This window comes from Brienomyrus brachyistius, unplaced genomic scaffold, assembly GCF_023856365.1.
Source record: "Brienomyrus brachyistius isolate T26 unplaced genomic scaffold, BBRACH_0.4 scaffold38, whole genome shotgun sequence".
Taxonomy (NCBI): Eukaryota; Metazoa; Chordata; class Actinopteri; order Osteoglossiformes; family Mormyridae; genus Brienomyrus; species Brienomyrus brachyistius.
Genome location: NW_026042313.1, coordinates 1,586,953 through 1,700,642, shown reverse-complemented (window position 1 = coordinate 1,700,642; position 113,690 = coordinate 1,586,953). Strand labels below are relative to the sequence as shown.

General features: G+C 45.0%; 1 protein-coding gene and 1 long non-coding RNA gene across 2 annotated transcripts; both read right to left on the bottom strand.

The window, feature by feature from the left end:
• Positions 1–8,792: 8,792 nt before the first annotated feature.
• LOC125722414 (F-box only protein 11-like) lies at positions 8,793–75,488 on the bottom strand. Its single transcript, XM_048998568.1, has 11 exons — positions 75,467–75,488; positions 73,511–73,551; positions 20,580–20,662; positions 20,367–20,474; positions 15,252–15,309; positions 14,578–14,715; positions 13,823–14,040; positions 13,415–13,595; positions 10,395–10,517; positions 10,109–10,194; positions 8,793–8,940 (listed from the first exon to the last, which is right to left on the bottom strand). The coding sequence occupies exons 1-11, from the start codon at positions 75,486–75,488 to the stop codon at positions 8,937–8,939; spliced, it is 1,062 nt and encodes a 353-aa protein (XP_048854525.1). The 3' UTR covers positions 8,793–8,936.
• A 19,618-nt stretch (positions 75,489–95,106) lies between these two features.
• Positions 95,107–95,771, bottom strand: LOC125722431 (uncharacterized). The gene is made up of 3 exons (XR_007386377.1): positions 95,610–95,771; positions 95,313–95,523; positions 95,107–95,191 (listed from the first exon to the last, which is right to left on the bottom strand). It is a non-coding gene; the product is annotated as an uncharacterized LOC125722431 (long non-coding RNA).
• Positions 95,772–113,690: the final 17,919 nt, after the last annotated feature.

Below are 113,690 nucleotides of genomic sequence, written 5' to 3'. Positions count from 1 at the left end.
TGGTGATGATGAAGCGCCGAAGAGGTGAACCTTCATTCGGAATTCTTGGGGCTCTGTGTTCATGTTGCCATTTTTCCACCATAAAAATCTTAAATAGTCTCTATCTGATTCATGCACAAAAAATTGGTGGAACATTTTCTCAATGTCGCACAACAATGCAACTTCATGCAGTCTAAATCTGATGAGAACTCCATTTAGATTATTTAGCAAATCTGGGCCAGACAGCAGATGGTCGTTCAGACTGGTACCTTTTTACTTAGCTGAGGCATCGAAGACTACCCTCAGTTTGTCTGGTTTCTGGGGATGATATATCCCGTGGTGGGGAATATACCACCTTTCTCCTTCCTTTGCTTCACTTTCCACTTCCTCTGCTTTTCCTCTTTCTAGGACTTCATTCATAAACTTCACATACGGCTCCTTATGCCTTTGGTCCTTTGACAGTTTGTTTTTGAGACTTTGAAGTCGCCCAATGGCCATTTGCTTGTTGTCCGGTAAGAGTGGTCGTTCTTTAAATGGAAGTGGCATTTCGTAATGTCCTTCAGTATTTTTATAAATTCCTTCCTTTAATGTCTTTAGAAAGAGAATGTCGTCTTGAGACACTGACCTGTTGTCCTTGACGTCATCCTTGAAGTCTGACTCGAGAACCTTAAGTGCATCAGCTGGAGTCACTAGGGGGAGCTCTTTTACTGTTATTCTGTGACACACAGTGCTGAAGGAGTCATTGTGAGATGATGTGGGGCCAACAATACTCCAGCCCAATGCTGTGCGGACTGCATAGGGTTCGTTCTCCTCTCCTAATATTACCTGCCTCGGAGCCAGAGCCTTTGAGCAATTGTAGCCAATTAAAAGGCCAACTTCACATCCTAGATGCAGGGGAATCTCATTCACTATCTCCTTGAGATGATTCCATCGTTTTGCTGTTTCACAAGTAGGAATGTGAGAGCGGTTAACTGGTATACAGTCTTTGGTGTAAGCTTGAGGGAGTTCAATTGTTTCCGTGGAGTTGTAGCCTCTCACCTTGAGACCTGAAACACGTTCGCTTGGTACAACAGCATCTTTACCCAGCATTGTAGTGAGCCTTAATCTTATTGGAGTGGACTTTGCCTTGAGATCATTGGACACATCTTGGTCTATGAACACTGTGTCACTCTGAGTATCTAAGAGTGCATAAACAAGCTTCTCTGTACCTGGAAGTTGCTCTGAAGAGACCCATACTGGTACAATTATGGAAGTGCTGACACATTGTTCATTGTTTTCAACATTGAGAGACAGGGTAGTTGCAGTATGCTCTGTGTTGATCTGAATTGAGTCTGTAGTTGAATTTTTCTTGTCGTAGTTGAAGTCGTGCAGACAGGTAGGGTGTTTTTTCTTGCACATTTCACACACAAGTCTGTAACGACATGCCTTTGCACTGTGTCCTGGTTTGAGACAACCATAACAGAGCCTTTTGTCCTTTATGTATTTCCTTCTCTCTTCAAGTGACTGGACCTTAAACCGTGGGCAAACATGAAGTTTGTGTCCATTGTCTTGACAGAGCATGCATGGTAGTTTAACATTCAATCTTTGTTTTGCATTTTCTGTCTCTGTTAACACCTGCGTGTGGAGGACACTTGAGGTAGGCCTTTTTTCCCTTTGTAAGTTCCTTGCAGTGGCTGTGGTGAAGTCTGTAGAATGGAGAGCCTGGAATGATGTGATTGGGTTGCATACAATCTCTGATTCAGAAGACATGAACTCAGCAAAGTGCTTTAAACCAGGAAATTTTCCATTATCTCTCATAAACTGAGTAGCTTGACGATTCCACCTTGCAGCAGCCCAATTTGGTAACTTTTGAACAAGTTTCTGGTTCTCCTCACAATCGTTGAGAATGTTTAGGCCTTCAATGTAAGGCATCGCCTCATGGCATGTTTGAATGAAATCAGCAAATGCCCTAAATCCTTTAGAGTCATTTGTTTGTATCTTTGGCCATTTTGACAGCTTTTCTCTAAACGCTTTCTGAACAATAAATGGATGTCCATACCTTTGATTGAGGCGTTCCCATGCATCCTTATATGCTTCGCTGTCATTCCTGTAGAAGATGCCATCAAGTGTTTGTCGCGCTGCACCTCCCACATATTTCTATACAAGTTGTATAGTTTGTCAGCAGATGAGATGTTCTTCTTGTCAATGAGGGCAGTAAATGAAGCTTTCCACTCAATGAACTGTAGTGGGTCACCTGTGAACATGAATGGCTCTGGTATTGGCAGCCTGTTCATGGAGATACTGTCTTGTACTGCTTGAGTTAAATAAATGACGTCTGCTTGAGGAGGTGGGGTGGAGACTACATTATTTGTAGGAGCTTGAACATAAGTGGAAACTGCGGGGGGCTTCTGATCCCTTCTGCTATGGTCAACAGAATGAACACTCTTCTCACCTTTGATTTCCTGGTCATAAGTCATTAATCTAGCTCGTGTAGCCTTTACTTCCTTTTCAGCCTTTAATCTCTGTAACTCACGTTTCTGTATTTCAAGCTCCTTATTTTGCCTTTCCTCTAGGAGTTGAATCTTCTCCTTTTGTTTTTCCTCTTCTAGTAGCACTTCATACTCTACTTCTTTGGCTGCTAATTCTGCGGCAGCTTCTGCCCTCTTTCCAGCTATTACTGAGCTTGCAGAGCATGACTTACTGGCAGTAGAGTACTTACTGGATCGTGGGAGAGAGGAACTGTAGATGGATTGAGCGTACTCTGGATGGAGAAGCTCGCGGAGACGTAGCTTCACTTTATCACTATCACCGTCATTGTCGTCACCGTTCACTGTTTTTAATGCAGCCCCCATTAAAAGGTCATCTGCCTTAGAAAATGCTGAGACTCAGGAGGATAATGGATATAGTGTTGCCAGTGCATTTTAAAACAATTAATGGTGTGTCTTTTAAAAATCCTTACAATAATCCTAAATCTAACCTAACCCTAACCCTTGTCAAATGCTCGGATCAGGCAGAAACATTGGCTCTACGTGTTCTACGCCCCCTAGATTCACAATCTGCTGTCATCGCAAAAGTTAGCTTGATAGCATGCTAGCAACTATCTAGCTCATATCGGGCCAAAACTTTGGATCTACACGTTTTGCGCCTCATAGATGCACAATCCGCTGCCATCTCAAAAGTTAGCATGCTAGCATTTAGCATATCTTAGCATGCCCAGATCTGGCTGAAACGTTGGATCTACACATTCTGCGCCTCCTACATGCAGAATCTGCTGTCATCTCGAAAGTTAGCATTTTAGCATCCAAACCGGAAGTGGGCGTATCTCCGCCTAGGAATGTCGTAGAGACTTGGAACAAAGTTCCTCAGATCCCTCTTGATGAGTAGAGTCAACCGAAAAAAGTTAACTATTTTTGAATATCTCAGAAATGGAGCAAGATAGACTTCCTTTGCACGCATGTACACGTAGGGGCCAGGCCACGCCCCCAGCCATGCCCAAAAATCGGATGGGACGGATGACACTTTATTAAAATATTTCTTAAAGGGCCCTGACATCCCCCACCCTAGACTGCCCTACCTCCTATGAAAAATCCATATGGATCAGGCCCTGTGGACAATCCTGGGGAGGGTCCCCAACGGGAGACCCATAGTCTCAGATTGTGGCAGTAATACATTCAATACAGCACAATACATAGATCATTTTCTTCAGTTTCACAATGACACAACAGTTATTTGAAGGACATATGATTTCATTAACAAATGACAGGATATTCAATTTCAGACAGATGCATTCTTATTCACAATAGATATCAACAGTTTATATATAAATATATCCACCACATTAGGCTTTGAAGCAGTAACAAAAGCCTTTTTAAAATACCCTGATTCAAACAGATCAGATATACATTCTCCAGCTGTTAGAAATTAATCTCACTAGAAATGATTTTCAGTTTCATAACCAAATATACCTCCAGACACAGGGAACAGCAATGGGAAAGAAGTTTGCCCCAGTGTATGCCAATATTTATATAGCATCCGGGGAGGATACACATGAAAAATTTCAACATCTCCTTAGTCTATATTACAGGTATCTGGCTGATATATTTGGTACATGGCAACATGGAAAACCACTCTTTGACCTCTTCAAAAACACAATGAACATATATTACTCTAATATTACAGTCAAATACAAAATCAATTCCCAGTTCATAGACTTCTTAGATACAACAGTTCTTTTCAGCCAACCCATAAATGGTAACAGGACTCTCGAAACTAAGGTTTACTTTAAAGACAGACACAGCCTACTCTATAAGACCAGTTATCACCCAAAACACACGTTTGCAGGATTAATCAATCCCAGCTCATCAGATTTCATTGCCTCTGTACAAACAGGATTTTGAGGCAGCCACTACCACTTTAATTACAGCTCTTAGACAGAAAATATACTAAACCGTTTCTTAGGGGAATTAAAGCAGAGACACTCAGGACTATAAGAAATAAAAAACTACCCTCTTCAACAAATTTACATATCCCATTAATCACCATATATTCTTCTAATGCCATTACATTAAACAATAACCTCAGGAGAGGTTTTTCAAAGGTCCAACAGATTTCCCTCAATTGCAGAACTATAAAATCATTTCAGCTTATAGAAAAAACATAAACCTTAAAGACTTCTGTCACATTGGGGCCTGGAACCATACCTGTAATAGCAAACCTATGGCACTCATGCAGCATTTTCACCAACAGGGACTGCAGAACATCAGGTTCTCTGGCCTGGAGGCTAATAACTGGTCACAGGCACAGAGAATAAGAAAGGAGCATGTGTGGATTCAAAGGCTAAAGACATGGGTCCCCCTAGGTTTCAACCAAAAGTAAGGAAGGCGGGGTAGGTCGGAGGGAGGCAGAGGGACCTAAAACAGGCAAAAATCAGTCACCCATGTTTCGTTTTGGGGCACTTGGTTAGCACTTACCCCCAGGTTGAAAAAATAGATTAGCAATGAAATTATTATTAATAAAATGTCTTTTTTTCCTAGTAAGAGTAGAGTCCAGGGACACTCCTGAAATCAAAATGCGCCTATATAGAAAAAAGGTTACATTTTTTTTTTTATATCTCAGAAATGGAGATGGACTTCTTTCACACGCATGATGTGTATGTGTGAGACCAGGTGTTCAGCACCCCCCTGGGGGGTGCAACCATGTCCATTGCACCCCCCTCTCGCATTACCCCATTTACATAGAGGTCTAACCGCACAGAGCTTTAGCAAAAACTGCCAACTACAGCTCCAAGCCCACTAAGCAACTGACAGCCAGGCAATTCTAGGCAGGGATGCCAGTGGATGTGAAGGGGAAAGAGTGGGCACCAGATGGCAGGCCCGTGCACCTAACCTCCCCCTAACCATAAGGACCCCCCTTGAATCAACTGATTGTAAAACAGGAGTTGTAGGGTGATCGCCTGGATTGAGGCAACTACAGGGGATCACACTGCTTTCAGTGACGGGTAAGGTCCTTGCTAGGGTCATCCTTAGCAGGATTCATAATTACTTGCTTGCCTGTCAGCCACCAGAGCAGCCTGGTTTTGCACCTCAGAAGTCTACCATCGACCATATTGTGGCAATGAGGGTTCTCACTGAGCTCAACCATGAATATTGGCAGAGGTTCTTTGCAGCCTTTGTTGATTTTTGTGAAGCGTTTCACTCGGTTGATTGAGTTGCCCTGTGGGACATCTTGAGACTTCAACGGGATCCCCCCGAAGTTGCTGGGCATCATGGCCGGCCTGTACACTGGTACTGATAGTGTGCAGAGTTCTGCATTTCACCAGGGGTGTGTTCTTGCTCCTACTCTAGGACATGGGGTCCAGCAGCTGTGCAGCATCCTTTGGTGAAGAAAGATTTATTGATCTTGACTTTGCCAACAATGCTGTGATCTGAGCGGAGCCAATGGAGGCTCTGATCAGGGCTCTCGAGAGACTGTGAAGAGTCTGAGTGTCTAGATAAAGACCAAGATCCAGGCATTTAATGACTTCTTAGGCACAGCCTTCTGTAGTGTGACTGTCTATAGGGAGAAGGTTAACCTTGTAGAGAGATTAATTTATCTCAGCAGCAGCGTTTATGCCTCTGGTGACTACCTATGAAGTCAGCAGACCGTTTGGGAGAGCACAGGAGTTCATGAGGTTGCTGGAACGAGGTGTGTGGTATTCCTGATATCTGAAAGAGGAAGGTTCAAGTCTCCCTGCCTTGCTGTATGGCTGCGAGACATGGATGCTATCCAGTTAAGCGGAGATGAAGTTTGGACTCTGGTACTGTCTCTCTTTGGAGAATCCTTGGGTACTGCTGATTTGACTTAGTGTCACCGTGTGGTAGGTGCGGCAACATGCTGCATCAGGGAATGCTCCCCAACCTGGTGCTTGGGCTGCCAGGAAGTCAATTTTTTGATACATTGCTAAGTATGAAGCTTTTCAACATTTTGCATCTCCACAACGCAAAACATGCATTTTTGTGATTTGGGTGCCCGTTTCGCTAAGTTTGCATATGGGGACACTTAGGTTGCTGAAAAATTGAAATTTTGACGTGACAGTTTTTCAACATTCTGTATCCCTGAGAAGCAAAACACATTTACTAGAGCAATTGGATTCATGATCTAAATTTAACAAAAATGACAAGTTTCCTTTTTTTGTAGGAAATTATACCCTTTTAATTCATACTAGCATCTACATAATGGTTGTTGAATACTTCACAATATATTAAATTGAGATGGTATGGTACATGCATACAATCCAAGCTGTATGAGAACCCACAGTCACCAATACACAATGAAAAACAAATAAAATCCCTCAAAAAAAGAAAAAATAAGCCATGAAACAGTTGAGTGCTGTATAGACAAGCACATCAGCTTTAATACAGCGGGGGGCTATAGGGTTCATCTCCAGCAATGTCTCGTTTCTTATCGAGGAAAAAGGGGGAAAAGTCACAGTCACACGCGATTGCCACTCACACGAGACATCACTATAAACACTCTCTCGTGATGCTTTGCCAGAAAGTACTCATATGCTGTGCCTTGCTTGAGCCCCAGGGGTTAAAATAAATGTTTTGAGACATGTATTCCTGTAGATCATTTCAACTAAAACTTCCAGAAATGGCCAGATATCCACAGAGATTAACATTTAGCACACTTCACCCACCATTACCCATGTGAAACGTTTTAACCACCTGACGTGACTTTTTGTGCATTACAAGCCCTAAGTCCCTAGTGTGCCTGAGCACCAATGGGAGACATAACAGGGTTACCCCAACAGTCATTTCAAGCCGCCTTAACCACATTTAAGTGTATCAACAAAATTGTTTATACCTTAGCAAAAGGTAACACAGTTCAAGAATGCACACTACTCAAAACATTCCTTTTGCTTTTGCAATTAAAGAAAAGGAAAAAAAACATTACTTTTAATATATTAACATTGCTGGAGTAAATTTAGCGTTCCTAAATCAAATCTGTGTAATCCATTGATTTCTCTTTCACAGAAAGAACTTAGATACCGGGGCTTGACAAGGTATACAGTAAGCAAAGGGAGTGTTATCAAAATAATAATAATAATAATAATAATAATAAGACATTCAAGTACAGTAAGATTTATGCTTGAAAATACAAAACTATGTGGGAAAGCATTAAAATCATGTGACAATCAGAATGGCATTAAAAAAAGCTGAAGTGCTAGATCACCTTTTGTTCCTTCACCAAACATTTACCAGCACCACTGCTGTCTAGAAACAGTTGCCAAGGTGGCTGTATGGGCAGCGCCCAGCCTACTGAACAGGATGACATCCCTCTTCAGTGAGAGGGACTATGGCTCCTTGTGTTTCTGGGTACCAGACTGCAGCTAAGCTCCTCCTACAGCAGCATCTCAGATGTTGCAGAGGCAGTACAGCTGAAGTCACGCCCCCTTACTCTCCATAATCCTGAGTCAACATATTGCTTCTCTTCGACGTTCATTTCTTCTTTTCTTCAAAACGTTTGCATTAACAGAAAAAAAAAGTTTTACATCCACAGACACAGGAAAGCCTTTTAAAGGTTTTCTTTAAATATATAAACTTCTCCATTAGAAGCTGGGTCAGCTTTTGCTTTTCAGTTTTTTAGTATGTTTTTAAAGATTTTATTTCTAGTGTGCATATCTTTCTCCATCATCATACATTAAACATGGAGTCTTTTTGGGTCCAGACTGATCAAAGCATCCATTTGGTGCGTTTAGTCCACGGCCCTTTAAAAGGTAACAGCTGAGGTCAAGCTCAGTTGTGCTGCAATGTATTGGACTCTATAGGAGGGGCAGAGTCATACAGAGTGTCTGTGTCATGTGTGGGCTCTCCAGCAAGTGTGCATGGGTTTGACAATGTCCCTGCTCCACAGTCACAGAAAAACCTATAGTGAAGAGAAAGTTATTAATATCCCTGAATGGAACTATTAAAAGTCACAATGCAGTTAAATTCTTGCACAGTTCAAATATAACCTATTGACTGTTTATTACAAAGAACTACTAGGCATGAGCAATACAAACTGACAAAATGTCATTTTCATGATTATGAACATATCATCAGTTTGAGTATTCTATCGTGATATAGCCTAAATACTTGTTTCCTTGTGTAATTAACAGTTGCGTACAAGTCTGTTGTTTGTATAATTCTATTTAGTGCAGCTGCACTAACCTGTCGTGCCGATTGACCTCAACATCATGTCCTTGATGGCACTTCTTGATGCAGTTCAGGCAGATGGAATTACGGTCTGTGGTATTACATGTGTGACACCTACAAGAGATGAAATGGAGGTTTTGATTGGTTGATATGCTCATCAGATAAAAATGTATGCTGTTGGGGGTTGGGGGCATTTACCTATAAAAATCGTGCATCGGGTAGCTGGTGTAACTGGAAATCTTATACAGGCACTGCCCCCTAGAGACAGCTTTTTCAATGGCATCTTGGTTGTTCATTATCTTGTTATCTGTGGAGGAAAATGCACAGTCAAAACAGCTAGAAACTCAAAATGCTACTGTTGGAAATATCCACCAGCAGATGACCTCTGTATGAAACTGTACATGGAACATCTTATAGTCCCTCCTCTTCTTTTCTTTCTAGATTTAAACTCCCATCTGGAGGAAATATCTGGTATTTCTAGAAAATCAATGCCCTCTACCTGTCAGTTGGACTCATTTCCTACTTATATGGTTAAATCCTGTTTGCCCTCTCTTTCCTCTCTGGTAACTAACATCATGCATTCCTTCCCTATTTCTGGTCTCATTCCTTTATCTCTCGAAACAGCCATCATAGAAAGAAAGAAACCTGGACTCTTACAACATAAATTTTCTTCCAATCTCAAATTTACCTTTCATCTCTAAAATCACTTGAAAAAACTGTCCAGCCTCACACCTACTCTCCTAGTAGGTGGTAGTGTAGTGGATTTAAGCTGAATCTTCAGAGTAGCAACAAGTCTGTGGTCAGAATTCACAAACTAGGCATTTCTGTAGACCCTGCAGTTCTGAAGGAGCTTCCAATGTCTGCCAGTGAGGATGTGATCGATCTCCTTCGCTGCACCACCAGCATTGGAGTACCAAGTCCAATGATGCGGCTCAGGGCAATGGAACCAGGATGCAGCGACGGGCAGCCCCGACCTTTCGCAAAGTCAAGGAACATGGAGCCACTCTCACCCTGGTCTCCAGACCCATGGGGACTGAAACAGTCCTGAGAGCCAGCCCTGTCAGTGCCAGTGGTCACTTTGAAGATGTTACCCATAACCAGAGTGTCACCTCGTGGGCACTCTTCAACCACTAAGTGAAGTTGCGAGTAAAATGTCTCCCTCAATGAGACATCACTTAATGTGATCAGAGCATATACTGAAACAACAGACAAGACACCCAAGGAGTGCCTTAGCCGGAGTCTCATAATACACTCATTGAAAGGAGTGACATCAGACACCATCAGGAGGAGCCGATCTGCTACAGCAATGGCTACTCCCCGAGTATGGCAGCCATCAGTCTGACCAGACCAAAAGTAGGTATACCCACCTACAGAGATCCGGCCACTCCCCAGTCTGCGGGAATGTTGCTACCAAAATGCGGAGTTTACGAAGCACACAAATTATATAAAAACCTCCAGTGGCATAGGAAGCTGACCTGATCTGAACACCAGAGTACATGTGATTGTAGATGTCATTGTCTTCTAGAACACCATGTCCATTGTCATAAAAATATACTCCAACCTGTAAAATATAAAATATACAATAAGATGCTCTCCTGCCAATGGAGAGCTGGGATAAAATGAATGTTACAATAATTTATAATTTAGTAAATAAAACAATGCAACATAAACAAGAGATTAATAAAAAAGTAGCAGGTCCCACCCACTTACATCCAACTGAACTGCTAACCCTGAGCCAGAATGAGCACTTTCAGCCATTACCTGCTTTCCGCTGTGTATCCGGTTCCGCCGCAGAACCGGTGTGCTTCCGGTGGTCACCCACACACCCGCCAGGGTGTTACTGTACACTTCATTCTCCTCGATTACACCCTGACCCTTTTCGTGCTGCAAGGTAGAAGCCACACCACATGGTACAGTCAGAATCTCCTCTTCTGACTGGCAGGGTTCTCACTCGAACAATCATTTATTTTTAGCTGCGTTAAACAGAAACAAGAGGTCCCTCCCTGACATCACTGTATTTACATACTCATTCAGAGAGCGTTCACACTCAGAGCTCACACAGCATTCACTTGCACATCATGGCACCATGTGTTAATTCCACATGTTGTTTGTGCAGCTACACGTAGAAATTAATATGCGTATGTGAAACGCAGTACCACCAAAAATCTTGGGGGCAGTATGGTCAACTTATGTTACTGAACTGTTTATATATGGTACAGTTAGTATTAAAGTAGCAACTGATCTATCTATTTTTTTTGAGTGGCCAGAAGATATTAAAAATGCAATATTTTCGGAGGCAAAAGGAAAAAAAAAAGTATTCCAAGCACTACTGTGTGAGCTGAACAGCAGCTTCAAAATGTACTGGCAGTTTAAGTTTCTTCTGCTTTCTATGGAGAATGCTGCAGCAGTATTACAGAGTCAGCAACTCGCTGTGGACACAGTGAGTGTACAACATTCATGCCACAACCGTGAACTACGCATTCAAGTATGAGCAGCTGCACCGCTGACGTAGTGACAACACACATAGGCATAAGGGTTGCGAGTCGGCCTGTCACAATTATTACATAATCACCTAATTGACATTATGCAAAATATAATTGTGGTCAGCTCAAATAATCAGTAGAATCGTCTCCACTCATATAAAAATAGAAATATGACTGTTCTGTCTCCTTCACCTATCACTATTTCCATGTTGTTTTCTACCAGGTAATGCTTGGCTGGCTTTTGTTTAATGACATCATCTCATTGTGTTTCTGAACCAATCCATACCACCTGCCCTATTAGTACCTCGCACATGTGCGCATGTGCAGCATTAGGCTTCTCAGCAAATGCGGTGCCCCATTTGTACACTTAGTTTCACAACATTTTCATGACCCAGCCTGATCCCGTTAGAGTTTCTTTTCACCACTTCAGGTTCATTTTATGGGCTGCTTGCTCGTGAGTGATCTTCACCAGCCCAGAATATCAGGCAGATATTCCAATTTTGGATTCTTTGTGTTCTCTGTCTGTTTAATACAAGTTCTGCATAGCACTTTCACATGTGCCTGAGTACGTGTTTATGCGTCTCATTATGGAGAGATGACTGTTTATGTCCCTGACGGCTGCCACTATTATGCTGCAGCAGAGTCAGCATATTATGGCTACAGGACAAATAACTAAAGAAATGTGTATTATTTTTCTATTCATTTATGATCCCACTGCTTTGGAGTGATATAAGCAGGCGCACATAACTGGTATGCAAGTTAGCATTCACTGTAAAGCGATAAACATGGAAATTTCATGTTGCAGCAGTGCAAATGCGTATATATTTTATGTGCATTTGTGTTGTAAAGACAAGAAATTACCATGCATTTTAACCTTTATGTGGCTAATCTGTGCTTCTTTAGAAGTATAAAGGTTAACTCACAGTGCACATGCAGTCATTTCTTGTCATGAGAGCATGAATGCATTTAATGAATGCGCATTTAAAGAATGCATACTCGTGTATCAGTTATGTGCATCCGTGGATATAAATATGGCTGAAACTAACACAAAATACACCAAACTTCATATTTCAGTTTAGAGTGAACTAAAGCTATCTGTATACCAAAATTCTGTGTCACTGGATAGCAGAAATTTCAACTGATGAAAATATGAACTAACATTTCAGATATTGGATATTTAGATAATAGTACTGACCAAAAAAAACTGGAAATAGACAACCGGAGTGAACACTTAAATAAAATGGATTTTTTTATTTTTTTTTGGTTAAGTCAACGGAATCATTAGCGCCGATAGTCTGTAGCATGTTTCACAAAGCCGGCTTTCTTGCTTAACCAGATAACTTGTCTGATATAAGGTACTGCATAGTTTAAATTAATTTTATTTTCATTCACTTACATTTACCCCAGACTACCTTAATTCCAATAAGTAATTCAGCTAAGTTTGCTGTAAATGTAAACGATACGATTTGCCATGGGGGCGGCATGGTGGTGCAGTGGTTAGTACTTTTGCCTCACACCTCTGGGACCCGGGTTCAAGTCTCCGCCAGGGTTACATGTATGTGGAGTTTGCATGTTCTCTCCATGTCGTCGTGGGGTTTCCTCAGGGTACTCCGGTTTCCCCCTCACAGTCCAAAAACATGCTGAGGCTAATTGAAGTTGCCAAATTGCCCGTAGGTGTGTATGTGTGAGTGAATGGTGTGTGAGTGTGCCCTGTGATGGGCTGGCCCCCCATCCTGGGTTGTTCCCTGCCTCATGCCCATTGCTTCCGGGATAGGCTCCGGACCCCCGCGACCCAGTAGGATAAGCGGTTTGGAAAATGGATGGATGGATGGATGGATGGATGGATGATTTGCCATAAAATGGCAGGATGAGCAAATAGGGCAGGGCAGACGTGTGAAGTAAAATTGGGCAGGTGGTTTGGGATCAGGAAGAGATAATAGCAACTGTCTATTGCCAGGCATTTAACATAAAAAATTTTTTTTCCTTTCTTATTTAACTTATTTGTTAATGTTACATCAGGTCTCTACAATTTTTGTTTAAAGCTTAAAAGGCAAATGCATTTTTTATTTCTTTGCAAGGTGTATATGCAATATTCAACTATTATTAGGCTAACTCTAGGCTGATAGTGTTATAAAATAAACAGAAAAAACAAATCATTAATCGCAATTATTTTTATGACAATCGTCAACTAAAATTTCACGATGGTGACTGTCCCAGGGGGGAGCATGAAGTACAAAGCAGCCCTAAGAGTTGCATGTGTGACTAAGGATACACATGGGAATGAGGAAATTTCCATACTACATAGATGCCTCCATGCTGCCCATCATGGATTTTGTTCTGTCGAACGATAGGGCAGCTGTTGGTCCGGATCTGGATCCCTGCCAAGGCGTTGCCGTGGATGTCGTTCCCTTCGATGAGGCCCCGCCCATCTCCAAATATGTAAACACCACCTTGGTTGCCATTGTAGATGGCATTTCCCCTGAATGCACAAGACAGAGAACAACTGCATGAGACACATATATCAATACCAAAGTGTATTGTAGGTGTTTTCATGTTTATGGTACCAGGCTTCCATTGGAGTAGTCCAGACAAAACAACCAAATCAGTTCAAAACAGTTAGGATAGAAGTACCATTCATGCGATAAAATGAAGAAAAGACTGGATAGAGGAATCCCAATAAACGGATGTATAAATAAAGATGCTAACCTGATAGTGGGGTCACTGTTAGATGTGATCCAGACTCCAGCAAAGTTATTCGCATAGATCTTATTGTCGATGAACTGGCCACGACCCTTTTCATGCACATAGATGCCCCCTGTCTGTCCATGGTGGATCTCACAGCGCACCACTGTGGGGTTTGCGTAAGCCTTCACCTCAAAGCCAGCGATACGATTCCGGTGGATGTTGCAGCTCTCGAAGTAGCCCTGCAGAGAACACACAGCACACACCAAAATGTACAACAGTGTCAAGCAAAAATCCTATGAACCAGGTAAAAGTATAAACACCTGACTTTTAGGTTTAGAGAGATTTATCTAAACAGGCATAGCTCATGTTATTTTCCCACATCAAGCAGCTTGACTGTATACACTAGATAGAGACCCTTGGTTTTGAAAGCATGATGTTTAGCAATCACAAAAAGTACCCTAAGATTATGGGATGAAACAGGAGCACCCCAAAGAATTGTGCATAACATGCAAACTCCAACAAGAATGGGGGTGAGATTCAAACCCCCAGCTCTGAAGCTGTGGCAACAGACACCTGCTTAGCCACCAAACTCTCTCAAGAAAATTTACTTATTCAAAAGCTATTAAGAAGTTAATTATAGAAGATACCAGCATTCCCCACAGCAGGCATCCGCAATTCTAATCCTGGTAGACTCAAGAATGTTGTTCTGTCTAATATTAAAAATCCTGTAACCACAATGTGACAGAAAACAAATGCAACAAAGCCAGTGCATTTACCATGCCATGGTCGAAGGTGAACACTCCAACATCCCTTCCATGATGAATGTGGTTTCGTCGGATGATGGGGTTGCCGTGGTTTTTCACCAAGATGCCTGCCAGAGCATTGTTGGAGATCTCATTGTCCTCATATACACCCTGGAAACAGATGTGGTGGGGGGGGGGGGGGGCACTGATTAGGAACAGAGACATGCAACTTCATAGCACTAATTTCCTGCAGGGCATAAAGATGCACTGTGTAACTGTTCTCCAATCATTATTAGCCAATGGTGGCTTAATGGTACCCCTAACCGTAAACCCTAACCCCCTAACCCCTAACCAACCCTAAACCTAACCCTAAACCCTAACCCTAAAAAAAGGGGGGAACTGCATGTGATTCTTTTTTGGCACCCCAAGCTGATTTGGTAGGATTTACTAATGGCTTATTTACAGAATAGATTCACTGTTTTGGCAGACCTCGAACAGGCCCAGATTAGGGATCCCAACCCTCCTCAGGTTACTACACTTTCCTTTTTTGATAAAAATATAACCAAGGTTTATTTTAAATTAATACAAATGATTCACCATCTAACAACAGTAGAACAAACATTGCGGACAGATACTTTCCCAGCAGGGATGTTAAAACAAGTAATCAAACTAACCCAATTTATAAAACCAGCTATGCCCGTTACTACCACATTAGCTAGGTTAACAGCCAACACATACTCTTGGATGGACACCAATATGCACATTCTACAGGAGCATTATACACAGGGGAGGGAAGGATTGCTAGAAAAAGTGGATAGATGGGGGGATAGGGAGTGGGAAATAGCTAGCAAGTGGGCACAGAATAGATACAAACAGAAATTAAGGCCCAATACCATAAACATAACTAAACAGACCATAAAGACCCATCTGGCAGAGAAAGTAGAGTCCCTAAATAGCATCAGAGAAAATAATGCAGGCCCTACAAAAATAACTACTACCCCCCCAGATATAGACCCCTTACAACAGTTAGACTGTGGAGAAAAACAGCATAAAACCCCACAGCCCCCCCCAACCTAAACGCCCCAAACAAATCACAGTACAAGCCCAAGTACACCACACAACACAGTTTTAATTCCAGCCCAATATAAACTGCTAATAACAATGTAATTCAAATGAATCACCTTCATGGCATCTCCTTCTTAGGTCCCTGTACCCCGGAGGCCAAAGCTTCACTGGGAAAAACTGACACGGAGGGGAATAAAATGATGATAGGGCAACAGAAGGGAAACCATCCCGCAGTTGAATCCCTAACTGAACATTCCCAAATAAAACTAGAAACAGGGACAAAAAACAAAACATTACAATTCCAGAATCAAAAGTCTCCTACCTCCTCTGTTACATCAGAGGAGGATTTTCGGGACCTAGTGAGGATAAAAAAAGTGGTCTTTGAAGGTCCTTAAACCAATCATTTTTATAGGAGACTCCAATCTCAGTAGAATCCCTCAAATAGACAATCCCCAGATACAAGTAGATAGCTATCCGGGCGCAAGCTTTTATCATATTACTGCAATCTTACAAAAATTGTCCCCCCAGCCACAGACACAAAAAGTAGTCCTCTCAGTGGGGCTCAATAATAGAGAACAACACCCCAATAAAGCCGCCATAAAACAGTTACAGGCTTTATGGAAAACAGCTAAAATCATTTTCCCTAATGCCTCGATTTACACTCCCATTATCCAGTACTCGGATCTTTTACCCAGAGTACAACAAAACAATCTGACAATAATCAATAATTATATAGACTCACATGGGGCACCACTAGTAGAGTTAAATAAACTGCGGTTTAAAGTGGACCCAAAGGATCAAATCCATTGGACTAGGGAAACAGCTTCTCAAATCTTTCAATATTGGTGTCAACAGTTAAACTACTAGGGCTGGAGACGTGTAACCCAGATACACACCAATATAATAACATCTTTAATCTATCTAAAACATTCAAACTTACCATAGATGAAGGGGATCTCCTGCAAAAGGGACTCACCTTTGTTCCCTCACCAACGGAGATTGATGATAAGGAACTCCGGAGGGATGTCTGCCACTACAATAGGAAATTAAAAATAATGGATTATTTTAAATACACACAGAAAGAACAAGTAACACCATTTACAACCAACTCTACGTGGGAACCTAATATTAATCAAAATTCACCAGATATAAAACGTTTAATTCAGTTCAACAATAAAATGGTGAGAACAATGCCAAATCAACCCAAACCAAAATCAAACATTTCTATAGAACAGAGAAGGGCCATTAAAACATTGCGCAATAATAAAGACATCATTATCAAACCGGCAGACAAGGGGTCAGGGATTGTAATAATGGATAGACAACAATACAAAATGGAAGCACTCAGACAGTTACAGGACACTAATTATTATATTTCTTTAACTCACTCATTACAGGAGGAGACATCTAAAATGGTTAATGAAATTCTGAATAATTTGTATTTGGAAAAGTTCATCACGGCAAAACAAAAGCATTACCTAATGGGCCCGGATATCCCCCGTCCTAGACGGTTTTACCTGTTGCCTAAAATCCATATGGACCAGGCCCTGTGGACAATCCCGGGTGAGGTCCCCAAGGGGAGACCCATAGTCTCAGACTGCAGCAGTAACACATACTATATATCGATCACTTCCTTAACCCCATTTCACAACGACACAATAGCTATCTAAAGGACACATACGATTTTATCAATAAAATACAGGGCCTTCAGTTTCAGACTGATGCATTTTTATTTACAATTGATATCAACAGCTTATATACCAATATATCCACCAATTTAGGGTTGGAAGCAGTTAAGACAGCCTTCCTCAAATACCCAGATTCAAACAGGCCAGACAAATACATTCTACAATTATTAGAACTCAATTTAACCAGGAACGACTTCGATTTTGATAATCAAACCTACCTTCAAATAACAGGAACAGCAATGGGGAAAAAGTTTTCCCCAGCATATGCCAACATTTATATGGCTTCCTGGGAAGATACATTGCTTCAAAAATGTGAACATCTCCCCAGCTTATATTTCAGATATCTGGACGACATTTTTGGTTTATGGCAACATGGAAAACCACTGTTTGAAACTTTCATAAATATAATGAACAAACACCATCCCAACATTACAGTTAAATATAAAACCAATCCCCAAAGCTTAGACTTTCTAGATACTACCGTTTTCTTCAGTCCGTCTGTAAAGGGCAATAGGTTTCTTAAAACTAAGGTCTATTTCAAAGACACGGACACACACAGCCTACTTTACAAGACCAGTTACCATCCAAAACATACCTTTGCAGGAATAATCAAATCTCAGCTTATTAGATTTCACCGCTTGTGCACAGATAAACAGGATTTTGAAGTAGCCACCACCATCTTATTCACAGCTCTCAGACACAGAAAGTACACAAAACGGTTTCTGAGGGGCATCAAAACAGACACACTAAGGACAATAGGTAACAAAAAATCCCCCATAAATTCACAAATCATTCCATTAATCACCAGATACTCCTACAAGGCTACCGCACTAAATAGCAACCTCAAAAAAGGTTTTCCGAAGATTCAACAGACTGTCCCGCAACTACGGGACTACAAAATCATATCAGCTTACAGGAAAAATAAAAACCTTAAAAACTTACTAGTCCGTGCTAGATTTAGTTCACTCACAACAACTAACGATGCGGGTCTGGCATCCTATTTTAAACCAATCAAGATCATACCGGCAGGATCAGGGACAATACCTGTACAGGATAACATCTCGTTAGGTACTCAAAATGTCATCTACATTATCCAATGTCGCCATTGCCATAGGAAATATATTGGGGAAACACAATACAGTCTGGCTACACGTTTAAAACAATACTTGTATACAATCTCCCACAATACAAGACCGACAGCTTTAGTGCAGCATTTTCAACAGCAGGGACTGCAAAACATCAAGTGCTCCGGTTTAGAGGCTAATATCAACTGGTCACGGGCACAGAGGAGGAGGAGAGAATATGGGTGGATCTCCAGACTTAAGACATGGGTCCCGGCAGGACTCAATCAAAAGTAAGGAAGGCAGGATAAGGGGAGGGGAAATAGAAGGGAAAAATTTGTCAGTTAATTAGTTACCCATGGGTCGTTTTGGGGCACCTAAAATAGCACTTTACTCCAGGTTGGAGAAATAAATTAACAATGAAATTACTACTAACCAGAAGAATGTATTTTTTTGTCTTTTTCTCTTAGAAGTGCAAATAACAGAATTGTATATAGACTAACTTGGACACGTTGGCTTCATTAGAAGCATTCCTAGGGGCTCTACAACGGCCAGGGGTACAACATTGAAAGAATCCTTATGGGGGTATCTAGAATTCATACACATTTAGGAGAATTATTTTTAGAGGTCTAGCAGTACATATTACGCCTTGTTGTGCTTCCAAGGGACGTCAGGAACAGGATAGGGAAATAAAGGCAATTTTAAAACCAGTTGGTGGCCATTGACTTTCAGTTTCTCCAAAAACCCTGGAGCTGCGGTTCCATTGCAAATTTTTTTTTTATTATTTTCCTTTTTTTTCTTTTTTTTTTAATTTTTCTGTTCCTAATACTTAACCCTAACCCTAACCTTAACCCTTCACCCCGGACATCAAAAGGGAATCCCTAACCCCCAAATCTTGACTCTGGACTGTAATCCCTAACCCTAGACTCTCTACTGTAGTCCCTAACCCCCAACCCCTGACTCTCCACTGTAGTCCCTAACCCCCAACCCCTGACTCTCTACGGTAGTCCCTAACCCCCAACCCCTGACTCTCTACGGTAGTCCCTAACCCCCAACCCCTGACTCTCTACGGTAGTCCCTAACCCCCAACTCCTGACTCTCTACTGTAGTCCCTAACCCTAACCCCAACCCCTGACTCTCTACTGTAGTCCCTAACCCCCAACCCCTGACTCTCCATGGTAGTCCCTAACCCTAACCCTGACTCTAGACTACAGCCCCTAACCCTTAACCCTAGACTCCCAAGGGAAGGACTCTAACCCTAAACCTCAACCCTAATTCTAACCCTAACCTTTAAACTCCAACTTGAATTCCCACTCCCCACCGTAACACATATTCCTACTCTAACTGAGAACCTCTTAGGACTTACCCTTAGCAGCTATTCCAATTTCCATTTCTAACTCCAACCCTAAAGTTGGGGCTTCAACTTTAACTTTGACCCCAAATGAATGGTTTTCAATCTTCCCCCTTCTCCCTTTTCTCGTTAATACTGTATCTGCTAGGCAATTTTATGAATTCATTCAGATATTTATTTATTTTTTATTTATTTATTTATTTATTTATTTATTTATTCATTTGTCCAATTTATTTATGCATCTATTTATTTTAGTATTTATAATCTATTTATGGAGATTAGTTCCTTTTTTTAGCTAGTCACGAAAACCCCCCTCTCTCTTTGTTTTTAAGTGAAGCATAATAAATCATTTGACTTGCCTTCCTTGCCTTTGTAAAATATTATAGGAGATGATCACCCTAACTTGAGGAATGCACCCTCAGGGATCTAAAAAGGGTGAAATAAATAAAACAACTGAAACACTCCATTTAGGGGATATAATAAGTTTTAATTTCTCGGGCCTCCGCTGCTCTTGCTATCTCTGCGATCTTCCGCGGCTTCTGTGACACACAACGATAGTAGAATATCATTTTACCTCAATATAACAATATAAGCATTACAATAATTAAAAAATGGGGGACTAGAATTATGAGCCCAGACATGGGATACCATACTTACCGGGGGTCCTCTCTGCTTCTCCCGTTCCCGCCGTCATCACCGTCGTTGCCGCCGCTTCCGTCGTCTTCGCCATTTCCGTCATTCACACTGGCCTTTGTGTTCCCTGCCCTACATAACAGGGACAGAAGACCATTTTAGCTGAAATAAAACAAATATGGTGACATCAAAAAACTGTGAATCAGAATATAGAACCTATTAAATTGGGCACCATACTTATCAGGAATCTTCTCTTCCTCGATCGTTTCCGCTGCTGCCGCCGTCTCTGCCTGGGAGGGGTACATCTCCATCAGGGGAACCTGAAAATAAAGGAGGGAAGAGGAGGAAAAAGTTTAAATGTTGCCAGTGCACTGCAAGTATCAAGGATATACAATGGAACCTTTTCATAAACCCTAACCTAACCCGTAACCCTAAACCCTAACCCCTAACCCTAAGACCCCCTCCTTTCCCTAACCCCAAGACCCCCTGCCCTTCCCTAACCCTAAGACCCCCCTGCCCTTTCCTAACCCCAAGACCCCCCTCCTTTCCCTAACCCTAAGACCCCCTCCCCTTCCGAAGCACGGTTTGGAGGCACTAAGGGTGATGGGACTTCAGCATAAGGGGACCTGGACAGATGGGACCCGGAAAAGGATCGAGAGGGACTGGATCCTCAAATTGGAGTCTACACAGCCATGGGGCCTGAATGAGAAATAGGACAGAGAGGGGATTGTTTTGGTGACCCGAAGTAGGCCCGTGCCAAACGTTGGCCACAGGCATGCCTGTGACCACGGTTTTTCTTCCCCCCCCCACTCCAACCTACACCCTAATCCTAAAATCCTACACCTAAACCCTGATCCCAACCCTAAAGCTTAACCCTAACCCCGACACCTAAACTCAACCTTAACACCTAAACCCAAACCCTAAAACCCCACCCTAACCCTAATATCTAAACCCCAAGCCTAACATCTAAAAACCCTTACCCCAACCATAAACCTCAACACCTAAACCCATGCCTAAACCCTCACCCCAACCCTAACCCTAAAACCCCACCCTAACCCTAACACCTAAACCCCAAGCCTAACACCTAAAAACCCTTACCCCAACCATAAACCTCAACACCTAAACCCAACCCTTAACCTAACCCTAAACCCTCACCCCAACCCTAAACCCTCACCCCAACCATTAACCCTTACCCCAACCCTAGACCCTAAACCCTAATCCCAACCCTAACACCTAAACTAAAACCCCACCCTAACCCTAACACCTAAACCCCAAGCCTAACACCTAAAAACCCTTACCCCAACCATAAACCTCAACCCCAACACCTAAACCCATGCCTAAACCCTCACCCCAACCCTAAACCCTCACCCCAACCCTAACCCTAAAACCGCACCCTAACCCTAACACCTAAACCCCAAGCCTAACACCTAAAAACCCTTACCCCAACCATAAACCTCAACCCCAACACCTAAACCCAACCCTAGACCCTAAACCCTAATCCCAACCCTAACACCTAAACCCGAACCCTAAAACCCCACCCGAACCCTAACACCTAAACCCCAAGCCTAACACCTAAAAACCCTTACCCCAACCATAAACCTCAACCCCAACACCTAAACCCAACCCTAAACCCTCACCCCAACCCTAATCCCTCACCCCAACCCTAAACCCGAACCCTAAAACCCCACCCTAACACCTAAACCCCAAGCCTAACACCTAAAAACCCTTACCCTAACCATAAACCTCAACCCCAACACCTAAACCCAACCCTAAACCGTCACCCCAACCCTAAACCCTCACCTCAACCCTAAACCCGAACCCTAAAACCCCACCCTAACACCTAAACCCCAAGCCTAACACCTAAAAACCCTTACCCCAACCATAAACCTCAACCCCAACACCTAAACCCAACCCTAAACCGTCACCCCAACCCTAAACCCTCACCCCAACCCTAAACCTAATCCAGCCGGGTTGGCTGCCTGGTGTGTGGGATATTTCGGGGTCCTTCGTCTCCGTCACCCCCTGAAAAACAAAATAAAAAACTGATTGCTGGTTTCCTGATGAGGGCAGAGCAGCCCGAAACACGTGTCGGAACCTGACACAAGGTCCCGTGTTTAATGTTTTAAGGCCCATATACATAAATAAAAAAAGTAGGCTTATTTTAGCCACGAATTATTAGGCCCCGCATGCTTATTGAAGCCGCATAATTAGCCCATGTAGGCTTATCCAAGCCACATAATTTTTAGCAGCGATGGCGTTGGTTGGGTTGCCAATGGGTGGGCGCCCGACCACTATGGGGTAGGCCCGTGCGTAACGTGGGCCCCGGCTTTGGCTGGGACCGCGGCTTGGGGAGTCCCCCCCTCCCCCTTCCCTAACCCTAAACCCCTACCCTTTCCCTAACCCTAAGCCCTAACCCTAAACCCTAAGCCCTAACCTTAACCCTAACCCTAAAACCCTAACCCTTAACCCCAACCCTTAACCCTAACCCCAACCTTAAACCTATCCGGCCAGTGCCACCCTTAGTGGACATATGGTGCCCACCCGGTTGACCCTTCCACTGGACCATCATTTAGCTGCGCCTATAAAATAAATTTAAAATAAGGGGTTAATTAATTAAAATTATATTTGGGAGGGTTAAAATAGCCCCCCAATTACAAAACTGCGGAGGGTAATAATTACCCCCACACAATTTTATGGAGGGTTATAATAACCCCCATATATACACCTTCTCCCCACTGTGTCACCCTCATTTCCCTCAAGCCTTCGAGGAGGAAGGACATGGGCCACAGTGCTGGTAAAATTATTTGTATTCATATGGGATTCGGCCAGGATGGCGATGGATTGACCCTGCGGGGGTCTCGGGCACTGGGAGGTGCCTCTGGGGGACACCGGGGATTTGCATGACACCACAGGGGGGGCGCCATAGCCAAAATAGGGCGGTTAGCCAGATCTGTAGGGGGTGCCATTTATTTCATAGGCCGGCGTAGGTTTGGTGGTGCCACGCCCGAGCCGCATTTCTAGAAGGTCAGATCTGTGGGGGTGCCATTTCATCTAAAAAGGAAAAAGCATTATTGAATGATTATTGAACCTTATTGGAGGTCAATATAAAGGCAAATACTTACCTGTTGGTGTTATAATTATTCCCCTTGTTCCTCCGGGTTGGCTGCCTGGTGTGTGGGATATTTCGGGGTCCTTCGTCTCCGTCACCCCCTGAAAAACAAAATAAAAAACTGATTGCTGGTTTCCTGATGAGGGCAGAGCAGCCCGAAACACGTGTCGGAACCTGACACAAGGTCCCGTGTTTAATGTTTTAAGGCCCATATACATAAATAAAAAAAGTAGGCTTATTTTAGCCACGAATTATTAGGCCCCGCATGCTTATTGAAGCCGCATAATTAGGCCATGTAGGCTTATCCAAGCCACATAATTTTTAGCAGCGATGGCGTTGGTTGGGTTGCCAATGGGTGGGCGCCCGACCACTATGGGGTAGGCCCGTGCGTAACGTGGGCCCCGGCTTTGGCTGGGACCGCGGCTTGGGGAGTCCCCCCCTTCCCTAACCCTAAACCCCTACCCTTTCCCTAACCCTAAGCCCTAAACCCTAAGCCCTAACCTTAACCCTAACCCTAAAACCCTAACCCTTAACCCCAACCCTAAACCCTAACCCCAACCTTAAACCTATCCGGCCAGTGCCACCCTTAGTGGACATATGGTGCCCACCCGGTTGACCCTTCCACTGGACCATCATTTAGCTGCGCCTATAAAATAAATTTAAAATAAGGGGTTAATTAATTAAAATTATATTTGGGAGGGTTAAAATAGCCCCCCAATTACAAAACTGCGGAGGGTAATAATTACCCCCACACAATTTTATGGAGGGTTATAATAACCCCCATATATACACCTTCTCCCCACTGTGTCACCCTCATTTCCCTCAAGCCTTCGAGGAGGAAGGACATGGGCCACAGTGCTGGTAAAATTATTTGTATTCATATGGGATTCGGCCAGGATGGCGATGGATTGACCCTGCGGGGGTCTCGGGCACTGGGAGGTGCCTCTGGGGGACACCGGGGATTTGCATGACACCACAGGGGGGCGCCATAGCCAAAATAGGGCGGTTAGCCAGATCTGTAGGGGGTGCCATTTATTTCATAGGCCGGCGTAGGTTTGGTGGTGCCACGCCCGAGCCGCATTTCTAGAAGGTCAGATCTGTGGGGGTGCCATTTCATCTAAAAAGGAAAAAGCATTATTGAATGATTATTGAACCTTATTGGAGGTCAATATAAAGGCAAATACTTACCTGTTGGTGTTATAATTATTCCCCTTGTTCCTCCGGGTTGGCTGCCTGGTGTGTGGGATATTTCGGGGTCCTTCGTCTCCGTCACCCCCTGAAAAACAAAATAAAAAACTGATTGCTGGTTTCCTGATGAGGGCAGAGCAGCCCGAAACACGTGTCGGAACCTGACACAAGGTCCCGTGTTTAATGTTTTAAGGCCCATATACATAAATTAAAAAAGTAGGCTTATTTTAGCCACGAATTATTAGGCCCCGCAGGCTTATTGAAGCCGCATAATTAGGCCATGTAGGCTTATCCAAGCCACATAATTTTTAGCAGCGATGGCGTTGGTTGGGTTGCCAATGGGTGGGCGCCCGACCACTATGGGGTAGGCCCGTGCGTAACGTGGGCCCCGGCTTTGGCTGGGACTGCGGCTTGGGGAGTCCCCCCCTCCCCCTTCCCTAACCCTAAACCCCTACCCTTTCCCCAACCCTAACCCCTAACCCTAACCTTTACCCCAGGACACTGCTAATTGTATATACTTAATCCATTGCACTAGGTGCAATATACAATATGTTGGGGAGACGAAAAATACCTTGAGAGTCAGAATGACTCAACACAGGTATAACATAAAAAATGGAAAGGAAACTCACACTCTAGTTGTTCAGCACTTCTTGAAGCACGGTTTGGAGGCACTAAGGGTGATGGGACTTCAGCATAAGGGGACCTGGACAGATGGGACCCGGAAAAGGATCGTGAGGGACTGGATCCTCAAATTGGAGTCTACACAGCCATGGGGCCTGAATGAGAAATAGGACAGAGAGGGGATTGTTTTGGTGACTCGAAGTAGGCCCGTGCCAAACGTTGGCCACAGGCATGCCTGTGACCATGGTTTTTCTTCCCCCCCCCACTCCAACCTACACCCTAATCCTAAAATCCTACACCTAAACCCTGATCCCAACCCTAAAGCTTAACCCTAACCCCGACACCTAAACTCAACCTTAACACCTAAACCCAAACCCTAAAACCCCACCCTAACCCTAATATCTAAACCCCAAGCCTAACATCTAAAAACCCTTACCCCAACCATAAACCTCAACACCTAAACCCATGCCTAAACCCTCACCCCAACCCTAACCCTAAAACCCCACCCTAACCCTAACACCTAAACCCCAAGCCTAACACCTAAAAACCCTTACCCCAACCATAAACCTCAACACCTAAACCCAACCCTTAACCTAACCCTAAACCCTCACCCCAACCCTAAACCCTCACCCCAACCATTAACCCTTACCCCAACCCTAGACCCTAAACCCTAATCCCAACCCTAACACCTAAACTAAAACCCCACCCTAACCCTAACACCTAAACCCCAAGCCTAACACCTAAAAACCCTTACCCCAACCATAAACCTCAACCCCAACACCTAAACCCATGCCTAAACCCTCACCCCAACCCTAAACCCTCACCCCAACCCTAACCCTAAAACCGCACCCTAACCCTAACACCTAAACCCCAAGCCTAACACCTAAAAACCCTTACCCCAACCATAAACCTCAACCCCAACACCTAAACCCAACCCTAGACCCTAAACCCTAATCCCAACCCTAACACCTAAACCCGAACCCTAAAACCCCACCCGAACCCTAACACCTAAACCCCAAGCCTAACACCTAAAAACCCTTACCCCAACCATAAACCTCAACCCCAACACCTAAACCCAACCCTAAACCCTCACCCCAACCCTAATCCCTCACCCCAACCCTAAACCCGAACCCTAAAACCCCACCCTAACACCTAAACCCCAAGCCTAACACCTAAAAACCCTTACCCTAACCATAAACCTCAACCCCAACACCTAAACCCAACCCTAAACCGTCACCCCAACCCTAAACCCTCACCTCAACCCTAAACCCGAACCCTAAAACCCCACCCTAACACCTAAACCCCAAGCCTAACACCTAAAAACCCTTACCCCAACCATAAACCTCAACCCCAACACCTAAACCCAACCCTAAACCGTCACCCCAACCCTAAACCCTCACCCCAACCCTAAACCTAATCCAGCCGGGTTGGCTGCCTGGTGTGTGGGATATTTCGGGGTCCTTCGTCTCCGTCACCCCCTGAAAAACAAAATAAAAAACTGATTGCTGGTTTCCTGATGAGGGCAGAGCAGCCCGAAACACGTGTCGGAACCTGACACAAGGTCCCGTGTTTAATGTTTTAAGGCCCATATACATAAATAAAAAAAGTAGGCTTATTTTAGCCACGAATTATTAGGCCCCGCATGCTTATTGAAGCCGCATAATTAGCCCATGTAGGCTTATCCAAGCCACATAATTTTTAGCAGCGATGGCGTTGGTTGGGTTGCCAATGGGTGGGCGCCCGACCACTATGGGGTAGGCCCGTGCGTAACGTGGGCCCCGGCTTTGGCTGGGACCGCGGCTTGGGGAGTCCCCCCCTCCCCCTTCCCTAACCCTAAACCCCTACCCTTTCCCTAACCCTAAGCCCTAACCCTAAACCCTAAGCCCTAACCTTAACCCTAACCCTAAAACCCTAACCCTTAACCCCAACCCTTAACCCTAACCCCAACCTTAAACCTATCCGGCCAGTGCCACCCTTAGTGGACATATGGTGCCCACCCGGTTGACCCTTCCACTGGACCATCATTTAGCTGCGCCTATAAAATAAATTTAAAATAAGGGGTTAATTAATTAAAATTATATTTGGGAGGGTTAAAATAGCCCCCCAATTACAAAACTGCGGAGGGTAATAATTACCCCCACACAATTTTATGGAGGGTTATAATAACCCCCATATATACACCTTCTCCCCACTGTGTCACCCTCATTTCCCTCAAGCCTTCGAGGAGGAAGGACATGGGCCACAGTGCTGGTAAAATTATTTGTATTCATATGGGATTCGGCCAGGATGGCGATGGATTGACCCTGCGGGGGTCTCGGGCACTGGGAGGTGCCTCTGGGGGACACCGGGGATTTGCATGACACCACAGGGGGGGCGCCATAGCCAAAATAGGGCGGTTAGCCAGATCTGTAGGGGGTGCCATTTATTTCATAGGCCGGCGTAGGTTTGGTGGTGCCACGCCCGAGCCGCATTTCTAGAAGGTCAGATCTGTGGGGGTGCCATTTCATCTAAAAAGGAAAAAGCATTATTGAATGATTATTGAACCTTATTGGAGGTCAATATAAAGGCAAATACTTACCTGTTGGTGTTATAATTATTCCCCTTGTTCCTCCGGGTTGGCTGCCTGGTGTGTGGGATATTTCGGGGTCCTTCGTCTCCGTCACCCCCTGAAAAACAAAATAAAAAACTGATTGCTGGTTTCCTGATGAGGGCAGAGCAGCCCGAAACACGTGTCGGAACCTGACACAAGGTCCCGTGTTTAATGTTTTAAGGCCCATATACATAAATAAAAAAAGTAGGCTTATTTTAGCCACGAATTATTAGGCCCCGCATGCTTATTGAAGCCGCATAATTAGGCCATGTAGGCTTATCCAAGCCACATAATTTTTAGCAGCGATGGCGTTGGTTGGGTTGCCAATGGGTGGGCGCCCGACCACTATGGGGTAGGCCCGTGCGTAACGTGGGCCCCGGCTTTGGCTGGGACCGCGGCTTGGGGAGTCCCCCCCTTCCCTAACCCTAAACCCCTACCCTTTCCCTAACCCTAAGCCCTAAACCCTAAGCCCTAACCTTAACCCTAACCCTAAAACCCTAACCCTTAACCCCAACCCTAAACCCTAACCCCAACCTTAAACCTATCCGGCCAGTGCCACCCTTAGTGGACATATGGTGCCCACCCGGTTGACCCTTCCACTGGACCATCATTTAGCTGCGCCTATAAAATAAATTTAAAATAAGGGGTTAATTAATTAAAATTATATTTGGGAGGGTTAAAATAGCCCCCCAATTACAAAACTGCGGAGGGTAATAATTACCCCCACACAATTTTATGGAGGGTTATAATAACCCCCATATATACACCTTCTCCCCACTGTGTCACCCTCATTTCCCTCAAGCCTTCGAGGAGGAAGGACATGGGCCACAGTGCTGGTAAAATTATTTGTATTCATATGGGATTCGGCCAGGATGGCGATGGATTGACCCTGCGGGGGTCTCGGGCACTGGGAGGTGCCTCTGGGGGACACCGGGGATTTGCATGACACCACAGGGGGGCGCCATAGCCAAAATAGGGCGGTTAGCCAGATCTGTAGGGGGTGCCATTTATTTCATAGGCCGGCGTAGGTTTGGTGGTGCCACGCCCGAGCCGCATTTCTAGAAGGTCAGATCTGTGGGGGTGCCATTTCATCTAAAAAGGAAAAAGCATTATTGAATGATTATTGAACCTTATTGGAGGTCAATATAAAGGCAAATACTTACCTGTTGGTGTTATAATTATTCCCCTTGTTCCTCCGGGTTGGCTGCCTGGTGTGTGGGATATTTCGGGGTCCTTCGTCTCCGTCACCCCCTGAAAAACAAAATAAAAAACTGATTGCTGGTTTCCTGATGAGGGCAGAGCAGCCCGAAACACGTGTCGGAACCTGACACAAGGTCCCGTGTTTAATGTTTTAAGGCCCATATACATAAATTAAAAAAGTAGGCTTATTTTAGCCACGAATTATTAGGCCCCGCAGGCTTATTGAAGCCGCATAATTAGGCCATGTAGGCTTATCCAAGCCACATAATTTTTAGCAGCGATGGCGTTGGTTGGGTTGCCAATGGGTGGGCGCCCGACCACTATGGGGTAGGCCCGTGCGTAACGTGGGCCCCGGCTTTGGCTGGGACTGCGGCTTGGGGAGTCCCCCCCTCCCCCTTCCCTAACCCTAAACCCCTACCCTTTCCCCAACCCTAACCCCTAACCCTAACCTTTACCCCAGGACACTGCTAATTGTATATACTTAATCCATTGCACTAGGTGCAATATACAATATGTTGGGGAGACGAAAAATACCTTGAGAGTCAGAATGACTCAACACAGGTATAACATAAAAAATGGAAAGGAAACTCACACTCTAGTTGTTCAGCACTTCTTGAAGCACGGTTTGGAGGCACTAAGGGTGATGGGACTTCAGCATAAGGGGACCTGGACAGATGGGACCCGGAAAAGGATCGTGAGGGACTGGATCCTCAAATTGGAGTCTACACAGCCATGGGGCCTGAATGAGAAATAGGACAGAGAGGGGATTGTTTTGGTGACTCGAAGTAGGCCCGTGCCAAACGTTGGCCACAGGCATGCCTGTGACCATGGTTTTTCTTCCCCCCCCCACTCCAACCTACACCCTAATCCTAAAATCCTACACCTAAACCCTGATCCCAACCCTAAAGCTTAACCCTAACCCCGACACCTAAACTCAACCTTAACACCTAAACCCAAACCCTAAAACCCCACCCTAACCCTAATATCTAAACCCCAAGCCTAACATCTAAAAACCCTTACCCCAACCATAAACCTCAACACCTAAACCCATGCCTAAACCCTCACCCCAACCCTAACCCTAAAACCCCACCCTAACCCTAACACCTAAACCCCAAGCCTAACACCTAAAAACCCTTACCCCAACCATAAACCTCAACACCTAAACCCAACCCTTAACCTAACCCTAAACCCTCACCCCAACCCTAAACCCTCACCCCAACCATTAACCCTTACCCCAACCCTAGACCCTAAACCCTAATCCCAACCCTAACACCTAAACCCAAACCCTAAAACCCCACCCTAACCCTAACACCTAAACCCCAAGCCTAACACCTAAAAACCCTTACCCCAACCATAAACCTCAACCCCAACACCTAAACCCATGCCTAAACCCTCACCCCAACCCTAAACCCTCACCCCAACCCTAACCCTAAAACCCCACCCTAACCCTAACACCTAAACCCCAAGCCTAACACCTAAAAACCCTTACCCCAACCATAAACCTCAACCCCAACACCTAAACCCAACCCTAGACCCTAAACCCTAATCCCAACCCTAACACCTAAACCCGAACCCTAAAACCCCACCCGAACCCTAACACCTAAACCCCAAGCCTAACACCTAAAAACCCTTACCCCAACCATAAACCTCAACCCCAACACCTAAACCCAACCCTAAACCCTCACCCCAACCCTAATCCCTCACCCCAACCCTAAACCCGAACCCTAAAACCCCACCCTAACACCTAAACCCCAAGCCTAACACCTAAAAACCCTTACCCTAACCATAAACCTCAACCCCAACACCTAAACCCAACCCTAAACCGTCACCCCAACCCTAAACCCTCACCTCAACCCTAAACCCGAACCCTAAAACCCCACCCTAACACCTAAACCCCAAGCCTAACACCTAAAAACCCTTACCCCAACCATAAACCTCAACCCCAACACCTAAACCCAACCCTAAACCCTCACCCCAACCCTAAACCCTCACCCCAACCCTAAACCTAATCCAGCCGGGTTGGCTGCCTGGTGTGTGGGATATTTCGGGGTCCTTCGTCTCCGTCAGCCCCTGAAAAACAAAATAAAAAACTGATTGCTGGTTTCCTGATGAGGGCAGAGCAGCCCGAAACACGTGTCGGAACCTGACACAAGGTCCCGTGTTTAATGTTTTAAGGCCCATATACATAAATAAAAAAAGTAGGCTTATTTTAGCCACGAATTATTAGGCCCCGCATGCTTATTGAAGCCGCATAATTAGCCCATGTAGGCTTATCCAAGCCACATAATTTTTAGCAGCGATGGCGTTGGTTGGGTTGCCAATGGGTGGGCGCCCGACCACTATGGGGTAGGCCCGTGCGTAACGTGGGCCCCGGCTTTGGCTGGGACCGCGGCTTGGGGAGTCCCCCCCTCCCCCTTCCCTAACCCTAAACCCCTACCCTTTCCCTAACCCTAAGCCCTAACCCTAAGCCCTAACCTTAACCCTAACCCTAAAACCCTAACCCTTAACCCCAACCCTTAACCCTAACCCCAACCTTAAACCTATCCGGCCAGTGCCACCCTTAGTGGACATATGGTGCCCACCCGGTTGACCCTTCCACTGGACCATCATTTAGCTGCGCCTATAAAATAAATTTAAAATAAGGGGTTAATTAATTAAAATTATATTTGGGAGGGTTAAAATAGCCCCCCAATTACAAAACTGCGGAGGGTAATAATTACCCCCACACAATTTTATGGAGGGTTATAATAACCCCCATATATACACCTTCTCCCCACTGTGTCACCCTCATTTCCCTCAAGCCTTCGAGGAGGAAGGACATGGGCCACAGTGCTGGTAAAATTATTTGTATTCATATGGGATTCGGCCAGGATGGCGATGGATTGACCCTGCGGGGGTCTCGGGCACTGGGAGGTGCCTCTGGGGGACACCGGGGATTTGCATGACACCACAGGGGGGCGCCATAGCCAAAAAAGGGCGGTTAGCCAGATCTGTAGGGGGTGCCATTTATTTCATAGGCCGGCGTAGGTTTGGTGGTGCCACGCCCGAGCCGCATTTCTAGAAGGTCAGATCTGTGGGGGTGCCATTTCATCTAAAAAGGAAAAAGCATTATTGAATGATTATTGAACCTTATTGGAGGTCAATATAAAGGCAAATACTTACCTGTTGGTGTTATAATTATTCCCCTTGTTCCTCCGGGTTGGCTGCCTGGTGTGTGGGATATTTCGGGGTCCTTCGTCTCCGTCACCCCCTGAAAACAAAATAAAAAACCTGATTGCTGGTTTCCTGATGAGGGCAGAGCAGCCCGAAACACGTGTCGGAACCTGACACAAGGTCCCGTGTTTAATGTTTTAAGGCCCATATACATAAATAAAAAAAGTAGGCTTATTTTAGCCACGAATTATTAGGCCCCGCATGCTTATTGAAGCCGCATAATTAGGCCATGTAGGCTTATCCAAGCCACATAATTTTTAGCAGCGATGGCGTTGGTTGGGTTGCCAATGGGTGGGCGCCCGACCACTATGGGGTAGGCCCGTGCGTAACGTGGGCCCCGGCTTTGGCTGGGACCGCGGCTTGGGGAGTCCCCCCCTTCCCTAACCCTAAACCCCTACCCTTTCCCTAACCCTAAGCCCTAAACCCTAAGCCCTAACCTTAACCCTAACCCTAAAACCCTAACCCTTAACCCCAACCCTAAACCCTAACCCCAACCTTAAACCTATCCGGCCAGTGCCACCCTTAGTGGACATATGGTGCCCACCCAGTTGACCCTTCCACTGGACCATCATTTAGCTGCGCCTATAAAATAAATTTAAAATAAGGGGTTAATTAATTAAAATTATATTTGGGAGGGTTAAAATAGCCCCCCAATTACAAAACTGCGGAGGGTAATAATTACCCCCACACAATTTTATGGAGGGTTATAATAACCCCCATATATACACCTTCTCCCCACTGTGTCACCCTCATTTCCCTCAAGCCTTCGAGGAGGAAGGACATGGGCCACAGTGCTGGTAAAATTATTTGTATTCATATGGGATTCGGCCAGGATGGCGATGGATTGACCCTGCGGGGGTCTCGGGCACTGGGAGGTGCCTCTGGGGGACACCGGGGATTTGCATGACACCACAGGGGGGCGCCATAGCCAAAATAGGGCGGTTAGCCAGATCTGTAGGGGGTGCCATTTATTTCATAGGCCGGCGTAGGTTTGGTGGTGCCACGCCCGAGCTGCATTTCTAGAAGGTCAGATCTGTGGGGGTGCCATTTCATCTAAAAAGGAAAAAGCATTATTGAATGATTATTGAACCTTATTGGAGGTCAATATAAAGGCAAATACTTACCTGTTGGTGTTATAATTATTCCCCTTGTTCCTCCGGGTTGGCTGCCTGGTGTGTGGGATATTTCGGGGTCCTTCGTCTCCGTCACCCCCTGAAAAACAAAATAAAAAACTGATTGCTGGTTTCCTGATGAGGGCAGAGCAGCCCGAAACACGTGTCGGAACCTGACACAAGGTCCCGTGTTTAATGTTTTAAGGCCCATATACATAAATTAAAAAAGTAGGCTTATTTTAGCCACGAATTATTAGGCCCCGCAGGCTTATTGAAGCCGCATAATTAGGCCATGTAGGCTTATCCAAGCCACATAATTTTTAGCAGCGATGGCGTTGGTTGGGTTGCCAATGGGTGGGCGCCCGACCACTATGGGGTAGGCCCGTGCGTAACGTGGGCCCCGGCTTTGGCTGGGACTGCGGCTTGGGGAGTCCCCCCCTCCCCCTTCCCTAACCCTAAACCCCTACCCTTTCCCCAACCCTAACCCCTAACCCTAACCTTTACCCCAGGACACTGCTAATTGTATATACTTAATCCATTGCACTAGGTGCAATATACAATATGTTGGGGAGACGAAAAATACCTTGAGAGTCAGAATGACTCAACACAGGTATAACATAAAAAATGGAAAGGAAACTCACACTCTAGTTGTTCAGCACTTCTTGAAGCACGGTTTGGAGGCACTAAGGGTGATGGGACTTCAGCATAAGGGGACCTGGACAGATGGGACCCGGAAAAGGATCGTGAGGGACTGGATCCTCAAATTGGAGTCTACACAGCCATGGGGCCTGAATGAGAAATAGGACAGAGAGGGGATTGTTTTGGTGACTCGAAGTAGGCCCGTGCCAAACATTGGCCACAGGCATGCCTGTGACCATGGTTTTTCTTCCCCCCCCCACTCCAACCTACACCCTAATCCTAAAATCCTACACCTAAACCCTGATCCCAACCCTAAAGCTTAACCCTAACCCCGACACCTAAACTCAACCTTAACACCTAAACCCAAACCCTAAAACCCCACCCTAACCCTAATATCTAAACCCCAAGCCTAACATCTAAAAACCCTTACCCCAACCATAAACCTCAACACCTAAACCCATGCCTAAACCCTCACCCCAACCCTAACCCTAAAACCCCACCCTAACCCTAACACCTAAACCCCAAGCCTAACACCTAAAAACCCTTACCCCAACCATAAACCTCAACACCTAAACCCAACCCTTAACCTAACCCTAAACCCTCACCCCAACCCTAAACCCTCACCCCAACCATTAACCCTTACCCCAACCCTAGACCCTAAACCCTAATCCCAACCCTAACACCTAAACCCAAACCCTAAAACCCCACCCTAACCCTAACACCTAAACCCCAAGCCTAACACCTAAAAACCCTTACCCCAACCATAAACCTCAACCCCAACACCTAAACCCATGCCTAAACCCTCACCCCAACCCTAAACCCTCACCCCAACCCTAACCCTAAAACCCCACCCTAACCCTAACACCTAAACCCCAAGCCTAACACCTAAAAACCCTTACCCCAACCATAAACCTCAACCCCAACACCTAAACCCAACCCTAGACCCTAAACCCTAATCCCAACCCTAACACCTAAACCCGAACCCTAAAACCCCACCCGAACCCTAACACCTAAACCCCAAGCCTAACACCTAAAAACCCTTACCCCAACCATAAACCTCAACCCCAACACCTAAACCCAACCCTAAACCCTCACCCCAACCCTAATCCCTCACCCCAACCCTAAACCCGAACCCTAAAACCCCACCCTAACACCTAAACCCCAAGCCTAACACCTAAAAACCCTTACCCTAACCATAAACCCCAACACCTAAACCCAACCCTAAACCGTCACCCCAACCCTAAACCCTCACCTCAACCCTAAACCCGAACCCTAAAACCCCACCCTAACACCTAAACCCCAAGCCTAACACCTAAAAACCCTTACCCCAACCATAAACCTCAACCCCAACACCTAAACCCAACCCTAAACCCTCACCCCAACCCTAAACCCTCACCCCAACCCTAAACCTAATCCAGCCGGGTTGGCTGCCTGGTGTGTGGGATATTTCGGGGTCCTTCGTCTCCGTCAGCCCCTGAAAAACAAAATAAAAAACTGATTGCTGGTTTCCTGATGAGGGCAGAGCAGCCCGAAACACGTGTCGGAACCTGACACAAGGTCCCGTGTTTAATGTTTTAAGGCCCATATACATAAATAAAAAAAGTAGGCTTATTTTAGCCACGAATTATTAGGCCCCGCATGCTTATTGAAGCCGCATAATTAGCCCATGTAGGCTTATCCAAGCCACATAATTTTTAGCAGCGATGGCGTTGGTTGGGTTGCCAATGGGTGGGCGCCCGACCACTATGGGGTAGGCCCGTGCGTAACGTGGGCCCCGGCTTTGGCTGGGACCGCGGCTTGGGGAGTCCCCCCCTTCCCTAACCCTAAACCCCTACCCTTTCCCTAACCCTAAGCCCTAAACCCTAAGCCCTAACCTTAACCCTAACCCTAAAACCCTAACCCTTAACCCCAACCCTAAACCCTAACCCCAACCTTAAACCTATCCGGCCAGTGCCACCCTTAGTGGACATATGGTGCCCACCCGGTTGACCCTTCCACTGGACCATCATTTAGCTGCGCCTATAAAATAAATTTAAAATAAGGGGTTAATTAATTAAAATTATATTTGGGAGGGTTAAAATAGCCCCCCAATTACAAAACTGCGGAGGGTAATAATTACCCCCACACAATTTTATGGAGGGTTATAATAACCCCCATATATACACCTTCTCCCCACTGTGTCACCCTCATTTCCCTCAAGCCTTCGAGGAGGAAGGACATGGGCCACAGTGCTGGTAAAATTATTTGTATTCATATGGGATTCGGCCAGGATGGCGATGGATTGACCCTGCGGGGGTCTCGGGCACTGGGAGGTGCCTCTGGGGGACACCGGGGATTTGCATGACACCACAGGGGGGCGCCATAGCCAAAATAGGGCGGTTAGCCAGATCTGTAGGGGGTGCCATTTATTTCATAGGCCGGCGTAGGTTTGGTGGTGCCACGCCCGAGCCGCATTTCTAGAAGGTCAGATCTGTGGGGGTGCCATTTCATCTAAAAAGGAAAAAAGCATTATTGAATGATTATTGAACCTTATTGGAGGTCAATATAAAGGCAAATACTTACCTGTTGGTGTTATAATTATTCCCCTTGTTCCTCCGGGTTGGCTGCCTGGTGTGTGGGATATTTCGGGGTCCTTCGTCTCCGTCACCCCCTGAAAAACAAAATAAAAAACTGATTGCTGGTTTCCTGATGAGGGCAGAGCAGCCCGAAACACGTGTCGGAACCTGACACAAGGTCCCGTGTTTAATGTTTTAAGGCCCATATACATAAATTAAAAAAGTAGGCTTATTTTAGCCACGAATTATTAGGCCCCGCAGGCTTATTGAAGCCGCATAATTAGGCCATGTAGGCTTATCCAAGCCACATAATTTTTAGCAGCGATGGCGTTGGTTGGGTTGCCAATGGGTGGGCGCCCGACCACTATGGGGTAGGCCCGTGCGTAACGTGGGCCCCGGCTTTGGCTGGGACCGCGGCTTGGGGAGTCCCCCCCTTCCCTAACCCTAAACCCCTACCCTTTCCCTAACCCTAAGCCCTAAACCCTAAGCCCTAACCTTAACCCTAACCCTAAAACCCTAACCCTTAACCCCAACCCTAAACCCTAACCCCAACCTTAAACCTATCCGGCCAGTGCCACCCTTAGTGGACATATGGTGCCCACCCGGTTGACCCTTCCACTGGACCATCATTTAGCTGCGCCTATAAAATAAATTTAAAATAAGGGGTTAATTAATTAAAATTATATTTGGGAGGGTTAAAATAGCCCCCCAATTACAAAACTGCGGAGGGTAATAATTACCCCCACACAATTTTATGGAGGGTTATAATAACCCCCATATATACACCTTCTCCCCACTGTGTCACCCTCATTTCCCTCAAGCCTTCGAGGAGGAAGGACATGGGCCACAGTGCTGGTAAAATTATTTGTATTCATATGGGATTCGGCCAGGATGGCGATGGATTGACCCTGCGGGGGTCTCGGGCACTGGGAGGTGCCTCTGGGGGACACCGGGGATTTGCATGACACCACAGGGGGGCGCCATAGCCAAAATAGGGCGGTTAGCCAGATCTGTAGGGGGTGCCATTTATTTCATAGGCCGGCGTAGGTTTGGTGGTGCCACGCCCGAGCCGCATTTCTAGAAGGTCAGATCTGTGGGGGTGCCATTTCATCTAAAAAGGAAAAAGCATTATTGAATGATTATTGAACCTTATTGGAGGTCAATATAAAGGCAAATACTTACCTGTTGGTGTTATAATTATTCCCCTTGTTCCTCCGGGTTGGCTGCCTGGTGTGTGGGATATTTCGGGGTCCTTCGTCTCCGTCACCCCCTGAAAAACAAAATAAAAAACTGATTGCTGGTTTCCTGATGAGGGCAGAGCAGCCCGAAACACGTGTCGGAACCTGACACAAGGTCCCGTGTTTAATGTTTTAAGGCCCATATACATAAATAAAAAAAGTAGGCTTATTTTAGCCACGAATTATTAGGCCCCGCAGGCTTATTGAAGCCGCATAATTAGGCCATGTAGGCTTATCCAAGCCACATAATTTTTAGCAGCGATGGCGTTGGTTGGGTTGCCAATGGGTGGGCGCCCGACCACTATGGGGTAGGCCCGTGCGTAACGTGGGCCCCGGCTTTGGCTGGGACCGCGGCTTGGGGAGTCCCCCCCTTCCCTAACCCTAAACCCCTACCCTTTCCCTAACCCTAAGCCCTAAACCCTAAGCCCTAACCTTAACCCTAACCCTAAAACCCTAACCCTAAAACCCTAACCCTTAACCCCAACCCTTAACCCTAACCCCAACCTTAAACCTATCCGGCCAGTGCCACCCTTAGTGGACATATGGTGCCCACCCGGTTGACCCTTCCACTGGACCATCATTTAGCTGCGCCTATAAAATAAATTTAAAATAAGGGGTTAATTAATTAAAATTATATTTGGGAGGGTTAAAATAGCCCCCCAATTACAAAACTGCGGAGGGTAATAATTACCCCCACACAATTTTATGGAGGGTTATAATAACCCCCATATATACACCTTCTCCCCACTGTGTCACCCTCATTTCCCTCAAGCCTTCGAGGAGGAAGGACATGGGCCACAGTGCTGGTAAAATTATTTGTATTCATATGGGATTCGGCCAGGATGGCGATGGATTGACCCTGCGGGGGTCTCGGGCACTGGGAGGTGCCTCTGGGGGACACCGGGGATTTGCATGACACCACAGGGGGGCGCCATAGCCAAAATAGGGCGGTTAGCCAGATCTGTAGGGGGTGCCATTTATTTCATAGGCCGGCGTAGGTTTGGTGGTGCCACGCCCGAGCCGCATTTCTAGAAGGTCAGATCTGTGGGGGTGCCATTTCATCTAAAAAGGAAAAAGCATTATTGAATGATTATTGAACCTTATTGGAGGTCAATATAAAGGCAAATACTTACCTGTTGGTGTTATAATTATTCCCCTTGTTCCTCCGGGTTGGCTGCCTGGTGTGTGGGATATTTCGGGGTCCTTCGTCTCCGTCACCCCCTGAAAAACAAAATAAAAAACTGATTGCTGGTTTCCTGATGAGGGCAGAGCAGCCCGAAACACGTGTCGGAACCTGACACAAGGTCCCGTGTTTAATGTTTTAAGGCCCATATACATAAATTAAAAAAGTAGGCTTATTTTAGCCACGAATTATTAGGCCCCGCAGGCTTATTGAAGCCGCATAATTAGGCCATGTAGGCTTATCCAAGCCACATAATTTTTAGCAGCGATGGCGTTGGTTGGGTTGCCAATGGGTGGGCGCCCGACCACTATGGGGTAGGCCCGTGCGTAACGTGGGCCCCGGCTTTGGCTGGGACCGCGGCTTGGGGAGTCCCCCCCTCCCCCTTCCCTAACCCTAAACCCCTACCCTTTCCCCAACCCTAACCCCTAACCCTAACCTTTACCCCAGGACACTGCTAATTGTATATACTTAATCCATTGCACTAGGTGCAATATACAATATGTTGGGGAGACGAAAAATACCTTGAGAGTCAGAATGACTCAACACAGGTATAACATAAAAAATGGAAAGGAAACTCACACTCTAGTTGTTCAGCACTTCTTGAAGCACGGTTTGGAGGCACTAAGGGTGATGGGACTTCAGCATAAGGGGACCTGGACAGATGGGACCCGGAAAAGGATCGTGAGGGACTGGATCCTCAAATTGGAGTCTACACAGCCATGGGGCCTGAATGAGAAATAGGACAGAGAGGGGATTGTTTTGGTGACTCGAAGTAGGCCCGTGCCAAACATTGGCCACAGGCATGCCTGTGACCATGGTTTTTCTTCCCCCCCCCACTCCAACCTACACCCTAATCCTAAAATCCTACACCTAAACCCTGATCCCAACCCTAAAGCTTAACCCTAACCCCGACACCTAAACTCAACCTTAACACCTAAACCCAAACCCTAAAACCCCACCCTAACCCTAATATCTAAACCCCAAGCCTAACATCTAAAAACCCTTACCCCAACCATAAACCTCAACACCTAAACCCATGCCTAAACCCTCACCCCAACCCTAACCCTAAAACCCCACCCTAACCCTAACACCTAAACCCCAAGCCTAACACCTAAAAACCCTTACCCCAACCATAAACCTCAACACCTAAACCCAACCCTTAACCTAACCCTAAACCCTCACCCCAACCCTAAACCCTCACCCCAACCATTAACCCTTACCCCAACCCTAGACCCTAAACCCTAATCCCAACCCTAACACCTAAACCCAAACCCTAAAACCCCACCCTAACCCTAACACCTAAACCCCAAGCCTAACACCTAAAAACCCTTACCCCAACCATAAACCTCAACCCCAACACCTAAACCCATGCCTAAACCCTCACCCCAACCCTAAACCCTCACCCCAACCCTAACCCTAAAACCCCACCCTAACCCTAACACCTAAACCCCAAGCCTAACACCTAAAAACCCTTACCCCAACCATAAACCTCAACCCCAACACCTAAACCCAACCCTAGACCCTAAACCCTAATCCCAACCCTAACACCTAAACCCGAACCCTAAAACCCCACCCGAACCCTAACACCTAAACCCCAAGCCTAACACCTAAAACCCTTACCCCAACCATAAACCTCAACCCCAACACCTAAACCCAACCCTAAACCCTCACCCCAACCCTAATCCCTCACCCCAACCCTAAACCCGAACCCTAAAACCCCACCCTAACACCTAAACCCCAAGCCTAACACCTAAAAACCCTTACCCTAACCATAAACCCCAACACCTAAACCCAACCCTAAACCGTCACCCCAACCCTAAACCCTCACCTCAACCCTAAACCCGAACCCTAAAACCCCACCCTAACACCTAAACCCCAAGCCTAACACCTAAAAACCCTTACCCCAACCATAAACCTCAACCCCAACACCTAAACCCAACCCTAAACCCTCACCCCAACCCTAAACCCTCACCCCAACCCTAAACCTAATCCAGCCGGGTTGGCTGCCTGGTGTGTGGGATATTTCGGGGTCCTTCGTCTCCGTCAGCCCCTGAAAAACAAAATAAAAAACTGATTGCTGGTTTCCTGATGAGGGCAGAGCAGCCCGAAACACGTGTCGGAACCTGACACAAGGTCCCGTGTTTAATGTTTTAAGGCCCATATACATAAATAAAAAAAGTAGGCTTATTTTAGCCACGAATTATTAGGCCCCGCATGCTTATTGAAGCCGCATAATTAGCCCATGTAGGCTTATCCAAGCCACATAATTTTTAGCAGCGATGGCGTTGGTTGGGTTGCCAATGGGTGGGCGCCCAACCACTATGGGGTAGGCCCGTGCGTAACGTGGGCCCCGGCTTTGGCTGGGACCGCGGCTTGGGGAGTCCCCCCCTTCCCTAACCCTAAACCCCTACCCTTTCCCTAACCCTAAGCCCTAAACCCTAAGCCCTAACCTTAACCCTAACCCTAAAACCCTAACCCTTAACCCCAACCCTAAACCCTAACCCCAACCTTAAACCTATCCGGCCAGTGCCACCCTTAGTGGACATATGGTGCCCACCCGGTTGACCCTTCCACTGGACCATCATTTAGCTGCGCCTATAAAATAAATTTAAAATAAGGGGTTAATTAATTAAAATTATATTTGGGAGGGTTAAAATAGCCCCCCAATTACAAAACTGCGGAGGGTAATAATTACCCCCACACAATTTTATGGAGGGTTATAATAACCCCCATATATACACCTTCTCCCCACTGTGTCACCCTCATTTCCCTCAAGCCTTCGAGGAGGAAGGACATGGGCCACAGTGCTGGTAAAATTATTTGTATTCATATGGGATTCGGCCAGGATGGCGATGGATTGACCCTGCGGGGGTCTCGGGCACTGGGAGGTGCCTCTGGGGGACACCGGGGATTTGCATGACACCACAGGGGGGCGCCATAGCCAAAATAGGGCGGTTAGCCAGATCTGTAGGGGGTGCCATTTATTTCATAGGCCGGCGTAGGTTTGGTGGTGCCACGCCCGAGCCGCATTTCTAGAAGGTCAGATCTGTGGGGGTGCCATTTCATCTAAAAAGGAAAAAGCATTATTGAATGATTATTGAACCTTATTGGAGGTCAATATAAAGGCAAATACTTACCTGTTGGTGTTATAATTATTCCCCTTGTTCCTCCGGGTTGGCTGCCTGGTGTGTGGGATATTTCGGGGTCCTTCGTCTCCGTCACCCCCTGAAAAACAAAATAAAAAACTGATTGCTGGTTTCCTGATGAGGGCAGAGCAGCCCGAAACACGTGTCGGAACCTGACACAAGGTCCCGTGTTTAATGTTTTAAGGCCCATATACATAAATTAAAAAAGTAGGCTTATTTTAGCCACGAATTATTAGGCCCCGCAGGCTTATTGAAGCCGCATAATTAGGCCATGTAGGCTTATCCAAGCCACATAATTTTTAGCAGCGATGGCGTTGGTTGGGTTGCCAATGGGTGGGCGCCCGACCACTATGGGGTAGGCCCGTGCGTAACGTGGGCCCCGGCTTTGGCTGGGACCGCGGCTTGGGGAGTCCCCCCCTTCCCTAACCCTAAACCCCTACCCTTTCCCTAACCCTAAGCCCTAAACCCTAAGCCCTAACCTTAACCCTAACCCTAAAACCCTAACCCTTAACCCCAACCCTAAACCCTAACCCCAACCTTAAACCTATCCGGCCAGTGCCACCCTTAGTGGACATATGGTGCCCACCCGGTTGACCCTTCCACTGGACCATCATTTAGCTGCGCCTATAAAATAAATTTAAAATAAGGGGTTAATTAATTAAAATTATATTTGGGAGGGTTAAAATAGCCCCCCCAATTACAAAACTGCGGAGGGTAATAATTACCCCCACACAATTTTATGGAGGGTTATAATAACCCCCATATATACACCTTCTCCCCACTGTGTCACCCTCATTTCCCTCAAGCCTTCGAGGAGGAAGGACATGGGCCACAGTGCTGGTAAAATTATTTGTATTCATATGGGATTCGGCCAGGATGGCGATGGATTGACCCTGCGGGGGTCTCGGGCACTGGGAGGTGCCTCTGGGGGACACCGGGGATTTGCATGACACCACAGGGGGGCGCCATAGCCAAAATAGGGCGGTTAGCCAGATCTGTAGGGGGTGCCATTTATTTCATAGGCCGGCGTAGGTTTGGTGGTGCCACGCCCGAGCCGCATTTCTAGAAGGTCAGATCTGTGGGGGTGCCATTTCATCTAAAAAGGAAAAAGCATTATTGAATGATTATTGAACCTTATTGGAGGTCAATATAAAGGCAAAATACTTACCTGTTGGTGTTATAATTATTCCCCTTGTTCCTCCGGGTTGGCTGCCTGGTGTGTGGGATATTTCGGGGTCCTTCGTCTCCGTCACCCCCTGAAAAACAAAATAAAAAACTGATTGCTGGTTTCCTGATGAGGGCAGAGCAGCCCGAAACACGTGTCGGAACCTGACACAAGGTCCCGTGTTTAATGTTTTAAGGCCCATATACATAAATAAAAAAAGTAGGCTTATTTTAGCCACGAATTATTAGGCCCCGCAGGCTTATTGAAGCCGCATAATTAGGCCATGTAGGCTTATCCAAGCCACATAATTTTTAGCAGCGATGGCGTTGGTTGGGTTGCCAATGGGTGGGCGCCCGACCACTATGGGGTAGGCCCGTGCGTAACGTGGGCCCCGGCTTTGGCTGGGACCGCGGCTTGGGGAGTCCCCCCCTTCCCTAACCCTAAACCCCTACCCTTTCCCTAACCCTAAGCCCTAAACCCTAAGCCCTAACCTTAACCCTAACCCTAAAACCCTAACCCTAAAACCCTAACCCTTAACCCCAACCCTTAACCCTAACCCCAACCTTAAACCTATCCGGCCAGTGCCACCCTTAGTGGACATATGGTGCCCACCCGGTTGACCCTTCCACTGGACCATCATTTAGCTGCGCCTATAAAATAAATTTAAAATAAGGGGTTAATTAATTAAAATTATATTTGGGAGGGTTAAAATAGCCCCCCAATTACAAAACTGCGGAGGGTAATAATTACCCCCACACAATTTTATGGAGGGTTATAATAACCCCCATATATACACCTTCTCCCCACTGTGTCACCCTCATTTCCCTCAAGCCTTCGAGGAGGAAGGACATGGGCCACAGTGCTGGTAAAATTATTTGTATTCATATGGGATTCGGCCAGGATGGCGATGGATTGACCCTGCGGGGGTCTCGGGCACTGGGAGGTGCCTCTGGGGGACACCGGGGATTTGCATGACACCACAGGGGGGCGCCATAGCCAAAATAGGGCGGTTAGCCAGATCTGTAGGGGGTGCCATTTATTTCATAGGCCGGCGTAGGTTTGGTGGTGCCACGCCCGAGCCGCATTTCTAGAAGGTCAGATCTGTGGGGGTGCCATTTCATCTAAAAAGGAAAAAGCATTATTGAATGATTATTGAACCTTATTGGAGGTCAATATAAAGGCAAATACTTACCTGTTGGTGTTATAATTATTCCCCTTGTTCCTCCGGGTTGGCTGCCTGGTGTGTGGGATATTTCGGGGTCCTTCGTCTCCGTCACCCCCTGAAAAACAAAATAAAAAACTGATTGCTGGTTTCCTGATGAGGGCAGAGCAGCCCGAAACACGTGTCGGAACCTGACACAAGGTCCCGTGTTTAATGTTTTAAGGCCCATATACATAAATTAAAAAAGTAGGCTTATTTTAGCCACGAATTATTAGGCCCCGCAGGCTTATTGAAGCCGCATAATTAGGCCATGTAGGCTTATCCAAGCCACATAATTTTTAGCAGCGATGGCGTTGGTTGGGTTGCCAATGGGTGGGCGCCCGACCACTATGGGGTAGGCCCGTGCGTAACGTGGGCCCCGGCTTTGGCTGGGACTGCGGCTTGGGGAGTCCCCCCCTCCCCCTTCCCTAACCCTAAACCCCTACCCTTTCCCCAACCCTAACCCCTAACCCTAACCTTTACCCCAGGACACTGCTAATTGTATATACTTAATCCATTGCACTAGGTGCAATATACAATATGTTGGGGAGACGAAAAATACCTTGAGAGTCAGAATGACTCAACACAGGTATAACATAAAAAATGGAAAGGAAACTCACACTCTAGTTGTTCAGCACTTCTTGAAGCACGGTTTGGAGGCACTAAGGGTGATGGGACTTCAGCATAAGGGGACCTGGACAGATGGGACCCGGAAAAGGATCGTGAGGGACTGGATCCTCAAATTGGAGTCTACACAGCCATGGGGCCTGAATGAGAAATAGGACAGAGAGGGGATTGTTTTGGTGACTCGAAGTAGGCCCGTGCCAAACATTGGCCACAGGCATGCCTGTGACCATGGTTTTTCTTCCCCCCCCACTCCAACCTACACCCTAATCCTAAAATCCTACACCTAAACCCTGATCCCAACCCTAAAGCTTAACCCTAACCCCGACACCTAAACTCAACCTTAACACCTAAACCCAAACCCTAAAACCCCACCCTAACCCTAATATCTAAACCCCAAGCCTAACATCTAAAAACCCTTACCCCAACCATAAACCTCAACACCTAAACCCATGCCTAAACCCTCACCCCAACCCTAACCCTAAAACCCCACCCTAACCCTAACACCTAAACCCCAAGCCTAACACCTAAAAACCCTTACCCCAACCATAAACCTCAACACCTAAACCCAACCCTTAACCTAACCCTAAACCCTCACCCCAACCCTAAACCCTCACCCCAACCATTAACCCTTACCCCAACCCTAGACCCTAAACCCTAATCCCAACCCTAACACCTAAACCCAAACCCTAAAACCCCACCCTAACCCTAACACCTAAACCCCAAGCCTAACACCTAAAAACCCTTACCCCAACCATAAACCTCAACCCCAACACCTAAACCCATGCCTAAACCCTCACCCCAACCCTAAACCCTCACCCCAACCCTAACCCTAAAACCCCACCCTAACCCTAACACCTAAACCCCAAGCCTAACACCTAAAAACCCTTACCCCAACCATAAACCTCAACCCCAACACCTAAACCCAACCCTAGACCCTAAACCCTAATCCCAACCCTAACACCTAAACCCGAACCCTAAAACCCCACCCGAACCCTAACACCTAAACCCCAAGCCTAACACCTAAAAACCCTTACCCCAACCATAAACCTCAACCCCAACACCTAAACCCAACCCTAAACCCTCACCCCAACCCTAATCCCTCACCCCAACCCTAAACCCGAACCCTAAAACCCCACCCTAACACCTAAACCCCAAGCCTAACACCTAAAAACCCTTACCCTAACCATAAACCTCAACCCCAACACCTAAACCCAACCCTAAACCGTCACCCCAACCCTAAACCCTCACCTCAACCCTAAACCCGAACCCTAAAACCCCACCCTAACACCTAAACCCCAAGCCTAACACCTAAAAACCCTTACCCCAACCATAAACCTCAACCCCAACACCTAAACCCAACCCTAAACCCTCACCCCAACCCTAAACCCTCACCCCAACCCTAAACCTAATCCAGCCGGGTTGGCTGCCTGGTGTGTGGGATATTTCGGGGTCCTTCGTCTCCGTCACCCCCTGAAAAACAAAATAAAAAACTGATTGCTGGTTTCCTGATGAGGGCAGAGCAGCCCGAAACACGTGTCGGAACCTGACACAAGGTCCCGTGTTTAATGTTTTAAGGCCCATATACATAAATAAAAAAAGTAGGCTTATTTTAGCCACGAATTATTAGGCCCCGCATGCTTATTGAAGCCGCATAATTAGCCCATGTAGGCTTATCCAAGCCACATAATTTTTAGCAGCGATGGCGTTGGTTGGGTTGCCAATGGGTGGGCGCCCGACCACTATGGGGTAGGCCCGTGCGTAACGTGGGCCCCGGCTTTGGCTGGGACCGCGGCTTGGGGAGTCCCCCCCTTCCCTAACCCTAAACCCCTACCCTTTCCCTAACCCTAAGCCCTAAACCCTAAGCCCTAACCTTAACCCTAACCCTAAAACCCTAACCCTAAAACCCTAACCCTTAACCCCAACCCTTAACCCTAACCCCAACCTTAAACCTATCCGGCCAGTGCCACCCTTAGTGGACATATGGTGCCCACCCGGTTGACCCTTCCACTGGACCATCATTTAGCTGCGCCTATAAAATACATTTAAAATAAGGGGTTAATTAATTAAAATTATATTTGGGAGGGTTAAAATAGCCCCCCAATTACAAAACTGCGGAGGGTAATAATTACCCCCACACAATTTTATGGAGGGTTATAATAACCCCCATATATACACCTTCTCCCCACTGTGTCACCCTCATTTCCCTCAAGCCTTCGAGGAGGAAGGACATGGGCCACAGTGCTGGTAAAATTATTTGTATTCATATGGGATTCGGCCAGGATGGCGATGGATTGACCCTGCGGGGGTCTCGGGCACTGGGAGGTGCCTCTGGGGGACACCGGGGATTTGCATGACACCACAGGGGGGGCGCCATAGCCAAAATAGGGCGGTTAGCCAGATCTGTAGGGGGTGCCATTTATTTCATAGGCCGGCGTAGGTTTGGTGGTGCCACGCCCGAGCCGCATTTCTAGAAGGTCAGATCTGTGGGGGTGCCATTTCATCTAAAAAGGAAAAAGCATTATTGAATGATTATTGAACCTTATTGGAGGTCAATATAAAGGCAAATACTTACCTGTTGGTGTTATAATTATTCCCCTTGTTCCTCCGGGTTGGCTGCCTGGTGTGTGGGATATTTCGGGGTCCTTCGTCTCCGTCACCCCCTGAAAAACAAAATAAAAAACTGATTGCTGGTTTCCTGATGAGGGCAGAGCAGCCCGAAACACGTGTCGGAACCTGACACAAGGTCCCGTGTTTAATGTTTTAAGGCCCATATACATAAATAAAAAAAGTAGGCTTATTTTAGCCACGAATTATTAGGCCCCGCATGCTTATTGAAGCCGCATAATTAGGCCATGTAGGCTTATCCAAGCCACATAATTTTTAGCAGCGATGGCGTTGGTTGGGTTGCCAATGGGTGGGCGCCCGACCACTATGGGGTAGGCCCGTGCGTAACGTGGGCCCCGGCTTTGGCTGGGACCGCGGCTTGGGGAGTCCCCCCCCTTCCCTAACCCTAAACCCCTACCCTTTCCCTAACCCTAAGCCCTAAACCCTAAGCCCTAACCTTAACCCTAACCCTAAAACCCTAACCCTTAACCCCAACCCTAAACCCTAACCCCAACCTTAAACCTATCCGGCCAGTGCCACCCTTAGTGGACATATGGTGCCCACCCGGTTGACCCTTCCACTGGACCATCATTTAGCTGCGCCTATAAAATAAATTTAAAATAAGGGGTTAATTAATTAAAATTATATTTGGGAGGGTTAAAATAGCCCCCCCAATTACAAAACTGCGGAGGGTAATAATTACCCCCACACAATTTTATGGAGGGTTATAATAACCCCCATATATACACCTTCTCCCCACTGTGTCACCCTCATTTCCCTCAAGCCTTCGAGGAGGAAGGACATGGGCCACAGTGCTGGTAAAATTATTTGTATTCATATGGGATTCGGCCAGGATGGCGATGGATTGACCCTGCGGGGGTCTCGGGCACTGGGAGGTGCCTCTGGGGGACACCGGGGATTTGCATGACACCACAGGGGGGCGCCATAGCCAAAATAGGGCGGTTAGCCAGATCTGTAGGGGGTGCCATTTATTTCATAGGCCGGCGTAGGTTTGGTGGTGCCACGCCCGAGCCGCATTTCTAGAAGGTCAGATCTGTGGGGGTGCCATTTCATCTAAAAAGGAAAAAGCATTATTGAATGATTATTGAACCTTATTGGAGGTCAATATAAAGGCAAATACTTACCTGTTGGTGTTATAATTATTCCCCTTGTTCCTCCGGGTTGGCTGCCTGGTGTGTGGGATATTTCGGGGTCCTTCGTCTCCGTCACCCCCTGAAAAACAAAATAAAAAACTGATTGCTGGTTTCCTGATGAGGGCAGAGCAGCCCGAAACACGTGTCGGAACCTGACACAAGGTCCCGTGTTTAATGTTTTAAGGCCCATATACATAAATAAAAAAAGTAGGCTTATTTTAGCCACGAATTATTAGGCCCCGCAGGCTTATTGAAGCCGCATAATTAGGCCATGTAGGCTTATCCAAGCCACATAATTTTTAGCAGCGATGGCGTTGGTTGGGTTGCCAATGGGTGGGCGCCCGACCACTATGGGGTAGGCCCGTGCGTAACGTGGGCCCCGGCTTTGGCTGGGACTGCGGCTTGGGGAGTCCCCCCCTCCCCCTTCCCTAACCCTAAACCCCTACCCTTTCCCCAACCCTAACCCCTAACCCTAACCTTTACCCCAGGACACTGCTAATTGTATATACTTAATCCATTGCACTAGGTGCAATATACAATATGTTGGGGAGACGAAAAATACCTTGAGAGTCAGAATGACTCAACACAGGTATAACATAAAAAATGGAAAGGAAACTCACACTCTAGTTGTTCAGCACTTCTTGAAGCACGGTTTGGAGGCACTAAGGGTGATGGGACTTCAGCATAAGGGGACCTGGACAGATGGGACCCGGAAAAGGATCGTGAGGGACTGGATCCTCAAATTGGAGTCTACACAGCCATGGGGCCTGAATGAGAAATAGGACAGAGAGGGGATTGTTTTGGTGACTCGAAGTAGGCCCGTGCCAAACATTGGCCACAGGCATGCCTGTGACCATGGTTTTTCTTCCCCCCCCCACTCCAACCTACACCCTAATCCTAAAATCCTACACCTAAACCCTGATCCCAACCCTAAAGCTTAACCCTAACCCCGACACCTAAACTCAACCTTAACACCTAAACCCAAACCCTAAAACCCCACCCTAACCCTAATATCTAAACCCCAAGCCTAACATCTAAAAACCCTTACCCCAACCATAAACCTCAACACCTAAACCCATGCCTAAACCCTCACCCCAACCCTAACCCTAAAACCCCACCCTAACCCTAACACCTAAACCCCAAGCCTAACACCTAAAAACCCTTACCCCAACCATAAACCTCAACACCTAAACCCAACCCTTAACCTAACCCTAAACCCTCACCCCAACCCTAAACCCTCACCCCAACCATTAACCCTTACCCCAACCCTAGACCCTAAACCCTAATCCCAACCCTAACACCTAAACCCAAACCCTAAAACCCCACCCTAACCCTAACACCTAAACCCCAAGCCTAACACCTAAAAACCCTTACCCCAACCATAAACCTCAACCCCAACACCTAAACCCATGCCTAAACCCTCACCCCAACCCTAAACCCTCACCCCAACCCTAACCCTAAAACCCCACCCTAACCCTAACACCTAAACCCCAAGCCTAACACCTAAAAACCCTTACCCCAACCATAAACCTCAACCCCAACACCTAAACCCAACCCTAGACCCTAAACCCTAATCCCAACCCTAACACCTAAACCCGAACCCTAAAACCCCACCCGAACCCTAACACCTAAACCCCAAGCCTAACACCTAAAAACCCTTACCCCAACCATAAACCTCAACCCCAACACCTAAACCCAACCCTAAACCCTCACCCCAACCCTAATCCCTCACCCCAACCCTAAACCCGAACCCTAAAACCCCACCCTAACACCTAAACCCCAAGCCTAACACCTAAAAACCCTTACCCTAACCATAAACCTCAACCCCAACACCTAAACCCAACCCTAAACCGTCACCCCAACCCTAAACCCTCACCTCAACCCTAAACCCGAACCCTAAAACCCCACCCTAACACCTAAACCCCAAGCCTAACACCTAAAAACCCTTACCCCAACCATAAACCTCAACCCCAACACCTAAACCCAACCCTAAACCCTCACCCCAACCCTAAACCCTCACCCCAACCCTAAACCTAATCCAGCCGGGTTGGCTGCCTGGTGTGTGGGATATTTCGGGGTCCTTCGTCTCCGTCAGCCCCTGAAAAACAAAATAAAAAACTGATTGCTGGTTTCCTGATGAGGGCAGAGCAGCCCGAAACACGTGTCGGAACCTGACACAAGGTCCCGTGTTTAATGTTTTAAGGCCCATATACATAAATAAAAAAAGTAGGCTTATTTTAGCCACGAATTATTAGGCCCCGCATGCTTATTGAAGCCGCATAATTAGCCCATGTAGGCTTATCCAAGCCACATAATTTTTAGCAGCGATGGCGTTGGTTGGGTTGCCAATGGGTGGGCGCCCGACCACTATGGGGTAGGCCCGTGCGTAACGTGGGCCCCGGCTTTGGCTGGGACCGCGGCTTGGGGAGTCCCCCCCTCCCCCTTCCCTAACCCTAAACCCCTACCCTTTCCCTAACCCTAAGCCCTAACCCTAAACCCTAAGCCCTAACCTTAACCCTAACCCTAAAACCCTAACCCTTAACCCCAACCCTTAACCCTAACCCCAACCTTAAACCTATCCGGCCAGTGCCACCCTTAGTGGACATATGGTGCCCACCCGGTTGACCCTTCCACTGGACCATCATTTAGCTGCGCCTATAAAATAAATTTAAAATAAGGGGTTAATTAATTAAAATTATATTTGGGAGGGTTAAAATAGCCCCCCAATTACAAAACTGCGGAGGGTAATAATTACCCCCACACAATTTTATGGAGGGTTATAATAACCCCCATATATACACCTTCTCCCCACTGTGTCACCCTCATTTCCCTCAAGCCTTCGAGGAGGAAGGACATGGGCCACAGTGCTGGTAAAATTATTTGTATTCATATGGGATTCGGCCAGGATGGCGATGGATTGACCCTGCGGGGGTCTCGGGCACTGGGAGGTGCCTCTGGGGGACACCGGGGATTTGCATGACACCACAGGGGGGCGCCATAGCCAAAATAGGGCGGTTAGCCAGATCTGTAGGGGGGTGCCATTTATTTCATAGGCCGGCGTAGGTTTGGTGGTGCCACGCCCGAGCCGCATTTCTAGAAGGTCAGATCTGTGGGGGTGCCATTTCATCTAAAAAGGAAAAAGCATTATTGAATGATTATTGAACCTTATTGGAGGTCAATATAAAGGCAAATACTTACCTGTTGGTGTTATAATTATTCCCCTTGTTCCTCCGGGTTGGCTGCCTGGTGTGTGGGATATTTCGGGGTCCTTCGTCTCCGTCACCCCCTGAAAAACAAAATAAAAAACTGATTGCTGGTTTCCTGATGAGGGCAGAGCAGCCCGAAACACGTGTCGGAACCTGACACAAGGTCCCGTGTTTAATGTTTTAAGGCCCATATACATAAATAAAAAAAGTAGGCTTATTTTAGCCACGAATTATTAGGCCCCGCATGCTTATTGAAGCCGCATAATTAGGCCATGTAGGCTTATCCAAGCCACATAATTTTTAGCAGCGATGGCGTTGGTTGGGTTGCCAATGGGTGGGCGCCCGACCACTATGGGGTAGGCCCGTGCGTAACGTGGGCCCCGGCTTTGGCTGGGACCGCGGCTTGGGGAGTCCCCCCCTTCCCTAACCCTAAACCCCTACCCTTTCCCTAACCCTAAGCCCTAAACCCTAAGCCCTAACCTTAACCCTAACCCTAAAACCCTAACCCTTAACCCCAACCCTAAACCCTAACCCCAACCTTAAACCTATCCGGCCAGTGCCACCCTTAGTGGACATATGGTGCCCACCCAGTTGACCCTTCCACTGGACCATCATTTAGCTGCGCCTATAAAATAAATTTAAAATAAGGGGTTAATTAATTAAAATTATATTTGGGAGGGTTAAAATAGCCCCCCAATTACAAAACTGCGGAGGGTAATAATTACCCCCACACAATTTTATGGAGGGTTATAATAACCCCCATATATACACCTTCTCCCCACTGTGTCACCCTCATTTCCCTCAAGCCTTCGAGGAGGAAGGACATGGGCCACAGTGCTGGTAAAATTATTTGTATTCATATGGGATTCGGCCAGGATGGCGATGGATTGACCCTGCGGGGGTCTCGGGCACTGGGAGGTGCCTCTGGGGGACACCGGGGATTTGCATGACACCACAGGGGGGCGCCATAGCCAAAATAGGGCGGTTAGCCAGATCTGTAGGGGGTGCCATTTATTTCATAGGCCGGCGTAGGTTTGGTGGTGCCACGCCCGAGCCGCATTTCTAGAAGGTCAGATCTGTGGGGGTGCCATTTCATCTAAAAAGGAAAAAGCATTATTGAATGATTATTGAACCTTATTGGAGGTCAATATAAAGGCAAATACTTACCTGTTGGTGTTATAATTATTCCCCTTGTTCCTCCGGGTTGGCTGCCTGGTGTGTGGGATATTTCGGGGTCCTTCGTCTCCGTCACCCCCTGAAAAACAAAATAAAAAACTGATTGCTGGTTTCCTGATGAGGGCAGAGCAGCCCGAAACACGTGTCGGAACCTGACACAAGGTCCCGTGTTTAATGTTTTAAGGCCCATATACATAAATTAAAAAAGTAGGCTTATTTTAGCCACGAATTATTAGGCCCCGCAGGCTTATTGAAGCCGCATAATTAGGCCATGTAGGCTTATCCAAGCCACATAATTTTTAGCAGCGATGGCGTTGGTTGGGTTGCCAATGGGTGGGGCGCCCGACCACTATGGGGTAGGCCCGTGCGTAACGTGGGCCCCGGCTTTGGCTGGGACTGCGGCTTGGGGAGTCCCCCCCTCCCCCTTCCCTAACCCTAAACCCCTACCCTTTCCCCAACCCTAACCCCTAACCCTAACCTTTACCCCAGGACACTGCTAATTGTATATACTTAATCCATTGCACTAGGTGCAATATACAATATGTTGGGGAGACGAAAAATACCTTGAGAGTCAGAATGACTCAACACAGGTATAACATAAAAAATGGAAAGGAAACTCACACTCTAGTTGTTCAGCACTTCTTGAAGCACGGTTTGGAGGCACTAAGGGTGATGGGACTTCAGCATAAGGGGACCTGGACAGATGGGACCCGGAAAAGGATCGTGAGGGACTGGATCCTCAAATTGGAGTCTACACAGCCATGGGGCCTGAATGAGAAATAGGACAGAGAGGGGATTGTTTTGGTGACTCGAAGTAGGCCCGTGCCAAACATTGGCCACAGGCATGCCTGTGACCATGGTTTTTCTTCCCCCCCCCACTCCAACCTACACCCTAATCCTAAAATCCTACACCTAAACCCTGATCCCAACCCTAAAGCTTAACCCTAACCCCGACACCTAAACTCAACCTTAACACCTAAACCCAAACCCTAAAACCCCACCCTAACCCTAATATCTAAACCCCAAGCCTAACATCTAAAAACCCTTACCCCAACCATAAACCTCAACACCTAAACCCATGCCTAAACCCTCACCCCAACCCTAACCCTAAAACCCCACCCTAACCCTAACACCTAAACCCCAAGCCTAACACCTAAAAACCCTTACCCCAACCATAAACCTCAACACCTAAACCCAACCCTTAACCTAACCCTAAACCCTCACCCCAACCCTAAACCCTCACCCCAACCATTAACCCTTACCCCAACCCTAGACCCTAAACCCTAATCCCAACCCTAACACCTAAACCCAAACCCTAAAACCCCACCCTAACCCTAACACCTAAACCCCAAGCCTAACACCTAAAAACCCTTACCCCAACCATAAACCTCAACCCCAACACCTAAACCCATGCCTAAACCCTCACCCCAACCCTAAACCCTCACCCCAACCCTAACCCTAAAACCCCACCCTAACCCTAACACCTAAACCCCAAGCCTAACACCTAAAAACCCTTACCCCAACCATAAACCTCAACCCCAACACCTAAACCCAACCCTAGACCCTAAACCCTAATCCCAACCCTAACACCTAAACCCGAACCCTAAAACCCCACCCGAACCCTAACACCTAAACCCCAAGCCTAACACCTAAAAACCCTTACCCCAACCATAAACCTCAACCCCAACACCTAAACCCAACCCTAAACCCTCACCCCAACCCTAATCCCTCACCCCAACCCTAAACCCGAACCCTAAAACCCCACCCTAACACCTAAACCCCAAGCCTAACACCTAAAAACCCTTACCCTAACCATAAACCCCAACACCTAAACCCAACCCTAAACCGTCACCCCAACCCTAAACCCTCACCTCAACCCTAAACCCGAACCCTAAAACCCCACCCTAACACCTAAACCCCAAGCCTAACACCTAAAAACCCTTACCCCAACCATAAACCTCAACCCCAACACCTAAACCCAACCCTAAACCCTCACCCCAACCCTAAACCCTCACCCCAACCCTAAACCTAATCCAGCCGGGTTGGCTGCCTGGTGTGTGGGATATTTCGGGGTCCTTCGTCTCCGTCAGCCCCTGAAAAACAAAATAAAAAACTGATTGCTGGTTTCCTGATGAGGGCAGAGCAGCCCGAAACACGTGTCGGAACCTGACACAAGGTCCCGTGTTTAATGTTTTAAGGCCCATATACATAAATAAAAAAAGTAGGCTTATTTTAGCCACGAATTATTAGGCCCCGCATGCTTATTGAAGCCGCATAATTAGCCCATGTAGGCTTATCCAAGCCACATAATTTTTAGCAGCGATGGCGTTGGTTGGGTTGCCAATGGGTGGGCGCCCGACCACTATGGGGTAGGCCCGTGCGTAACGTGGGCCCCGGCTTTGGCTGGGACCGCAGCTTGGGGAGTCCCCCCCTCCCCCTTCCCTAACCCTAAACCCCTACCCTTTCCCTAACCCTAAGCCCTAACCCTAAACCCTAAGCCCTAACCTTAACCCTAACCCTAAAACCCTAACCCTTAACCCCAACCCTTAACCCTAACCCCAACCTTAAACCTATCCGGCCAGTGCCACCCTTAGTGGACATATGGTGCCCACCCGGTTGACCCTTCCACTGGACCATCATTTAGCTGCGCCTATAAAATAAATTTAAAATAAGGGGTTAATTAATTAAAATTATATTTGGGAGGGTTAAAATAGCCCCCCAATTACAAAACTGCGGAGGGTAATAATTACCCCCACACAATTTTATGGAGGGTTATAATAACCCCCATATATACACCTTCTCCCCACTGTGTCACCCTCATTTCCCTCAAGCCTTCGAGGAGGAAGGACATGGGCCACAGTGCTGGTAAAATTATTTGTATTCATATGGGATTCGGCCAGGATGGCGATGGATTGACCCTGCGGGGGTCTCGGGCACTGGGAGGTGCCTCTGGGGGACACCGGGGATTTGCATGACACCACAGGGGGGCGCCATAGCCAAAATAGGGCGGTTAGCCAGATCTGTAGGGGGTGCCATTTATTTCATAGGCCGGCGTAGGTTTGGTGGTGCCACGCCCGAGCCGCATTTCTAGAAGGTCAGATCTGTGGGGGTGCCATTTCATCTAAAAAGGAAAAAGCATTATTGAATGATTATTGAACCTTATTGGAGGTCAATATAAAGGCAAATACTTACCTGTTGGTGTTATAATTATTCCCCTTGTTCCTCCGGGTTGGCTGCCTGGTGTGTGGGATATTTCAGGGTCCTTCGTCTCCGTCACCCCCTGAAAAACAAAATAAAAAACTGATTGCTGGTTTCCTGATGAGGGCAGAGCAGCCCGAAACACGTGTCGGAACCTGACACAAGGTCCCGTGTTTAATGTTTTAAGGCCCATATACATAAATAAAAAAAGTAGGCTTATTTTAGCCACGAATTATTAGGCCCCGCAGGCTTATTGAAGCCGCATAATTAGGCCATGTAGGCTTATCCAAGCCACATAATTTTTAGCAGCGATGGCGTTGGTTGGGTTGCCAATGGGTGGGCGCCCGACCACTATGGGGTAGGCCCGTGCGTAACGTGGGCCCCGGCTTTGGCTGGGACCGCGGCTTGGGGAGTCCCCCCCTTCCCTAACCCTAAACCCCTACCCTTTCCCTAACCCTAAGCCCTAAACCCTAAGCCCTAACCTTAACCCTAACCCTAAAACCCTAACCCTAAAACCCTAACCCTTAACCCCAACCCTTAACCCTAACCCCAACCTTAAACCTATCCGGCCAGTGCCACCCTTAGTGGACATATGGTGCCCACCCGGTTGACCCTTCCACTGGACCATCATTTAGCTGCGCCTATAAAATAAATTTAAAATAAGGGGTTAATTAATTAAAATTATATTTGGGAGGGTTAAAATAGCCCCCCAATTACAAAACTGCGGAGGGTAATAATTACCCCCACACAATTTTATGGAGGGTTATAATAACCCCCATATATACACCTTCTCCCCACTGTGTCACCCTCATTTCCCTCAAGCCTTCGAGGAGGAAGGACATGGGCCACAGTGCTGGTAAAATTATTTGTATTCATATGGGATTCGGCCAGGATGGCGATGGATTGACCCTGCGGGGGTCTCGGGCACTGGGAGGTGCCTCTGGGGGACACCGGGGATTTGCATGACACCACAGGGGGGCGCCATAGCCAAAATAGGGCGGTTAGCCAGATCTGTAGGGGGTGCCATTTATTTCATAGGCCGGCGTAGGTTTGGTGGTGCCACGCCCGAGCCGCATTTCTAGAAGGTCAGATCTGTGGGGGTGCCATTTCATCTAAAAAGGAAAAAGCATTATTGAATGATTATTGAACCTTATTGGAGGTCAATATAAAGGCAAATACTTACCTGTTGGTGTTATAATTATTCCCCTTGTTCCTCCGGGTTGGCTGCCTGGTGTGTGGGATATTTCGGGGTCCTTCGTCTCCGTCACCCCCTGAAAAACAAAATAAAAAACTGATTGCTGGTTTCCTGATGAGGGCAGAGCAGCCCGAAACACGTGTCGGAACCTGACACAAGGTCCCGTGTTTAATGTTTTAAGGCCCATATACATAAATTAAAAAAGTAGGCTTATTTTAGCCACGAATTATTAGGCCCCGCAGGCTTATTGAAGCCGCATAATTAGGCCATGTAGGCTTATCCAAGCCACATAATTTTTAGCAGCGATGGCGTTGGTTGGGTTGCCAATGGGTGGGCGCCCGACCACTATGGGGTAGGCCCGTGCGTAACGTGGGCCCCGGCTTTGGCTGGGACTGCGGCTTGGGGAGTCCCCCCCTCCCCCTTCCCTAACCCTAAACCCCTACCCTTTCCCCAACCCTAACCCCTAACCCTAACCTTTACCCCAGGACACTGCTAATTGTATATACTTAATCCATTGCACTAGGTGCAATATACAATATGTTGGGGAGACGAAAAATACCTTGAGAGTCAGAATGACTCAACACAGGTATAACATAAAAAATGGAAAGGAAACTCACACTCTAGTTGTTCAGCACTTCTTGAAGCACGGTTTGGAGGCACTAAGGGTGATGGGACTTCAGCATAAGGGGACCTGGACAGATGGGACCCGGAAAAGGATCGTGAGGGACTGGATCCTCAAATTGGAGTCTACACAGCCATGGGGCCTGAATGAGAAATAGGACAGAGAGGGGATTGTTTTGGTGACTCGAAGTAGGCCCGTGCCAAACATTGGCCACAGGCATGCCTGTGACCATGGTTTTTCTTCCCCCCCCCACTCCAACCTACACCCTAATCCTAAAATCCTACACCTAAACCCTGATCCCAACCCTAAAGCTTAACCCTAACCCCGACACCTAAACTCAACCTTAACACCTAAACCCAAACCCTAAAACCCCACCCTAACCCTAATATCTAAACCCCAAGCCTAACATCTAAAAACCCTTACCCCAACCATAAACCTCAACACCTAAACCCATGCCTAAACCCTCACCCCAACCCTAACCCTAAAACCCCACCCTAACCCTAACACCTAAACCCCAAGCCTAACACCTAAAAACCCTTACCCCAACCATAAACCTCAACACCTAAACCCAACCCTTAACCTAACCCTAAACCCTCACCCCAACCCTAAACCCTCACCCCAACCATTAACCCTTACCCCAACCCTAGACCCTAAACCCTAATCCCAACCCTAACACCTAAACCCAAACCCTAAAACCCCACCCTAACCCTAACACCTAAACCCCAAGCCTAACACCTAAAAACCCTTACCCCAACCATAAACCTCAACCCCAACACCTAAACCCATGCCTAAACCCTCACCCCAACCCTAAACCCTCACCCCAACCCTAACCCTAAAACCCCACCCTAACCCTAACACCTAAACCCCAAGCCTAACACCTAAAAACCCTTACCCCAACCATAAACCTCAACCCCAACACCTAAACCCAACCCTAGACCCTAAACCCTAATCCCAACCCTAACACCTAAACCCGAACCCTAAAACCCCACCCGAACCCTAACACCTAAACCCCAAGCCTAACACCTAAAAACCCTTACCCCAACCATAAACCTCAACCCCAACACCTAAACCCAACCCTAAACCCTCACCCCAACCCCTAATCCCTCACCCCAACCCTAAACCCGAACCCTAAAACCCCACCCTAACACCTAAACCCCAAGCCTAACACCTAAAAACCCTTACCCTAACCATAAACCCCAACACCTAAACCCAACCCTAAACCGTCACCCCAACCCTAAACCCTCACCTCAACCCTAAACCCGAACCCTAAAACCCCACCCTAACACCTAAACCCCAAGCCTAACACCTAAAAACCCTTACCCCAACCATAAACCTCAACCCCAACACCTAAACCCAACCCTAAACCCTCACCCCAACCCTAAACCCTCACCCCAACCCTAAACCTAATCCAGCCGGGTTGGCTGCCTGGTGTGTGGGATATTTCGGGGTCCTTCGTCTCCGTCAGCCCCTGAAAAACAAAATAAAAAACTGATTGCTGGTTTCCTGATGAGGGCAGAGCAGCCCGAAACACGTGTCGGAACCTGACACAAGGTCCCGTGTTTAATGTTTTAAGGCCCATATACATAAATAAAAAAAGTAGGCTTATTTTAGCCACGAATTATTAGGCCCCGCATGCTTATTGAAGCCGCATAATTAGCCCATGTAGGCTTATCCAAGCCACATAATTTTTAGCAGCGATGGCGTTGGTTGGGTTGCCAATGGGTGGGCGCCCGACCACTATGGGGTAGGCCCGTGCGTAACGTGGGCCCCGGCTTTGGCTGGGACCGCGGCTTGGGGAGTCCCCCCCTTCCCTAACCCTAAACCCCTACCCTTTCCCTAACCCTAAGCCCTAAACCCTAAGCCCTAACCTTAACCCTAACCCTAAAACCCTAACCCTAAAACCCTAACCCTTAACCCCAACCCTTAACCCTAACCCCAACCTTAAACCTATCCGGCCAGTGCCACCCTTAGTGGACATATGGTGCCCACCCGGTTGACCCTTCCACTGGACCATCATTTAGCTGCGCCTATAAAATACATTTAAAATAAGGGGTTAATTAATTAAAATTATATTTGGGAGGGTTAAAATAGCCCCCCAATTACAAAACTGCGGAGGGTAATAATTACCCCCACACAATTTTATGGAGGGTTATAATAACCCCCATATATACACCTTCTCCCCACTGTGTCACCCTCATTTCCCTCAAGCCTTCGAGGAGGAAGGACATGGGCCACAGTGCTGGTAAAATTATTTGTATTCATATGGGATTCGGCCAGGATGGCGATGGATTGACCCTGCGGGGGTCTCGGGCACTGGGAGGTGCCTCTGGGGGACACCGGGGATTTGCATGACACCACAGGGGGGGCGCCATAGCCAAAATAGGGCGGTTAGCCAGATCTGTAGGGGGTGCCATTTATTTCATAGGCCGGCGTAGGTTTGGTGGTGCCACGCCCGAGCCGCATTTCTAGAAGGTCAGATCTGTGGGGGTGCCATTTCATCTAAAAAGGAAAAAGCATTATTGAATGATTATTGAACCTTATTGGAGGTCAATATAAAGGCAAATACTTACCTGTTGGTGTTATAATTATTCCCCTTGTTCCTCCGGGTTGGCTGCCTGGTGTGTGGGATATTTCGGGGTCCTTCGTCTCCGTCACCCCCTGAAAAACAAAATAAAAAACTGATTGCTGGTTTCCTGATGAGGGCAGAGCAGCCCGAAACACGTGTCGGAACCTGACACAAGGTCCCGTGTTTAATGTTTTAAGGCCCATATACATAAATAAAAAAAGTAGGCTTATTTTAGCCACGAATTATTAGGCCCCGCATGCTTATTGAAGCCGCATAATTAGCCCATGTAGGCTTATCCAAGCCACATAATTTTTAGCAGCGATGGCGTTGGTTGGGTTGCCAATGGGTGGGCGCCCGACCACTATGGGGTAGGCCCGTGCGTAACGTGGGCCCCGGCTTTGGCTGGGACCGCGGCTTGGGGAGTCCCCCCCTTCCCTAACCCTAAACCCCTACCCTTTCCCTAACCCTAAGCCCTAAACCCTAAGCCCTAACCTTAACCCTAACCCTAAAACCCTAACCCTTAACCCCAACCCTAAACCCTAACCCCAACCTTAAACCTATCCGGCCAGTGCCACCCTTAGTGGACATATGGTGCCCACCCGGTTGACCCTTCCACTGGACCATCATTTAGCTGCGCCTATAAAATAAATTTAAAATAAGGGGTTAATTAATTAAAATTATATTTGGGAGGGTTAAAATAGCCCCCCAATTACAAAACTGCGGAGGGTAATAATTACCCCCACACAATTTTATGGAGGGTTATAATAACCCCCATATATACACCTTCTCCCCACTGTGTCACCCTCATTTCCCTCAAGCCTTCGAGGAGGAAGGACATGGGCCACAGTGCTGGTAAAATTATTTGTATTCATATGGGATTCGGCCAGGATGGCGATGGATTGACCCTGCGGGGGTCTCGGGCACTGGGAGGTGCCTCTGGGGGACACCGGGGATTTGCATGACACCACAGGGGGGCGCCATAGCCAAAATAGGGCGGTTAGCCAGATCTGTAGGGGGTGCCATTTATTTCATAGGCCGGCGTAGGTTTGGTGGTGCCACGCCCGAGCCGCATTTCTAGAAGGTCAGATCTGTGGGGGTGCCATTTCATCTAAAAAGGAAAAAGCATTATTGAATGATTATTGAACCTTATTGGAGGTCAATATAAAGGCAAATACTTACCTGTTGGTGTTATAATTATTCCCCTTGTTCCTCCGGGTTGGCTGCCTGGTGTGTGGGATATTTCGGGGTCCTTCGTCTCCGTCACCCCCTGAAAAACAAAATAAAAAACTGATTGCTGGTTTCCTGATGAGGGCAGAGCAGCCCGAAACACGTGTCGGAACCTGACACAAGGTCCCGTGTTTAATGTTTTAAGGCCCATATACATAAATAAAAAAAGTAGGCTTATTTTAGCCACGAATTATTAGGCCCCGCAGGCTTATTGAAGCCGCATAATTAGGCCATGTAGGCTTATCCAAGCCACATAATTTTTAGCAGCGATGGCGTTGGTTGGGTTGCCAATGGGTGGGCGCCCGACCACTATGGGGTAGGCCCGTGCGTAACGTGGGCCCCGGCTTTGGCTGGGACTGCGGCTTGGGGAGTCCCCCCCTCCCCCTTCCCTAACCCTAAACCCCTACCCTTTCCCCAACCCTAACCCCTAACCCTAACCTTTACCCCAGGACACTGCTAATTGTATATACTTAATCCATTGCACTAGGTGCAATATACAATATGTTGGGGAGACGAAAAATACCTTGAGAGTCAGAATGACTCAACACAGGTATAACATAAAAAATGGAAAGGAAACTCACACTCTAGTTGTTCAGCACTTCTTGAAGCACGGTTTGGAGGCACTAAGGGTGATGGGACTTCAGCATAAGGGGACCTGGACAGATGGGACCCGGAAAAGGATCGTGAGGGACTGGATCCTCAAATTGGAGTCTACACAGCCATGGGGCCTGAATGAGAAATAGGACAGAGAGGGGATTGTTTTGGTGACTCGAAGTAGGCCCGTGCCAAACATTGGCCACAGGCATGCCTGTGACCATGGTTTTTCTTCCCCCCCCCACTCCAACCTACACCCTAATCCTAAAATCCTACACCTAAACCCTGATCCCAACCCTAAAGCTTAACCCTAACCCCGACACCTAAACTCAACCTTAACACCTAAACCCAAACCCTAAAACCCCACCCTAACCCTAATATCTAAACCCCAAGCCTAACATCTAAAAACCCTTACCCCAACCATAAACCTCAACACCTAAACCCATGCCTAAACCCTCACCCCAACCCTAACCCTAAAACCCCACCCTAACCCTAACACCTAAACCCCAAGCCTAACACCTAAAAACCCTTACCCCAACCATAAACCTCAACACCTAAACCCAACCCTTAACCTAACCCTAAACCCTCACCCCAACCCTAAACCCTCACCCCAACCATTAACCCTTACCCCAACCCTAGACCCTAAACCCTAATCCCAACCCTAACACCTAAACCCAAACCCTAAAACCCCACCCTAACCCTAACACCTAAACCCCAAGCCTAACACCTAAAAACCCTTACCCCAACCATAAACCTCAACCCCAACACCTAAACCCATGCCTAAACCCTCACCCCAACCCTAAACCCTCACCCCAACCCTAACCCTAAAACCCCACCCTAACCCTAACACCTAAACCCCAAGCCTAACACCTAAAAACCCTTACCCCAACCATAAACCTCAACCCCAACACCTAAACCCAACCCTAGACCCTAAACCCTAATCCCAACCCTAACACCTAAACCCGAACCCTAAAACCCCACCCGAACCCTAACACCTAAACCCCAAGCCTAACACCTAAAAACCCTTACCCCAACCATAAACCTCAACCCCAACACCTAAACCCAACCCTAAACCCTCACCCCAACCCTAATCCCTCACCCCAACCCTAAACCCGAACCCTAAAACCCCACCCTAACACCTAAACCCCAAGCCTAACACCTAAAAACCCTTACCCTAACCATAAACCTCAACCCCAACACCTAAACCCAACCCTAAACCGTCACCCCAACCCTAAACCCTCACCTCAACCCTAAACCCGAACCCTAAAACCCCACCCTAACACCTAAACCCCAAGCCTAACACCTAAAAACCCTTACCCCAACCATAAACCTCAACCCCAACACCTAAACCCAACCCTAAACCCTCACCCCAACCCTAAACCCTCACCCCAACCCTAAACCTAATCCAGCCGGGTTGGCTGCCTGGTGTGTGGGATATTTCGGGGTCCTTCGTCTCCGTCAGCCCCTGAAAAACAAAATAAAAAACTGATTGCTGGTTTCCTGATGAGGGCAGAGCAGCCCGAAACACGTGTCGGAACCTGACACAAGGTCCCGTGTTTAATGTTTTAAGGCCCATATACATAAATAAAAAAAGTAGGCTTATTTTAGCCACGAATTATTAGGCCCCGCATGCTTATTGAAGCCGCATAATTAGCCCATGTAGGCTTATCCAAGCCACATAATTTTTAGCAGCGATGGCGTTGGTTGGGTTGCCAATGGGTGGGCGCCCGACCACTATGGGGTAGGCCCGTGCGTAACGTGGGCCCCGGCTTTGGCTGGGACCGCGGCTTGGGGAGTCCCCCCCTCCCCCTTCCCTAACCCTAAACCCCTACCCTTTCCCTAACCCTAAGCCCTAACCCTAAACCCTAAGCCCTAACCTTAACCCTAACCCTAAAACCCTAACCCTTAACCCCAACCCTTAACCCTAACCCCAACCTTAAACCTATCCGGCCAGTGCCACCCTTAGTGGACATATGGTGCCCACCCGGTTGACCCTTCCACTGGACCATCATTTAGCTGCGCCTATAAAATAAATTTAAAATAAGGGGTTAATTAATTAAAATTATATTTGGGAGGGTTAAAATAGCCCCCCAATTACAAAACTGCGGAGGGTAATAATTACCCCCACACAATTTTATGGAGGGTTATAATAACCCCCATATATACACCTTCTCCCCACTGTGTCACCCTCATTTCCCTCAAGCCTTCGAGGAGGAAGGACATGGGCCACAGTGCTGGTAAAATTATTTGTATTCATATGGGATTCGGCCAGGATGGCGATGGATTGACCCTGCGGGGGTCTCGGGCACTGGGAGGTGCCTCTGGGGGACACCGGGGATTTGCATGACACCACAGGGGGGCGCCATAGCCAAAATAGGGCGGTTAGCCAGATCTGTAGGGGGTGCCATTTATTTCATAGGCCGGCGTAGGTTTGGTGGTGCCACGCCCGAGCCGCATTTCTAGAAGGTCAGATCTGTGGGGGTGCCATTTCATCTAAAAAGGAAAAAGCATTATTGAATGATTATTGAACCTTATTGGAGGTCAATATAAAGGCAAATACTTACCTGTTGGTGTTATAATTATTCCCCTTGTTCCTCCGGGTTGGCTGCCTGGTGTGTGGGATATTTCGGGGTCCTTCGTCTCCGTCACCCCCTGAAAAACAAAATAAAAAACTGATTGCTGGTTTCCTGATGAGGGCAGAGCAGCCCGAAACACGTGTCGGAACCTGACACAAGGTCCCGTGTTTAATGTTTTAAGGCCCATATACATAAATAAAAAAAGTAGGCTTATTTTAGCCACGAATTATTAGGCCCCGCAGGCTTATTGAAGCCGCATAATTAGGCCATGTAGGCTTATCCAAGCCACATAATTTTTAGCAGCGATGGCGTTGGTTGGGTTGCCAATGGGTGGGCGCCCGACCACTATGGGGTAGGCCCGTGCGTAACGTGGGCCCCGGCTTTGGCTGGGACCGCGGCTTGGGGAGTCCCCCCCTTCCCTAACCCTAAACCCCTACCCTTTCCCTAACCCTAAGCCCTAAACCCTAAGCCCTAACCTTAACCCTAACCCTAAAACCCTAACCCTAAAACCCTAACCCTTAACCCCAACCCTTAACCCTAACCCCAACCTTAAACCTATCCGGCCAGTGCCACCCTTAGTGGACATATGGTGCCCACCCGGTTGACCCTTCCACTGGACCATCATTTAGCTGCGCCTATAAAATAAATTTAAAATAAGGGGTTAATTAATTAAAATTATATTTGGGAGGGTTAAAATAGCCCCCCAATTACAAAACTGCGGAGGGTAATAATTACCCCCACACAATTTTATGGAGGGTTATAATAACCCCCATATATACACCTTCTCCCCACTGTGTCACCCTCATTTCCCTCAAGCCTTCGAGGAGGAAGGACATGGGCCACAGTGCTGGTAAAATTATTTGTATTCATATGGGATTCGGCCAGGATGGCGATGGATTGACCCTGCGGGGGTCTCGGGCACTGGGAGGTGCCTCTGGGGGACACCGGGGATTTGCATGACACCACAGGGGGGCGCCATAGCCAAAATAGGGCGGTTAGCCAGATCTGTAGGGGGTGCCATTTATTTCATAGGCCGGCGTAGGTTTGGTGGTGCCACGCCCGAGCCGCATTTCTAGAAGGTCAGATCTGTGGGGGTGCCATTTCATCTAAAAAGGAAAAAGCATTATTGAATGATTATTGAACCTTATTGGAGGTCAATATAAAGGCAAATACTTACCTGTTGGTGTTATAATTATTCCCCTTGTTCCTCCGGGTTGGCTGCCTGGTGTGTGGGATATTTCGGGGTCCTTCGTCTCCGTCACCCCCTGAAAAACAAAATAAAAAACTGATTGCTGGTTTCCTGATGAGGGCAGAGCAGCCCGAAACACGTGTCGGAACCTGACACAAGGTCCCGTGTTTAATGTTTTAAGGCCCATATACATAAATTAAAAAAGTAGGCTTATTTTAGCCACGAATTATTAGGCCCCGCAGGCTTATTGAAGCCGCATAATTAGGCCATGTAGGCTTATCCAAGCCACATAATTTTTAGCAGCGATGGCGTTGGTTGGGTTGCCAATGGGTGGGCGCCCGACCACTATGGGGTAGGCCCGTGCGTAACGTGGGCCCCGGCTTTGGCTGGGACTGCGGCTTGGGGAGTCCCCCCCTCCCCCTTCCCTAACCCTAAACCCCTACCCTTTCCCCAACCCTAACCCCTAACCCTAACCTTTACCCCAGGACACTGCTAATTGTATATACTTAATCCATTGCACTAGGTGCAATATACAATATGTTGGGGAGACGAAAAATACCTTGAGAGTCAGAATGACTCAACACAGGTATAACATAAAAAATGGAAAGGAAACTCACACTCTAGTTGTTCAGCACTTCTTGAAGCACGGTTTGGAGGCACTAAGGGTGATGGGACTTCAGCATAAGGGGACCTGGACAGATGGGACCCGGAAAAGGATCGTGAGGGACTGGATCCTCAAATTGGAGTCTACACAGCCATGGGGCCTGAATGAGAAATAGGACAGAGAGGGGATTGTTTTGGTGACTCGAAGTAGGCCCGTGCCAAACATTGGCCACAGGCATGCCTGTGACCATGGTTTTTCTTCCCCCCCCCACTCCAACCTACACCCTAATCCTAAAATCCTACACCTAAACCCTGATCCCAACCCTAAAGCTTAACCCTAACCCCGACACCTAAACTCAACCTTAACACCTAAACCCAAACCCTAAAACCCCACCCTAACCCTAATATCTAAACCCCAAGCCTAACATCTAAAAACCCTTACCCCAACCATAAACCTCAACACCTAAACCCATGCCTAAACCCTCACCCCAACCCTAACCCTAAAACCCCACCCTAACCCTAACACCTAAACCCCAAGCCTAACACCTAAAAACCCTTACCCCAACCATAAACCTCAACACCTAAACCCAACCCTTAACCTAACCCTAAACCCTCACCCCAACCCTAAACCCTCACCCCAACCATTAACCCTTACCCCAACCCTAAACCCTAATCCCAACCCTAACACCTAAACCCAAACCCTAAAACCCCACCCTAACCCTAACACCTAAACCCCAAGCCTAACACCTAAAAACCCTTACCCCAACCATAAACCTCAACCCCAACACCTAAACCCATGCCTAAACCCTCACCCCAACCCTAAACCCTCACCCCAACCCTAACCCTAAAACCCCACCCTAACCCTAACACCTAAACCCCAAGCCTAACACCTAAAAACCCTTACCCCAACCATAAACCTCAACCCCAACACCTAAACCCAACCCTAGACCCTAAACCCTAATCCCAACCCTAACACCTAAACCCGAACCCTAAAACCCCACCCGAACCCTAACACCTAAACCCCAAGCCTAACACCTAAAAACCCTTACCCCAACCATAAACCTCAACCCCAACACCTAAACCCAACCCTAAACCCTCACCCCAACCCTAATCCCTCACCCCAACCCTAAACCCGAACCCTAAAACCCCACCCTAACACCTAAACCCCAAGCCTAACACCTAAAAACCCTTACCCTAACCATAAACCTCAACCCCAACACCTAAACCCAACCCTAAACCGTCACCCCAACCCTAAACCCTCACCTCAACCCTAAACCCGAACCCTAAAACCCCACCCTAACACCTAAACCCCAAGCCTAACACCTAAAAACCCTTACCCCAACCATAAACCTCAACCCCAACACCTAAACCCAACCCTAAACCCTCACCCCAACCCTAAACCTAATCCAGCCGGGTTGGCTGCCTGGTGTGTGGGATATTTCGGGGTCCTTCGTCTCCGTCAGCCCCTGAAAAACAAAATAAAAAACTGATTGCTGGTTTCCTGATGAGGGCAGAGCAGCCCGAAACACGTGTCGGAACCTGACACAAGGTCCCGTGTTTAATGTTTTAAGGCCCATATACATAAATAAAAAAAGTAGGCTTATTTTAGCCACGAATTATTAGGCCCCGCATGCTTATTGAAGCCGCATAATTAGCCCATGTAGGCTTATCCAAGCCACATAATTTTTAGCAGCGATGGCGTTGGTTGGGTTGCCAATGGGTGGGCGCCCGACCACTATGGGGTAGGCCCGTGCGTAACGTGGGCCCCGGCTTTGGCTGGGACCGCGGCTTGGGGAGTCCCCCCCTCCCCCTTCCCTAACCCTAAACCCCTACCCTTTCCCTAACCCTAAGCCCTAACCCTAAACCCTAAGCCCTAACCCTAAACCCTAACCCTAAAACCCTAACCCTTAACCCCAACCCTTAACCCTAACCCCAACCTTAAACCTATCCGGCCAGTGCCACCCTTAGTGGACATATGGTGCCCACCCGGTTGACCCTTCCACTGGACCATCATTTAGCTGCGCCTATAAAATAAATTTAAAATAAGGGGTTAATTAATTAAAATTATATTTGGGAGGGTTAAAATAGCCCCCCAATTACAAAACTGCGGAGGGTAATAATTACCCCCACACAATTTTATGGAGGGTTATAATAACCCCCATATATACACCTTCTCCCCACTGTGTCACCCTCATTTCCCTCAAGCCTTCGAGGAGGAAGGACATGGGCCACAGTGCTGGTAAAATTATTTGTATTCATATGGGATTCGGCCAGGATGGCGATGGATTGACCCTGCGGGGGTCTCGGGCACTGGGAGGTGCCTCTGGGGGACACCGGGGATTTGCATGACACCACAGGGGGGCGCCATAGCCAAAATAGGGCGGTTAGCCAGATCTGTAGGGGGTGCCATTTATTTCATAGGCCGGCGTAGGTTTGGTGGTGCCACGCCCGAGCCGCATTTCTAGAAGGTCAGATCTGTGGGGGTGCCATTTCATCTAAAAAGGAAAAAGCATTATTGAATGATTATTGAACCTTATTGGAGGTCAATATAAAGGCAAATACTTACCTGTTGGTGTTATAATTATTCCCCTTGTTCCTCCGGGTTGGCTGCCTGGTGTGTGGGATATTTCGGGGTCCTTCGTCTCCGTCACCCCCTGAAAAACAAAATAAAAAACTGATTGCTGGTTTCCTGATGAGGGCAGAGCAGCCCGAAACACGTGTCGGAACCTGACACAAGGTCCCGTGTTTAATGTTTTAAGGCCCATATACATAAATAAAAAAAGTAGGCTTATTTTAGCCACGAATTATTAGGCCCCGCAGGCTTATTGAAGCCGCATAATTAGGCCATGTAGGCTTATCCAAGCCACATAATTTTTAGCAGCGATGGCGTTGGTTGGGTTGCCAATGGGTGGGCGCCCGACCACTATGGGGTAGGCCCGTGCGTAACGTGGGCCCCGGCTTTGGCTGGGACCGCGGCTTGGGGAGTCCCCCCCTTCCCTAACCCTAAACCCCTACCCTTTCCCTAACCCTAAGCCCTAAACCCTAAGCCCTAACCTTAACCCTAACCCTAAAACCCTAACCCTTAACCCCAACCCTAAACCCTAACCCCAACCTTAAACCTATCCGGCCAGTGCCACCCTTAGTGGACATATGGTGCCCACCCGGTTGACCCTTCCACTGGACCATCATTTAGCTGCGCCTATAAAATACATTTAAAATAAGGGGTTAATTAATTAAAATTATATTTGGGAGGGTTAAAATAGCCCCCCAATTACAAAACTGCGGAGGGTAATAATTACCCCCACACAATTTTATGGAGGGTTATAATAACCCCCATATATACACCTTCTCCCCACTGTGTCACCCTCATTTCCCTCAAGCCTTCGAGGAGGAAGGACATGGGCCACAGTGCTGGTAAAATTATTTGTATTCATATGGGATTCGGCCAGGATGGCGATGGATTGACCCTGCGGGGGTCTCGGGCACTGGGAGGTGCCTCTGGGGGACACCGGGGATTTGCATGACACCACAGGGGGGCGCCATAGCCAAAATAGGGCGGTTAGCCAGATCTGTAGGGGGTGCCATTTATTTCATAGGCCGGCGTAGGTTTGGTGGTGCCACGCCCGAGCCGCATTTCTAGAAGGTCAGATCTGTGGGGGTGCCATTTCATCTAAAAAGGAAAAAGCATTATTGAATGATTATTGAACCTTATTGGAGGTCAATATAAAGGCAAATACTTACCTGTTGGTGTTATAATTATTCCCCTTGTTCCTCCGGGTTGGCTGCCTGGTGTGTGGGATATTTCGGGGTCCTTCGTCTCCGTCACCCCCTGAAAAACAAAATAAAAAACTGATTGCTGGTTTCCTGATGAGGGCAGAGCAGCCCGAAACACGTGTCGGAACCTGACACAAGGTCCCGTGTTTAATGTTTTAAGGCCCATATACATAAATAAAAAAAGTAGGCTTATTTTAGCCACGAATTATTAGGCCCCGCAGGCTTATTGAAGCCGCATAATTAGGCCATGTAGGCTTATCCAAGCCACATAATTTTTAGCAGCGATGGCGTTGGTTGGGTTGCCAATGGGTGGGCGCCCGACCACTATGGGGTAGGCCCGTGCGTAACGTGGGCCCCGGCTTTGGCTGGGACCGCGGCTTGGGGAGTCCCCCCCTTCCCTAACCCTAAACCCCTACCCTTTCCCTAACCCTAAGCCCTAAACCCTAAGCCCTAACCTTAACCCTAACCCTTAACCCCAACCCTAAACCCTAACCCCAACCTTAAACCTATCCGGCCAGTGCCACCCTTAGTGGACATATGGTGCCCACCCGGTTGACCCTTCCACTGGACCATCATTTAGCTGCGCCTATAAAATAAATTTAAAATAAGGGGTTAATTAATTAAAATTATATTTGGGAGGGTTAAAATAGCCCCCCAATTACAAAACTGCGGAGGGTAATAATTACCCCCACACAATTTTATGGAGGGTTATAATAACCCCCATATATACACCTTCTCCCCACTGTGTCACCCTCATTTCCCTCAAGCCTTCGAGGAGGAAGGACATGGGCCACAGTGCTGGTAAAATTATTTGTATTCATATGGGATTCGGCCAGGATGGCGATGGATTGACCCTGCGGGGGTCTCGGGCACTGGGAGGTGCCTCTGGGGGACACCGGGGATTTGCATGACACCACAGGGGGGCGCCATAGCCAAAATAGGGCGGTTAGCCAGATCTGTAGGGGGTGCCATTTATTTCATAGGCCGGCGTAGGTTTGGTGGTGCCACGCCCGAGCCGCATTTCTAGAAGGTCAGATCTGTGGGGGTGCCATTTCATCTAAAAAGGAAAAAGCATTATTGAATGATTATTGAACCTTATTGGAGGTCAATATAAAGGCAAATACTTACCTGTTGGTGTTATAATTATTCCCCTTGTTCCTCCGGGTTGGCTGCCTGGTGTGTGGGATATTTCGGGGTCCTTCGTCTCCGTCACCCCCTGAAAAACAAAATAAAAAACTGATTGCTGGTTTCCTGATGAGGGCAGAGCAGCCCGAAACACGTGTCGGAACCTGACACAAGGTCCCGTGTTTAATGTTTTAAGGCCCATATACATAAATAAAAAAGTAGGCTTATTTTAGCCACGAATTATTAGGCCCCGCAGGCTTATTGAAGCCGCATAATTAGGCCATGTAGGCTTATCCAAGCCACATAATTTTTAGCAGCGATGGCGTTGGTTGGGTTGCCAATGGGTGGGCGCCCGACCACTATGGGGTAGGCCCGTGCCAAACATTGGCCACAGGCATGCCTGTGACCACGGTTTTTCTCCCCTCCCCCACTCCAACCTACACCCTAACCCTAAAATCCTACACCTAAACCCTGATCCCAACCCTAAAGTTTAACCCTAACCCCGACACCTAAACTCAACCCTAACACCTAAACCCAATCCCTAAAACCCCACCCTAACCCTAACATCTAAACCCCAAGCCTAACATCTAAAAACCCTTACCCCAACCATAAACCTCAACCCCAACACCTAAACCCATGCCTAAACCCTCACCCCAACCCTAAACCCTAACCCTAAAACCCCACCCTAACCCTAACACCTAAACCCCAAGCCTAACACCTAAAAACCCTTACCCCAACCATAAACCTCAACACCTAAACCCAACCCTTAACCTAACCCTAAACCCTCACCCCAACCCTAAACCCTCACCCCAACCATTAAGCCTTACCCCAACCCTAGACCCTAAACCCTAATCCCAACCCTAACACCTAAACCCAAACCCTAAAACCCCACCCTAACCTCTAAACCCCAAGCCTAACATCTAAAAACCCTTACCCCAACCATAAACCTCAACCCCAACACCTAAACCCATGCCTAAACCCTCACCTAAACCCTAACCCTAAAACCCCACCCTAACCCTAACACCTAAACCCCAAGCCTAACACCTAAAAACCCTTACCCCAACCATAAACCTCAACCCCAACACCTAAACCCAACCCTTACCCTAATCCCAACCCTAACACCTAAACCCGAACCCTAAAACCCCACCCGAACCCTTACACCTAAACCCCAAGCCTAACACCTAAAAACCCTTACCCCAACCATAAACCTCAACCCCAACACCTAAACCCAACCCTAAACCCTCACCCCAACCCTAATCCCTCACCCGAACCCTAAACCCGAACCCTAAAACCCCACCCTAACACCTAAACCCCAAGCCTAACACCTAAAAACCCTTACCCCAACCATAAACCTCAACCCCAACACCTAAACTCAACCCAAAACCGTCACCCCAACCCTAAACCCTCACCCCAACCCTAAACCCGAACCCTAAAACCCCACCCTAACACCTATACCCCAACCATAAACCTCAACCCCAACACCTAAACCCAACCCTAAACCATCACCCCAACCCTAAACCCTCACCCCAACCCTAAACCTAATCCAGCCAGAGCCACCCGGTGTCACCTTACCTCATCTGTTCCTGTTACTCCACCATTCAGGGCATCCGCACCTAGAAACAACAACAAAAAATGGAGAATCAGATCATCATGGGTTCGCGACCCTAAGAATGGGAAAGAGTGCTTGAACCCAGGGAGACTTATCCGAACATCAACACCTGTAAAACAGAAAAGGAAAACAGTTAATAAGGATTTGGAACCCAACGGCCATGAACCGATATATTATGGGTTCACATCCCGGACCTCAGTGAAGGGGTTTCAACCTGAGAAGGAACATAAGGATCTCAATGCTTACAAAAAAATATAGGATGGACATTGTAAAGGGGTCAAACTCCTGGGTATAATTCAAATATGTACAAAATATTGGATAAGGACAATGTTAACACAAATAAAGCTTTGTATAAGGAATAATTGTAAATAGTTTATATATTTTTTAAATAAATACGTTTCTCGGAAGAAGTTATATATAAAAAGATAATTTTTAATTCTAGAAAACTGTTTATTAGAATGTATTTAAATTTTGTTACTGTTTTGCCTGAAAAATTAAAAAAACACTACAAAAAAAATCATAAAAACTTAAAAATAAAAATTATAATAAAAACGTTTCTTGACTGTTAATGTGTATTATTGCTTGTTAATAAATAATTATTATTCAGTTTATTTAAATTAAAAAACAACCTAAATAGACTTGCATTTTTCAAAAATTTCAGTTGAAAAAGGAAAAAAGGGGGCGGGGCTTCAAAGCTCATATAAAAGCAGCAGCTCAGAGGGAGCACTCACTCTCTAACTGAGACACCTCTGAGCAGCTTAGTGAAGTTTACTGCTTTTGATAGCTTGCTCATTTTAATATTTATTTAGATTATACAACCCATTTTTCTTTTATTCCCCCTTCTTTATTTCAATTCCTTACTTTATATTTGGGATATGGATTAGAATATTTTATTTTAGTTTCTTAGGGCAGGTCAATGCCTGATGAAGGTTCTGTTATAAAACAGAAACGTTGCGCAACTGACTTGCCTGAAATAATTCATACTTATGAGATATATAGTTGATATATAGTTGATAATGGTTTATTTTGGGTATGACCCACACTCGGGCTACTATGGTCCGTTCTCCTAGCCTGATAGGCTGTTTAATTCTCATCCTAGACCCGAGAGGCGTAGGCCTCGGGCATATAGTGTGGGACGTAGGGAGGTTGTTTCTGAGAGGTATAGACCCCGGAACAACTCTCAAAACTACTATGAACCTAAACCAATAGGCAATTTTTGGAACAACAGGGGGCGCTCTACAGGGCACCCCCAGAATAAATCTGATTCTGGTTTTAGACCAATGACACATGGACCCCAACAATCCAGTATGGGGCCTAAAAGGGTTAATTCTGGGAGATACAGACCCCATGGAGGGGAGGGTAAAACTTCACCCCCACAAAGGATCATCTACGATTATTGAACAAGGGCTTATCATTTATACTGACTCCAAAAATTAATAATAACACAAAAAAACAACTTACCTTAGATCTCCAACATTACCACAGGAGGCTATTGCTGATGGCCTTCTTTGAACGGAGGAAACAGCGGGAGCCTCCTCCATTCGTGCTAAAATCCACTTGGATACCAAGTTTATCCCAGGTACCTGAAATGATCAGAAAAATAATCAGGGCCGATAATTATGCGGTCCGTCACTTACCTTGGGATGACATACACCCATCCAATTTGAATCCCAGGGAAAGGAAGGCCCTGGACCAACTTCGGCATAACAGGGATATAATTATTAAACTTGCGGATAAGGGAGGGGCAGTTGTTATAATGGATAGGGTAACATATATTAATGAGGCCTACCACCAATTAAATCAGACACAATATTATGAGACTGGAGGAACCTCTTGGACAAAATACTATTCTAGAGGTTAAAAGAATTCTCCAGAAATTACAGGATGAAGGTTTTTTAAATAGAAAGCAAATTACTTACCTGTCACCACCCGATGAGCCATGTTCCCGATTGTTTTACCTCCTGCCGAAGATCCATAAAGATCCAAAATCATGGAGTCTCCCTTTTTTAATGCCTCCAGGCCGCCCTATTGTATCTGACTGTGGCAGCGACACTTTTGCCACAGCAGAATACATTGAATACTTTTTGAACCCAATCAGCACCAAACACCCCAGCTATATCAAGGACACATATGATTTCCTTGAGAAAAATCAGGAATCTCCAGCTACCTACCGACTGCCTGCTATTCACCATCGATATAGACAGCTTATATACCAATATTGACACGCCAGCAGGCCTAACAGCGGTTAAGGAATGGTTTGCTAGACACCCAGACCCAAAGAGGCCAGATAAACACCTGATAGATCTATTGGAGATTAATCTTACCAAAAATGATTTTGAATTTGATTCCCAATATTTCTTACAAATTAAGGGAACTGCGATGGGGAAGAGGTTTGCCCCATCGTATGCAAACATATTTATGGCCAAATGGGAGGAGGGGGCCCTAGCGGCCTGGCCTATTCAACCACTCCATTATTATAGATTTTTGGATGACATCTGGGGTATCTGGTCGGATACAGAAATGGAGTTCAGGGAATTTGCTGATCATCTTCATCACTTTCATGCATCCATTCACATAAAGTACACCCTACACAACTCTGAAGTGAACTTTTTAGATACAGTCACTTATAAGGGGAGTGACTTTATCAACACCCAAAAACTGCAAACCTGGGTGTACTTTAAAGATACAGATACGCACGCTCTCCTACATAAGTCCAGGGTTTAGGTGTTAGGGTGGGGTTTTAGGGTTCGGGTTTAGGGTTGGGGTGAGGGTTTAGGGTTGGGTTTAACACCTAAAAACCCTTACCCCAACCATAAACCTCAACCCCAACACCTAAACCCAAGTGCTGTTTCTGTGCTGTGGAGGGGACGGAAGCCGGATTGAAACTGATCATAAAGATTATTATTATTAAGGTGGGCATGTAATTGAGAAGCAACGATTATTTCGAGAATTTTGGAGATGAATGGAAAATTAGAAATGGGACGGAAGTTGTTGAAATCATTAGGATCTAAACCAGGTTTTTTAAGAATCGGAGTGACAGTAGCAGTTTTGAGTAATAAGGGAACCATTCCAGAAGTGAGAGAGGAATTAATAATGTTGGTGATGAGGGGAGCTAGTACTGGAAGGCAAGCTTTTACAAGGACAGTAGGTAGAGGGTCAAGGGGACATGTGGAGGGTTTAGATTTTTTAACCAGTTCAAAAATGTCCGTAATGGAGGGGAGGGTAAAGCTCGAAAAAGTGGTACCTAGATACGAAGGAGAAACACAGATATCCACTCCAAGGACTGCAGCGCCAGAAGATGAGAGGTGTTGGTGAATGCTACTGATCTTAGTTGTGAAAAATGACATCAGTGAATTAGCGAAGTCGTTGGATTGGAAGTGGTCAAAGAGTGATTCGGGGGGTTTGGTGATGTTGTTAAGAAGAGAGAAGAGTCCTGGAGTTATGTTGGTTTGACAAGATTAAACCAGAGTAATAATTAGATTTAGCATGGAAAAGAGTGTCCTTGTACAATTTAATGTGATTATTGTACATTTCTTTATGAATAGTGAGTCCAGTTTTATTGTATAATCGTTCTAACTGCCGTCCTGTTGCTTTAAGTTGTCTGTGTGTGGGAGTGAACCAGGGTGCAGAGCGGGAAAAGGAAACATCTGGATTTCAGGGGAGCATGGGTGTTCAGGAGGGTATGAAGATTATTATTGTAGTGGGAGACTATGTCTTCTGCAGATGTAATAGTGGTTGTACTGGGGAAATTATTAATGTCAGAATGAAAAAGTGTCAGTGTTAATGTCCTTGATGTTGCAGAATGTAATATTGCGGGGAAAAGTGAGTTTGGAAAGTGAAAGATTAATGTTGAAGGTGATTAACATATGGTCAGTGAATGGCATTGGATATGAAGTACAGTCCAAAGGGGTGACACCAGAGCAACAAACCAAGTCCAAAATATGTCCTTTACTGTGGGTTGGAAAATGAATATATTGCTGTAAACCCAATCTTTCAAGGCAGGATGAAAAGTCTTTAAGTGCATTGTTGCTATTGTCCATATGAATATTGAAGTCGCCAAGGATGATTAAATTTGAAGACAGAGAGGAAAGATAGATGAGGAGCTGAGAAAAGTCATTCAAAAAGTCCTTATTATATTTCGGAGGGCGATAAACAGTGGCAATAATGGTGGGTATATGTCCAGGCAACAGAGATACAGAGCTTTCGAAGGAGAAGAATTCCGGTATAGGCACCTGTTGGACTTTCCAAGTCTCACGGTGAAGCATCGCGAGACCTCCACCTGGGCCGGCTGTACGGGATTTATAGTTGTAAATAAACCCCGGCGGCGTTGAGTCATTTAGGGGACCACAGTCGTGGAGCCGTTGCCATGTCTCCGTGAGGCAGAGAAAGTGGAGTTGTCGGTCAGTGATGAGGTCCTGAATCATCGGGCCCTTGGTGTTGAGCGAGCGTGTGTTCAGGAGACCGACACGAACAGTGGAGGAACTGTGTTTAACCGAAGAGCTGGTCAGCCTAGGCAGGCTAGCCAGCACATTACGGTCAACTTTCCGACCGGTGGTACGCGGAGGACGTCGCGTTGTGGACCAGGATTTTATAAAATGTGAATCATTAAATTGCAACTTACGGCGAGTTCCGCGGTGGACATAGTCTACCTGCCCCGCAGGAGGTATGTCCATAGGCAGGCTTGGTCCAGGCGGTGGCCGTAGTGCGGATACATGATGCCGGAGTTTTAAAAGTTCGTCCACAGAGTAGCGGAGGATTGTCTCGGCATGAAAGCTCAGCAGGGACACCAGGAACCAGCCGACAGCAATCCAGCGGACAGTTTTGTTAATCCATATAGTTTCCAGGTGAGTGGGTCGGTGGGACAGGAACCAGATGATGCAGAGAGGCGAGACTCAAATAAAAAAGTTAAATTTGCCCGGCAAGCAGCGGCAGCACAACCGCGCCAGCATTCACTCAACCGGAAGTTTTCAATATAAGTATATATGTACACATATATGCACATAATCTAACAAAGTTAGGGCCAGGGCTATGTTATACAGACACTTTCTTTATAGAACAAAGGACAAGGGGCTCAACAGACATTTTCCAAAAAAAAGTCTTTAACATAACTACAGTGACAAAAAAACCTTACAAATCAGGTTCCTTTGTCTGCTCCTTCTCCATCTCCATCTGCCTTGTCTCCTTCTGTCTGTAATATAGACAGACAATAAGACATGGCTCATTAGTGACAAGTGACAATTGTAAAAGAATAGCAGTGACATTAGCAAAACAATTGCTATGACATCACTTACAAGGTTTTAAGCAGGCCCCTGAAGTTGTCGATTGTGAGGCCCATGTCTTTGCATCTCAGTAGAAGCTCTTTGTTGCTGTTCAGTACTGTGTTGATCTGAAAAGAGAGCATTCTCCTTGAGTTCTGTTTATAATTTTCAGCAACAATGGACATTAAAGTATGCTTGCACATGCTTACAGTACTAGTCGTAATTGGCTCATGCCAGTATGAAGCAAAGCATGACTTCACTGCATTCTTCAGGGATTCCGGATATGCTAATCTCCTCCTACACACTCCACTCTGAAAAACAGACATGTTTAACGACAGTACATACAAGCACATACAGCACACCCATTTAGAAAACAAAGTCTACTGTCTCACCTTTATATCTTGCTTAAGCACTTTCGGTAGGGGAGAAATTACTTCGGAGGCATTTTCCTCCTCTTCACATTCCCATTCATCCTCCTCTTCGTCGACATCAAATAAACAGATCGCCTTCTCCGGAGTTTCATTAAGAATCAAGTCCAAGTCAGAGAATAGTTCGCCTAATGGTTAAGGAGGTGCAATTGTAATTGAAAGATTGCAAGTTCAAATCTCTGACAAACAAGTACCACTGAGGTAGCCTAAGCAAGGTACCGCCCCCAAGCACTGCTCTCTGGGTGCTGAATAGCTTCGCCCTGCTGTGCTATGGTGTGTAAACAATGGCAATCACTTTCACTTTAGCATACCCATCACTATAGATTGACTCTACTCAATTTACAGGCAATTTACCTGTCTCTTCCTCCCCATGCTCTTGCTGGGGACTTTTGTTTGGCTGAGGTACCATGGGAGCTGGTGCTTGCTGTGCCTCAATTTCCATTCCAGAAGAAAACGGTTCTGGAGGTACGTCGTCTTCGTCGGACGACTCAAAAATCATCCGTGTCCTCCGTGCTGGCGTGGTGATCTCATGCTCATCATCTTCACACGGCTAACCGGTTTTGGCCTGGGGATGCTTCCCCATGCCTAAAGCTAGCTCCACAAAATTTCGGCTGCGGTAGATATCCTGAATGTCTGGGTCTGCAACATAAAACCGGTCAGCCGTGTCTAGAGTGTGGCACATGAGACGGGCCACCAAGCGCTGGCGATCCGGTGGCAAGTTCCTCTCGATCTGTGAAGAAAAAACAATTTCTGTGCAGACAATACTGAGCCATATTCTAAAATCTTTACCATTGACTTACTGAAACTTTGACTTACGCAAGTTGACACTGCTGTCCGTATATCAGATATTGTGAATGAACGCTGCATTCCATTGTTTTTACATGTCTGCCTGACAAGATCTGCTTATTTGAAAAATGGCTGTCCGGACGACGAAAAGAAAAAAGTTTCAGGCCTCCTGCTGTGACCTGGCAGAAAGGGTCTTAGGGCTTCAAATCGGGTCAGCCAGGAATTCTCCCTCAGGCTGAGGGTGATATATGCCCTGCCATAGGTGCCAGATATTTTGTGGCTTGCAACCTAAGGAAAGCACAGAGTGGCTTAATAAACATGATGGTACACATCAGGTGTATTTTCTGTATTGGAGTGTAAGCATAATCAATCCATTCATCCATTTTCCAAACCGCTTATCCTACTAGGTCATGGGAGGCCTGGATTCTATCCCGGAAGCAATGGGCACTAGGCAGGGAACAACCCAGGATGGGGGTCCAGCCCATCGCAGGCCACACTCACACACCATTCACACACACATGCACTTCTATGGGCAATCTAGCATCTCCAATTAGCCTCAGCATGTTTTTGGCCTGTGAGGGGACACCAGAGTACCTGGAGGAAACCCCACGATGATATGGGGAGAACATGCAAACTCTAGACAAATGTGACCAAGGCGGAGAATCGAACCCATGTCCCAGAGGTGTGAGGAAACAGTGCTATCCACTGCACCACCATGCCGCCCCCTGTAAGCATAATTTCACAAAATGTTTTTGGCCTGTGAGGGGACACCAGAGTACCTGGAGGAAACCCCACGATGATATGGGGAGAACATGCAAACTCTAGACAAATGTGACCAAGGCGGAGAATCGAACCCATGTCCCAGAGGTGTGAGGAAACAGTGCTATCCACTGCACCACCATGCCGCCCCCTGTAAGCATAATTTCTACACAAATTTAAAATAGGCAAAAAATAATTACAGTATTAACAATGTTTTGGATACTCACAGAAATCACTACCCTGTTCTCTTGAACCTTGGCATTTTTAAACTCAGACATTGTCATGTTTATAATGACACTGCTTCTGTGCCCTGTAACTATGAATAGGTAGGTGGCGATAGCGCCAATGCAGGAATTTCTTCTCTTAATAGAGTTGTGCGCTCCAGCCAGAGCATCTGTAACCAAAATACAGTAAGTGACAAAAAAAAGTTAAGCACCCAGACAGAGTAGTGGAAAATAAATTAATCTGCACTTGGTGAAAGGTTATGTGACTTTACTGCAATGATTATTGTATCAAATCAAGCAGACAACAATGTTGGTAGTATGCATACACTAATTTCAGTTACATTTACATTTGGAAACCATGAGCATAACATTGACAAGTTTTACCTATGTGTTTTTCATTCTATGGCTTTCAACTTACCAAGAGTTGTGGGGATTTCACCTCTTAACTCTGTTGCCAGAGCTACCAGTTCCTCACGTCGCGGCATCCTCTTTCTTTTCTCATCTCTAACCCCCTGCCTGTGACTAACGATGCTTTTTGAAAGGACACGTACCTGATATTTCATGTGCCTTTCTAGTCCTTTTAAAAATTTCTTGCCTAATTTAACGACAGGCGGATTATCATTAATTACGAATTGGAGGAATTTCAAAATGGCCAATAAATAATTTTTTGTGGTAGTCACCTTGAATTTAATGTTTAGGTTCTCCATCCAAGAATTAATCCTGCTTGGATCATTTAAAATTTTTAAATTGGCAGGGGCTGGCTCTTCGGGGCGATTCCACATATAATCAATAAAATTTTTTATATAGCCCAATTGCTGCTTTGCATTTTCTTTCTCTCTTTTAGTGCTGTTTATCCTATAAAGGGTACTTTTGAACTTTGACAGTACATTTTCTAAAGGAGAAAAGACAAATAAATCATAGAAATTGAATCGAAGCCATTCTAAGGTATGCCATGATATCCATCCATCCATTTTCCAATTATCCTATTCAGGGTCACAAGGGGTCTGGTTTTAAAGACTAAGGGTACAAGGCACAGAACTGCCCAGTACAGGGAACCGATGTTATCATAGGACACACTCACACACGATTAACTCACACATGCACACCTATGGGGAAATTAAGTTACTCAAATTAGCCTCAGCATGTTTTTGCACTGTGGGGGGGAAACCGGACTGCCTGGAGGAAACATGCAAACTCCGCACACATATGACCCAGGAAGAGACTCGAACCCAGGGCCCAGAGGTGTGAGGCAACAGTAATAACCATTGCACCAACATGCACCCCATAATCGTATTCTTACCATCAAAATTAACCTTATGGGCCACAGGCCGTGTGCTGCTCCCTTCACTCAATGACTCAACTTCACGCTGGAGGCGCTTGACTTCCGCTCTGAGTTGGGTGATCTCATCCACCTTTTCTCGTTTACTTTTATTAAATTCTTGAAGAGCAGCTTTGGCTTGATTTCGTTTTGCCTGTTTTACCTGATTTTTGGGAAGAGGTAATCTGGATGACTTGCAGACAATGCAATATTATGAGAATACACTTTACAAAATATAATTCAATTAATTCTTATATAGTGCCTTTCACATCCCAACATGCTTTACATGGATGTGTTGTGACACATTCCAACATCATTAAAGGGAGTACTAAAAGATGAGGGAAGGGAAGGAAAGAAATTATTACCATTGAATTTAGTTCAACACCTGCCAGGTTATGAGCCATGGCCAGGTGCCTGTCAATGCGGACCAGTTCCTTGGCCTGACATTCTGGCATAGGGCAATCCACTGGTCCAGCATAACGGGAGCTCCAGACGCTGTTCACGAGGCGGCGCTCCACTGGAGATTCAATTTCATGGACTTGCCTCAGGTGCAACAACACGTTAAAGTACATGACGTTGCACAGCGGGCAGGGATTCTTGTTCCTGGGCATTTTTCTGAAGAGAACAAAAAAAAATTTAATCGTTCACAATGAATTAGAAAAATTTTGCAAATTGAAAAACATTAAGTTGAATATTTCTTGGGATTGCATTTTATGCATGCCAAATTTCAGAACCCTTGATTATACGGTTAAGTCGTAACACCCCCTTAGCTTCGTTTGAGGCATTTTTATTTATTTATTTTTTTTAAAGTCGTCATTTACTTCTATTGCCTATTTTAGCAAACTCAAACGCCCACTGCTGCTCTGTGCTGAGGGCTGCACTCATGAAACTTGGCACATTCATTCATACATGTATGCAGTTTGTGTATGGGAAATTTCAGCCCCCTAGTTTTTACAGTTACAGTTTGCATACTTAACATGAACCATTGACAGCAGCTCATACAAGAGACAGTATGAAAAACTTTGACACTGATTGAACATTAAACAATCTTTATTTATGTTGCAATGAACAAAATTACCTATTACAACAATATATATATATATATATATATATATATATATATATACACACACACACACACAGTGCTCAGCATAAATGAGTACACCCCCTTTGAAAAGTACGAATGTAATCAGTAGCTCAATGAACAAAAGAATAACTTCCAAAATTTTCACAAGGCTGAGTTTTATTGAACACTTGTTTAACTCCATAACATGAAATTAAGGTTAATAATATAACTTAGATCACAAAATCTTCAGTTTTACTCAAATTGGTTGAAGCAAAAATGAATACACCCCGCAACAAAAAGTACTACATCTAGTATTTTGTATGACCGCCGTGATTTTTAAGGACAGCACCAAGTCTTCTAGGCATGGAATGAACAAGTTGGCGACATATTGCAACATCTATCTTTTTCCATCCTTCAAGAATAACCTGTTTTAGAGCCTGGATGCTGGATGGAGAGTGATGCTCAACTTGTCGCTTCAGAATTCCCCACAGGTGTTCGATTGGGTTCAGATCAGGAGACATACTTGGCCATTCAATCACCTTCACCCTGTTCTTCTTCAGAAATGCAACAGTAGCTTTAGATGTGTGTTTTGGATCATTGTCGTGTTGGAAAAGTGCACGATGACCAAGTGCATGGAGAGATGGCAGCATCTTCTCCTTCAGTATAGAGCAGTACATTGTTGAGTTCATGATACCATCAATGAAATGCAGCTCCCCAACACCAGCAGCACTCATGCAGCCCCACATAAGGACACTGCCACCACCATGCTTCACTGTAGGCACCATGCATTTTTCTTTGAAATCCTCACCTTTACGACGCCATACAGTTTTGAAACAAGTAGTTCCAAAAACAGGGATTTTTGTCTCATCACTCCAGAGTATAGAGTCCCAGTAGTCTTCATCTTTTTCCGCATGGGCCCTAGCAAATTCTAGGCGTGCTTTTTTGTGCATGGGCTTTAGGAGAGGCTTCCTTCGTGGACGATACCCATGCATGCCATTCCTCTGCAGTGTGCGCCGTATGGTGTCACGGGAAACGGTCACTCCATTTTGTCTTTCTACTACTTTAGCTAACTGCAGTGAACTTGCATGGCGATTTTCTTCAACCCTTCTCATCAGCAGACGCTCCTCTCGAGATGTTAACTTCCGTGGACGGCCTGGACGTCGCTGTAAGATCGTTGCACTTCCATCTTTCTTAAATTTTTGGATCACTTTTGCTACAGTATTTTGACTGATAGGTAAAGCTTTGCTGATCTTCTTGTAGCCCTCACCTTTTTTGTGTAAAGAAATGATTGCCTTTCTCAGATTTTGTGACATTTCTCTTCCATGTGGAGCCATTGCTGACAGCATGAAATGGGAAGGGCTTTTCTTTGTTAAGTAATGCCCTTTTATAGTCACCTGTCTGCTGGACACCTCTTAAATGAATCATTAGACTCACCTGTGGTTGAATGCCTGTTAATTAGAATTTTGTAGTCTTAAGTGTGGCTTTTCTCCTAAGACTATAATTGGGGTGTACTCATTTTTGCAACATGGGCTTGAGTGAATTTGTTAGGAAAATCACTTTTTTGTGTGTGCAAATCAACAAATCTTGTTTGCAATCAATGGCCCACATTTGTGAGAGTATTTTGTAATATAGTATCTCATAGAAAATGTTGATTCTGAAAGGAAACTAAAGGTTTTCTGACAAATGTAGTGGGGTGTACTCATTTATGCTGAGCACTGTATATATAATTTAACTAAATTAAGATAAATAAAATTGAAGAAGGTCGAACTCTCCTGGCATCACTGCTGCAGCCTGACAAGTAATAAGACAAAAAAAGAGAATTCAGTATGTGTGCGTGGTGTATTTTATATATTATATTACATATACATATATTACATACATATACACACGCACACACACACTGTTCAATTAATGCTATGACAAGAACTTTAATATCTTTTTAGTTTTATATATTGGTGTGACTTACTTTAAGCCTCGCCAGTTGAGGCCGGCTGAGTTTGGGGGATCTCTTCTTCATCATCAGCTGGAATATGAAGACATACACTCATAATTTTGACAAATCACCATCACCATTCAATTTTATCAGCTATACTTTGTCACTTACATGTGTCACATTGAACAGGGGGAAGATTATTAAAATGCACTTTTGCAAGTGTATATATCCAAGACAATACATTGGTGTGACATACCTTCACTCTCTTCAGCTGAACTTGGATATATTACATCCACCACAACTGGAATATGGAGACATACATTCATAATTTTGACAGTCACCATCACCATTCAATTTTATCAGCTATACTTTGTCACTTACATGTGTCACAATGAACAGGGGGAAGATTATTAAAATGCACTTTTGCATGTGTATATTTCCAAGACAATACATTGATGTGACTTACTTTCACTCTCTAAGGGTGTGACGGGCTGAGATGTGTTGACATCCTCATCAACTGGAATATGGAGACATACACATAATTTTGACAATCACCATCGCTAATTACTGTAATTTGATCAGCTATACTTTGTCACTTACATATCCCCCGTGGAGCATTAGGTGTGTTGTCGAAAAAAATACTGTCGGCACGATAGCTCGATCTGCCATTATGTTGCCTACCACAGAAACCAAAGCATTACATTATTCTTAATCGATTTCGAAACGTTCGAAATCCATAATCATAATAAATAAGCGCACGAATCACAAATAAGTGCAAGAATACTACATTTACACTTCGCTGTACACTCGGAATAAACGGCATTGTAAATAACATGTATACACATGCATATGTGCTGGCATTTTTGTCATTTAGATTCATTAAGATTGGAGTCTATGGCTGAAAAATGTGGTGCAGCGACAAAATAAGGTGCAGCCAGCTCCGCGTAGTTTTCCACAGATGTAAAAGTCCACTCCCCGACCCACAGTATGTTCATTTCCGTCCGACCAGTCATAAAGCGGTTGCTAGCCAGATTTCCCCCTGCCATCCACTGTGCCTCATCCTAGGCTGATTGAATGTTGTGGATTGCCACGTGAACTTTTTGCGACCTGGAGCACAATTAAGGTCGCTAGGGTGAATTTTACTTGGATGCCTGGGGATAAGCACAAAGAGTCTGATATGGGCACGAAGAGCAGAATGTCCACTTTCAGACGCATTTTGAATTATCCTTCTATGTTGCTCCTACGTGGAGTTATACACTAATTGAAGGTGTGTACTGTTGCCTAGACAACCATGAAGTGCACTCAGCCTGCAGCTGCCAGCCTGGAGGTATAAGTCTGAGGCCTGTAATATTCAGCCAATACAAATCAGTAATACTACTTTAAAAATGATTAAAATATAATGTTCTGTGAGGTTTGCGCTCATAAAACTTTAGAGACTTGTTCATGCAATTACGCAATTTAAGCATGCCAAATTTCAGACCCCTAGCTCTTATGCTTTAGCCTTGACGACCCCTCTTGATAGTTTTAAGCCAAGAGCAAATGGTAAAAAAACATAAATTTACAGGTCCACCAAATATGTTCTGTAAGGGCTGCACTCATGAAACTTGGGACATCAATTCATACTTAAACCTAGTTTGTGCATGCCAAATTTCAGACCCCTAGCTCATACACTTCAGCTGTGATGCCCCCTCAGCTTAGTTTGAGGCTTAGTCAAAAAAAGTGCAACCACTCACATTAGAAATTGAAAATTCCACCAAACATATTCTGTAAGGCGTGCGCTCATGAAACTTTAGAGACTTGTTTGTACAATTACCCAGTTTAAGCATGCCAAATTTCAGACCCCTAGCTCATACGGTTCAGCCGTGACGCCCCCTCTTGGTAGGGTTAGGATTTTCGAGTTTTGGAATGAATAGTTAATTACTAAGGTCTTTTACGCCTCCCACAACTTGCTCTTTTTTCATAGAGGAAATTGTCTGCGAAGGGCTGCCACCCGTAGCGGCGCACAGGGAGCTGGAGGTTAAGGGCCTTGCTCAAGGACCCACAGGCTGAGGCTGGGTTTGAACCTGCGACCTTCTGATTACAGGCACACAGGCTTAGCCACACTGAGCCACACGCTGCCCCCCTAATTATTATTACTAATTACTAATTACTATTAGATTACTTTAATTATAATCAGCAGTATAATAAAGCTCCATTTACGGCACCTTCTAAATGGGAGCCCAAGATACAGCAGGTGTCTACCGGCATACAACAATTTATTAAACTCAACAATACTAAATTTAAATCACTTACACACCAATGCACACAAAAACCCAATATTACAATACAGTAAAGGAGGGCCATCAAAATGTTATGTAACAATAAAGATATAGTCATTAAACCGGCAGATAAAGGCTCAGGGATCATTATCATGGATACACAGCAGTACAAATTAGAAGCACTGGCAATTGGAAGACACAAATTATTACATTCCACTGACACATTCATTGGACCGGGATACGGCCAAATTGGTTAATAGCATTTTAAACGATCTATATCTTAAACACTTCATCTTAAAACAAAAGCACTTTTTGATGGGTCCAGATAACCCCTGCCCCAGACTATTTTATCTACTACCTAAGATCCATATGAATCAAAGGCTATGGACCATCCCTGGGGAAGTTCCCAAGGGCAGACCGATAGTCTCCGACTGTGGCAGTAACACCTATCATACTGCACAATTTCACAACTCCACAACAGTTATCCGCCGGATACATAAGAACTACACAAACGAGAGGAGGCCATTCGGCCCATCAAGCTCATTTGGGGAGAACTAAACTAATAGCTCAGAGTTGTTAAAATCTTATCCAACTCTGATTTAAAGGATTCAGCTTCCACTACGTTATCAGGAAGACTATTCCATACTCTGACTACGTGCTGTGTAAAGAAGTGCTTCCTTAAATCCAGCTTGAAATGTTCTCCGGCTAATTTCCACCTATGGCCACGAGTTCGTGTATTTAAACTAATGCTGAAGTAACTATTTGGTTGAACAGCATCCAAACCTGTTAGAATCTTATATACCTGGATCATGTCCCCCCTCAGTCTCCTTTGCTTGAGACTGAACAGATTTAGCTCAAGTAACCGTCATCCCCAATGAAGACTATCGGTTTGTGGACCTTCAGAGACCACTCTGTAATTTTTTTGTCTGTACTTTGATGTATATGTGGTCGTCTAATATTAGGCTTCCTTAGGTCCACAAAGTCCTCCTGTGAGGAGGCAGAGTCTACCAATTCCCTGTTGGGAAGGTGTGGTTTACATTCTATGGTCCCTGCTGCTGGTGGTATAGGGGAACACTCAGAATGGGCTGTGGGTTGTTTCCCTTAGCAGCGGCTCTACCCTCCCGAATGTGTAATTCTGGGGTAGGGGGACCTATGGGAGTGAAATGAGACAAACTGTCACTATTGTTCAGGTTGAGAGATTTATTAGATACCTTGTCACTCAGACTGTGTGAGGTATAATGAACCTGTGCAGTTCTTGTAATTTGTTTAGGGCCTGTAATTGCCCTATTGCTAGGGATCCCACCATTTGGTGCTTCTAGGAACTGTAGTTCCCCTTCCCCTGCCGTAAACAAGTTAAATCTGTCAATCTCGGGAGGACTAGTCATTACAGATAAGTTGTCGTGGATGGTCATATTACTAGTCTTGAACTGTTTCTGTATTTTAGCCAAAATGATGCCTTTGGTTTTGTCTAAAACTTCCATTTTAAGTTTTTTGTAATACCTCTTTTTGGCCCATTTATTGGCTACCTCCCATTCCCTTTGTTCAAACTGATCTATTGTGGCTAGAAGCAGTTGTCTACCCTGCATATAATGTTCTTGCAGTATATGCATATTAGTATCCATCCATGAGGAAGTATTTGCCATTATTTTAGCTGCTGTGCTGTTCATAAGAACAGCTGGTTTTATAAATTGTGTAAGCTTAATAACTTGTTTCATCATACCTGATGGGAGCACATTAGTTAACAATGCCCCCTCCACCAAGTGGTGTGAAATTTGTATTAACTTAAAATACGTTTTAGTGGTTTGTTTGTCCAGGCCTATTGGTGCTCTAATGGTTACATGATTGGTGGTTTCCCTGCCCCTGAGATCTGCTACTGCAGTACAGCCATTCTCCATTAAAATCATTACTTCAAGCTAATCTGTTAATATACCGCAATAAAATTGCTGTCCCACCTTCAATCCAACGTAGATTCAGCCCAGACAGATGTCTCCTGGGATGTCCTGTTCTCCCTTGGAAATAAGTGCTGGAAGGCCTCAGCTCCGACCTAGGCCCGTTGTTAGGCCTTCTCCTTGAACTTGAAAGTTCCTTATTGCCTTTGGAGAGAAGCAAGACCCTTCCGGATCCTCAGGTGAGTTTTACTCAGTCCAAGTAGTCCAGACAATCCCTTAGTACTCCACCGTGTCCTCAGGCGTTGAAGTGGTATGTGTTTTGTAGTCCCTTGGCCATGTTTGCCAGGATTAGGGTTAGGGATTAAGGTTAGGGTTTATGGTTAGGGTTAGGCGTTAGGGGTCCCGGACTGGATTAAATTGGGGTAAGGGTGGGGGTAAAGAGGGGTTTTTTTGGGGTTTAGGGTTAGGGGTAGGGGTTGGGGATTAGGGTTGGGGCTTAGGGTAAAGGATAAGGGTGGGGTTTAGGTTGGGGTTAGGTGATAGGGTTTTTTTAGGGTTGGGGTTAGGGTTTTGTGGCTGAAGTTAGGTGTTGGGGTTGAGTGTTCACATTTTGGAGTTGGGGTTAGGGTTTAGGGTTTGGTGTAAGGGTTTGGGGTTAGGTGTTAGGGTCTAGGGTTGGGGTTAGGGTGTTAGGTTTAGGGGTTAGGGCAAAGATTATGTGTAGGTGTGCATTCTAAATGTTCACCGTGCAGTGGCAGCATTGTCTCTTTAATGTTAATTTTTCTTCTTTTCTAGGTTCCCTCTGGAGGGGATGCCCCTATCACAGATGTTACCTGAAGTTATTATATACCCTAACCCTAACTATTGAGGTAGTTTAAAATTGTATTACACATGTATACAGTTTAAAAATACTATTGTGGTAGTATTACACATTCAATTACAACTGTGACAGTTGTTGAGGTACAGTGACAAACAGTTTTTGTATGGGGATTCAAACGCGGTAAACCCTCTAACAAAACTGAATTTTGGTTCGCTGTTGGGGTGGCTGTGGGTGTGCGTTTGTATGTATGTATGTGTGCGGGCATGTGCACATTCAATCCTTCGTCCGTTCGTCTGTCCGTGGTCAGTGTTAGTTGTAAACTGTGTGTTTGGATTTCTGGTTCTGCTCTCTGTTTAGCCCAGTTCCTTAATTGTGTTACTTAGTTTTTTTTTTTTAGTTCATTATTTTCCCAGCTTGTTTTGGACCCCTTGTGGTCCTTTTGTTTAGTATTTTACCCCAGGGTGTTCTGTTTTTCTTTAATAAACCCCATTTTTGTCTTGGAGCTGCTAGTGGATCATCATCTTTTTCCTGCCTGTGCCATAAGGATTAGCTTTTTCAGAAAGTATAGGTAGTGCTATGCTTTGCCTACTACCATTTAGACATTTTTTGTTGCAAGCACAGTTCACAGACCTGTCTTCAAATTTTATATTGCAAGTTCAGTGACAAACAACGAAAATAATTTCCAGGTCAGAAGCACAGACCTCCTCTAGCTTTTAAGACAAGGGGGGCAAATAAATAATCCATCCATTTTCCAAACCGCTTTTTCCTACTGGGTCGCGGGGGGTCTGGAGCCTATCCTGGAAGCAATGGGCACGAGGCAGGGAACAACCCAGGATGGGGGGCCAGCCCATCTCTGGGCACACTCACACACCATTCACTCTCACATGCACACCTATGGGCAATTTAGCAATTCCAATTAGCCTCAGCATGTTTTTGGACTGTGGAGGGAAACCGGAGTATAAATAATCCAAGTGTGCAAAAATCAATAAAATGAAAATTAGACCCAAACTAGTTTAACTCAAAAAAAGAAAATATTATCAAGCTAAGAGAAGTAGAGTTTTTAAGTTTACCATTCATGTAGTACTGGAGACTCACTCAGATCATTGAATCATAGAGATTAGCATTAAAGACACAATTTAGTAATTTAAGCATCCAAAATGAGTAAGGGGGGGGGGGCAGGGCAACTGCTCATTTGTAATACTCCCTGTATTCTTTCTCTTAATGCTACACCATGGGGTTCCCACAACAGGCCTTGAAGAAATCTCCATCCATGATGGGTTACTTGTCATACAGGTGGACCACAGTCATCAGTGATGAGATATTTACCTATTTCATTAAATGATAAAAAAAATAATACTTGAATATTCTAATTGAACGGTAATTCAACATGTACTCTACTGGCAAGAAACATTCAGCATATAACACAATGTTTTAAGCAGCACGCATGCTTTAATCAGAGGACTTGTTCACCATATCATATTAGCCAAACAGCCTTTAGTCCTGACAAACTGTAACTACAAGAGACGTATCCAAGAACTGGTCATATACAGTATGATGGACCTGTGACTTTATGTTTTTTACCGTTTGCTGTTGGCTTAAAACTACCAAGAGGGGGCATGACGACTGAATCGTATGAGCTAGGGGTCTGAAATTTGGCATGCTTAAACTGGGTAATTGTATGAACAAGTGTGCAATGTTTCATGAGCGCATGCCTTACAGAATATGTTTGGTGGAATTTTCAATTTCTAATGTGAGTGGCTGCATTTTTTTTGACTAAGCCTCAAATTAAGCTGAGGGGGCGTCACGGCTGAACTGTATGAGCTAGAGGTCTGAAACTTGGCATATGCACAAACTAGATTTAAGTATGAATTGATATCCTAAGTTTCATTAGTGTTGCACTTACACAACATATCTGATGAACCTGTGATTTTATGTTTTTAATGCATTCGGAGGGGAAAAGGGGCAGGGTCACTTGAGGGGGTCTTGTGGCTGAACCCTGTGACCTAGGGGGCTGACATTTCACACAGATAACCTAAATGTATGAATGAGTAATTGAATATGAATAATTTTACAGTTTTAATTTCAGGTAGTGGGCGTTTGAGTTTGCTAAAGTAGGCAATGGAAGTAAATGGCGACTTGTGAAAAAAAGGCCTCAAACAAAGCTGATAGGGTGTCATGGCTGAACCGTATGGGTCTGAAATTTCGCATGCTTAAACTGGGTAATTGTATGAACAAGTGTACAAAGTTTCATGAGCGCAGCCCTTACAGAACATATCTGATGGACCTATGACTTTATATTTTTTACCATTTGCTCTTGACTTAAAACTACCATGAGGGGGTGTCACGGCCGAACCGTAAGAGCTAGGGGTCTGAAATTTGGTGTGGACATACTGGACACATGCCTAGTGAAGTGTGTACAGTATCATGAGTGCAGAGCTGGCAGAAGTAAAAATTTTATTTTGAAAGGAAATAATATTTCAAACATCAATTACAGAATTGCCTAGTCTGAATATTATTGGTCTCTGAGAGCAGCAGCCTGAGTTCAGTTCATGGTTGTCTAGGCAATGGCACATCTCCACTGGGAAAATCGCTACAAAAAAAGTTACATTTTGTGAAGCAATGACAAGGAAATGCAAGTAATATGCTCCCTTAGTGTAGGCATTAACAGAAACAGCTTGGTAAACTTTAAAAAGTGATAAATCCACACAAGAGAAAGCTTGATGGATGATTTAAAATGTATGTGGAAGCACACATACTCCACATTTAAACCATATAATATTATTTTGCAGCATAACGATTTTAAATTATAATTTAAAAAATATATATTTAAAGTCTCAGATTTTCACCACTCACTACATCAAGTTTATCTTTAAAGTCCTAAGAAAATTAATGAAAAAATGTAAATTTCCTGCAATGGAAAAATTTATAACCAACAATGTCTTAATAAAATCTGGACAGCCATTGGGTGACACTCACTCTATTTAGAGTGGGGGGAGAATATAAAAGGCAGCGCATAGTTTGTAATCACGTACTGTGGTTCTGGATAGCAAAAAGAGCCGACGTTAGCAGGCAAATTAAACTGTACAGAAATTACTGGATACCTTCTTCCATTACTTTGGTAAGTACTTTTGGGCCCGGTTTCACAGACAGGGCTTAAGCCTAGTCCCAGACTAAACTGCCAACTTGAGCTGTCTTAACTCAAAGTGACTTGCACAGATATAGATTAAAATAGTCACAGACTTAGCCTATTCTGGATTAAACAAAGCTGATTGCAAGAGGGAGGATTATAGCTAGTCTATGACTAAATTGAAGCTTAAATTAATCCTTCAAGGAGGCAGGTTTAACTCCTGCTTAGCACTGTTTGTGAGGGGAGCATGGAATATTTGGAATATCTAAATGAAAACCAGCATGCACAACAGAGGCCTGCAAGAGTACTTTTGGATAGGAGCGATCCATTACATTACTTTGATGACACAGCTTTTCAAGACCGCTTTCGCATGTACAAAGAACATGCATTGGAGATAATATCTTTGCTAGAACCTACACTTTCCTGTCTGTCTCTGAGAGGAAAGCCTTTACCCAGTTCTCTCCAAGTTCTGCTCACATTGAGGTTTTTGGCATGTGGGACCTTTCATCGTGAAACTGGTGATTTGTGTGGTGCCAGTGAAGCAACTGTGTGTAGAATAGTTCACAAAGTCTGCAGAGCCATTTGTGAACTGAGGAGTGTTTACATAAAGTTTCCTGATGCTGCTGACCAAGCCAACTACAAAGTGCAATTTTATGAATATGGGCACTTCCCAGGTGTCATTGGCTGTATAGATGGATGTCATGTTCCCATCAAGTGTCCATCAAGTCCGAATGCTGAGGAGTACAGGAACCGTAAGAACTGGTTTTCAATCAATGTTCAGGGCGTATGCACACCAAATTTAGAGTTTGCAAACATTGTAGCGCGTTGGAAAGGTTCAACTCATGATTCAAGGATTTTTCTCAACTCCTCATTGTGTGCTCAGTTTCAGAGAGGACAGCATAGTGGACTTCTACTTGGTGACAGTGGATATGGTCAGAGTAACTTTTTATTCACTCCATACATAAATCCCACAACAGTGGAGCAGCAAAGATACAACAGAGCTCATATCCGAACAAGAGGCATGGTTGAACGCATGTTTGGAATATGGAAAAGTCGATTCCAGTGTTTACGCAATACACTTCGTTTCAGCCCAAGAAGATGCTGCAAGGTCATCATTGCTACAGCGGTGCTGCACAACTACCTGAAGCAGCGCTGCTGTCCTGATCCTCCAATGGAAGATTATGATGAAGCAGATGTAGCAGTGGCTGAGGCAGGCAATGGCCAACAAGGACTTGCACATAGAGCTGCATTCACAATACAGCACTTCAGCTAGGTAAGATGAATTTCAATATGGAAGGTATTTACTATGGCTTATTTTTCCTTGATAATGTTCTGTACAAAAGTAAAACAGTATGCAGCAAAATTTACCAAGTCACTTAAACAATACTGCTTGAAAATGTAAAATAAAATACTTTCACTCATGAATATGTAAATGACAAATTGGTTATTATTCTTTCTTTTTTTTTAACACATCTTTTACACACCATGGCTTGTAATCACAGCTGTCTCCTTACTGTATCTTTTTTGTATCATACCTCTTTCTGCCAACTTCATATCCAATTCAGCCTGTAGAATTCTCATTTTCATGTCATGTTCTTCCTTCATAAATTTAATTTTTTGCTCATGGAATTCTCTGGCTAACTTTTCATGGATGGTCATTCTGCTTGCTCTATTCTGACAGGTGGTGGCAGCATCTTTTCTCCGGGATGCTGGAGCAGATGTGGAGGGCACACACTCACTGTGCTCTGGCTCTGCCAGCCTGTTCAGATCCCTCTGTTCTGTGGGGGGAAAAAACCCACAGAAGCACAAATAAAGAAGCACACATGATCCTTAAGAAGATTAAAGATTGACAGAGTGGAATATGTGCCAAAGGCAGTAACCAATTTCTTTCTTACGTACCATTTGTTCTCAGTTCTTCATCTGAACTGTTGAAGTGATCATCATCTGGTATACCTTCCAGAGGTTGCTGGTTCTGTATTATTCCAGACAACAAGTCTCTCACTTCATCAGTTTTGTCTTTATTTGGTGCTCCACCACCAGTAATAAATCGCTGTCTTCTTATCTCTGCATTCTGTCTTTTTAAAGCCAGTTTTACGTTCTTCCACAGAGTCTATACAGGCAAATATCATTCATTATAAATTGTGACAAAAATATAAATATGAAAAATGTGCAATGATAATAACAAAGACATCTCACCTGAAGTTGTTGTATTGTTCTTGTGGTTGCATTTTCATTTGCATTGAATTCATTGCAAATTGCATTCCAAGCACTCCTTTTCTTTTGTTCACTAGCAGTAGTGTGGGTTTTACTTTCAATGACTGGATAGTTTGTCAAAATTTGTTTTAGTAGTGTTTTTTCATACTCACTTAAGTTTTTTGAACGAATTCTTTTTGCCTCGGCCATTGCTTTGTGTCAAGATTTAAACCAACAATAGTGTTTTGTAGTCCATTTCAGGTTTTAATCAACACCATCAGACAACAACAACAACAACAAATTTATTTTTATATAGCGCATTATCACAACATTACATTGTCTCAAAGCGCTTTACAGTATCCTCACCCAAAGCCCCCAGTGAGTAAGCCATAGGCGACAGTGGCAAGGAAAAACTCCCTAGAAGGAAGAAACCTTGAGAGGGACCAGACTCAAAGGGGAAGCCCATCCTCCAGGGGCCGGCAGGGATAGTCAAATAGAGAGAGGAGAGCAAGGAAGATAAGCCAATGCCGAAGCCGAGTCTTCTTCCAATTGCCAGGCAACCAGAGGTAAGGCAGCGGGTCATACACGGAAGAACAGAACGGCGAGCTGGATGCAGGGACGTCACTGGTGGTGGTCGGGTGTGCTGGATATCTTGATAGATTGAGGTCTCCAGGCATCACCCCCAGGAGGAGTAGGGGAAATAAAATGTACAATTAGGCATAGTAGAGGAGGCTATTGGCAGTGCTAAAAGCTAGGTGAGTACAATATGAAGTGCAATCTGCAAGCTCCGGCAGATATGGCTATGGCAGCATCAGTAGGAGGGAGAGGCAAGTGGGAATGCCGGCATGGGGAGTCCCTGAAATGTCAGCACTCCAGCTCCACAAGAGATTGCAAAGCTAGAGTGACAGCACTGACAATCCAGTTCATCCAAAGCCAATGGCACCGATCCCCACCCAGCTCTACACCTCACACTACAGGTCTGACTGGGAGTGAAGAGTTAGCTAGGGCTAGAACTAGTGTCCCTATACGCTAAACTAAACAGGTGTGTTTTTAGTCTGGACTTGAATATTGAGAGTGAACCTGAAACCCGCACATCCGGTGGAAGACCATTCCACAGCAGAGGAGCTTTGTAGGAGAAAGCTCTGCAGCCTGCCGTAGCTCTTTCTACCCTAGGCACTAACAGATATACCATGGCTTGAGAGCGAAGCAAGCGTGGAGGGTTGTATGTGGTCAGCAGTTCACTAAGGTATTCTGGTGCAAGGCCATTTAGTGCTTTATAAGTTAATAGCAGTATTTTATAGTCAATTCGAGACTTAACTGGCAGCCAATGAAGAGAGGATAAGACCGGTGTAATATGATCAAATTTTTTAGTGTTTGTTAGAACTCTGGCTGCAGCATTCTGTACCATCTGAAGTTTATGCAAGGATCCAGACGGGCAACCCGATAGGAGGGCATTACAGTAATCCAGTCTGGAACTTACGAAGGCATGTATTAGTTTTTCTGCATCATTAAGTGAGAGCATCTTACGAAGCTTGGCTATGTTCCGTAGATGATAAAATGCAGTTCTAGTAATACTTCTTATGTGAGCATCAAAGCATAGATCTGAATCGACAAGAACGCCAAGATTTCTAACTACCATGTTAGGTTGTGTAGGAAGGTTACCAACGTTGAGGTGGTGGAACTTATTTCTAGCAGCCTTGGGACCAATTACCAGAACTTCTGTTTTTTCTGTGTTTAACATAAGGAAATTTTTTGCCATCCAGCACTGGATATCTAATAGACAGTCTTCTAACCGAGATAGCAGTGATATATCATCAGGGTTAACAGATATGTACAACTGTGTATCATCTGCATAACAATGAAACCCAATACCATGATTTCTAATAATGTTACCAAGAGGTAGCATGTATAGGGTAAACAGTAGCGGGCCCAGGACTGATCCCTGTGGGACACCATATTCAACTTTAGTGGCCTTGGATGATTCATTGTTCACATGGGCATACTGATAGCGATCAGACAAATATGAGCGGAACCAAGAGAGCGCTGTCCCTGTAATGCCAACTACACCTTCTAACCGGTCCAAGAGGATATTATGGTCCACAGTATCGAACGCTGCAGTTAAATCTAGCAATACCAACAGAGATACACAGCCACGGTCAGAAGCCACAAGTAGATCATTCATTACTTTGACTAGAGCAGTTTCTGTGCTATGGTTTGGTCTAAAACCAGACTGATATAATTCATTGGCATTAGTTTTTTGTAGGAAAGAGGACAACTGACGAACTACAACCTTTTCCATGATCTTTGAAATGAAAGGAAGATTTGAGATAGGTCTATAGTTTCCTAAAACACTGGGTTCAAGATTTGGTTTCTTTAGGATGGGTCTGATAACAGCCATTTTAAAAGGTTTTGGAACATATCCAAGCCTAAGAGAAGAGTTTAACACATTTAACACGGTAGTGCCAATCTGTGGTGCAATTTCCTTGAAGAATTCTGTAGGAATTGGGTCTACAAGGCTAGTAGAGGATTTACAGGAGAAAATTAAGCTCAAAAGTTCTGAGTGTGTAATGACCAACATCATGTGCTTATACTCAACCTAATCAGGCCTATCTCAGGTGTTCTCATTTAACCTTACTTAAATTACTCCAGGACTCTGTAGTCTCTGACTAACTAAGCCTATTTTAAGCTATGTTCATGAAAGATACTTAAATGCCCTAGATTAACTAGTACTGATTACGGTCTACTCCGGGCTTATATTAAGCCCTGTCTGTGAAACCGGGCCTTGAAGTTTTCCAGTATTGTTGCATTCAGTGTTGTAAACTAAGGAAGCCATAAACCGTTTGACTTTGCAAGTGATATTTAATGCTTAGTCTTAAGTGTTTGTGATACACTGTCGAAGCAAATGCAACTTGCAATTGTATTTTTCTTTTATGAATGTGAAAACATGATGTGATTTAATGCAATTTCATAAGTGAGTTTGTACTTTATCTCCTTAATTGTAAAACTATCTAATTATAAAACTGTCATGTAATGGCACTTCCGGTTTTGAAGCGAGAGAGTGGAGAGAGTGATGTTGAGCTGCAGCGATTGTTTTGGGATTGTTTGGGATTGTTTTTGGAGTGTTTTGAACGTATATTTTGTGTGTTTGTGTGCTTTAATTGTTTACGTGGGTGGCTGTTTTATTTCTATTTATTCTTATTTCGGTCGGCGTGAGTGCTTGTCTGTCCTGTCTCTTAATTAACAGCGCGATTGTTACGGACAGTGAGCAGCATTTTCTGTTCGCGTTTAACTCTAACAAACACCGGCGGAGCGATAATCAGCTAATAATATCTAGCGTCGGTTCTGCCTTCATTACCCAGCGCCGGAAAAGGACAGTTGCTCCTGAGCTTTGCTCGGTCGCCAGTCGGGGCCGGGAGGACACTTTTTTTCCCCGCTCCGGCAGTAACCTGCTATGAGGGGGTTTTTGTGGTTTTTCGACCTCCCAAGAGCAACTTCGATTTCGCTTTGTTTTTAGTTCATACTTGGTTCAGGCAGAAGTTCTTTTGGTAATTAGTAGTAAACTTATCGGATTTAAATTTTTAAATAAAAATAATAATTAAGTTCCGTTTCAACACAAGTAACTTATTTTAGTGTCGAACAGGTTTCAGGTTCTTCCAGCTTTAGAGCCGGAAGGGACTGGGGAGGCAGATGGGCCCTTGGGCACTGAGGAGCCCCCTCCCCCCAGGAAGAGGGAGGTTGTGGTAGTGGGGGATTCCATTATTAGGGGAGTAGACAGTTATGTGTGCACGCATGATAGAGGGTCCCGTACGGTGTCTTGCCTGCCTGGTGCCCAGGTAGGATACCTTCCAGATCGTGTGGACAAGCTTTTGGCCCCAGCTGGGGTGGATCCAGTTGTCGTGGTGCATGTTGGCACCAACAATATAGGCAAGGGTAGAAGGGCTGTTCTGCAGGATAAATTTATAGAAGTTGTAAATAAGCTTAGAAGCAGAACGTCCACAGTGGTATTCTCTGAAATACTCCCCGTGCCACGTGCAAGTCAGGCAAAGTTAGCTGAGATATGGAGATTAAATGCGTGGCTAAAAGGATGGTGTAGGAAAGAGGGGTTTAGGATTATGGGGCATTGGAGGACCTTCTGGAACAGGTGGGACCTGTTCAAGCCGGATGGGTTGCACCTGAACCGGAGGCGAACCAGTGTATTGGGGAGGTGTATGTGTAGAGTAGTTGAGGAATGTTTAAACTAGGGACTGGGGGGCAGGGAGGTTAGTTAAGTATGTAAGTGGGGGGAAACGGAAAGCCCCAAATAATCATAAGTGGGCACCGTAATAGGCCTACCCTTTGTCTGTATTTGAACGCTAGGAGTATTAGAGGCTTTTATCTCATCGGACTCTTATGATATTATAGGAATAACTGAAACGTGGTTGAGAGAAAAGGATGGACAAGAATATAATATGGATGGTTACACGTTGTTCCGTAAAGATCGTATAGGTAAAAAGGAAGGTGGTGTTGCAGTATATGTAAAGGAAATCTTGCAGGCAAGGGAACTTACTGATATAAATAAAACTACGGAAGCAATATGCGTAAAATTAGATGCTAAAAACTCAAATAGCCTAATTGTCGGTGTTTGTTACAGAACACCTAATGTAGCTGCTGAGGAAAGCAGATTGTTATACAGTGATATTAGGATTATGAGCAATAAAAATTATGTGGTAGTTATGGGTGATTTTAATCTACCAGGAATGCAGTGGGACATTGTCACTGGCTCTTCAGAAAATGAACTGGAGATGGTGGAATTAGTACAGGATTGTTTTTTTACTCAGTTTGTTAACACCCCTACCAGGGGAGATGCCATTCTTGATCTTGTTCTCTCTAATAACCAGGACAGGATTGGTAAATTAGACGTTTTGGAACCACTTGACAGTAGCGATCATAACATGGTCAAATTTGAGGTTAAGTTTAGCGTTCGAAGAGCTAAGTCCAAATCAAAAATATATAATGTTAGGAAGGCTGACTTTAAGTGTATGTGACTAAAACTAGAAACTGAACTGGATGGAGTTAAATAACAAAACTGTTGAAGAGGCCTGGGAATTTTTTAAAAGCACATTATTGCAAGTGCAAGAGGACTTCATACCTGTTTCCAGCAAGAATAAATCTAGGAAATTGCAACCTAGGTGGTTTACTAGGGAAATAAAGTATAAAGTAAGGAGGAAAAGGGCTTTGTTCCAGCAATGGAAAATAACTGATGATGACAGAATTAAGCAGGAATATCTAAGTCTACTGAATAACTGAAGCAGATGTTTTGCAAAGCCTAGCTAAGCTCAAAATAAATAAATCACAGGGCCCTGATTGCATCTTACCTATAGTGTTAAAAGAGATGAGGGAAATGATTTGCCGACCCTTAACTTTACTGTTTCAAAAATTCTTATCTGAAGGTGTGGTACTGTGACGATCGCGCTGGAAGCGGGCGATCGTCGGGCAGGCGAGCGAACAGGAAACAAGCAGGTAGTCAGGATCGGGACAAACAGGGGATTTATTATGGTAAAGGAGGACGAGAACCGGGTACTGATGCTCACAAACATCAATGACAGACAAGGAAAACTGGGGAGACCAGGACTTAAATACACAAGACTGATTGAAAGCAAACGGAAACAGCTGGGTACGATTCGGGAAACACACGTGGGTAAGCAGGGGGCGTGGCACACAGGAGGAGCGGACGAGCTGGGCGTGACAGGTACCTTCTGATTGGAAGCACGCCTTCATAACGCCCATTTTCAAAAAAGGGGATAGAAGTAATTTGTCTAACTATAGGCCAATCAGTCTAACTTGTATAACTGGTAAAGTTATGGAGGCTATAATCAAAGAGAAAATGGTAGATTACCTGGACTCCAATAACATTTTGCGGGATAGCCAGCATGGATTTAGGAGAGGTAGATCCTGTTTAACAAATCTGTTGGAGTTTTTTGAGGAAGCTACTCAGGAAGTTGATGATAAGAAGGCCTATGATAAGATAAGAAAAAACTTTATTTATCCCGAGGGAAATTCTTTTGTCCTTTACACGCTCAGTGCAACAATAGGAATAAAGGTAAGGTAAAGAAAAATAATAGTGCAAAATAACTGAGTGATACTGTATTGTAACTATATAAATACACATAAATACTCATACTCTATAAAAAGTTAAAAAAAGAAAAAACTATACCTAAGCTATAACAAATATAATAAAATAACAGATTATTAGTGCATGTGTAATGAAAAGTGAATGTTTGTGCCTTGAATAATTGCGATAGCAGCATGTGATGATGGGTAAAACAAACATTCGATAAACAGAGGAGTAATATTGCACGATCCAAATGAGTCATGACAGATTCTGAAAAGGTCATCTACAGAATGAGGAAGAGTTATACAGTCTTATTGCCACAGGTAAGAAGGATTTCCTGTGGCGTTCGGTTCTGCATTTGCAGGCAATGAGTCTTTTGCTGTGGGAGTTCTGATGACCCATCATGTCTGCGTGCATGGGGTGGGAGGGGTTGTCCATGATGCTGAGAAGCTTTTTCAGCATTCTCCTCTCAGACGCCTCCGCCAGGTTCTCCAGTCTGACCCCCAGGACAGAACCAGCCTTTTTAATCAGCTTGTTCAGCCTGTTGGCATCAGCTGCCTTCACCACATTGCCCCAGCACACAGCTGCAAAAAACACTGCGCTCTCCACCACAGAGTGATAGAACATAGTCAGCATTTTCCTACAAACATTGAAAGATCTGAACCTCCTTAGTAGGTAAAGCAGCTCCTTCAGTAAGAGACTCAGACACCCAGCGTGTGACAGAACGGTACCGCAGGTCATTGGGCCCCACAGCAGTCAGGCTTTATAATCTGCACTCTGCTCATTGAACTTTTCCTCTGTTCACTGTCTTCTGATACAGTTTCTATCTGCTGCTGATCTGCAATATTGTTCCTCCTTATTCACTGATGTGCAGTGTTGCATTGAGCCAGTGCATTATTCCCCTGTGTGGCAGCTTCCTTTGGGAGGCTAATATCTTGCACATGAGCAATAATGTTACATGCAATAGGATTGTGTATAAGTTAAGGATTGTGCATAAGTTAATTTTAATATTCCTATAATATTCCTGTATGTAATATATTCTTATATTTTGTTTCTATTATTACCCTATATTTATAAATACATACATTTCTTTTACATTCATAATGATGTTGTTTGTTGTTTTGTGCCCCACTGCTCTTGTAACAAGCCTCAGTCTTGACTCTCCCTTTTAAGGTCTTGGCCTTAAATCACACTCGATATAGGTGGTGTCGTCCCCATCACCCTGACCAGGATACATGCTGTAAGATTAATGGATGGTGTTTATCTGTGTGATGAAAAAGAATGTGAATAAAACAAAAATGTACCATTATAAATGGGATCCCTAAGATGTGTGGTGGTTTCAGATGTGGACTGATGAGAATTTTGTTCTGTTGTGAAAGCTGTACATTCTGTTCCATGTACAGGGTAGTGATATGAAGCAATCATGTGCTCCAGTCAAATGTCCAGCTGCATGAATAATAATGGTGGCTTGTTTGGATAAAATAACTTAGGCTGAATACTTCAAAGCGTGACCTGGGTGAGGTAGAGAGGAAACAGGGTCTTACAAGAAGCAGATATTGTTCTCTCTGTGTGGTTTTTACTCTTTGCAAAGTGAGCCCAGCACAGTGCAGTCAGTGGGTCAGTCTTCCTGAGCTGCATCTAACCAGTGGAAACATCTGCAGCACTGCAGAGAAGCACTCAGCAGACAAACAAACCAAAACAGCTTACAGCTGTATGTCACTTTTGGACAGAGGTGGACAAAGTACACAACTTCACTACTTGAGTTAAGTATAGATACTCCTCGTCAAATAATACTCAAAGCTTTTCAGTTCATTTTTTACTTCAGTTAAAGTACTGGAGTATTTGCATCCAAAAATACTTAAGTATTCAAAAGTACATTATGTTTTAAATGCAAGACATTTTTCAGAACCTAATGACTCCTGAACACCCCACTGAATACACTGACTGGCTTGTACATCTTGTAGAATAAAAAGCTTGTGGAATATGATACAATGACGATAGAAACACAACTGGCATAACAAAAGTACAGCCATTGTCATTTTCATCTTATTTAACACCCCCCACCCCACTCACACAAAAGAGCATGGTAGTGTTCTTACAGAGCCGTAGCAGTGTGTGTGTGTGTGTGTGTGCATGTGTGTGTCTGTGTGTGTATGTTTGTGTGTGTGTGTATGTGTGTGCATGTGTGTTTGTGTGTCTGTGTGTGTATGTTTGTGTGTGTGTGTATGTGTTCGTGTGTGTGTGTTTGTGTGTGTGTGTCTATGTGTGTGTATGTGTGTGTGTGTGTGTTTGTGTGTCTGTGTGTGTATGTTTGTATGTGTTCGTGTGTGTGTGCATGTGTGTGTTTCTGTGTCTGTGTTTGTGTGTGTGTCTATGTGTGTGTATGTGTGTGTGTCTATGTGTGTGTATGTTTGTGAGCCAAGTAACAGGACAGGGAGCAAGAAACAAAACTCCTCTTTCTTAATTATCCACATCGTTATTAACGACACAGGTATATATACAGGTACATATACAGGTACATGTATATACTCAAAAATACATACAGTACACAACATTAAATGAAAAACGTAATTTAAGAACACTTGAAATTTTCATTCAGTTTCTTTCATCTGTTTAATATAATCGATCAGTCCCTGTGCGTTTGCCCCAAACCATTCAGCATGGTACACAAGGGAGACAAGTAAGCATGTGTCACATCAAAGAACTGATTGCAACAACTCAGCCTTTCCACAACATTAAAGCCGCTTATTCCCCCCCATGCCATGAAGAAATAATCTCTGTGGCTCCCCTCTCCCCCTCCCTCAGCCCCCAGTCTGGCTTGAACATTTGCACTTCCAGTAAAAATGCGCCCCAAACACACTGACACCAAACTCCGTAAAATCCTGTGATTCAGTCTCAGAAGCACTGGCTCCCCTGCCCTCCTTCTGAACATTATTAAAGCTACACCCTGAACACTCTGTGTGACTGACATGAATGAGAAGCATCTTTATTCATAATCTCTGTACCGGAGGTCAGAATACAGAGTGTCATTATTCCCATCTTTCTTCTGTCTCCTGGGTTTTGGCTTCTTAGGTTCAGGGCAGCGTAATTCAGTGTGTCCTCGTCATGGCACTGTGGAGACAAAGATGGCAGAATTGGATAGATCAAATTGGTTTGCTATTACTTGTTTTCACAAATAGCACTTAATGCTAAATGCTGATCCCAGGATGGAAATCAGTCTGAGGTTCATTTGTTTTACTGACGATTTGTAATTTGAAATATTTATTACATACTTGCTTGCGTGACCATTCCACTTTTGATATATCACTGTTCTTTTCATCTGTTTAAAATATATAACACATCAATATATTATTTAATTTCACGCGGTATCACAGTGGTCAGATAAAATTCCGAATTTTCAAGCAATCAACATCCTTTTTGTCTCAAAAATGAAAGTAAAAATGACTTCTGTCAATGTAAGTGCATGTTTGGATATGTGTTATTTGTTCTCATATATCATATATAATAAAATTGCTATAGAGGAGATCTTGGTAATAAAAGTTATTGATATGCAACTTATTGCAACATGTATATTTCAATAGATTTAGCAAAATATGAAAGATATAATACAAAAATGTAAATTTTACAGTACAAAAAGGTTTATATAAATAAGGTGAGATTTAATAATGGATTTTTAAACTGTATTACCTGCAAGAGTGGTTTTAATATGAACATTTTATCTATCATAAAACAATTTTATATTTCTATAATTTGTTAAAAACTACATTTTGTCCTTCTTCTGAGTGCATAAAGCCGGGCAGCGTACCTGCACAGTGTGTACAGATCAGTTTACATCTTATACAAATGAGAGCAACGTTCAGAATAATGCTGCAAGATAAAACTATCAGCAAGCCAGAGTGAAGAGGATCCAGCAGCTTCTGAAAGCCTGTAACAAAGAGATAGATTTCAGCATAATGATATAGAGACACATTTCCCATTTGCTTACATTACTATACATTAGTTAAAGATAAAATCTATAACACATTACAGCAGTTGTTTTGTAAATAGTCCATTTTTAACATGAACTTCTAGTATTTTGCATTTTAACAATTTCTATTAATATTTGAAATAATTATTAAATTAACATCTGTGTAATTAAATTTAAGCACTTAAATTAGAAAATTCATTACATTAAAATAAGAAATAAATGTCTTAATAGCAGAATAAGCTAAATAAAACTTTGAAGCAGATATACTCTCCACACTGGGTGCTACCATCTATATCCAGCTGTGTGCCGTTCCCAAACAGCATCTCCCCTCACTGGGTGTTACCATCTATATCCAGCTGTGTGCCGTTCCCAAACAGCATCTCCCCACACTGGGTGTTACCATCTATATCCAGCTGTGTGCCGTTCCCAAACAGCATCTCCCCACACTGGGTGTTACCATCTATATCCAGCTGTGTGCCGTTCCCAAACAGCATCTCCCCACACTGGGTGTTACCATCTATATCCAGCTGTGTTTCGTTCCCAAACAGCATCTCCCCACACATGGCCACGGCGCAGTAGTAAGTCCCAGCATCGGAGAGGCTGAGGTTCCCCTTGGGGAGGCTGTAGACGCAGCTCCGTGTAGGAGATCCAGCCTCAGGGCTCTTCTCACACTCATCACTGCTGTTTCCGTGGCTGTAAATGACTCCAGGAAGGGATTCTCCTGATCCATGTCTGAACCAGTAAACACTGTGTTCTCCTGCACAGCTCCCAGTCTCTATCGTACACTGCAGGCTCACAGAGTCTCCTGGCTGCAATGTGTCAGACACAGGCTGCTGTACCACAGTCCTGCTGTTGGAGTCTTTACCTGAAAAGCAAAATAGTCATGATGACAGCGCTTTGAGAGTAAGAATGGAAAATACAGATCCTCAAAAATTGTTCTTACAGATTTTTCAGAGGTTTGAGAACTGAATCGATGTTCTTCTAGCCATCCAAGAAATCAGTAACTTCTTAGAGAACAGCTGACATTCTTTTCTCTTTTTATTGTATTACTGCTTATTAGTATATATCAGGTAACACTATACATTAACTGCACCTACATAATACCTAAATAAAAATTATATGATAATAACAAACATTATAATTATATAATGTCTTGTATTAATGTATGAAGGTAGATGAATATAATTAATTTCAATTCAAAGAAATGAAGTGTGTAAAGTGTACTTTATATTTTCATGATTTTCGTGACTTTACATTTGGTTTATGTTGCCCCTTTTCCACAGGAAGGTATTTGTTTTTGCATATTTAGTTCTTGATGCGTTTTGGTATTTTTGAGCATTTTGCTGTAGTACCTGCATGATTTAATTCAAGAGCCGAAGAGCTGTTTGCCCATTACTAGTTTGTCTATCTTTTAACATTAAAGAAAAAGTATACATAGTAAAAGGAATTATTTGGTTTTGTAGTTGCTCCTATTTATTTTCTTATGCGCACAAAAGTAAGTTTTTCCGTTCAACCATAGCACTACAGCGAAAAGCAAAACGTCATGGCAAATGCAATTATGCTTCATTCCAATACACATTGCTAATTTTTCATTATTATTACATTTAGTCAGCATAATATCTTCAAAGGTTTCATGATTTAATTTGCAATCTTCTGGCCTGAAATCTTTTCCTGCAACACTGAAGACTCTCTCAGCGTGTGCAGAGAAAGCTGCAGCCAAAGGGTTTGCATCCTCTGATAAACATGGTTGGCTCAGGTATCGGTGACATTATGTGAAGCTTTCATGGCAGGAATAGGGACTAGTTTGACTTTTGATGCAGGAAAAGTGTTTGGGACGTTTCTTAGGTTAGAAACTGCAGTCACTGCAGCCAACACTGACTTCTAAGGAGAGACACTCAGCTCTTCCTATGAGCAGATCCACCATGGTGCACAAAATGACAGTTTAATTATTATTTTAGGTGACACTTCAAATGTTGCATTATTTCATTCTGAACAAAACGACATTTTTATAACAATGATGTATAACAATGTTAATGTGTTTATGTATAATTCATATTTCAATTAAAGTTCATATTTTAGTTAAAAGCTACACCTACAGTACGTATATGAACTTGAATTTGAATCCAAACCCTTCTTCGTTCTTCTTCTTTAAATTCAAATATGAATTTCAATGCCACAACCTGTTTTCAACCACAATTCAAATGTAATTCAGATTAACAAAATGAACTGAAATTCAAGTTCATATACGTATTCAAAATCCTGAATTTTAGGATACGTATTTGAGAATTTCATTCTCAAATCAGTTCTGAATGGTGCACATCCCTAGTTCATATGTTAAATTATGCATTTTTTTTCAGAGTGAATACACACTGACTGCTCAGATAAATAACGTCAAAAAATAATTTTCTTTCGTTGCTTAAGATTTTTGCACAGTCCTATACTGTACATAGCAACTCAAACATTTTTTTATGTTATTTGTTTTAAAGAGGCTGCAATGTGTAACATTAACATCTGTATAAAGAGAAGGTTAGGCGTTTTGGCTGACAGCAAGCAAAATGCAACAAATTGTATAATAATAATAATAATAATAATAATAATAATAATAATGAATGATTTTTGTTTGATGTTTAGAAAAACATTTATGGAACAAAGCAGACAATAAGGTATCTTTGCTAATTTTATATCGACAAACAACTAAACTGTCAAAATTATTTTGCAGGGAACAATCTTACTGACATTATAATAAATCAAATATGAAAATAGCTGGAATCTCATTTACCTGTGGTTATGACAAAGGTTCCATTCCCAAAGGTGACCTCATGAAGAAACACAGCAGCACAATAATACACTGCAGAATCTGACGGCTCCACGTTAGAAATAGTGAGGTTAAAACTCCCCTCTGCATTCAGTAAGGAGTAACGTTTTATGCTTTTATATTCCTTGTAAAATTCACCAGGTACGTAGAGAAGTGCTTTCGCCATGGGCTGGGGCTTCTGACCAACAGCTTGTTTGAACCAAGCAACATAAGAAACATCTTCTGGACAGAAGCATGTCAGGGTCACACTGTCTCCAAGCTGAACCCTCATCAGGTGACTGGGCTGAACAACATCTGCAGTCAGTGCAGTGTCTGCAAAAACAGAAAAACAAAAAAATCATAATCAAATAAGACATATAATAGTAATCTAAATAACTATTAACTATGATGAAGATTAAATGGCCAAATTCCACTGATCACATCATATAGATAAATGAAAATATTAAAATCCAAAAATAATTTATATTTTAGGGCCTTACTAATGAAAATGAGAAGACCAAAGAGTCTGAACATCTTTGTGGTTCCACTGTTTAGAATAAACTGCTCTGCTGCTAAGTGAGAGATCATGGTCGTGGTCGGGATGAAAGGGCAGGAAACAGAGAGGAAACAGAGAGACACACATCAGGCTGATCTGATTGGCTGTTCACATGGGAACTTAAGTAATAGTGAAAAAGCATTTTAATGTGCACTTACATGATGTTTATTAATTTACTCCTTAACATCCAGTTAAAATGAGAACAATTAGATAAACAGGAGCAGATTGTAGCTTTACTGCTTACATTTATATTCACACATTTGCATTTAAAAACAAGCATTTTAAGTGATGTACATGATAGTAAATAGTGAATCAGTTTATTTGCCACTCTACACATTACATTGGCGCCCATTATAAGGAACTGTACAGCGACATTGCAGTTCCTCAGTTGCTTTGATGTATTTCTGGAATCACCCTTAACATCTGCAAAACTGTAAGTGCATTTCCCAAAACAATTCGTGCAAACAGCACCACACAGATGGACTGTCTACAAAAAAGTCATAGAGGCCACCAGCAGCCCGAATACCACACCGTAAGGCCATATGTTAGGATGCTATCTATGGCAGAGCGTTAGGAGGCCACCAGCAGCCCGCATACCACACCGTAAGGCCGTATGTTAGCATGCTCTCTATGGCAGAGCGGTAGGAGGCCACCAGCAGCCCGCATACCACACCATAAGGCCGTATGTTAGCATGCTATCTATGGCAGAGCGGTAGGAGGCCACCAGCAGCCCGCATACCACACCGTAAGGCCGTATGTTAGGATGCTCTCTATGGCAGAGCGGTAAGAGGCCACCAGCATCCCGTATACCACACCGTAAGGCCGTATGTTAGGATGCTCTCTATGGCAGAGCAGTAGGAGGCCACCAGCAGCCCGCATACCACACCGTAAGGCCGTATGTTAGGATGCTCTCTATGGCAGAGCGGTAGGAGGCCACCAGCAGCCCGCATACCACACCGTAAGGCATGATGTTAGGATGCTCTCTATGGCAGAGCAGTTGGAGGTCCCGAACGAGAAATCCGACAAGTTACCCCGATAAGCCAGTAAGCCCGCTTCATAGAACAGGCCACAGGACTGGTTTGGGTGAGATAGTCCGAGTAGTAGGTAGAAATCAGAATGGAGACTGAGTGTGGGTCTAACAGGTGAGCAGATGTAGGACAGAATGTAGAGCCCTCTGGTGGAGTGCCTGTGCATGACTGAATGTATGGTTTGGGTCTGATGGTCTGAATAGTTGGTAGAAATAGGCACCTTCCTACCTGATGTGGTAGGTCTAGATAAGGGGTCACCAACATGGTGCCCCAAGGATGCCCCCAATGACCACATGAGTTGCCCGTGGACCTGTTCTACAAAATAGCACAACTCACCAGCGAACATCATCTAAAATGTAATTTTATCCTGTTTCTAATCTATCACATTTGCATTTATATAGATTTGAAATTGAATATAAAAAAGCATTTAAAACATGTTTATCATGCATGAAGTTTAGACATGTTTAGGAGGGCGTTTCAAACTGATATCAAACTTCGTATGGCTCAGTACCTGTGAAGTAGCTCTCCGTTTTAAAAAGGTTGGTGACCCCTGGTCTAGATCTTGCAAGTTTGTTTGTACTGGCTGTGTGAACATACTGTATCACTGTTAAGAATATGCAACACAGCCTGAGTTGGGGATCTGCTGTATGCATCAGTAATATAATGCTTTGTCTTTCTCTAGGCTGTTCATTAAGACATAAAGCCTGAAGGTTTTCTGAATGGCATTAATGAAATTGAGCACTGCCCCCACCTGCTGGCCAATTTATTAAAACACTGAAATCGCTGTCTGCACAGGCTGACGTGTCATTCAAGTCTGATAATTTTCTATGAGTCAAACGGCAAGAAAATGACAAGAAGTTAAAAACATGGAGTTAGATGAAGGAGAAAAGATTACAAATTTGAAGATTATGAAATCAGGACATGTCAGCCAAGGTGGGTCTTAAACATATGGACGGAAGTATGAGCGCTAAACTTAAACGGGTTCACTTGTAACCGCTGCCACCAAATTTCGTTAAATTGCTGGGAAGGGACAGATACATGAGACAGGAATAGAAGGATTATTCTTTATTAATATACAGACGAGGGTTACAACCCTCCCTAGGGCAATAGAAGGGGATACCTGCCACGGGACATTCTAAAACGCTTAATGTGAAAATGCGTAACGCAACTTAATGTATCAAAACAGCCACCACAAATCACCAAATTTCTCGCGAATGTATCTGGCCATAAAGACTTACCTGACAAGAAATCAAAACCGAAATGCTACGAATATGGACTTTAAACCTTTTCTTTATGGGCGTCAATGGAGGGGAAAACGCTTGACGTAAGATGAAGTCCATATTCCTAGCATTTCGGTTTTGATTTCTTCCCTGGCATGGGTGACGGGTACACCACGTTCCCCAAGCCACGTTAGCCTCGAGCGAACTGCCCGGAGAAACCGCTCACACCAGCGCTGCAACCCGATCTCCTCCCCTTTTAAACACACATTTCTATGGCGTTAAATTAGTGCCAAAAGTCGTGCGCATAAAAACCACGCGCGCATGCGCTCGCGAACAGAAAATCCATGCTCTCTACGCGCTCGCGATTGCACAGCACTCACTCACTCGCTCGGCGTTAAATTAGTGCCAAAAGTAGAACCACGCGCGTGTGTGTGCTCCAGTGCTGAAAACCCATCCCTTCTACGCGCTCGCGTCTGCACAGCACTCGCTCGCTCGAATTTCCCACTTCGTCTTACCATATATAAAAGAATGGGCCAATGTACGATAAATTGCATTGTGAATAACATTTCTTAATACAACATCACACAGTCAAGTTAATAAATTCAAATTCTGGGAAGAGCGCTCGTCAGATATTAGTTCTCGGGTTAGTGTTAGCAGACTATAGGCGAAACCACCTTAAGTGCTATCTGTTAATGTTTATTAAATTAGCATTAGAATGGAGAGGTTTTTAATATCTTTTGTCCTTGTAGCTCCTAAATACACTCATTATTAAAGCCATAAAGCTGTCTGCCTGCTACATTGGAATCTCCACTGAGTAAGTGTTTTTGATGGATTTTATTTAACTTTATTTGACTCTGATCCTTAGATCTAATGTCATACTTCTTCATAAAAACACAAGAACTATACAAACGAGAGGAGGCCATTCGGCCCATCAAGCTCGCTTGGGGAGAACTAAACTAATAGCTCAGAGTCGTTAAAATCTTATCTAGCTCTGATTTAAAGGAACCCAAGGATTCAGCTTGCACTACATTATCAGGAAGGCTATTCCATACTCTGACTACACGCTGTGTAAAGAAGTGCTTCCTTAAATCCAGCTTGAAATGTTCTCCCGCTAATTTCCACCTATGGCCACGAGTTCGTGTATTTAAACTAATGCTGAAGTAACTATTTGGTTGAACAGCATCCAAACCTGTTAGAATCTTATATACCTGGATCATGTCCCCCCTCAGTCTCCTTTGCTTGAGACTGAACAGATTTAGCTCAAATAACCGTTCCTCATATGACATTCCTCTAAGACCAGGAATCATTTTTGTGGCCCTACGCTGCACCTTTTCTAAGGCCACTGTTAAGTTATATGTCCTCATCAGTCACAATGTTTTTACATTGTCTGTTTGTATTATTTTCTGTTGAACTGTACGACGTAGGGTACTAAAAATGACATGCACTTATATATATATATATATATATATATATATATATATATATTTGGTTTTGTGATCACGATGTTAGTGTGCAAGTCTATTACCTGCAGTACGATCCTAAGTTAATTGACGTTCCTGTTTGAGTTGGCGGGATAAGACAATTGTGTCCTACATCAACGTTGATACTGTGTGTGGTGGCAAGGAGGAGAAAACAAAGAATTAAAGAAAACCATCGTTTATATTTTTTTTCCAATTGATCCTCTGTGTGATATTTTCTTTTGGTATGGAAAACAGAGCTGAAAACGCAACAGGTTATGGGCCCAGGCGTGACACCGGAGGAAGATGGCACAGGTTAGTTTTCGATGGGGATGAAAATAATTACGAACTTTGGGAAGTAAAATTTCTCGGTCACCTGAGAATAATGGGCTTAAAGGACACGATCCTGTCCACCGCTGATCCAGATGCAGAAAAGAACGCCGAATGTTACGCAGAGTTAATCCAACTACTAGACGATAGAAGCCTATCGCTAGTGATGAGAGAGGCGGTAGATGATGGCAGAAAAGCTTTACAAATACTACGAAGTCATTACGCTAGTCAGGGTAAACCCCGAATTATTGCCCTGTATACAGAACTAACCTCATTACAAAAAGAGCCAGAAGAATCTGTAACAGACTATATCATCCGAGCTGAAAAGGCAGTAATATCCCTGCGAAACGCGAAGGAAATAATTAGCGACGGGCTTATAATAGCCATGATTCTGAAGGGCCTCCCGGAATCGTACAAACCCTTCGCTATTCATACGACGCAGAGCAGCGAGGAATTAACACTTACTCAATTCAAAAGTAAACTAAGAAGCTACGAAGAGACAGAAAAGTTCGGCATAAAAACTAAATCAGATAATGTAATGAAAGTGGACGTATCATCTATAACCTGCTACGGATGTGGGAATCGCGGTCATATTGCGAGAGAGTGCCGCCAAAAAGGAACCAGTAAATGGTGCAGCTACC

Coding starts and splice junctions, on each gene's coding strand:
- LOC125722414 (XM_048998568.1), bottom strand. CDS start 75,488: ATGGCTCATCGGGTGGTGACAG. Junction 20,663..73,510: donor GAGTAACAGGAACAGATGAG/GTAAGGTGACAC, acceptor CTTTATTTTCAG/GTTCCCCTGATGGAGATGTA. Junction 14,716..15,251: donor CTGTTAACCTAGCTAATGTG/GTAGTAACGGGC, acceptor ATCTGTTTCCAG/GGTGTATATGAGGACAATGA.